Source organism: Pseudophryne corroboree, chromosome 3 (assembly GCF_028390025.1).
Source record: "Pseudophryne corroboree isolate aPseCor3 chromosome 3, aPseCor3.hap2, whole genome shotgun sequence".
Classification (NCBI taxonomy): Eukaryota; Metazoa; Chordata; class Amphibia; order Anura; family Myobatrachidae; genus Pseudophryne; species Pseudophryne corroboree.
This window is the reverse complement of record NC_086446.1, coordinates 357,109,701-357,253,879: the sequence shown is the minus strand read 5'-3', so window position 1 is coordinate 357,253,879 and position 144,179 is coordinate 357,109,701. Positions and strand designations below refer to the sequence as shown.

General features: G+C 43.7%; 2 protein-coding genes across 2 annotated transcripts; both read left to right on the top strand.

Annotated features, from left to right (window-relative positions):
* Positions 1-27,762: 27,762 nt before the first annotated feature.
* On the top strand, positions 27,763-37,904 carry LOC135055570 (keratin, type I cytoskeletal 17-like). The gene is made up of 8 exons (XM_063959799.1): positions 27,763-28,098; positions 28,716-28,798; positions 30,669-30,825; positions 33,134-33,292; positions 33,383-33,508; positions 33,820-34,034; positions 37,250-37,281; positions 37,686-37,904. Exons 1-8 carry the CDS (start codon positions 27,763-27,765, stop codon positions 37,787-37,789), a joined length of 1,212 nt encoding a protein of 403 aa, XP_063815869.1. The 3' UTR covers positions 37,790-37,904.
* Positions 37,905-59,282: 21,378 nt separating this feature from the next.
* On the top strand, positions 59,283-121,490 carry LOC135057785 (keratin, type I cytoskeletal 17-like). Its single transcript, XM_063963538.1, has 10 exons — positions 59,283-59,363; positions 60,939-61,014; positions 112,830-113,203; positions 114,402-114,484; positions 115,717-115,873; positions 116,869-117,027; positions 117,141-117,266; positions 118,547-118,761; positions 119,571-119,605; positions 121,317-121,490. The coding sequence occupies exons 3-10, from the start codon at positions 112,871-112,873 to the stop codon at positions 121,418-121,420; spliced, it is 1,212 nt and encodes a 403-aa protein (XP_063819608.1). The 5' UTR covers positions 59,283-59,363; positions 60,939-61,014; positions 112,830-112,870; the 3' UTR covers positions 121,421-121,490.
* Positions 121,491-144,179: the final 22,689 nt, after the last annotated feature.

Sequence of the window (144,179 nt, the reverse complement as noted above, 5' to 3'; positions counted from 1 at the left end):
TGGTACTACCGTATAAGTCCAGTCCAGTGGTGCTTCCATATAAGTCCAGCGGTACAGCCGTATGAGTTCAGCAGTACTGCCATATAAGTCCAGGGGTACTGCCGTATAATTCCAGCGGTACAATCATATAAGTCCAGCAGTACTGCCATATAAGTCCAGGAGTAATGCCATATAAGTCCATCGGTACTGCCGTATAACTCCAACGGTACTGTCATATAAGTCAAGTGGTGCTGCTGCATAAGTCCAGTCCAGTGGTGCTGCTGTATAAGTCCAGTCCAGTGGTGCTGTATAAATCCAGTCTAGTGGTTCTGTCTTGTGCTACATGAGTCCAGTGGTGATGTCTTGTGCTGCAACAGTCCAGTCACTTTAGTGGTGATGTCCTGTGCTGCCATTAGTCCAGTGGTACTACCGTATAAGTCCAGTCCAGTGGTGCTGCCATATAAGTCCAGTGGTACAGCCATATAAGTTCAGCGGTACTGCCGTATAAGTCCAGCGGTACAGCCGTATAACTCCAGCGGTACTGCCGAATAAGCCCAGTGGTGCTGTCTTGTGCTGCATCAGTCCAGTGTTGGTGTCTTGTGCTACATCAGTCCAGTGGTGGTGTCCTGTGCTGCCACAAGTCCAGTGGTGCTGCTGTATAAGTCCAGTCCAGTGGTGCTGCCATATAAGTTCAGTCCAGCGGTACTCCCGTATAAGTTCAGCAGTACTGTCATATAAGTCCAGGGGTACTGCCATATAAGTCCAGCGGTACTGCCATATAAATACAGCAGTACTGCCGTATAAATCCAGTGTGCTGTATAAGTCCAGTCTAGTGGTGCTGTCTTGTGCTGCATCAGTTCAGTGGTTGTGTCTTATGCTGCTATAAGTCCAGTGGTGTAGCTGTATAAATCCAGTCCAGTGGTGCTGCCATATAAGTACAGTCCAGTGGTGCTGCCATATAAGTCCAGTCCAGTGGTGCTGCCGTATAAGTCCAGCGGTACTGTTGTATAAGTCCAGTGCTGTCCTGTGCTGTATATTATTTACTACAAATAAAGGGGTTATTAATATTTAATCCAAATAATTTTTACAGGGTTTGCCCTGTGTGGTGTAGGGGTATGCTCTCCTGTGCTGCATATTCTTATATAACTCCAGAAAAATAATGGAGATCAAAAATTTGGAGGATAAAATAGGGAAAGATCAAGAACCACTTCCTCCTTGTACTGAAGCTACTGCCACTAGTTATGACATAGACAATGAAATGCCATCATTGTCGTCTGCCAAGGCCGATGCCCAATGCCATAGTAGAGGGCATGTCAAATCCAAAAAGCCAAAGTTCAGTAAAATGACCCAAAAAAATTAATTTAAATCATCTGGGGAGAAACTTAAACTTGCCAATATGCCATTTAAGACACGGAGTGGCAAGGAACGGCTGAGGCCTTGGCCTATGTTCATGGCTAGTGGTTCAGCTTCACATGACGATGGAAGCCCTCATCCTCCCGCTAAAAAAATGAAAATAGTTAAGCTGGCAAAAGCACAGCAAAGAACTGTGCGTTATAAGATGGTATCACAAATCTCCAAGTGTGTCGGCGTTTAGATGCCTGACCTTGCCAACACTGGATGGGAAGAGGTGGCTCCTTCCACCATTTGCACACCCTCTGCAAGTGCTGGAAGGAGCACCCACAGTCCAGTTTCTGATATTCAAATTGTTTCAAATTAATTTAAAACACATGACGTGTTCTGATGTTCTACACACTGGCCCTCATTCCGAGTTGTTCGCTCGGTAAATTTCATCGCATCGCAGCGATTTTCCGCTTAGTGCGCATGCGCAATGTCCGCACTGCGACTGCGCCAAGTAAATTTGCTATGAAGATAGGATTTTTACTCACGGCTTTTTCTTCGCTCCGGCGATCGTAGTGTGATTGACAGGAAATGGGTGTTACTGGGCGGAAACACGGCGTTTTATGGGCGTGTGGACAAAAACGCTACCGTTTCCGGAAAAAACGTGGGAGTGGCTGGAGAAACGGAGGAGTGTCTGGGCGAACGCTGGGTGTGTTTGTGACGTCAAACCAGGAACGACAAGCACTGAACTGATCGCAGATGCCGAGTAAGTCTGAAGCTACTCTTGCTTCAATTTGCTGGCACAGCTGCGCCAGCAGACTCGGCTGGCGGCACCGGCAGTCAGACCACCGGTGCTCAAGCTGGAAGATTGTCCACCTGCTGCAGTCCCTCGCCCGCAGTTTGCGGCGAACCTCCCTGTAGGCCGTACACTTATGGGCGTTAGACACATAAGGGCCCGTGCGAACTACGCAATGGTCCATTACTGCAGTGAGGATCCGCAGCTCTCTGTTAGTAAAAGCGGCAGCTCGCATGGTGCCAATGGCGCAGTTCCGAAAACTACCCATATTTATACTATCTGCATACAGTTGATTGGACGTCAGCTATGATTCACACAAATATTAGTCAACTTTATTGAACATAATCCAAATTAACAGTCTGACCCACGTCCCAGGGCAGAAACGTGTGCGCACCAGGGACGTGCAGTCAGGGGAGGCAGGGGAGGCAGTGCCTCCCCTGTCATTCTCCCCTGTCATTAACGATTTCATTACAATAATATAAAGAAGATACTTCTGACACATATTCTGTGTCCTAAGTATATGCTTTATATTATTTTAGTCATTTCTACATTTTCAAACTGTTTAATTTGTTTTTAGAGGCATCGAGAGCGGTGCCTCCTGTAGATAATGACAAAGGTCCGGAAGCGGGGGGCGGGCAGGGGGCGGGGCCAAGGAGAGGGCTGTAAAAGCCCATTAAAAAAAACAGGAACAGCGGCACCAGTGTGAGTGCCTCAGTGACAGGGGCGTGCCTTCTGCCCATATGAAAGCACGCCCCTTCCTCTGAGACAGATATGATTGGGTACTGTCTGATCCTCCTTCCTCCGGCCAGACCCGCATCACCCGCACAGTCACACCGCCGGAGCCGCTCATCACCCCCGCACCCTCCCTCCGCTCGTTGGTGCTGACCTCTCCTCCTGAACAGGCGGCTGCGTAGAGCGCTCTGCGCCGCTAATCACCCGCACACCACCGGCGCCGCTCATTCCCCCCTCCCGCTCACCTGGTGCTGCTCATCCAAACCCCCCCCCCCCCCCCGCCCGCTCACCGTCAGTGCTACCCTCCCCTGCAACCACCGCTGGTGGCTCTCATCTCGTGGTGTGCTGCTTATTCCCCCCCCCCCCCCCTCACTGTCAGTGCTGCTCATCTCTTACACCCCCCCCCCCCGCCCCCCCTCACCGTCAGTGCTGCACATCTCTCCCCCCCCCCCCCTCAGTGCCAGTGCTGCCCATCTCTCCCCCTCTACCTCCCCGCTGGTGCTGCTCATCTCGCCCCATCCCCCTGCTCACCTGGTGCTGCTCATCATCTTTTCCCTCCCCCTCCACTCTCGTGATGCTGCTCATCTCCCCCCCACCATCAGTGCAGCTCATCTCTCCCCCCCCAACCCCCGCTGGTGCTTCTCATCTTCCCTCCGCTTGGTGCTAGTGCTGCCCGTCTCCCCCCCCCCCCGCTCACCTGGTGCTGCTCATCTCCCCCCCACCCCCCGCTCACCAGCAGTGCAGCTCATCTCACCGCTCATCTCCCCCCCTCCCCCTGCTCAGTGCCAGTGCGTGCTGCTCATCTCTCCCCCCCCCCCCCCCCACTCACCATCAGTGCAGCTCATTTCTCCCCCCCAACCACCGCTGGTGCATCTCATCTCCCCCCCGCTCTCATGGTGCTGATCATCATCTTCTCCCCCCCCCCCCCACTCACCTAGTGCTGCTCATCTCCCCCCCCACCCCCCACTCACCATCAGTGCAGCTCATCTCTCCCCCCCAACCACCGCTGGTGCTTCTAGTCTCCCCCCCGCTTGATGCTAGTGCTGCCCGTCTCCCCCCCCCTCCCCCCGCTCACCTGGTGCTGCTCATCTCCCCCCCACCCCCCGCTCACCAACAGTGCAGCTCATCCCTCCGCTCATCTCCCCCCCTCCCCCTGCTCAGTGCCAGTGCTGCTCATCTCTCTCCCCCACTCACCATCAGTGCAGCTCATTTCTCCCCCCCAACCACCGCTGGTGCATCTCATCTCCCCCCCACTCTCATGGTGCTGATCATCATCTTCTCCCCCCCCAGCTCACCATCAGTGCAGCTCATCTCTCCTCTCATCTCTCCCCCCCCCCCCCTCTGCTCAGTGCCAGTGCTGCTCATCACCCCCCCCCCCCCACTCATCTGGTGCTGCTCATCTCCCCCCCCCCACTCACCGTCAGTGCTGCTCATCCCCCAACCCCCAAACAAACGCTGGTGCTGCACATCCCCCCCCCCCTCAGTGCCAATGCTGCTCATCTCTCCCTCCCCACTCACCGCCAGTGCTCATCACCCCCCCCCCCCCCCCCGCTCACCGCCAGTGCTGGTCATCCCCCCGCTCACTGCCAGTGCTGCTCATCTTCCCCACAGGCCCCACCTCTCCTTCCGCTCACCACCAGTGCTTACACTTCCCACCCCGCTCACCACCAGTGCTTCTCACTTCCCACCCCGCTCACTGCCAGTGCTGTTCATCTTCCCCACAGCCCCTCCCCGCTCACTGCCAGTGCTGCTCATCTCCCCCCGCTCACTGCCAGCGCTGCTCATCTTCCGAACAGACTCCCACCCCTCCCCCTGCTTACTGCCAGTGCTGCTCATCTCCCCCCTCCACCTCACTACCGCCCGCCGTTTGCTTGCCAGCTGAGCTGAGCTGGGCTATCACCTGGAGGGAGCGCAGGAGAAGTTGCAGAGGCTTGGCCGCAGCATCTGGGAATATGTGAGAGACCACAACCGCTATTGACAGACACCGGTGACTGGTGAGTAGCTTGTAAATTCCCAAACTCCCCCCACCCAGTGGCGCCAATCTATCTTTTTGCCGGTGGGTGCCGTGACATAATTATGTCGCCGTGGCTGCACGCGCAACAGACCAGGAGGCTGACTGTGAGCTGGGGGTGGAGCCGCGGGTTGAGGAATTTACTGCCCATGGCTCCACCCCCAGCTCACAGTCAGCCTCCTGGTTTCTGGGGTATTGGGCGGCTGGGGGAAGCTGTAGTGCCAGCCCGTGCCCGGGGCTTCACTGACACTATCCTGCGCTCACCCCCCACTGGTGGCTCATTGAGTGTCGGCCGGGAGAAGCTGCAGTGCTGTGCCTAGGGCTCCGCTGAGACTGCTAGGCTCACCCCCGCTGGCGACTCATGTGATGTATGTATACACCACATGAGCCACCAGCGGGGGTGATCGCAGCATAGTCATATACCAGATGTGAATTTTGCCTCATTCTGCGTAGAGATGAGCGGATTCGGTTTTACTCGGTTCTCAAAACCGAATCTTATTGGCTATCCAAAACACGTGACATCCGTGAGCCAATAAGATGTCGTTTTGAGAACCGAGTAAAACAGAGTAAAACCGAATCCGCTCATCTCTAATTCTGTGTGCTATAATGTGAGTTTCGGCTCATTCAGTGTGCTACAATGTGACTGTCGGCTCATTCAGTGTGCTACAATGGGAATTTTGGCTCATTCAGTGTGTTACAATGTGACTGTCGGCTCAGTCAGTGTGCTACAATGTGACTGTGGGCTCATTCAGTGTGCTACAATGGGAATTTCGGCTCATTCAGTGTGTTACAATGTGACTGTCGGCTCATTCAGTGTGCTACAATGTGAATTTCGGCTCATTCTGTGTGCTATAATGTGAATTTCGGCTCATACTGTGTGCTATAATGTGACTGTCGGCTCATTCAGTGTGCTACAATGTGACTGTCGGCTCATTCAGTATGCTACAATGTGAATTTCAGCTCATTCTCTGTGCTACATTGTGAATTTCGGCTCATTCAGTGTGCTACAATGTGAATTTCAGCTCATTCAGTGTGCTACAATGTGAATTTCAGCTCATTCAGTGTGCTGCAATGTGAATATCGGATCATTCAGTGTGCTACAAGGTGAATTTCAGCTCATTCAGTGTGCTACAATGTGAATATCGGATCATTCAGTGTGCTATAATGTGAATGTCGGATCATTCAGTGTGCTACAAGGTGAATTTCAGCTCATTCAGTGTGCTACTATGTGAATGTCGGATCAGCCAGTGTGCTACAATGTGAATGTCGGATCATTCAGTGTGCTACAATGTGAATGTCGGATCATTCAGTGTGCTACAATGTGAATATCGGATCATTCAGTGTGCTACAATGTGAATATCGGATCATTCAGTGTGCTACAAGGTGAATTTCAGCTCATTCAGTGTGCTACAATGTGAATATCGGATCATTCAGTGTGCTACAATGTGAATTTCAGCTCATTCAGTGTGCTACAATGTGAATATCGGATCATTCAGTGTGCTACAAGGTGAATTTCAGCTCATTCAGTGTGCTACAATGTAAATGTCGGATCATTCAGTGTGCTAGCCTAGAATGTGAATGTCGGATCATTCAGTGTGCTATAATGTGAATGTCGGATCATTCAGTGTGCTACAATGTGAATATCGGATCATTCAGTGTGCTACAATGTGAATATCGGATCATTCAGTGTGCTACAAGGTAAATTTCAGCTCATTCAGTGTGCTACTATGTGAATGTCGGATCAGTCAGTGTGCTACAATGTGAATGTCGGATCATTCAGTGTGCTACAATGTGAATGTCGGATCATTCAGTGTGCTAGAATGTGAATGTCGGATCATTCAGTGTGCTACAATGTGAATGTCGGATCATTCAGTGTGCTACAATGTGAATGTCGGATCATTCAGTGTGCTACAATGTGAATATCGGATCATTCAGTGTGCTACAATGTGAATATCGGATCATTCAGTGTGCTACAAGGTGAATTTCAGCTCATTCAGTGTGCTACAATGTGAATATCGGATCATTCAGTGTGCTACAATGTGAATTTCAGCTCATTCAGTGTGCTACAATGTGAATATCGGATCATTCAGTGTGCTACAAGGTGAATTTCAGCTCATTCAGTGTGCTACAATGTGAATGTCGGATCATTCAGTGTGCTAGAATGTGAATGTCGGATCATTCAGTGTGCTATAATGTGAATGTCGGATCATTCAGTGTGCTACAATGTGAATATCGGATCATTCAGTGTGCTACAATGTGAATATCGGATCATTCAGTGTGCTACAAGGTGAATTTCAGCTCATTCAGTGTGCTACAATGTGAATGTCGGATCAGTCAGTGTGCTACAATGTGAATGTCGGATCATTCAGTGTGCTACAATGTGAATGTCGGATCATTCAGTGTGCTAGAATGTGAATGTCGGATCATTCAGTGTGCTACAATGTGAATGTCGGATCATTCAGTGTGCTACAATGTGAATGTCTGATCATTCAGTGTGCTATAATGTGAATGTCGGATCATTCAGTGTGCTACAAGGTGAATTTCAGCTCATTCAGTGTGCTACAATGTGAATGTCGGATCATTCAGTGTGCTACAATGTGAATGTCGGATCATTCAGTGTGCTAGAATGTGAATGTCGGATCATTCAGTGTGCTAGAATGTGAATGTCGGATCATTCAGTGTGCTACAATGTGAATGTCGGATCATTCAGTGTGCTACAATGTAAATTTCCGCATATACTGTGTGGTATAATGTGAAATGGGCACCAGTACTAGACAGTATAAGGGGTTCTGCTATTGTGGGGTATATGGTGTGGTAAACTACATGGAAGGACACGCGCCCTTTGTGAATGGCCACGCTGCCTTATCCAGAGCGCATGCGCCTTCGGCGCGCACATAATTGCAACCTTCACTTTTCCATATCCCCACTTCAAAATTCCACTTCGATCTCTGTGAGGGATGGTATCAGAATCCTGGCGCTTGAGATAACGATGGTCAGAATACCGACAGCGTCATACCGATGTGCAGGATCCCAACAACCCCCCCAACCCTCCCTGCCTGCAGCCTGTTCTTAAACTGCGCCAGGTAGAGCCAGGGGCGGATCCAGAAAAAAATTACAGGGGGGGCACCATAAGGGACGTGGCTTCGTTGGAATGGGCGTGGCTTCGTTGGAATGGGCGTGGTATTGCAGGAAAAGACTACCTTATACCCCAGTTTTGCAACCTGCACGCCCAGACGTTGGCCACCACAGAAAAGAAAAATAATCCTGATTCATGCCCCTTACATTATTTGTCATTTTTCCTCCTTATAGTAATGCCCAGTATACATTATTCCACATACTGCAATGGCCCTTAGACATTATTCCACACACAATAATGCACATGACACAATATGCACACACTGTAATGCCCCAGACACATTATGCCACACACCGTAATGCCTGTGACACATTATGACAGGAATCGCAATGCCCGTTATACATTATGCTACACACTGCAATGCCCCTGATACATTATAGCACATACAATGCCTGTGACACATTATGTCACACACTGCAATGACCTTGAGACATTATACCACAATGCCCGTGATATAGTATACCATACACCGTAATGCCTGTGACACATACCGCAATGCCCGTTATACCCTATGCCACACACCGCAATGCCAGTTATATATTATGCCACACTGTAATAACCCTGAGACATTATACCACATACCACAATGCCCGTGATATAGTATACCACACACCGTAATGCCTGACACATTATGACACACACCGCAATGTCCGTGATACATTATGCCACACACTGCAATGACCCTGAGACATTATACCACATATCACAATGCCAGCGATAGAGTATACCATACACCGTAATGCCTGCGACACATTATGACACACACCGCAATGTCCGTGATACATTATGCCACACACCGTAATGCCCATTACACATTAAGTCCTACAGTAAGGCTTCTAATTACTTTTCAAATACCTGCTCGTTGTCAGGGGTTTCATGCACTGGGTGTCATGCTCGTTGCCAGGGGTTTCATGCTCTTGGTTCCATGCACGGTGCCAGGGGTTTTCATGCTCAGGGTGTCATGCTCGTTGCCAGGGGTTTCATGCACTGGGTGTCATGCTCGTTGCCAGGGGTTTCATGCACTGGGTGTCATGCTCGTTGCCAGGGGTTTCATGCACTGGGTGTCATGCTCGTTGCTAGGAGGTAGTCCTTGTTGCTAGGGCTGTGCTCCCAGTGCCACATATGTCCCCAGTGCCAGATATTCCCCCACGGTGCCAGGTACTCACATGCCCCCAGTGCCAAATATAGCCCCCCCCGTGTGCCAGGTACACATATACCCCCAGTGCCAGATATTCCCCGACAGTGCCACATATGCCCCCAGTGCTATATATGCCCCCATTGCCACATATGCCCCAGTGCCAGATATTCCCCCCCCCAGTGCCACATATGCCCCCAGTGCCAGACAATGCCCCAGTGCCAGATATCCCTTCCCTACCAGTTATTCCCCCCAGTGCCAGATATCCCCCCCCCAGTGCCACATATGCCCCCAGTGCCAGATATCCCCCCCCCAGTGCCAGATATGCCCCCAGTCAGGGGCGGATCCAGAAAAAAATTACAGGGGGGGCACCATAAGGGACGTGGCTTCGTTGGAATGGGCGTGGCTTAGTTGGAATGGGCGTGGTATTGCAGGAAAAGACTACCTTATACCCCAGTTTTGCAACCTGCACGCCCAGACGTTGGCCACCACAGAAAAGAAAAATAATCCTGATTCATGCCCCTTACATTATTTGTCATTTTTCCTCCTTATAGTAATGCCCAGTATACATTATTCCACATACTGCAATGGCCCTTAGACATTATTCCACACACAATAATGCACATGACACAATATGCACACACTGTAATGCCCCAGACACATTATGCCACACACCGTAATGCCTGTGACACATTATGACAGGAATCGCAATGCCCGTTATACATTATGCTACACACTGCAATGCCCCTGATACATTATAGCACATACAATGCCTGTGACACATTATGTCACACACTGCAATGACCTTGAGACATTATACCACAATGCCCGTGATATAGTATACCATACACCGTAATGCCTGTGACACATACCGCAATGCCCGTTATACCCTATGCCACACACCGCAATGCCAGTTATATATTATGCCACACTGTAATAACCCTGAGACATTATACCACATACCACAATGCCCGTGATATAGTATACCACACACCGTAATGCCTGACACATTATGACACACACCGCAATGTCCGTGATACATTATGCCACACACTGCAATGACCCTGAGACATTATACCACATATCACAATGCCAGCGATAGAGTATACCATACACCGTAATGCCTGCGACACATTATGACACACACCGCAATGTCCGTGATACATTATGCCACACACCGTAATGCCCATTACACATTAAGTCCTACAGTAAGGCTTCTAATTACTTTTCAAATACCTGCTCGTTGTCAGGGGTTTCATGCACTGGGTGTCATGCTCGTTGCCAGGGGTTTCATGCTCTTGGTTCCATGCACGGTGCCAGGGGTTTTCATGCTCAGGGTGTCATGCTCGTTGCCAGGGGTTTCATGCACTGGGTGTCATGCTCGTTGCCAGGGGTTTCATGCACTGGGTGTCATGCTCGTTGCCAGGGGTTTCATGCACTGGGTGTCATGCTCGTTGCTAGGAGGTAGTCCTTGTTGCTAGGGCTGTGCTCCCAGTGCCACATATGTCCCCAGTGCCAGATATTCCCCCACGGTGCCAGGTACTCACATGCCCCCAGTGCCAAATATAGCCCCCCCCATGTGCCAGGTACACATATACCCCCAGTGCCAGATATTCCCCGACAGTGCCACATATGCCCCCAGTGCTATATATGCCCCCATTGCCACATATGCCCCAGTGCCAGATATTCCCCCCCCCAGTGCCACATATGCCCCCAGTGCCAGACAATGCCCCAGTGCCAGATATCCCTTCCCTACCAGTTATTCCCCCCAGTGCCAGATATCCCCCCCCCAGTGCCACATATGCCCCCAGTGCCAGATATCCCCCCCCCAGTGCCAGATATGCCCCCAGTGCCAGATATTCCCCCCAGTGCCATATATGTCCCCAGTGCCAGATATTCGCCCCCCCCCTCCCTGCAAATATGCCCCCAGTGCCAGATATTCCCCCCCAGTGCGTCCCCCTTCCCCCCCCTTCCTCCGCCGCCGCCGCTGCTCCCCCCGCTCCCCTGCTGTTAGGAGGGACACGGAGGGCACAGTGCACGCCTCCCTGTGTCCCTCCTGTGTCTCCGGCGGCCGCGGGTCACTGTAATAAAGGAAGTGCTCACGAACGGCACTTCCTTTATGAGACCAGCGGCCGCCGGAGACACAGGAGGGACACAGGAGAGGCGCGCACTGTGCCCTCCGTGTCCCTCCTAACAGCAGGGGACGAAACGAGACCGCAGACTGACATGCGGACACTCGTCCGCATGTCAGTCTGCACTAAAAATGACAGGGGGGGCACGTGCCTTGGTGCCCCCCCCCCTAAATCCGCCACTGCCCCCAGTGCCAGATATTCCCCCCAGTGCCATATATGTCCCCAGTGCCAGATATTCGCCCCCCCCCCCTCCCTGCAAATATGCCCCCAGTGCCAGATATTCCCCCCCAGTGCGTCCCCCGTCCCCCCCTTCCTCCGCCGCCGCCGCTGCTCCCCCCGCTCCCCTGCTGTTAGGAGGGACACGGAGGGCACAGTGCACGCCTCCCTGTGTCCCTCCTGTGTCTCCGGCGGCCGCGGGTCACTGTAATAAAGGAAGTGCTCACGAACGGCACTTCCTTTATGAGACCAGCGGCCGCCGGAGACACAGGAGGGACACAGGAGAGGCGCGCACTGTGCCCTCCGTGTCCCTCCTAACAGCAGGGGACGAAACGAGACCGCAGACTGACATGCGGACACTCGTCCGCATGTCAGTCTGCACTAAAAATGACAGGGGGGGCACGTGCCTTGGTGCCCCCCCCCTAAATCCGCCACTGGGTAGAGCCCATTCCTAGACTGGTACAGATGGCCAGGGATGACTCTATTTGTCTCCAGCCTCCATCACAAGCAGCAGCGCAGTTGTTGGGAGACCTGCTGCTGCTTGAGGAGAATGGAGGTGAGCAGAGTCTGTCCATATGCTGTCCGAGAGGAGGCTCCAGAATCTGCCCCCTACTGCTGTAGTGCAGGTAGAAGGAGACACAAGCACAGCAGGCACAGCCAGGGGCTGTGATGACATGATATAGTGCTATGGATTGTATGAGGAAGGGGGCCCCAAATCCGTGTGTTGCTTAGGGCTCCATGAGGTCTAAACTCGCCTCTGGCAGCGGCCATAGCGGTGGCTTTAGTGGGCATGCCTCACCAGCCACTGACCTCACCGCACGCCACTGGTGCGCACGCAACTGTGTATGTCTGCAACTTACCTAAATCCGCAGCTCTTTTATTCAGCTAATAATTGCAGGTGATTTTGTTGTTCGTCAATGATGTATTATTTTTTGGGGGGTTTTGATTTTAAAAAACAAGATATAAAAATTAAAAAGATAGATGATTGCATGCTCACATGAAAATCATATTAACAACTTTAAATACAGCATTACATATTTTTACATACAAACCAAAATAAGTGGAACACATTGCACATATACACAATAGATATGTTGTACAGTAATCAGTACTGTGGTTAATTGAACTTTTTGTATTTTGGGTAAATGTTTTCTAACCATTTTTAAGATTCTTTATACACATAAACAATAACATCATTTTCAAATGGCCAAAATACCCCTGTCTGTTTGTACACTTTACCATTTATCCAAATTTCCATTTTTTTAAATTGATTCAACACATACATTAGCTGTTTAGCTGTTTGTTTATAGCAGTAAACAAAAAAACACTTATAACATACCTGAAATATTGGCGCACTAATCTTGCCCTAAGGGCATGTCTCTGCTGGGCCTCTGAGCCCCGGATCCTTGTCGGCCAACCCCTGGCTCCTCATCCTTTCTGGACAATACCTCATTATCATGTAGCTCCACACGTCTCCTTACAGCATATTGTGCAGGATTGCACACAGGACCACAATTTTACTTACCATTTCCGGCGAATACATGAGGTCGCCACCAGTGCGGTGGAGCACATGGAAGCGTCCTTTCAGGATGCCAATTGTGTGCTCCACCAGCTGCCTAGTGGCTGTAAGCGCGAAATTAAATGCTGTTTGTGGCCCTGGTGTGGGTGTGCTGTAATGAGCCAGGGGGTGCAAGGGTATCCACAATCTTCTGTCAAAACACAAAACACAATATAAGTAACAAATATGTCCAGCATAACATATGTTAAAAAAAAACATGATGCCAATACAACTCACCCAATAGCCACGTGTCTTGGCCTTTCATCAGTCTTAATTTTTGCCATATTCCTTAATGCCTAATGATGTGGGAATCATGCGCACTGCTGGGGTACTTGGCATTCAGTGACAGGATCTGGAGGGATGGGCCACAAACAACCATCACATTCAGAGAGTGGAACATTTTCCTGTTCCTATAGATTTCTTTATTATGTTTTGGTGCCACAAGTGGAACATGTGTCCCATCCACAACCCCAATAACGTGTGGGAAGCGACTACCCCCTTCCTGGAATTGCCGCTTCAACAGAGCTAGGGCCCCCCCATCCAATGGCATTGATATGAACTGCTTAATTCAACTGAAAAAAGCAGCTATTACGCATTGCAGTATTTTTGAAAAGGCGGACTGTGAGACTCCTACCAGTACCCCAACCACATGCTGGTAGGAACCTGTGGCGCAGAAATGTAACACAGCAAGGAATTGTGTCAGTGCTGGTATTGCTGTAGGATCAGTAGCGGATCTTGCCACGGGCAAGCAGTACTTTTGCCCGGGGCGCCGCCTTCCGGAGGGTGCCAGCACCATCCGGAGGGCGCGGCTCCATGGCAAGATCCGCCACTGTGCCCCCCGCTGTGCCCGCCGCTGGTCCCCCGCTTTGAAGGGAACCAGACGCTACGCGTCTAGTTTCCCTTTATGGAGAGGACCTGTGCTGTGCGCGATGACGTCATCGCGCACCGCACAGCAAAGGTCCTCTCCATGAAGGGAAACTAGACGCTATGCGTCTAGTTTCTCTTCATGGAGAGGACCTTTGCTGTGCGCTGCGCGATGACATCATCGCGCACCGCACAGCATAGTGGCACAGACACTAGGGGTCATAATTGACCTCTAGTGTCTATGCTGTGCTATGGGAGAGACGTAATGACGTCTCTCCCATAGATCCGAGGACTGGAGAAGAGCGGCGCCGGCGGAGGAGGAGGTCTGGAATCAGGAGCGGTGATTGTAAGTATACTTTTATTTTATTTTTATTTTTCTTCCAGCTGCGCTACGGGGGCACAAATGGGGGGCGTTACTGACCATGCCCCCATATAAAGCCACGCCCCTATTTTTGCCCGGGGCGCCACAAGGGTAAGAACCGGCCCTGTGTAGGATGCTGAATTGATCTATCTAGATCACTCTCTATTATTGAGAGAGTCTCTAGGATGACATGAGGGGGCAGCCTGTAGCGCCGCACCACCTCATCATCTGGCATGACACGGGTACAGAATAAAGTAAGCCTTGAACGCCTCCGTTGCCTTCGAGGACGAGGGGCAGGTTGTGGTTGGCCGGCTTCGGATCCTACATTTGAGGCTACCAGCATCTTAAAAATTTAAAAAAGGTGTGTAAACAACAGCCACTGGAAACATGGCATCGAGCAGCCTACGGTGATCCTCTTTTCAAACTCGGGTTGCTCCTCTACCAAGCCATTTCATTAGCAAATGGTCTTATCAGTGCCCCTCTACCTATTTTATACTTTCACGAAAACATGTATGTTACAGGAGCACACTATTTTGCTTAGCAGGGGAGGGGGGAGGTGTCCAATCACTTTTGTCTACATAGTGTAGGTATGCCCCTGGACCTGCTCTTTATAATGTGGTATAAAATTAACTGGTGGCCATTATAATGTTACATAATCTGAACTGGGAACACTGTAATATGGCATAATATGAACTGGGATGCTTTATGGCATAATGTGTACTGGCAGCCCTACATTGTGACATAACGTGAACTGGGGCTCTACTATGGATCAGAAAATTAACTATGGAACTAATATGGGGCATAAAATGAACAACTGCTGCAGAGAGGTGTCTCTCTAAAGCACAGGTTCTCAAACTTGATCCTCAGGACCCCACACAGTGCATGTTTTGCAGGTCTCCTCACAGAATCGCAAGTGAAATAATTAGCTCCACCTGCGGACCTTTTGAAATGTGTCAGTGAGTAATTAATACACCTGTGCACCTGCTGGGTTACCTGCAAAACATGTCTGTGTGCGGTCCTGAGGACCGAGTTTGAGAACCTATGCTCTAAAGCATTGGGACAGGGGACCCTTCAACATGTTGCAATGGGGATCCCAAAGCTCTGGCTACGCACTGCATTTAGGGTAAATACTGACTGCATTTGCATGTACTGTAGCCTACAAATGCTGAACAGCTTTATTTTTACACTGCAATTCAGAATTGAGTTTAGACACATCCCTCTCACATCGTACTCTCTCTGTACATGTAACATCTGGACCACCTGGAGTGCAGCACGATTTTGCCCATTGCTTCAGTTATCTGGATTTTATTGTTTTACTTCCAGCCAGTGGTGGTTTTAAGTATGGGCTAACAGAGTGGGCACTCACGGCCGCAGTCACCCTGCCAGCGCCATGAATTGTGTGCACCCACCTGCTGCCCATAATGCAGTGGCTGCCTCTTGCTGCCCCACCTCCAGCTGGCCGCCTCCCACTGATCGCAACCCGGTCCCCGCTGGTCGCACACCAGTACTGCCATAGATGGATGGTAGAGTAAGGGGTATACAGGTAACAGCACACACACGCACACATATACTCACACTATGCTCGCTCTCTCTATCTCTCTCTCTATAGTGGGGCTCTACCTGGTGCAATGTGTAGAAGGGGCTACCTGGCACAGTGTTTATAAGGGGCTACCTGGCACAATGTGTATAAGGGGCTACCTGGTGCAATGTGTAGAAGGGGCTACCTGGCACAGTGTTCATGAGGGGCTACCTGGCACAATGTGTATAAGGGGCTACCTGGTGCAATGTGTATAAGGGGCTACCTGGTGCAATGTGTATAAGGGGTACTATTGTGTGGTACAATGTGACTGACGGGCACTACTGTGCGGTGTAATGTGAATTGGTAATGTCCGGTGGCCACGGCCCTTCCCATTAATACCATACTCCTACATTTTTTGTGCGTGCCTTCAGTGCACACTGTCCCTGTTTTGAATGGGGGGTGCCAAAGGAAACATTTGCCCTGGGTGCCACAAGGTCTAGAACCGGCCCTGCTTTCAACTCAGTCTCTTAGAGAGAATTCATGTAGCTGCTATAACCCATTTACTGTATGTTGGTTAATACTGCTAAATGCGACTTAAGATGGACAGGTGTGAATTTTTCGCTATTCAGTTAGCTGCAAAATGCAAAGAAAAAGACAGTGTGCTACACCTCTCGTACCGGCCTCCTTGCACAATCTTGTGTATTGCGGCTATCTGTATCAGGACACATCTGTACAGTACAGTATGTCAATATGTACTTACTGTATGATATATCAGTTTACACTGTTACTAAATGTATTCCTTGTATGGCACTGTTTGTGGTACAGGTTGAGTATCCCTTATCCAAAATGCTTGGAACCAGAAGAATTTTGAATATCGGATTTTTCCGTATTTTGGAATAATTGCATACCATACTGAGATATAGTGGACCCAAGTCTAAGCACAGAATGCATTTATGTTTCATATACACCTTATAAACACAGCCTAAAGGTAATTTTAGCCAATATTTTTAAGGACTTTGGGGGTCATTCCGAGTTGATCGCTAGCTGAAATTGTTCGCTGTGCTGCGATGAAGCAAAAAACTGGCACTTCTGCGCATGCGTATGTGGCGCAATGTGCACGCGCGACGTACTTTCACAACAGCCGATGCAGTTTTACACAAGGTCTAGCGAAGCTTTTCAGTCGCACTGCTGGCCGCAGAGTGATTGACATGAAGTGAGCGTTTCTGGGTGTCAACTGACCGTTTTCAGTGAGTGTTCGAAAAAACGCAGGCGTGCCAGGAAAAACGAAGGCGTGGCTGGGAGAACGCAGGGCGTGTTTGTGATGTCAAATCTGGAACTGAACAGTCTGAAGTCATTGCAAGCTAGGAGTAGATCTGGAGCTACTCTGAAACTGCACAATTTTTTTTTGTAGCCGCTCTGCGATCCTTTTGTTTGCACTTCTGCTAAGCTAAAATACACTCCCAGTGGGAGGCAGCTTAGCGTTTGCACGACTGCTAAAAACTGCTAGCGAGCGATCAACTCGGAATGACCCCCTTTATGCATTATACAAAGTGTGTATACATTCACACAATTCATTTATGTTTCATATACACCTTATAAACACAGCCTGAAGGTCATATAATACAATATTTTTAGTAACTTTGTGTATTAAACAAAGTTTGTATACATTGAGCCATCAGAAAACAAAGGTTTCACTATCTCACTCAAAAAATTCCGTATTTCGGAATATTTGGATATGGGACACTCAACCTGTACCTCAAAACGAAAAGTCTTAATGATGAGAATAAATATATAGATTGCTTAATACATATCCCATCAGTGTTGAAATTATCTGTTTTAAAATGCTACAGATGTCATAATTATCAAGCACTTAAAATCATGCAACACATCCCTATATAATTGTCTCACTTTATTTATCATGCTTCACAATCTGGTGAGAAGAAGGCAAAGTACAAAGCAAACATCAGACAGGTTTCGTGCAGTCAGCCTGTTTTGTGATTGCCAAGCCCTTGTGATAGACACTAGAGCTTTCCATCATCCAATTTCTGTCTATGTATTCAGGGAGTTCACACACATACATTACATAATATCTGGCTGTTTCTAATTAATACTCTATAACGACATGGAGGACCATTTATGTCACAGTTCTACTGATGATATTGTAAAGCTACAACATAATCATTATTTGTGGGCCCCAGCTTGTGGGCTTCAAGTGACCCACAAAAGTGTCTTCTTTGGCTCTTTAAGAGCTGGATACATTTTTGCCCAAAGAAAAGATATAAAATGCATTACAGAAAGTAAGAACATATGTAGCACTCACTGTAGCGAGGTGTGAAACATTGGGGCAGATGGATTAAGCTTTGAGAAGCGAGAAAGCAGTGATAAAGAAGTAATAAACGGAAGGTGATAACACACCAGCCAATCAGCTCCTAACTGTCATTTTTCAAACCATAATGATTGGCTGGTGCGTTATCACCTTCTACTTATCACTGCTTTATCACTTCTCCAGGCTTAATTTATCTGCCCTAATGACGGGCAGCAGCAGCAATGGCTGCAGCAAGAGGACAGAGGTTTCCATGGCAACTGGGCTCATGGACTCCAGCTGCTCCCAGACAGAGGTAGAAACCCTTGGTACAGCTGTGTGAACAAAATCCGCTGGTAAGGCAGTCAAGGTGGAGGAAGGAGGAAGCAGAATCCTTCCTCTTGTTTACATAAAGCAGCTGCCATAACAGGGAGGAGCCAGCATATGACTTCTGATGGAGAAGGAATAAGGTTCTAAACAGGTACTGACGACTAGATGCGTCATCACTTGGAGAGTGATAAAACTGAGAGAGAGAAAGCACCAGCCAACCATCTCCTAACTGTAATTTTTCAAACCCAGCCTGTAACATGGCAGTTAGGAGATGATTGGCTGGTACTCTCCAAGCAATGATGCATCTAGCCCTGAATCTTATAAGTGACTGAGACAGGACCAAATGCGTAAGGGGGGAGGGGCACTGACAGAATTGGAGTCCAGGACAGAGAAGGGTGCCTGAATGGCAGCGGTGTAAATTTGGTGCCGGGCCGTCATCTAGTGAAATTATAAGCAGACACAAAATAATGAAGATAAAGATATATATATCTTGTTAGAACGAGACTAAGAAGGTAATCAGATGTGCAAAGGCACAAATTGAGGAGAAAATTGCCCAGTCAGTGGGTAAAGGAGGCAAAACTTTTTTTAGGTATATAAGCGAAAGGAGAAAACCAAAAGGCAGAATAATAAAACTAAAGACAGAGACAGGGTGTATTGTTGATAGAGATGAGCGGGTTCGGTTCGTTAAGATCAGAACCCCCCCCCCCCCCAAACTTCACCTATTTTACACGGTTCCGAGGCAGCCTTGGATCTTCCCGCCTTGCTCAGTTAACCCAAGCGCGCCCGAACGTCATCATCCCGCTGTCGTATTCTCGCGCGATTCGTATTGCATATAAAGAGCCGCGCGTCACCGCCATTTTCACTCGTGCATTGGAGATGATAGCGAGAGGACGTGGCTGCATTCTCTCAGTTTCTGTGTTCAGTGTGCTGCAAATAACTGTGCTCAGTGTGCTGAAAATATCTGTGCTCAGTGTGCTGCAAATATCTGTGCTCAGTGTGCTGCAAATATCTACGTTCTCTGCCTGAAAACGCTACATATCTGTGCTGCATTGTAGTATATAGTAGGAGGACAGTGCAGACTTTTGCTGACCACCAGTATATATATATAGCAGTACGGTACAGTAGTCCATTGCTCTACCTCTGTGTCGTCAAGTATACTATCCATCCATATCTGTGCTGCATTGTAGTTGTGCACAGTATATAGTAGGAGGACAGTGCAGACTTTTGCTGACCACCAGTATATATATATAGCAGTACGGTACAGTAGTCCATTGCTCTACCTCTGTGTCGTCAAGTATACTATCCATCCATATCTGTGCTGCATTGTAGTTGTGCGCAGTATATAGTAGGAAGACAGTGCAGATTTTTGCTGACCACCAGTATATATATATATATATATATATAGCAGTACGGTACAGTAGTAAATTGCTCTACCTCTGTGTCATCAAGTATACTATCCATCCATATGTGTGCTGCATTGTAGTTGTGCGCAGTATATAGAAGGAGGACAGTGCAGAATTTTGCTGACCACTAGTATATATATATATATATAGCAGTACGGTACAGTAGTCCATTGCTCTACCTCTGTGTCGTCAAGTATACTATCCATCCATATCTGTGCTGCATTGTAGTTGTGCGCAGTATATAGTAGGAGGACAGTACAGAATTTTGCTGACCACCAGTATATATATATAGCAGTACGGTACAGTAGTCCATTGCTCTACCTCTGTGTTGTCAAGTATACTATCTATCCATATCTGTGCTGCATTGTAGTTGTGTGCAGTATATAGTAGGAGGACAGTGCAGAATTTTGCTGATAACCAGTATATATATATATATATATATATATATTTTTCTATGCATCATGTGCTGTTTGGGACTATTTTTTTAAGTGCCATCCTGTCTGACACTGCAGTGCCTCTCCTAGATGGGCCAGGTGTTTGTATCGGCCACTTGGGTCGCTTAGCTTAGCCATCTAGCGACCTTGGTGCACTTCTTTTTTTCTTTGCATCATGTGCTGTTTGGGGACTATTTTTTTAAGTGCCATCCTGTCTGACACTGCAGTGCCACTCCTAGATGGGCCAGGTGTTTGTGTCGGCCACTTGGGTCACTTAGCTCAGCCATCCAGCGACCTTGGTGCACCTCTTTTTTTCTTTGCATCATGTGCTGTTTGGGGACTATTTTTTTAAGTGCCATCCTATCTGACACTGCAGTGCCACTCCTAGATGGGCCAGGTGTTTGTGTCGGCCACTTGGGTCGCTTAGCTTAGCCATCCAGCGACCTTGGTGCACCTCTTTTTTTCTTTGCATTATGTGCTGTTTGGGGACTATTTTTTTAAGTGCCATCCTGTCTGACACTGCAGTGCCACTCCTAGATAGGCCAGGTGTTTGTGCCGGCCACTTGGGTCGCTTAGCTTAGTCATCCAGCGACCTTGGTGCAAATTTTAGGACTACAAATAATATTGTGAGGTGTGAGGTGTTCAGAAAAGTCTGGAGATGAGTGGAAATTATGGTTATTGAGGTTAATAATACTATGGGATCAAAATGACCCCCAAATTCTATGATTTAAGCTGTTTTTGAGGGGGTTTTGAAAAAAAAAAAACGAATCCGACAAAAAATTTTCAGGGAGGTTTTGCCAAAATGCGTCTGAATCCAAAACACGGCCGCGGAACCGAATCCAAAACCAAAACACAAAACCCGAAAAATTTCCGGTGCACATCACTAACTGTTGAGGGAGACAATGTAATAGCAGATTATCTTAATAAATATTTTTGCTCAGTATCCGCTACTGAAAGAGAGGCGATGGGGCCACAGTTAAGTTGCAGGGATATTCAGGAAAATGAAACAAGTACATTTACAGAGAAGGTCCTACCAGAACTCTCAAAGCTGAAAGTGGACAAATCTATGCGGCCAGATGGTAGCACCATTAACAGAATTATTCAACCAGTCATTAGCTACAGGAGTAATTCCAGAGGACTGGAAAAGAGCAAACATAGTCCCACTGCACAAAAGTGTAAGCAAGGAAGAGGCAAACAACTACAGACAAGTAAGTCTTACATCAGTAGTAGGGAAATTGATGGAAACACTGTTAAAAGAAAGAGTTGTAGATTATCTCAAATCTGGCAATTTACAAGATCCCAAACAGCATGGATTCATTGGGGGGGAGATCATGTCAAACAAATCTTATTGACTTTTTTGACTGTGTGACTAAAGTGATAGATAAAGGTGGAGCGATAGATATGGCTTATCTAGACTTTAGTAAGGCTTTTGAAACTGTTCCACATTGCAGACTGCTAAATAAACTCAAAAGTGTGAGATTGGATACTAAGATTGTTGAATGGATAAGATCTTGGTTGCAGGATAGAAAAATTGTAGTTAATGGAGTGCATTCACAGGAGGGAACTTTTACCAGTGGAGTACCACAGGGGTCTGCAGTGGACCAGTGCTTTTTAATATCTTTATTGGTGACATTGCAAATGGTATTAAAGAAAAAGTATGCCTTTTTGCAGATGACACAAAGGTATGTAACAGGGTAGGCACACTAGGAGGGGTAAAACAAATGATTGAGTATCTAGGTAGAATAGAGGAATGGTCAAGAGTGTGGCAGTGACAGTTTAATGCGAAAAAATGCAAAATCATGCACTTGGGTCTCAAAAGTCCAAAGGCTAAATCTAGTATTAATGGCACTTTACTGGAAACTACTGAGGAGGAAAGAGATCTAGGAGTCACTATTCCAGGTGACTTAAAGGCAGGTAAGTAATGTAACAAAACAATGAGGAAGGCTAGTCAGATGCTTGGCTGCATTGGGAGAGGAATCAGCAGCAGAAAGAAAGAAGTAATAATGCCACTGCATAGGTCATTGGTACGGCCTCATCTAGAATACTGTGTTTAATTCTGGAGGCCATATCTTCAAAAGGATATTAATACATTAGCGACTGTTCAAAGAAGGGCAACTAAAATGGTGCATGGCCGACAACACAAAACATACCCAGAAAGACTAAAAAAAAATATCAATATGTATAGTTTGGAGCAGAGAAGGGAAAGGAGAGACACGATAGAAACTTCCAAATATATCAAGGGTTTTAACGAAGTCCAGAAGGGTTACATTCTTTAAATGAAGAGAAGCAATAGGACACAAGGTCATGCACTGAGATTGGAGGAGATAGGTTCAGGGGAAACTTGAGAAAAAATTACTTCACAGAAAGGGTATTGGACAAGTGGAATAGCCTCCCATCAGAGGTGGTAGAGGCTAAGACAGTAGAGCAATTTAAATATGTATGGGATAGTCATATGGATATCCTTACAAAAAATAAGGATCAAATAAGGTTTAAGATAAAAATATGGTTAAAAAAAAAGGGGGGCAGTCTGGATGGGTGAAGTGGTTTTTATCTGCCATCAAATTCTATGTTTCTATGACTGACACGCAGCCATGGAGAGACAGTGCCGGGGCATTGCAAATCTGGCACCATCTGCCTGTCCGCTGGTGGCCCGGCACCAAATCCACATATGCTGGTGGGACACATGGAGAAATAAGAGGATGCTGGATGGTCAGTCCCGGACCCCACCATTTCTGGTGGCAGACCTGGGTACTAAGGATAGTTTTAGACACTTATATTTTAAGTAGGGGTTATATTCAGCTCAGGAAAGGCAGAAACAAGAAAGCAAAGGCTTTTTTGTCTATGAACAATTGACAGGCAGTATTACCTTACCCAAACTTATAGCTAAAGACTGAATAGAGAAGACTCTAAGGCCAATTAGACATCCTATTCTAGGAGCTCCCTGTTATCACTACAGAGTCAAAATACTTAGAAAGGAGCCTCACAAATGGAAGCATTGAAATAGTCCATAGTGCTTATTGTGGGCAGAGGTACTGCTTTTTAACCTAGAGTATTAAAGGGTACTAATAATGATTATTATTATTATTATTATTATTATTATTATTATTATTATTATTACTACTACCATGGATCTATAGTAAAGACCTTGATAATGACCCTATGAGTGGAAATGTGTCAACCAGCAGGTGAGAGGAAAACAGATCTCTTTTGCAAGTTTACTACTAAGGAGCTGCAGATCGGGTGGACATAGTGTGTCACCCCGGAAAGTGGCGTTCATGCCCCTTTAAACATTTACTTACAGTGTCTACAGCAGTGAAGGTGAAGTGCTGGTGCAGCAGGGGTTAAGAACGGACCTTAGTTCGATCACATGGTACAGATGCTGATGGTGGATTGGACAAGGCAGTCTGGGAGCAAAGTAACCTTGTGGGAAGAAGAAAGAGAAGTCTGAAGGTAGTGACTGGAGGTGCTGGACACGCTGAGTGAGGAGAGGAGCGGGAGCTGAGTAACTGAATGGCCACGCTGGGTGGTGAGAGTAGCGCAGCACAGCAAAAGCAGCAGGGAGCTACTGGGAAGCAGAGAGCCGGGTGAGTGAGTGAGTGTGAGACATCGCAGTCAGAGTCCGGACACCGCCAGCCCTAGTGAAAGGCATGGACGCTGCAGCCATCTTGTACAGTGAGGATCCTATTTGTCACATGCTGTGCAGTGTAAAGGGAACAGGCAGCATAATACAGTCTTACAATGCAACAACTTACAAATAGGCCCCCGTTAAGACAACCACCCCATACTTAAACACTGTTGGGAGATATATTAATGAGCATGGAAGAGAAAGAGACTAATACCCCTTTTCCACCTGAGTACCAACTACAACCCGTGTCGGCCCCGCTGTTTCCACTGCACTACGACACGGGTTATTCCCGAGTCGGATCTGTTTCCACTTAACCAGGGTAAGCTCTGTAAAAGCCTATTGATGTCACTTGTTACTCTGTTCTGAAACAAGTGTAATGACCGTTTCCACTGCACAATTACCCGGGTCATTACCGTGTTACCGTGTTCGACCCAGGTAGCTGCCCGGGTAGGATTCCAGGGTCACTCAACCCGTGTTGAGCCATTTCCACTTACTAAAAACCTGTGTTGATGCGCGCCCCTGTGCAAAACACGGGTAGATTTAGTTAGTGGAAAAGGGTTTGAGTCATTTATGCAAGTGAAAGTGAGTTACTTATCTGGACAAGATTGTGTCATGTATGCAAGTACTCCTTTATCTGGAGAGAGAGAGAGTTTATTTGCCCAAGAAACCTTTACTACTAAGTAAGTTGCCTTTGTCAGGAGACACTACAAGCCCTTAGCAAACTACATCCTGAGATACAGTGACATTCCTATAACCCAGGTTTACCAATTACAACACTGTGGCACCACAGGATTTAAAGAGGTATCCAATGTTATTTACCAGTGAAGATTATAACAACTTGGTTAGGGAAAGCTAGAAATTTAGTAACTGTTATTGTAATAGTATGTTTTTCGTTACTCTTCTTATCACTACATTACAGCTTGTGATTGCAATATGCCAATATTCATGATTTAATTGATTGTCTTTTCATTTTTTGAATGGTCCATTGTGATGTGGACAACAGTCAATTGTCTTTTCTTTATCTTCTTTTATTTCCCCATTCATTCATCTTGTGATTATCTACTATTTTTGCTAATTAACCAATCATTATCCTCAATCTGTGCGGTTCAATAAAAAGACATACTGTTGGAATTGCTGACTCACTTCTGTTTCATATCAATCTATCCTCCCTCTCTGAGCAAGGCAGTAAAAAACAAGGTATGGGGAAGAACATTTCAAGAGAAAGGTCTGTCGCATAGCCACCCAACACCTGTGATACCTCTCTCAACCACTTAGACCTACCCGACTACTGGGGTATTACAATAGTAGCTGTGTACCCGGGCGTTTACATCTTATATGCTCTATGCTCATCTCCCCATGAGCACTTCCATCTGGTAGGCAAACGTGGCCTGAGAATATCTTTTTACTTTTTATTTTACATTTTTATACACATTTTAAACTGTTTTGGATTTTATGGGGACTGTAAGGGCCATGAAAGCTTTGTGGTAATGCACTAGATGCGTCCCGTTTTTTTCCTTTACATATTGCTCGAGTTGAGAATCGTATCTGAAAGGAAGGTATGAGAAGCATAAAGAGCATCGTTGAATCAGGAGACATAAAAGCCCTTTTGGAATACTGAACGTATGTTCTTTAATCCCATAAGATCTTGTGAATATAAAACCCTGTGTGGGACTAAGGAATGATTACACTTTTTATGGAAAATTAAGATTCAGGAATACTGCTGATTGAAAGCAACAGGACTCACCACTGTTCTTAGATTTGTATTTGTGTGTATTAAGATGTTTATGTGAGGGAGGTGGACATCAGAAATCAAGGAACGCTGCAGAGGAAAATAGTGGAACACTTTGTGGTTAATTAATCTCTTTTGGACTTAAGTATCAGTAAGAGTGTGTTGACTAAACTGAGGGCTACTAAGAGTTGGACAGACATGTATATACACCTGTTCCCAAACACCTAGTATAGGCTGGTGAGAGTGCGCCCTGATGATAATATTAACAAACCAAACATGAGGTGGGATGTAATGAACTCTGAGTCTGGCGGATGTGCAGGATGCCGGCCGAACTAGGACTTTTTTTAAAGGGGCAGTCACGTACAAGGCATGCTTTAGCCTTGTACATGACTGCCACTTTAAAAAAACGTCCAAATTCGGCCTGCATCCCGCAAAGCTGCCAGACTCGGAGTTCATTATATCCCGTCCTAGGGATCTAGACAAAATTAACCTTACTAATACAATGAGTTTCACTGATAAAATGTATCAATTGACTTCATTGTACCCATGAGGTTCATTGCACCCAACATAGAATCTAATCACAAAAACCCAACCATGCTGGCGCAAAAGATGACCCTACTAGTGTAAATTCTGCTATTTTACCTTTTTAAACAAGTTAATTATATCTTACTGCCCATTCAAATGATTACAGTCTCCCAAGCTACAGTCTCAGACCATAAAATTACCGGGACCCGGACCTGGGTCTAAGCTCCCCACTCACCCCCCTACTACATGTCAGCCAGCTGGCAGCCACTGAAACTGAGTGCAGCAGTCTCCACTGACTGCAAGGGGGGTTAGTGATCACACTGATCGCGTCGTCCCCTCCCCCTGGATTTGCCCCATGCCCATGGTAAACTCCCCCGTGCCATTCAGGTTGTAGAGGGTTTTTTTTTTTTTTGGGGGGGGGGGTTAAGTGGTTGTGGCCACACCTCTGTGATTAGGCTATGCCCAGCCAATCTCTCTATGGCCCTGACACTACCAAAGAGCTGCAAACAGACTGGGGTTTTTATTCATATATTGCACCATGGGTGTCTGGTTTTCTGGCAAAATAGACTTTGTAATCAGATGCTGACAACCAGGGTCATACAGCTCCTTACTGGGCAATAGTCTTCAGTCTGTATTTTGCTGCTCACATTGGGGGCAAGGGCTACTTTTTTGCCAACCAAAGCTACACCCACTGAACTGGTTCTTTTTGGGTATCTTTTGCCTGAGGTCAGCCAAAGCTACACCTATGGGCCTGAGTCCATTTTTACTCCCTCTGAATAGTTAATCACTGCATCACATTGTTGGTGACATGGGTTCTGTTTCATACAAGTAAAATAACAGTGTTGCATAATATGTTGGCTCTTTATAGAGGAGGGACCCACAAAATGCAAACAAGAGTAAGCAAAAGAATGTTGTGGAGTTTGGAATTCAAAGGTGGAAACATTGTTAAATACCAGTCTGTAAAATGTACGGCCAGTATTAACCCCCTAAATGACTTTTCCATCACTTTCTGCAATATTTATCATTTATCATTTACTAATAAAGACTTTAGGGTTTGACATTATAAACGTACTAAAAAATCATGCAAACATATAATAAGTGACCTACATGGAAATTAAGAAACAACGTATAAAATAAGCACAGTTTTTGAATATAGGACGAAACTGAGAACTTCAAAAAGACTGGTAATACCGAAGATACTGGCTAGACAGTCCTTTAGAAATGTTGTATATAAAACTGCACCTAATAATTATTTTCCTGACTGTCTGTTCATTATCATTGTCACAGACAAAGAAGTTGTAGAAAAAAATGACACACTTCAAAGTTATAATAAAAATAGTAGATTTATTTCTTAAAACCAATAAGCTGAGCACTAACAATAAAAAAGGCAGACAGCCTGAAGGGGTTTTCAGCAAAATGAAAAAGCGAAACAAAGTGAGGATATTCTTCTCTCTTACAATTTATATTAATCCAGCCAGGATTTATAGGCTGTTTTATAGTAAAAATCTAGAAAAGAGGATACTACACCCACCCCACTGACAGGTATAAATATTCTATTCTACTGTATCTAAGTTGTGCTGTGTGATTTGTCAAAAGATCCTTGAAGACTACAGAAGTTGGATCTGCCATTATACACAATGTCTTGTACATGGAAAAGTGGATCTGTCAGATCATCAGTTAGTGGTAGTAGTCACAGAGTTAGCAGTATGGCTGTAGACCTGGCTAAAGGATCTGAGCACTTTGCAGTTGGGAGTTTCAATGCAAATGATGGTCTTTTGCATGGTGGTGAAAAGGAGACCATGCAAAACCTGAACGTCCGACTGGCTTCTTACCTGGATAAAGTGAGGGCCCTGGAAGATGCCAATGCTGACCTTGAATCAAAAATTAAGGAGTGGTACATTAAGCACCAGCAGAAAACAATCCCGGGAGACTACACAAGATACTTCAGCATTATTGAAGACCTCAAAAACAGGGTAAATGAAGGGAAATATAGGACGCGTTTCTGAAGAATGCTTATCCATATTCTGAGTTCTGAACATAGAGCGATGAATAACTGAATATTGGTTAGACTCTAAAGCCAAGGTTTTAAACTTTTAGGTCATCCAGCTGAACCTTTTTGGTACAATGACTGTATAACTGCAACTCATTTTTTTACTCATAATTTTATATAATTTTGTAAAAGTAGTTAAATTTCAAACAGCTATAGTATATTTTTATTCAAAGAGTATAATTGATAAGGGTTAAGGTTAAAAACATTATGAGTTATAAATGAATCATGGGATACTTAATTTTAATATTCAAACTTAGTATGAACTAAAAGTACAAAAAAAACAGTATGTGACTGATTTAAGAAAATAATTTACACTGTGTACCAGAAAATACAATTGTAACAACTACACAGCTAATTGCTACTACTTAAATACTAATTTTATTTTCTAAGTTCAAAATACAGTGGAAATTAACTTGACACCTAGAAGTCTAGTGTGTAGTTTAACAAGTTTCAGAAAGATGACTGCTACAAAAAGATAAACTGTACTCTAACATTTTCTTTGTTGTCTTCTGATTTTGTGGATTGTCTTGTCATTCCTAGATCCTAGCGGAAAGTACAGACAGCGCCAGACTTGTCCTGCAAATTGACAATGCCAAATTGGCGGCAGAAGACTTCAGACTTAAGTAAGTTAAGACACAGTCTACTCAAAGAGTACATGTAAGGTACATGTGGGTTATTTTGTTTCTGTGCAGGGTAAATACTGTCTGCTTTATTTTCACACTGCAATTAACATTTCAGTTTGAACACACCCCTCAAATCTAACTCTCTCTGCACATGTTATATCTGCCCCAACTGCAGTGTAACATGGTTTTGCCCATTAGTGTCAATAACCCCCTTAATACAATATGAAGATTAGTCAATCCAATTCCAAAATCAATTTTATGAAGGCACAAAGCAAATTTCTTTAGTGAATTAACCAAAATGAACATAATTTATCACACAATAATAATTAGTGAATAAATATAATGTTTATCAATGTTATTACACTAAGGTTCCAATGTTTTTTTGCACCTGCCCATAAAATCTAATATATCTATCATTTTCAATCCTGAATGGCTGTCTTTCCTCTGCCATCTGTGGTGGGAGCCAGAGCATGTATCTACTCTGCACCCTGCTAAAGGGTCCCACTGCTGTGATGGCATATAAAATGCCCAATCACACATCAGCCCATGGGGCGGGGGAAAAGGTGGAGAAAAGAAAAACAGGTGGGAGAAATAAAACCAACTCTCCACACAGTGAATGACAGGTTAAAATTGCTAGTTTCAAATAATATGCTTTCCAGGTAGTGTGTCTAATCAAGAAATAATTAACATTTAATTTACTGAAATCATGTTTTGTATTCATCTTTTACTTCAGACAATCGGCAAATACATACACATGTTTAAAAATAGCATCAGTATTCAAAAATTACTTCCCTTCATAAAAAAAATATATAAAAGTTTTTCGTTTTAACATGAAAATCATTGTGCTGAATACTACAATATAATGGAAAAGTTTAAATAGTTGAAATAATTGGCATGTGCCCAAAATTAAAGGCCCGTACGCACTGGCCGATATATCGGCCGTTCTCTTAAATGGCCGGTATATCGCGGGTCCGTTGGCCAGTGTGTACGGCCGATACGTCTGTGAACTCCGTCATTCACAGACGTATAGCGTCAGCCCCGCAGCACAAATGACGGCCAATATATCTACCGATATATTGGCGCGTCGCTGTGTGTGTACGGCGGTCGGCCGACTGCCCGTACACATGCTGTGGCGGCCGGCGGTGATTAACAGCTGAACTGGGTGGGCGTGTGTACACGCCCGCCCAGTTCATGACGTCAGTCCCCGACAGATCGGGCAGTGTGTATGCTCAACACACTGCCCTATCCGTCCATAGATATATCTGCAGATCATTTGATCTGCAGATATATCTACTAGTGAGTACCCACCTTAATAGTTGAAGTTGAAGATGTGGAGGCTGCTGACATTTCACAGTCATGTGAATTACTGAGGAGGGGATATATCAAACATTCTAAAGAGGACAAGTGGAGAAGTTGCATATAGCAACCAGCTTCTAGTTATCATTTTATAGAATGTACTAATAGCAGCTAGAAGCTGATTGGTTGATATTTCTCCACGTGTCCACTTTAGAATGTTTAATATATATTTCCTCCCCTTAATAATATCTATAACCAGACAAACAGCTGCAGTGCACAGTTTGTTCTCATGGTTACATATGTTGATAAGGCGGTCAGTTTTTTATACACAAATCTTTAAAGACCAACAACAGCCATGTCTTGTGACTCTTGTTCTATAACTGCTGATTTAGAGCATAAGTCATAACATCAGAAGTAATCCCATAAAGAAGTAGTTTCCAGCATAAGGATTTTAATTAGGCAAAATATTTTTTTATCAATACGTGGAGTTACCTTTCATTTTTTTCTAAATGTAATGTCATGTACTGTATCTACATATTTGCAAGTATGTGTTTAATATGAAGTTCCATTTTAGGTATGAGAATGAGGCCTGTCTTCATCAGACTGTTGAATCAGACATCTGTGGCCTACGTAGGTTACTAGATGAATTGACTTTCACAAAGTCCAACCTTGCATCTCAGTTGGAAAGTCTAAAGGAAGAGATTGAATGCATGAAGAGAAACCATGAAGAGGTAATTTTACCATGTTGACATAGTTAAAATGTTGACATTCTACATGTCGATACCTGCACCATGTTGACATATGACATTTCTATATAGTTATCATGTTGACAAATACTAATCTTATGGTTAGAACTTAGCCTTAGAGTAGTGACAATTTTAAAATAGGTGTCAATATTAGGAACACAGTAATTTTATATCAAAATTGATATGTTGCAAGTTGACTTTGTACATGCTGACATGATGAACATGAAATACCTGTCAACATATTGGATTTAAGAGTTTGATTGTCAACATTATGAATGTCGACAAATAATACTTAACCTCTTACAGTTACATGTATCTTTCAGCTTTGGACTGGATTGCTCAAGGATAAAACTCTTCAGCCAGTGTACCCTATACAAAGCAATTTTAATAAAGTATATTCATGAAGCGGTAAAAAGAGTGGAGAAGCCAGTGGAAAAGTTGCCCATGGCAACCAATCAGCTGCTCCGTACAATTGTATAGTATGCAAATTATAAATGTTACTTCATTGGTTGCCATGGGCAACTTCTCCACTGGCTCACTTCTCCATCCTTTTCACTGCTTAGACCTGCATAGACACCGCATAGACCCCAATATAAGGGGCATGTGTTCTGATGTTCTAGTAATAGGGCCTAAATACAAACACTAACAGCATCTTCCCTCCTGGTGTTGTGGAAAACAAGAGACCTTTTTTTAAAAAAATATGCAGTCTCTTGTTCAAATAAGTTGATTCACTACCAACATCCTAAAATACTTTGGTTCTATATTAAATAATAAAAATTAAACCAAAACACATATTAGCCTTAATCCGAACGCTTGCCCTTACCTAGCCATATACCCATGTGTCAAATTCTAAATCTGATTTTATTGTATTATTTACACTTACAAGCTGAAGTTCAGACTCTAAACCTAACTTGATTTGTAAAAATGAGTCATTAAAGACTCTGATCTTTTTTTCAGAATACTTGGCTTTATTTGAAATGGAATACAGTATTTATAGAATACACTTGCAAGTACCACTCGTGTGAGATTAGACTATGCGTAATATGCCCTGTACCCACTGATCTGTTAAAGTAACTCTGAGTACAAAATTAATAAAGTATAAAGTACTTTACCTTAAACAGATTAATGCATAGACTAGACAAATGTGCAGCTACCATAGGTGCAGGGAGTGCAGCTGCTATAGGACCCAGGGCTGAAAGGGGGCCACCTTCCCTGTCAATTTTATGTGTTATACTGTAGTGTAAATATTTTTCACCATTGGTTAGTACATAGCGGCCCATAACAACTTTTGCCTTGGGGCCTGCAATTTATATAGGTACGCCCCTAGACTTGCTCATTGTAATGTGGTATAAAATAAACTGACCATCATGTTACATAATATGAATTGGAGCACTGTAACGTGGGAAAATATGAAGTGGAGGCACTTTAGTGTGGTATAATATGAACTGGGGTCACTGTAATGTGACATAGGGGTCTATGTACTAAGCATTGGAGAGATAAAGTGGACAGAGATAAAGTGCCAGCCAATCAGCTCCTAACTGGCATGTGTGGCTGTGTTTAATAAAATGACAGGAGCTGGTTGGTTGGTACTTTAGCTCTGTCCACTTTATCTCTCTCCAAGGCTTAGTACATAAACCCCATAATATGAACTGGGGACACTGGGGCAGATGTATTAAGCCTGGAGAGAGCATAAGGAAGTGATAAACAAGTAATAAGTGCAAGGTGATAAACGCACCAGCCAATCAGCTCCTAACTGTTACTTTAAATATTGGAGCTGATTGGCTGGTGCGTTTATCACCTTGCAATTATTACTGGTTTATCACTTCCTTATACCTTCTCCAGGTTAATACATATGCCCCACTGTATGTCATAATGTGATTTGAGGGTATTGTGTTGCAAAATATGTATTGGCAGCCCTACAATGTGACAACGTGAAACTGGGCTTTAAAAAAAACTAAGGCACTATTATGGAGCAAAACATTAACTACGGCACTGCTATGGTTCGGAAAATGAACTAGGGCACTATTATGAGACATAAAATGAACACCTGCTGCAGGGAGGTGTCTCTAGAAGTAATGAGACAGGAGCCCTTCCACATGTTTCTATAAGGCCCACAAAGTTCTGGCTACACCCCTGGACCTAGACATTGTTTAAGTATATTTGAAGTTACAGACGATTTAAAGAGAGTAGTTTTGTTCTTAATAAGTATGAGCTCACATTTTATTTTTGTGTTTATCTAGGTTTTTCTTGTGATGCCCTAATAAAAGTTACATGGATTTTTCTTGTTTCTCAGGAAATGAAGGCTTTGAGAGGACAGAAAGGTGACATTAATGTGGAAATGGACGCAGCCCCTGGTATTGATCTTAGCAAACTTCTTAGTGACATGCGGTCACAATATGAAGAAATCGCTGAACAGAACAGACAGAAGGCTGAAGAATGGTTTAAACAAAAGGTACAGTATTATGTTCAAAATGTTCAGGATGTATTTTTCAGGGGATCGAACGCTATGGCTGTTTTTGTCATAATTTCCATATGTTTGTAGAGCTCTGAGATGCACCAGGAGATTTCCCACAGCAGTGAAATGGCCGAGTCTCACAAAACTCAGCTGACAGAACTTAGGCGCACACTGCAAGAACTAGAAATTGAACTTCAAGCACAACTTGCCATGGTAACCATTTTATTTTTCTGTGGTTCATTTAAATAGGAATTTTGTGGAAGAAGCATAGCACATGTGGAGTAGACTTTATTGCACTGCTCAGCATGCAACAAGATTAATTAAATATTCCAAAAAATATACAGCACCAAATATATTTTTAACTGTCTGTGCCATCTTTATTTATATTTAGATAAAATTAATAATAGAGAAAGTAAAGACAATTATTACTTGCTGTTAGTTGTGATTGTAACCTTGTCAAGAAATTAGATCAATTGATATGAAGCACATCTGTTAACTGGGTTTGTCGTGATAAAAAATAACAGAAATCCTCCCTGGAGCACTCACTGGCTGAGACGGAGCATTGTTACAGTAGTCAGTTGGCACAACTACAGGGATATGTGGGAAATGTGGAAGAACAGTTGAGTCAGGTCCGCAGTGATCTGGAACGTCAGAATGCAGAGTACAAACTTCTTCTGGACATCAAGACCCGTCTAGAAATGGAGATCGAGACTTACCGTAGACTACTTGACGGAGAAGCGTAAGTTTCACAATGCACATGATAAAATTAATGAAGTACTAATTTAGTGGTTGCTACTTAAGATAATCATTAAGCCTCCTTACATGATTCTGAAGTAGAAAATAGTCAAATTACTAGTCAGTATTGTACTACTGAAACAACACAGTACAAGAATATAGTATTACATACAGTAGAAGAATATGAACATAATATCTAGTATTTATAATAAAAAAGTATCTCCAAGATTGATAGTTTCAGGCAGGCTATGAGCAATATGATATTAGTTGCGGTTATTTACCACAGCTAATTACCATGCCAAGGCAGGGCCAGATTAAGCCTTGGGGGTGCCCGGTGCACTTAAGATAGGGGGGCCCGGGTGGAAGGTGGGGGGTGTATATTAGATTCTGCATACATCCCAACATGTCCTATTCCAATAGGGACAAAATGCTCTCTACCTGGACTTCCCACTTAATATACAATTGGCGTCACCTGTGTTGAACTATTTAATTGATAAGAAAGGCATTTCAACACAGGTGATCGCAATCATAAATTAAGAAGGAAGTCCAGGTAGAGAGCATGTTGTCCCACCTGGAATGGGTCATGGTGGGAGGTATGGTTTGTGTATATTAAATTTAAACCAATGGTGTATATTAGTTTTAACTAATAGTTTAATAATGCCTGGGTACTGTTTATAGCTCCAACTAATTGAAAGTTTCTTGTAGTGTAATAAAGACAGCTTAACCTTAAAATACACAATAATTTATCTTGTCACATGCAATGATAGCAGCAGACTCTGTACTACTTACACACTGGGGCATGACTCAGGAGGAATCTGTGTGTGTCTCTATCTCTAGACCCAAATGGTATAGTTACATAACAGTTTACACAGGACTCAGACACCCAAGCAGGGAAGATGAGAAGCTGGGATCCCTGTGCCACTTACAGCTCTCTCCATCCTCCTATCTCTCCTCTGGTCGGAAAGCTCTGTCGGTAGTTCATGAAACATGATATTCCTGTGTCTCTGCCTTCACTTCACTTCTGACTGCTGGTTCTTCTGCTGCTGAAGAGGGAAAGCTAGCAATGTCAGTGTGTTCTGGCTGGGGGGGGCCCTGACAAAGGGGGGCCCGGGGTACAGTATGCCCTGCATCCCCCTTAATCTGGCTATGTGCCAAGGGCTATTCTATTAGCCCTGGGTGCCGACACTTAACAGGGTTTTGGTCTGCCTGCCTCAGGCATGCAAAACTAAATCCCTGATTAATCATCTCAAAATCTGCGATGACTGCCGCAGACACACATGGGGCCACAGCTTTTCGAGAAACCTAATTGTTTCCATGTGACACAGGGTAATTAAGCGCATGGTAAAAAGGGGCTTTAATTGGATAGCCATTTTTGCCATGTGGTAAATCACCACTAGTAATAGGATACCCCCCCCCCCCTGTAGGTCCAGAATAGAAGTGTAGGCATGACCAAATGGGAATGTGATCAGCTAGACCAGGGTGGGGCTGGCTCTTATTGCAAGTGTGGCTTATTTTACTGTTTATCAGTTTTTCTTATTGGAGTGTTAGAGGGTATGAAAGAGGGCTAGCAGGGGAATCTTGCAAGCAATCAATTTGTTGTATTGCCATTTCTTGGACATTTCATCACTACTGTCTATCTACAAGATGAAATATGAAATGTAATTATTATGGTACCAGGCTTCAGAAATAAAAAAAAATAACCAAACTTTATTTAGTTAATAGATAGCAACATAAGATATTATTATCAAACACATTAAAAACAAATGTATCTTCCAAAAGTACTTCTTAATTTTTTTTCTAATCTAATATCACATCAGCCGTTTCACACTGTATTAATTTTTATTCTAAAATCTTTTTTTAACTTGAAGATTTAATAGATGAAAGGATAAGATGACCTCTGTATCTGTGACGTTTTGGCAGAGGAATAAAAGTCCATTTCTATTTTAAAAATATATACTGTACATAGATTAATTTTATTTGCTATTTTAAAGACATCAGTGAGGCACTGATATTAGATTACTTTTATGAATAGACAGCAAATTTCACACTATCATTTTAAAATGATTGGGAAAATCAGCGCAACCTCCTACTTGCACCAGAACATAATGCAGCAATTTATCTGTGATTATTTCTGTGGCCTGTGGATGATGTTTCCACATATATATATATATATTCGAAGTATAAAAAAGATTATTATTATTATTATTATTATTATTATTTTACTAAAATGACACCTTACATATCTAATGGGCAAATATACTGTAGTCATATCCATATATCTCCACTTGCAGCTGACTAGACATAACTGGGTAGCATTGGGCATTGTCACCTTGATAGAATAAAAAGTTTTATGGAGAATATTTTATTATTATTATTATTATTATTACTATTATTATTATTATTATTATTATTATTATTATAATTAGCACTTGATACTCTATTTGGATAATTTTATTTTTTTATTTATGTATTATTGTTTGATTGAAGTCACTTTATGGTTTTAGCATCTTTGTGCTCTGTCACTTTCTTTCAATTGCTAAACATTTTCCGGCTCAATGGTAAAACTAGGTAGCACTTTGTCAGTCATTTATAACCAGAAACACGTAGGTGTCCTATACCTCTTTTTTTTATTTTTTTAAATTTTTATAATTATTGTGAACATCCACATTTAGGGCCTAATTCAGTAAGGATTGCAGAATTGCAATCCTTCTGTTCGCATTCTTGGGGACCACCCAGCATGCTGACCGCCGCCTTCCCCCCCCCCCCCTTCAAAAGCAGAAATTGCGATCGCAGGAGGCCCATCGCCATGTTTCCGATCGAGGCAGCTGTGTGTGATGTCACACAGCCACCGCGATCACGCCCCCATTCGCGCCGCACCGCCCCGCCCCACACCCCTTTGCCATCCTCTGCCCATGCAAAGCTCCATCTCTTCCCTGTTAATGGAGCATTGCCTACCCCCTCCCTGCCCCGTGACTGAGGCGATCACATTTTCTGCACCCCTCTCCACAGAAAATGCGCCTGCATTATTTCTAATTTTTTGCAGTTGGATGGCACACTGCGATCCAACCTGAATTAGGCTCTTAGTCCATATATGCACTGCAGGTGTAAATTCTGCTGACTTATTTTCAGTTCTGCATCATGCACAATGTCTTATTAAGGGAAATTGTACCATAAGGAATATTATAATCAAGTTGATATACATTATTGTGTGTTTTCTAGATGGCAATACAAAGAGCCAGCTCCAGTGAAAGGTATGTGTGCATTCTTGAATGTAGTCAATCTGCCTTAACAAACACTAGTTAAAAAGTAACATTTGCATATGTATATTTAATATAACAACCTTAAACTTTACTGACATTGATGCTTTGGTGTAGTATTCAGCAATATAACTTTAAATACACATCTGTAAAAATAGAGTTCCAGTATCTACAAAGCACATTGTAAAGGTCAATATAATGAAGACTATGTTAGTACGGTATGCGGTTAAATACCGCCACACGGGATCCTGGTGATCACAATACCGTCGCCGGGATCCCGCACAGCGGTACAATGCCGACACCGGAACGTTGGAAATCAAGGAAAAAACAGGGGTACATCTGTAAATGAGCCACATAATAAGTAACTAACTTAACAGAAATACATCTGCATTCTTTAGAATCAAAGAAAACCAGGAAAGTCACAACCATCGTTGAAGAAGTCGTAGACGGCAAAGTCATATCACAGAAAGTGAATGCAACAGAAGAGAAGCTGAAAATATGATAAAAATGTAACTTTTTCAATATCTTTATAAATGATATGATCTGCATTTGCTTATGTTTTAAAGTTAATCAATGCCAGCAAACAACTGATCGAATATATATTCTATTAATATCCAATAAACTGTATCATGCAATTTATTTTTGTCATCTTTCATGAAATACAAAATGGTGTTTAGTCTTACTATCTTAATGTAACTAAATACGCATATTTTAATTGAATACCTTTTTTCATAAATTCTTCTCAAGATACTGTATAGTGGGTAGATAACCTGACAGGTTCCCCTGAACAGGCAGATTCAATGAGATCACAGTACAATTACAGGTGACAAATGAATCAGCACCGCACCATCTCCTATTTAAAGAATAATTTTTATTATGTTTTCCTCCCAAAGAGTTCTTGGTTACATAATAGGTTAATTGTCCATGAGCTAGCACTTTCTCTGGCCTCTGGTCTCTCTCTCTCTCTCTCTCTCTCTCTCTCTCTCTCTCTCTCTCTCTCTCTCCCTCTCTCTTAAGTTACTTATTCACACAGTCTAGTCACAATCTCGTGAGCTCAGGGTAGGATTCAGAGATGGATGGTAATAGCATCAGTGCCTCATCTTCAGTGATGCTAAAATATACTAATGACATAGGAAGCATCTGGGGCTACTACTACCAACAATGCAGATTTGAGTTCTACGTCCAGAGACTCATGCTGGGTACACACTAGGGTAATGGATCAGCTATCCAGCTAATCCGATGACTTGTCTGACGATTGGGACTTGTGGTGAGGTAAATGGCTCAGGAGGCACTGACTAGTACCAGAACCAGATTTACATACAATATATGAGAAAGAGGGTTCATGTGGGAATTATATAAAGGTGCACCAGTATATACTTCTGGAAATTTGGAGAGTTGTGATCAGACATGGGTGGAAAACATAGCCAGGGGAGGCACCTCACCAGCCATAGACTTTTTACTTCAGAGCTTTGACTATAATGATTAGAAAAATACAAAGAAGATATTTCTAATATCGTCTTTGTATTTTTCGTATACTTTATAAAATCAGGCCTCTGGTTTACACGTTAGTATGCCAGGAAAGGCTCTGCCTCACCTCACTGCACATTACTGTACTGTACAAATTGTCGGTCCGATGTGTTGTGGCTGACACCACAACAGGGCATATCATATGTGCCTGCCAAGTTGTGATGTCAGTCACCAGTGGCCTCTGCAGCAAGTGTACTCTGACTGTGCTGCAAAACTGTTGCGATATGTCTGTGAATGACGTTGTTCACAGACATATCGCTGGTAAACACCCACCGACGCACCCACGATATATATTGGCCATTCAGTTGAACCGCCGATATATCAACCAGTGTGTACCCAGCTTAAGGCTTCTCAGACTGGTCACCTCGTCACACCCAGAAAATTAGAATGACATGCCCCATTTTCTTGAACACTGCCCAGTGCTGCCCCCTTGCTATCCCCTAACAGCTGCAGCCTGTCAATTAATTCAGGACCCGTTCTGCACGTGCTAACAGCTCTGAATTAATGATTTGTTTAAGATACAAAATTATATTTTACCTGCAGTGACGTAAGATTCACCCATCACGGTGTATATTTCAGGCATGTTCAGTATCACAGCAGTGACAGATACAGGTGGAAGGTGGAGATCTTGGCGACTGACCCCCACACATCATCGCCGTGATTACTTCAGGAAGCTGTGACCTCTCCACCCGACTCAGCTCTCAGAAATGTTGTTATTCTATGAAGCTGATTCCATTGGGAGTGAGGTTTAGCGAGGTGAAAAACTTTGCTTACCTCATGCCCAATTTTGGATTACTATGGGTATACAGGCTCCCGATACAAGCTACAGCCAATAAAAAAAAGTGGCTGCAGAGTTTTCAGTGCTTAAAATCCCACGGCGTGAAAAAAAAGTAAATAATACAAAATTATACTCACCTGTTTGGAGATTACCGGTGGTCTCTGCTCCTCCTGGTGGTCTCCCCAGAGCCGTCTTTTCGTATGGGCTCAATGGGCACTTGCCCAAGGGCCCTAGTAGTATAAGGGCCCTATGCTGATAGCTGAGGGTCCACTCTTTCCAGGGGTACCAGATTTTTTAAAATCGGCCCTGGGGAACCGGAGATATCCAACTTCAAAGCAGTGGTCCCCATCCAAGCCTGTTAATTGCTCTTCCCAACCAGATATCTCAGGGTCTGTCTGACTTAGAGTTTTTATGAGGGTATTCTCCAAAAGCTGGGACTTTCCCCTTTCACAGAACACTAGCAGCTTGTCTCTACTATGCCCATAACCAGAGATATCAGCCTTCCAGCAGCTGGTCCCTGCTCCAGCTCCACATGCCTGGTATGCAGTTTTATAATTTCGCTGGTGGATTGCTCTGGTTCCTGATCTCTGATCCCCAAGTCTCCAGTACTTCCTGAAAGGTAGGACTCTCTACTTTTATATCCAATTGAAAGCTAAGAAATCTATTTCCAGGAATTTGAGATATCTGCAATCAAGCAAGCTGCCCTCTCACCAGAAAATTATGTATATTAAGCCCACTCCACTATCTACCCCTCCCCTGCACCCCCTACTGCCCTGGAAATCAAGTACTGGGGCCCTTTCATTCAGCTCAATGCCCCCTTCTACAGTTTAGTGTTCTCCCTCTCACCGCATCTCCCACCATCTGTGCAGTAAAGGAGTAATTAGCAGAAATTACTGCTCCAGGTCCTACATGATGAGTGGAAGATAGAACACCCACTACCGCCCGCGGGTCATCAAAGCTGCTGCTGATAGCACCCCCCACCCCTACTGCTGGAGGATGGTTAGGGGCCACAGTGCATTGCAGTGCCCAGGGGCCTACACTGCTGTTAAGATGGCCCTGGGTCTCCCCTCCATCTTCAAACTGGGGAGGGGGCTTCTGGTAGTCCCAGGGCTGCTAAGAGATTCTGGGGATGCAGTGAGGTGCAAGGGCTGCTGGGAGATGTAGTTTTCTCAGCTGCCGTTTCCAGTAGGGAACATACACTCACAGACTCTCCACACACCTCACATACTCATCACTGCTGCAGAACACCCAGCTTCTGAAGCTGGATTCAAAGGGTCTGCTTTGGAAGGTAAGTAATATATGAATAATTAAGCTAAATGAAAACTTCCAATTGCTTAATTAGTCCTCAGTGGGGCGGGGGCTGCAGCTGGGGTCCCAGAGCACCTGACCTGGAGGTGCAATAAAAAATAGAAATCTCTAGAAATCACTGTGTTCCATTTTCTGTTCTGCAACTGAATGCCAAAACCCTGTGGCTGCGAGAAAAACCCCAGTTGGATTCCCCCCTAAGTCATTTCATGCCCTGGGTATCCATTCATTTTGAGATTTCTCTTGTTATCTCAACATAATCCATTACAGAACAGATAGGAAGAAATTGTCCCAGAAATTGCTTGAAATTGGCCATTATAATATTGATTATAGAAGATTTTCAGATGTTTTCTGCAAAGACACTACAGATTTGTAAGACCGTATAAGTATCAACTCCTGGATTAAAGTCCATAGAGGAGTATTGCTGAGGACCTCAGAGGAGGCTTCATTAGACATCCAAATCTACACTAGGAGGAACTTGTTTATTATTATTTGTAGCCAAAAAATATGATACATATCAACCATGCACAGATTATAAGTTGTGAAAATATTACTGATTTATGAGTTGTTAGATGAAAATTGATTTGCGAGCTGTTTACAATCTGATTCATCTTTGGAAAAATGATGATTGGAAAACAAGCACTTAGTACCCATAGAAACAGGGCTGTTTCTTGGGGCGGGCGAGCTGTGCAATCGCACAGAGTGCCCGCCGTGGCACTGGCTGTGGCTCCCTGCTTCCACCTCCTCCCTCTTCCCAAGTACCCCACTTGGGGGGTGGAGTTTCCCGGAATGACGCAGCTGTGTCATGATGTCACAACGCAACCACGTCATTCCACGAAACTCCGCCCCTGAGCGGAGTACTGAGGAGGAGGGGGAGCCAAGTTATGAAGAGGAAGAGGCGGCCGGCACGAGGAGCGACTGGAGGAGACGAAGAGCGGTAATCGCCTCTGTAAGTATAGTAACTCTCTGTCTTTCTTAATCTTTCTCGATGGTGAATCTGACTGCCATTATGTGTAAAATGGGGATACTTGCCTGCCATAATGTGTAAAATGGGGATACCTGCCATAATGTGTAAAATGGGGAAACTTGCCTGGCATAATGTATAAAATGGGGACACTTGCCTGCCATAATGTGTAAAATGGGGACACTTGCCTGTTGTAATGTGTAAAATGGGGACACGTGCCTGCCATAATGTGTAAAATGGGGACTCTTGCCTGCCATAATGTGTAAAATGGGGACACTTGCCTGCCGTATTGTGTAAAATGGGGACACTTGCCTGTCATAATGTGTAAAATGGGGACTCTGCCTGCCGTAATGTGTAAAATGGAGATACTTGCCTGTCATAATGTGTAAACTGGGGACTCTTGCCTGCCATAATGTGTAAAATGGGGACACTTGCCTGCCATAATGTGTAAAATGTGGACACTTGCCTGCTGTAATGTGTAAAATGGGGACACTTGCCTGCCATAATGTGTAAAATGGGGACACTTGCCTGCCTTATTGTGCAAAATGGGGACACTTGCCTGCCATAATGTGTAAACTGGGGACTCTTGCCTGCCATAATGTGTAAAATGGGGACACTTGCCTGCCATAATGTGTAAAATAAGGACACTTTCCTGCTGTAATGTGTAAAATGGGGACACTTGCCTGCCATAATGTGTAAAATGGGGACACATGCCTGCTGTAATGTGTAAAATGGGGATACTTGCCAGCCATAATGTGTAAAATGGGGACACTTGCCTGCCGTATTGTGTAAAATGGGGACACTTGCCTGCCATAATGTGTAAACTGGGGACACTTGCCTGCCATAATGTGTAAAATGTGGACACTTGCCTGCTGTAATGTGTAAAATGGGGACACTTGCCTGCCATAATGTGTAAAATGGGGGCTCTTGCCTGCCGTAATGTGTAAAATGGGGACTCTAGCCTGCCGTATTGTGTAAAATGGGGACACTTGCTGTCATAATGTGTAAAATGGGGACACTTGCCTGCCATAATGTGTAAAATGGGGACACTTGTCTGCCGTAATGTGTAAAATGGGGACACTTGACTGCCGTATTGTGTAAAATGGGGACACTTGCCTGCCATAATGTGTAAAATGGGGACACCTGCCTGCCATAATGTGTAAAATGGGGACACTTGCCTGCTGTAATGTGTAAAATGGGGACACATGCCGGCCATAATATGTAAAATGGGGACACTTGCCTGCCATAATGTGTAAAATGGGGACAGTTGCCTGCCGTATTGTGTAAAATGGAGACATTTGCCTGCCATAATGTGTAAACTGGGGACTCTTGCCTGCCATAATGTGTAAAATGGGGACACTTGCCTGCCATAATGTGTAAAATGTGGACACTTGCCTGCTGTTATGTGTAAAATGGGGACACTTGCCTGCCGTATTGTGTAAAATGGGGACACTTGCCTGCCATAATGTGTAAACTGGGGACTCTTGCCTGCCATAATGTGTAAAATGGGGACACTTGCCTGCCATAATGTGTAAAATGTGGACACTTGCCTGCTGTAATGTGTAAAATGCGGACACTTGCCTGCTATAATGTGTAAAATGGGGACACGTGCCTGCCGTAATGTGTAAAATGGGGACTCTTGTCTGCCGTATTGTGTAAAATGGGGACACTTGCCTGCCATAATGTGTAAACTGGGGACTCTTGCCTGTCATAATGTGTAAAATGGGGACACTTGCCTGCTCTAATGTGTAAAATGGGGACACTTGCCTGCTGTAATGTGTAAAATGGGGACACTTGCCTGCCATAATGTGTAAAATGGGGACTCTTGCCTGCCATAATGTGTAAAATGGGGACACTTGCCTGCTGTAATGTGTAAAATGGGGACACTTGCCTGCCATAATGTGTAAAATGGGGACACTTGCCTGCTGTAATGTGTAAAATGGGGACTCATGCCTGCCATAATGTGTAAAATGGGAACACTTGCCTGCCATAATGTGTAAAATGGGGACACCTGCTGTAATGTGTAAAATGGGGACACTTGCATGCCATAATGTGTAAAATGGAGACTCTTGCCTGCCATAATGTGTAAAATGGGGACACTTGCCTGCTGTAATGTGTAAAATGGGGACACTTGCCTGCCATAATGTGTAAAATGGGGACACTTGCCTGCCGTAATGTGTAAAATGGGGACTCTTGCCTGCTGTAATGTGTAAAATGGGGACACTTGCCTGCCATAATGTGTAAAATGGGGACACTTGCCTGCTGTAATGTGTAAAATGGGGACTCTTGCCTGCCATAATGTATAAAATGGGGACACTTGCCTGCCATAATGTGTAAAATGGGGACACCTGCTGTAATGTGTAAAATGGGGACACTTGCCTGCCATAATGTGTAAAATGGGGACTCTTGCCTTCCATAATGTGTAAAATGGGGACACTTGCCTGCTGTAATGTGTAAAATGGGGACACTTGCCTGCCATAATGTGTAAAATGGGAACACTTGCCAGCCGTAATGTGTAAAATGGGGACACTTGCCTGCCGTAATGTGGGGATTTAATGTATTAAGGCCCTCATTCCGAGTTGTTCGCTCGCAAGGCGATTTTAGCAGTATTGCACACGCTAAGCCGCCGCCTACTGGGAGTAAATCTTAGCTTCTTAAAATTGCGAACGAAAGATTCGCAATATTGCGATTACACATCTCGTAGAAGTTTCAGAGTAGCTTCAGACTTACTCGGCATCTGCGATCAGTTCAGTGCTTATCGTTCCTGGTTTGACGTCACAAACACACCCAGCGTTCGCCCAGACACTCCTCCGTTTCTCCAGCCACTCCCGCGTTTTTTCCGGAAACGGTAGCGTTTTTTCCCACACGCCCATAAAACGGCTTGTTTCCGCCCAGTAACACCCATTTCCTGTCAATCACACTACGATCGCCTGAGCGAAGAAAAAGTCGTGAGTAAAAATCCAAACTTCATAGCAAATTTACTTGGCGCAGTCGCAGTGCGGACATTGCGCATGCGCACTAAGCGGAAAAACGCTGCGATGCGAAGAATTTTTCCGAGCGAACGACTCGGAATGACCTCCTTAGGGCATTGTTGTGTGTTGCATAATATGGTGCAGGGGGCATTACTGTGTGGGGCTTAATATGGTAGAATTTTTTTTTTCCTATCGTGGCCGTGATCTGTTGGTGCAGGGTCAAAAACTGGGGTGTAAGGTAGTCTTTTCAGATGAGGCCACGCCCATTTAAATGAGGTCATGCCCATGTAAATGAGGTCTCGCCCCCTTGCCGGGAGCTAGGTTTTTTTTTATTATTATCTGGGGGGGGGGCGCATTTTTTTTATGTCATGGGGGGGCGTACTCGGCCTGAGTCAGTGCTGCAGGCAGTACTGATCTTCACGGAAGTGAGTGATTTTTTGTTACTTACTGTACTGTACATGTGCAAAAATCTCTAAAACTCATTCAGCGCATGCATTACACAGAGTATGCACAAAGGCACTATTGGGAGTGAGACTCATAGTAACAGACATGTCTTAGCACATTGCTGGACAGTGACTGGGAGATGGCTAAACACGTGTATAGAGATAGCAGAGTCGCGGGCGTGTTCCTGAAGTGTTTGCATACACAGGGGCTCAGTCGCTCACTTTGAAGGCCACACTTAGACAGAGGTTCTGCACCTGCCATAAGCAGTCCTGTAGACAGGTTCAGGGCCGTAGCTAGGTGTGTGCGGAGGGGGCACCGCACATAGCGCTGCAGGGCAGGGGGCGCAGTTGTTGGGACTTGTCATTTATCTGTTTTATTTACTTTAACTTGCAGCTTCCCCCTTTTTTGAAGCCCAGCACCTCCTGACTGCCCGTTTCCTACCCTGACCCCTTCTGTTGCTAATACCTATACAACATTCATGAACTCAATTTGAGATTTCTTTGTTATTCAGTCACACTGTCCTTTATTACATTTCAAGATGCTGACATACCCAGGATTCTAACCCATTGCCTGTGGCATTGCAGTCAGACAATCTAGTCATTGAGCTATCTGCCCTTGCATAGAAACGTAGATAATTCTAAGCTAGAGAATTCTAACTATTTGACGCTTACTTTGTACTTTACAAAATAAATGATCAGCATTGCGGCTGAGCAGATCTATGTAGTGTGTGGCTGCAAGAGATTGGATGTGTGACTGCACAATACATAGATCTGCTCAATTTCAATGCTGATTGTGTTACAAAGTACCAGTAGCTTCATATAGTGTTCATAGCTTTTATGCAGGATCAAATAGCTCAATGAATAGGGTGTTTGACTGGAATACAACAGGTTATAGTTTTGAATCCAGGGTATGGCAGTATATTGAAATGTGTTATTTAATAAAGGGCATTGTAACTCAATGACAAAGAACTTTGAAGTTAAGTGCATGAATGTGGTATAAAGAGGATTTGTCTCGAAATCCATTTTCTCGCAGTGGTCTATTAATGTGTGTGTGTATTATATATATATATATATATATATATATATATTGTATGGGAAGTGGCATCATAGCATGGGCTTTTACTGGGATCACTCTTGTCTTTCCCCTCCCCCACGAGGCATGCGCCTTATGTGACTATTGGAAAACAACGGGGGGGGGGGGGTTTAGGGCGCAAATTCTTTCTCTGGCACAGGGCACCAAAAATTCTAGTTACGGCTCTGGACAGGTTACCTGGACCCCAGCAATGCAGGGGGTGTGGCCTAATCACAGAAGTTTTTTCACACCGCTCAATAAAAAAAACTTGAAAAATTATTATGTGCTGCAGAATGGCGCCAACCTGCATAAGGGGGTGCTGTGCATCCTTCAGCCAGGGATAGATTCAGGAGGGGGCACAACCAGTGTGCCCAGTAGCAGCAGCCTACCTGTACCCACTGTAGCACAACACACAGCAACATGGGCTGGGAAGAGAGGCTGCAGTGTTAAGATAAGAAAAGGTGGCGCAGACCCAGGCCCCTACCGGGCCCCTCCAACAGGCCCAAGCAAGGGTAATTAGTAACAGCCCCCCAAAGGAGCAACTGGCCATAGGACTGGTGCAAGTGTCAATGGTGTGACTGTGGTGTCTAAAGCAGTGGCGTAACTACTGCCCCCGCAGTCCTCGCAGTGGCTTGGGGGCGAGGGGCTGCGGGGGCGCCACTGACTTAGAACAGATTGACATGCGGACGAGCGTCCGCATGTCAATCTGCGGTCTCCTCTCCCTCCCTGCTGTGTTGGAGGGACACGGAACGCACATCGCGCGTCTCTCCTGTGTCCCTCCCTGGCTCTCCCCCGGCCGGTCTAAGGAAGTGCCGTTCGTGAGCTCTGATTGGCTCACGAACTGGCACTTCCTTTATTAGACCAGCGGGGGAGAGCCAGGAGGGACACAGGAGAGACGCGCGATGCGCTCCGTGTCCCTCCAACACATGGGGGGGGGGCCGGGGGAGCAGGCAATTGGGGCATATACCTGGCACTGTGGGGGGCAGATCTGGCACTGGGGGCATATACCTGGCACTGTGGGGGCAGATCTGGCACTGGGGGCATATACCTGGCACTGTGGGGGCAGATCTGGCACTGGGGGCATATACCTGGCACTGTGGGGGCAGATCTGGCACAGGGGGCATATACCTGGCACTGTGGGGGCATATCTGGCACTGGGGGCATATACCTGGCACTGTGGGGGCAGATCTGGCACTGGGGGCATATAACTGGCACTGTGGGGGCAGATCTGGCACTGGGGGCATATACCTGGCACTGTGGGGGCAGATCTGGCACTGGGGGCATATACCTGGCACTGTGGGGGGAATATCTGGCACTGGGGGCATATACCTGGCACTGTGGGGGGGGGAAGATCTGGCACTGGGGGCATATACCTGGCACTGTGGGGGAATATTTGGCACTGGGGGGAGCAGGCACTGAGGGGGCATATGTGGCACTGTGGGGGAATATTTGGCACTGGGGGGAGCAGGCACTGAGGGGGCATATGTGGCACTGGGGGGGTATATGTGGCACTGGGGGCATGTACCTGGCACTGTGGGGGAATATCTGGCACTAGGGGCATATACCTGGCACTGTGGGGGAATATCTGGCACTGGGGGCATATGTGGCACTGGGAGCATGGCCCTAGCAACAAGCACTACCCCCTGGCAACGAGCATGACACCCAGTGCATGAAACCCCTGGCAACGAGCATGACACCCTGAGCATGAAAACCCCTGGCAACAAGCAGGTAATTTAAAAGTAATTAGAAGCCTTACTGTAGAACTTAATGTGTAATGGGCATTATGGTGTGTGGCATAATGTATCACGGACATTGCGGAGTGTGTCATAATGTATCAGGCATTACGGTGTGTTGTATACTATATCACGGGCATTGTGGTATGTGGTATAATGTCTCAGGATCATTGTGGTGTGTGTCATACTGTGTCACAGACATTGTATGTGCTATAATGTATCAGGGGCATTGCAGTGTGTAGCATAATGTATAACGGGCATTGCGATTCCTGTCATAATGTGTCACAGGCATTACGGTGTGTGGCATAATGTGTCTGGGGCATTACAGTGTGTGCATATTGTGTCATGTGCATTATTGTGTGTGGAATAATGTCTAAGGGCCATTGCAGTATGTGGAATAATGTATACTGGGCATTACTATAAGGAGGAAAAATGACAAATAATGTAAGGGGCATGAATCAGGATTTTTTTTCTTTCCTGTGGTGCCCAACGTCTGGGCGTGCAGGTTGCAAAACTGGGGTATAAGGTAGTCTTTTCCTGCAATGCCACGCCCTCCACGCAAAGCCACGCCCATTTCGACAAAGCCACACCCCCTTTTTGGCGGCACGCGCATTTTTATACCTTTGCTAGTGCCAATTACGGGGGGTATGGGGGGGGGGGGGCGCCGAAGGATTTTTTGGCTTGGGGGATAAAAATGTCTAGTTACGCCACTGGTCTAAAGATACTCTAGGTGCTTGACAGCGGGTGGTGTATCAGTCCTTGCACATACAGATACACAAATGTACACCAGGGGAGGACTTTGTAGTGTCATTTGCATAATGTTGCAGACAGGCGACCACCAAAGACACAGATTCAGCAGGGTATACGTTCACCTCTGAATCTTATGCCTACAATTTGTTTGCTGCCAGCCATATCCCTGGACTTTTTATCAGTATTCATTTTGTTTCCAGTATTCATGTAAGTTTCCCAAAACCTCAGCTGTAGTGTTACAGGCACATTACTATAAGTACAAGATTCTTTCTGTATAACAGGAATAACAATTGTTGCTGAATGCAGAAAGGAAAACTAAAAGTACTGTATTGAGGTGAATGGTACTTTATACAAATCCTTGCGTGAGACTCTATACACATTCTTGATTAAAGTGCTGAGAACTCCGGTTTTCATTACAAAGAAATGGGCTGAACAGTATTAGAGGCTGTATAGAGAAGGTATGAGTGTGTGTTGTTTGAAGGCTATGGGAACTCTTCTGACAAATTGTACAATACCCTAGGTAATAACACTGAATAAAGTATTTAATTGGCTGTTAATTCACACTGCTAAAGAAAATGCATAGGATTTAAGATTAGCACTCCTAATAAACAGCAATAAAAGAGATGGATTCTAAATGCTTATTCAGCAAGGTTTTCTTTCAACGTCTACTGTAAAAACCTATTGTTGCAAAATAGCAACCTTACAGTTTACTAATGAAATGGGCAGTAATACCCAAAATGATTTAATATGCTTTTCTTCTTTTTAGAGTAGAATGAGCCATGTCATTGGCCCCCACCGCTGGTATAGCAACTGTTAACAGGAATTCCTAAATTCTCGTGACAAAATTGAATATGAATCAATGAGAGCAGCTGAAAAGAGTGTTTTCATGGGGATGTAATCAAGATCCCGGTAGTCAGGATCCCGAGTGTCACAATCCCAGCAGCGGAACCCTGATGCTCACAATGCTGATGGATCCCGACAGTCAGTATTAGGGTTAGGGTTAGTTTGAGGATTAGGGTTAGGTTGGGGCAGGGGATGGTTAGGATTAGGCTGTAGGAGGGGTGGGTTAGGGCAGTGTCAGACTGGAGCATGGAGGGCCCACCGGGGGAATGCAGAGGTAAAGGCCCATGCTTAGGGGTGTGGCCAGCTGCCACAGAGGGTTGGCTAACATGGTATGGGCGCCATGATAAATATATATAGTAAATACTGCTAGTGCATGCATGATAATGTACCAGATTAATAACTGCAATGCACTGTAGATAATATGTATACTGTACAATTCAAGTGCACAGTCGGGACCTGATCTATAGAGGAGGAGGTGGGCCCCAAGGCAGTGGGGCCCACCGGTGGTTTCCCCTGCACCCCTGTGGGCCAGCCCAACCCTGGGTTAGGGTTACAGCTAGAGATAGAATACTCACCGGGATTTGTTGGCATTCTAGTTCAAGTTCTTTATTTATATCATTTCCGCATTACAAAAAATGTATCAGTGAAATTACAGTGCAAAAAATAATAACCCAATAAAATGACATTAACTACTACAGGCTAAAAAGTTAGGATAACAATCACAGGCAGAAGAATAAACTGTCTTGTTGTCTGCTACCATGGCACCTGAGGCACCTGTAATGTTTATTTGATGGCAACAAGGAGAAGAGAGAGTGGCTTGGGTGACTTGGATCAGCAATAATCTTATTTCTGAACCAAAAAATATAAGTGAAGGCGCACAAAATGTGCTAACCAACTGCTGTTTTGATAGAAATTAATTATTTATTTCCAATTAATATGGTTAAAATCTTAAAAATGCACACAGTAAAACAAGAGTAATTACCATAAGACCAAAAAACATTAATTTTGTTAATTACTCCACATATATTAATGTTAGCTCCACACAGACTAATGCTTTGGTTAGTATAGTGCTCCTTCAGGTAAAAAAGGCACCTATATAGATTAGAACAAATATATAAAAGTTCTCCTTCAGCTGAAATGGTTAAGTTTCATGCACACATATAGACAAGATTGGTGATTGGTCTTAGTTCCAAGCAGGCTGGCTGTTTGTTGTGCAGAAAATAGATCACAGGAAAAAAGGCTTAATTGCATGCACCGGTATAGTTTAAAGAATTACAGGAAAGTTCTCCTTCAGCTGAATTGGTTTAATTTCATGCACACATGTAAGCAAGTATAGTGTTGGCTCCAAACAGGCTGACTGTTAATTGTGCGGAGAATAATCACAGGTGATGATATAATAACACGCCACTTAGAGGAAAGGTGCTATTTGTATTATAGGTATTATTGAATACTTCACCCATCCATTATTAGGAGCGCTCCTGGAGTGTGCAAAACCCGTGTGTCCTCCTGGTGATTCCTCCTGCCTGGTCAACAATGGCTGGGATCCTGGTGTCAGATGCAGGGGATGGGGGACTCGTAGCTGTGTCCATGGGTTAGTGCACAGCCGCAGCGGCTGTGGGAGAGTGGAAACGCCTGTGTGTGTCGCGTGCTGCGAGTTCCGGTTTCGGGTTTCCGGCTTCCGGACTTTGCGTTCCACTTGTGGTTCACTTGGAAATCAGTCCTCTGACGTGTTTCTCCGCCCACAAAGTTGGCGGTTTCATCAGAGGATGATAGGCTCATTACCATGGTCTCTTTTTATCCCCTCAAGGGGCTCCCAATTGGATAATCCATATTTTCTCTTAGTCTCCCTTAGTTGGAATACAATCACATTCTATTCTATCAGCATTATTTTATAACCACAGCAAATAGTAAATAGATAGATCATTAGCTCGATAATGTGTCCTTGCTAACATTTACACAGTACAAAACCAATATATTATATTATTGAGGTGCCTGTCTACTACTCAATTCAGTGATATATAAAAATATATACAATCTTTAATCCAACAATTAAAAAAAAAAAAAAATATTAACAGAATTGCTAGTAAAAGTGAAGGGGAAAGAGATAAAGAAGACTCCATCAGGGATACATCAGTTTTTGTGACACAGTATAATACTCACGCTACAGACATAAGAAGAATTATTAATCAGAACTCAGCCATATTGAAAGTATACCCTTTATTGAATGTAGGATTTGATATTAATCTTAAAGTGCAAATAATAAATAAGCAGGTGCGCGACCAACAGCAGCAGGTAGGAGGAAGGTCAATTCCTCAAAACTAAACAGTAGAAAGAAAATGTATACCAGCGCTGGCTGAACTAAATAATAATGTATTAAATAAAGTAATAAAGATGGTTTGCTCTATGTAAAAAAGTAACAATTTATTAACATATCACATGTAAACAAATCTAAAAAGAAGGATTCCTGTTGCCACAAGCTGGCGATAAAACTAAATGATGTCTTATCTGGATAAAATTTAATGGATTTCACATTCTCCTATATTGAAATTGTCCATTCCTAAAGGCTAGGACACCCTCTCCTTGTGCATTCACTGTAATAGGTAAATATTTACCAAATCCCCACGTTGGTAATAGAGATGAGCGGGTTCGGTTCCTCGGAATCCGAACCCCCGAACTTCAGCCTTTTTACACGGGTCCGAGGCAGACTCGGATCTTTCCGCCTTGCTCGGCTAACCCGAGCGCGCCCGAACGTCATCATCCCGCTGTCGGATTCTCGCGAGGCTCGAATTCTATCGCGAGACTCGGATTCTATATAAGGAGCCGCGCGTCGCCGCCATTTTCACACGTGCATTGAGATTGATAGGGAGAGGACGTGGCTGGCGTCCTCTCCGTTTATAGTTACTGTTAGTAGTTAGTTGATCTGATTGCTGCTTAGCTTATTGTGGGGAGGATTGGGGAGAGCTGTTAGGAGGAGTACAGTCAGTGCAGAGTTTTGCTAGTTTTTTTTAATCCGTTCTCTGCCTGAAAAAAACGCTCCATACCATATCTGTGCTCAGCCTCAGTGTGCTGCATGATATATCTATGTATATCTGACTGTGCTGAGTGCTCACTGCTCACACAGCTGAATTGTGGGGAAGACTGGGGTGCAGTTATAGCAGGAGTACAGAGCACACTTTTGCTGCCAGTGTGACTGACCAGTGACCACCAGTATATTGTCTGCCTGAAAAAGTTAAACACTCCTGTGGTGTTTTTTTTTTTATTCTATAAACGCATTCTGCTGACAGTGTCCAGCAGGTCTGTCATTCATTATATTATATAAATATTTACCTGCAGTAGTGTTATATTTTTTTTGTTCATCTCTATCATCTTTATCATCTCTATATTAGCAGACGCAGTACGGTAGTCCACGGCTGTGGCTACCTCTGTGTCGTCAGTGCTCGTCCATAATTGTATACCTACCTGTGGTGGGGGTTTTTTTTCTATCTTCTTCATACCAGTAGTTTAGGAGTCTGCTGACAGTGTCCAGCAGGTCCGTCATTATATTATATATACCTGCAGTAGTGATATATATATATTTTCTATATCATTATCATCTCTATACTAGCAGACGCAGTACGGTAGTCCACGGCTGTAGCTACCTCTGTGTCGTCAGTGCTCGTCCATAATTGTATACCTACCTGTGGTGGGTTTTTTTTTTCTATCTTCTTCATACTAGTAGTTTAGGAGTCTGCTGACAGTGTCCAGCAGGTCCGTCATTATATTATATATACCTGCAATAGTGATATATATATATTTTTTATATCATTATCATCTCTATACTAGCAGACGCAGTACGGTAGTCCACGGCTGTAGCTACCTCTGTGTCGTCAGTGCTCGTCCATAATTGTATACCTACCTGTGGTGGGGGTTTTTTTTTCTATCTTCTTCATACTAGTAGTTTAGGAGTCTGCTGACAGTGTCCAGCAGGTCCGTCATTATATTATATATACCTGCAGTAGTGATATATATATATTTTTTATATCATTATCATCTCTATACTAGCAGACGCAGTACGGTAGTCCACGGCTGTAGCTACCTCTGTGTCATCAGTGCTCGTCCATAATTGTATACCTACCTGTGGTGGGGTTTTTTTTTCTATCTTCTTCATACTAGTAGTTTAGGAGTCTGCTGACAGTGTCCAGCAGGTCCGTCATTATATTATATATACCTGCAGTAGTGATATATATATATTTTTTATATCATTATCATCTCTATACTAGCAGACGCAGTACGGTAGTCCACGGCTTTAGCTACCTCTGTGTCGTCAGTGCTCGTCCATAATTGTATACCTACCTGTGGTGGGGTTTTTTTTTCTATCTTCTTCATACTAGTAGTTTAGGAGTCTGCTGACAGTGTCCAGCAGGTCCGTCATTATATTATATATACCTGCAGTAGTGATATATATATATTTTTTATATCATTATCATCTCTATACTAGCAGACGCAGTACGGTAGTCCACGGCTGTAGCTACCTCTGTGTCGTCAGTCACTCGTCATCCATAAGTATACTAGTATCCATCCATCTCCATTGTTTACCTGAGGTGCCTTTAAGTTGTGCCTATTAAAATATGGAGAACAAAAATGTTGAGGTTCCAAAAATAGGGAAAGATCAAGATCCACTTCCACCTCGTGCTGAAGCTGCTGCCACTAGTCATGGCCGAGACGATGAAATTCCATCAACGTCGTCTGCCAAGGCCGATGCCCAATGTCATAGTACAGAGCATGTAAAATCCAAAACACAAAATATCAGAAAAAAAAGGACTCAAAAACCTAAAATAAAATCGTCGGAGGAGAAGCGTAAACTTGCCAATATGCCATTTACGACACGGAGTGGCAAGGAACGGCTGAGGCCCTGGCCTAAGTTCATGGCTAGTGGTTCAGCTTCACATGAGGATGGAAGCACTCAGCCTCTCGCTAGAAAAATGAAAAGACTTAAGCTGGCAAAAGCACAGCAAAGAACTGTGCGTTCTTCGAAATCACAAATCCACAAGGAGAGTCCAATTGTGTCGGTTGCGATGCCTGACCTTCCCAACACTGGACGTGAAGAGCATGCGCCTTCCACCATTTGCACGCCCCCTGCAAGTGCTGGAAGGAGCACCCGCTGTCCAGTTCCTGATAGTCAGATTGAAGATGTCAGTGTTGAAGTACACCAGGATACGGAGGATATGGGTGTTGCTGGCGCTGGGGAGAAAATTGACAAGGAGGATTCTGATGGTGAGGTGGTTTGTTTAAGTCAGGCACCCGGGGAGACACCTGTTGTCCGTGGGAGGAATATGGCCATTGACATGCCTGGTGAAAATACCAAAAAAATCAGCTCTTCGGTGTGGAAGTATTTCAACAGAAATGCGGACAACAGGTGTCAAGCCATGTGTTGCCTTTGTCAAGCTGTAATAAGTAGGGGTAAGGATGTTAACCACCTCGGAACATCCTCCCTTATACGTCACCTGCAGCGCATTCATCATAAGTCAGTGACAAGTTCAAAAACTTTGGGCGACAGCGGAAGCAGTCCACTGACCAGTAAATCCCTTCCTCTTGTAACCAAGCTCACGCAAACCGCCCCACCAACTCCCTCAGTGTCAATTTCCTCCTTCCCCAGGAATGCCAATAGTCCTGCAGGCCATGTCACTGGCAATTCTGACGAGTCCTCTCCTGCCTGGGATTCCTCCGATGCATCCTTGCGTGTAATGCCTACTGCTGCTGGCGCTGCTGTTGTTGCTGCTGGGAGTCGATGGTCATCCCAGAGGGGAAGTCGTAAGACCACTTTTACTACTTCCACCAAGCAATTGACTGTCCAACAGTCCTTTGCGAGGAAGATGAAATATCACAGCAGTCATCCTGCTGCAAAGCGGATAACTGAGGCCTTGGCATCCTGGGCGGTGAGAAACGTGGTTCCGGTATCCATCATTACTGCAGAGCCAACTATAGACTTGATTGAGGTACTGTGTCCCCGGTACCAAATACCATCTAGGTTCCATTTCTCTAGGCAGGCGATACCGAAAATGTACACAGACCTCAGAAAAAGACTCACCAGTGTCCTAAAAAATGCAGTTGTACCCAATGTCCACTTAACCACGGACATGTGGACAAGTGGAGCAGGGCAGACTCAGGACTATATGACTGTGACAGCCCACTGGGTAGATGTATTGACTCCCGCCGCAAGAACAGCAGCAGCGGCACCAGTAGCAGCATCTCGCAAACGCCAACTCTTTCCTAGGCAGGCTACGCTTTGTATCACCGCTTTCCAGAATACGCACACAGCTAAAAACCTCTTACGGACACTGAGGAAGATCATCGCAGAATGGCTTACCCCAATTGGACTCTCCTGTGGATTTGTGGCATCGGACAACACCAGCAATATTGTGTGTGCATTAAATATGGGCAAATTCCAGCACGTCCCATGTTTTGCACATACCTTGAATTTGGTGGTGCAGAATTATTTAAAAAACGACAGGGGCGTGCAAGAGATGCTGTCGGTGGCCAGAAGAATTGCGGGACACTTTCGGTGTACAGGCACCACGTACAGAAGACTGGAGCAACACCAAAAATGCCTGAACCTGCCCTGCCATCATCTGAAGCAAGAAGTGGTAACGAGGTGGAATTCAACCCTCTATATGCTTCAGAGGTTGGAGGAGCAGCAAAAGGCCATTCAAGCCTATACAACTGACCACGATATAGGAGGTGGAATGCACCTGTCTCAAGCGCAGTGTAGAATGATTTCAACGTTGTGCAAGGTTCTGCAACCTTTTGAACTTGCCACACGTGAAGTCAGTTCAGACACTGCCAGTCTGAGTCAGGTCATTCCCCTCATCAGGCTTTTGCAGAAGAAGCTGGAGACATTGAAGGAGGAGCTAACACTGAGCGATTCCGCTAGGCATGTGGGACTTGTGGATGGAGCCCTTAATTCGCTTAACAAGGATTCACGGGTGGTCAATCTGTTGAAATCAGAGCACTACATTTTGGCCACCGTGCTCGATCCTAGATTTAAAACCTACGTTGTATCTCTCTTTCCGGCAGACACAAGTCTGCAGGGGTTCAAAGAACTGCTGGTGAGAAAATTGTCAAGTCAAGCGGAACGCGACCTGTCAACATCTCCTCCTTCACATTCTCCTGCAACTGGGGGTGCGAGGAAAAGGCTCAGAATTCCGAGCCCACCCGCTGGCGGTGATGCAGGGCAGTCTGGAGCGACTGCTGATGCTGACATCTGGTCCGGACTGAAGGACCTGACAACGATTACGGACATGTCGTCTACTGTCACTGCATATGATTCTCTCACCATTGAAAGAATGGTGGAGGATTATATGAGTGACCGCATCCAAGTAGGCACGTCAGACAGTCCGTACGTATACTGGCAGGAAAAAGAGGCAATTTGGAGGCCCTTGCACAAACTGGCTTTATTCTACCTAAGTTGCCCTCCCACAAGTGTGTACTCCGAAAGAGTGTTTAGTGCCGCCGCTCACCTTGTCAGCAATCGGCGTACGAGGTTACTTCCAGAAAATGTGGAGAAGATGATGTTCATTAAAATGAATTATAATCAATTCCTCCATGGAGACATTCACCAGCAGCAATTGCCTCCACAAAGTACACAGGGAGCTGTGATGGTGGATTCCAGTGGGGACGAATTGATAATCTGTGAGGAGGGGGATGTACACGGTGATGAATCGGAGGATGATGATGAGGTGGACATCTTGCCTCTGTAGAGCCAGTTTGTGCAAGGACAGATTAATTACTTATTTTTTGGTGGGGGTCCAAACCAACCCGTCATTTCAGTCACAGTCGTGTGGCAGACCCTGTCACTGAAATGATGGGTTGGTTAAAGTGTGCATGTCCTGTTTATACAACATAAGGGTGGGTGGGAGGGCCCAAGGACAATTCCATCTTGCACCTCTTTTTTCTTTAATTTTTCTTTGCGTCATGTGCTGTTTGGGGAGTGTTTTTTGGAAGGGCCATCCTGCGTGACACTGCAGTGCCACTCCTAGATGGGCCAGGTGTTTGTGTCGGCCACTAGGGTCACTTATCTTAGTCACACAGCTACCTCATTGCGCCTCTTTTTTTTCTTCTTTGCTTCATGTGCTGTTTGGGGAGTATTTTTTGTAAGGGCCATCCGGCCTGACACTGCAGTGCCACTCCTAGATGGGCCAGGTGTTTGTGTCGGCCACTAGGGTCGCTTAGCTTACTCACACAGCTACCTCATTGCGCCTCTTTTTTTTATTTGCGTCATGTGCTGTTTGGGGAGTGTTTTTTGGAAGGGCCATCCTGCGTGACACTGCAGTGCCACTCCTAGATGGTCCAGGTGTTTGTGTCGGCCACTATGGTCGCTGAGCTTAGTCACACAGCTACCTCATTGCGCCTCTTTTTTTCTTTGCGTCATGTGCTGTTTGGGGAGTGTTTTTTGGAAGGGCCATCCTGCGTGACACTGCAGTGCCACTCCTAGATGGGCCAGGTGTTTGTGTCGGCCACTTGGGTCGCTTAGCTTAGTCATCCAGCGACCTCGGTGCAAATTTTAGGACTAAAAATAATATTGTGAGGTGTGAGGTGTGAGGTGTTCAGAATAGACTGAAAATTAGTGGAAATTATGGTTATTGAGGTTAATAATACTTTGGGATCAAAATTACCCCCAAATTCTATGATTTAAGCTGTTTTTTAGGGTTTTTTGAAAAAAACACCCGAATCCAAAACACACCCGAATCCGACAAAAAAAATTCGATGAGGTTTTGCCAAAACGCGTTCGAACCCAAAACACGGCCACGGAACCGAACCCAAAACCAAAACACAAAACCCGAAAAATTTCCGGTGCACATCTCTAGTTGGTAAGCATCAGCGTTGGAACAAGTCCATTTGTAGCTGTAGGGGTGGATTAGACCGGTTTGATGAATGGGTCCAGTGATGGGAGAGAAGTCCAAAATGTGCCAAAGGATGACAAAGGCTTTGCGGGCCGGTTTGGAGAGTGAAGTCCAGATGAGTGGAGTAAGCTCAACGCGTTTCACTGGTATAATCCAGCTTCCTCAGGAGCATAAGTTCCATAAGCATGGGGTACTCTATTTATACCCTTCCTGATAAATTGATAAGCACCACCTGTTTGGGTCATTGCTAATACATAAGGGCAAACCATCCAAAATAACAATATAAAAAGCTAACAATATAAAGCACAATCTTAGTGTCTATTTATAAAATATATTCTATTTAAAAACGAGTATTATTACCTTATTTATACAGAAGGAAATATAAGATAGTGCCGATCATGTGACCAGCCTCGTCAAGTGATCGGCAAAAAAGGCAGTCCCATTGGTCAGTAGATGTATCTCAATGGTCACGTGGTCTCCAACACATGACCGTGTTCCTAAAACCCTTCCTCCGAGGTACAATCTTACTCCTAAAAGGACCTCGGCAATCTTCCGTCCCATAGGTCGGCCTACACCACCTGACAGAGCGCCCACGTGACGTGACGTGCGTCGTCACCCAGTTCGTCACGTGAGCGCGTTCCCCGCACTGTGAGCTACCCTTCAAAGCGAGGACCCGGAAGTCTAAAGGGTCTCCCAGTAGAATACTAGACCCGCCCCGGGCTTCCCTCATAGCAGTCTCCGTACTCCATAGTTGTCATGGAAACCCGTTCGGCAGGGCTGGCTTTTCAAGCCTCTATTCGGGTTTTACAGGTTGAGATTATACTCTATTATTAGAGATGTGTTTTCTTGTCAATATAAAAGACAGTGTTACATAAAAATTAGGTGAATAAACATTGAGAACTCAACAATTATCAGATTCCCTTTACTTTAAACAGAGATAGACATAGATTTCTTCCTCCTGTATGTAACATTATAAATCCACATGGAATTAGATATTTTAACTACCATTATGATTAAATAAGACTAGATGCATGAATGAATTCAAATCACCCAGTCTCTAATCTACATACAATTATCCATAGATGTCGCTCCAGTTTGTACAAAACAATATATATTATTATTATTCCTTAATTATTTTCATTTTAATTTATTCATTTATATAGAAATCTGTGCATCCGCACGCATCCTCTGAGAGAGGTCTCCATTGTTTCAAGTTGATCTACCAAATACCCAAAAGGGGAAATGTATAATATTAATAATAATAATCATATGACACTCCTAATATTAGTAATGTTATCATGAAAAACATATATGTAAATGGTGGCACTAAAATCAAAATACATATGTCACAATATTGGAAAAATTCCATAACCCCTAGATGACAGAGTTTAATTCAATGGCTTCGTTTAGTCCATCTGGATGTAGCGAATTATATTTAAGCATCCAGAAGACTTCCCTACGGCATAGTTGATTGAACCTATCACCTCCTCTATCTGTTGGTGTAATGTGTTCAAGGCAAATGATGGAAAGACAGGCTGGATTACTTTCATGTTTCTCTAAATAATGTCGTGAAACACTATGTGCCTCCAGTTTACGTATTATGTTTCGGCGATGTTCCATGAAACGCGTATGTATCGCTCTCGTGGTCCTGCCTACATAATTCAGGCCACACCCACATGTTAACACATATATCACGAATTTGGAATCACAATTCATGAAAGATTTAAGGGTATATTTCTCAGAAGAGCCTGGAGTAGAAATATGTGTGATCTTACGTTCCATATGGTGACACATAGTGCATCTACTTTTCCCACATCTATAAAATCCTACTGGTTTGGTGGTTAGCCAATTAGAACCATCTCCTTTTCCTTTCATTAATACAGGTCTAAAATGACTAGGTGCTAGAATGGTCTTAAGGGCCCTATTCTTCTTGTATATAATCTGTGGTTTATTAGGTAGTAGACTTCCCAAGACATTATCTTGTTTTAGTATCTTATAGTTCCTACTGACGATAGTTTTAATTTCATTGGCGCATCTGTTATATTTACAGATAAACGCCACCTCTCTTTCTTTTATATCATGTTGGACATTTTTATTTTTAGACGGAATAAGTAAGTCTCGTCTGTCCATATCTAGGACCTCCCTTAGAGCCTTATCAAGAATGTATTGTGGATATTCCCTGTTTTTAAAGGAATCTATAAGTTGGTTGGCTTGTGTTTTAAAGATGTCTATATTCGAACAATTGCGTCTAAGCCGCATTAGTTGTCCTTTGGGGATATTGTTCTTCCATGGGGTATAATGGGCACTTCTATAATGTAAATACGAGTTAGTATTAACTGATTTAATAAAATTCGATGTGATAATTGTATTTTCTTTAATTTCAAGGGTCACATCAAGGAAGTCAACACGGTCCCTATTATAGGTGAAGGTGAAATTGAGATTTGTGCACATTGGATTGAAGGTGAGTAACAAAGGAAGTAGCTGAGAGAAGGTCCCTATCCCAAATAATAAATAGATCATCTATGTACCGCCCATAGAAAACCAGGCTCGCCTCCCAGTCAGCGCACCACACACGGGCGTCATCAAAGTCCCCCATGTAGAGGTTCGCATAACTGGGGGCGAACCTGGTCCCATGGCGGTACCTGTGAGTTGTAAATAATACTTGTGATTAAACATAAAATAATTATGTGTAAGAATGAAGGAAATACATTGTATGAGGAAAGATTGATGCTGTTCTTCAAGAACCTGCGTCCTGTGTAACAAATCTGCAATAACTTTGATACCAGTGGTATGAGGTATATTTGTATAAAGTGCCTGGACGTCCAGTGTCAGGAAAGCATAGGTCTCCTTCCACTGGATGTGCTGAATTTTATTCAGAAAATCTTTAGTGTCTCTTAAATGAGATTTTAATAACGGTACATGTGGTTGAAGAGAAGCATCAATATAAAATGAAAGATTTGATGTAAGTGAATTGATGCCAGAAATAATTGGGCGTCCCGGTGGTGCAGTGAGGGACTTGTGAATTTTGGGAAGAAAGTAAAATGTGGGGGTAGTGGGGAATTGTGGTAATAGGAACCGTGATTCGTCCCTGGATATGACCCCCTTAGTCAAACCTGACTCCAATAATATTTTGAGTTCCTGGATGAATCTGGAAGTAGGGTCCTGAGTAAGGACACTATAAAATTTAGTGTTCTCTAGTTGGTTAAGGGCCTCATTCAGGTAGTATGACCTATTCATTAGAGATGAGCGGGTTCGGTTTCTTTGAATCCGAACCCGCACGAACTTCACTTTTTTTTTCACGGGTCCGAGCGACTCGGATCTTCCCGCCTTGCTCGGTTAACCCGAGCGCGCCCGAACGTCATCATGACGCTGTCGGATTCTCGCGAGACTCGGATTCTATATAAGGAGCCGCGCGTCGCCGCCATTTTCACACGTGCATTGAGATTGATAGGGAGAGGACGTGGCTGGCGTCCTCTCCATTTAGATTAGATTTAGAAGAGAGAGAGAGAGAGAGATTGCTGTGATACTGTAGATTAGAAGAGAGTGCAGAGTGCAGACAGAGTTTAGTGACTGACGACCACAGTGACCAGTGACCACCAGAGACAGTGCAGTTGTTTGTTTTATTTAATATATCCGTTCTCTGCCTGAAAAAAACGATACACAGTCACACAGTGACTCAGTCTGTGTGCACTGCTCAGCCCAGTGTGCTGCACATCAATGTATTGTATATAAAGCTTATAATTGTGGGGGAGACTGGGGAGCACTGCAGGTTGTTATAGCAGGAGCCAGGAGTACATGATAAATAATATTATATTAAAATTAAACAGTGCACACTTTTGCTGCAGGAGTGCCACTGCCAGTGTGACTAGTGGTGACCAGTGCCTGACCACCAGTATATTAGTAGTATTGTATACTATCTCTTTATCAACCAGTCTATATTAGCAGCAGACACAGTACAGTGCGGTAGTTCACGGCTGTGGCTACCTCTGTGTCGGCACTCGGCAGGCAGTCCGTCCATCCATAATTGTATTATATACCACCTAACCGTGGTTTTTTTTTTCTTTCTTTATACCGTCGTCATAGTCATACTAGTTGTTACGAGTATACTACTATCTCTTTATCAACCAGTGTACAGTGCGGTAGTTCACGGCTGTGGCTACCTCTGTGTCGGAACTCGGCAGGCAGTCCGTCCATCCATAATTGTATTATAATATATACCACCTAACCGTGGTTTTTTTTTTCGTTCTTTATACCGTCGTCATACTAGTTGTTACGAGTATACTACTATCTCTTTATCAACCAGTGTACAGTGCGGTAGTTCACGGCTGTGGCTACCTCTGTGTCGGAACTCGGCAGGCAGTCCGTCCATCCATAATTGTATTATAATATATACCACCTAACCGTGGTTTTTTTTTCGTTCTTTATACCGTCGTCATACTAGTTGTTACGAGTATACTACTATCTCTTTATCAACCAGTGTACAGTGCGGTAGTTCACGGCTGTGGCTACCTCTGTGTCGGAACTCGGCAGGCAGTCCGTCCATCCATAATTGTATTATAATATATACCACCTAACCGTGGTTTTTTTTTTCGTTCTTTATACCGTCGTCATACTAGTTGTTACGAGTATACTACTATCTCTTTATCAACCAGTGTACAGTGCGGTAGTTCACGGCTGTGGCTACCTCTGTGTCGGCACTCGGCAGGCAGTCCGTCCAACCATAATTGTATTATATACCACCTAACCGTGGTTTTTTTTTCATTCTTTATACCGTCGTCATACTAGTTGTTACGAGTATACTACTATCTCTTTATCAACCAGTGTACAGTGCGGTAGTTCACGGCTGTGGCTACCTCTGTGTCGGCACTCGGCAGGCAGTCCGTCCAACCATAATTGTATTATATACCACCTAACCGTGGTTTTTTTTTCATTCTTTATACCGTCGTCATACTAGTTGTTACGAGTATACTACTATCTCTTTATCAACCAGTGTACAGTGCGGTAGTTCACGGCTGTGGCTACCTCTGTGTCGGCACTCGGCAGCCCGTCCATAATTGTATATACCAGTGACCTAACCGTGGTTTTTTTTTCTTTCTTTATACATACATACTAGTTACGAGTATACTATCTCTTTATCAACCAGTCTATATATTAGCAGCAGACACAGTACAGTGCGGTAGTTCACGGCTGTGGCTACCTCTGTGTCGGCACTCGGCAGCCCGTCCATAATTGTATATACCAGTGACCTAACCGTGGTTTTTTTTTCTTTCTTTATACATACATACTAGTTACGAGTATACTATCTCTTTATCAACCAGTCTATATATTAGCAGCAGACACAGTACAGTGCGGTAGTTCACGGCTGTGGCTACCTCTGTGTCGGCACTCCGCAGCCTGTCCATAATTGTATATACCAGTGACCTAACCGTGGTTTTTTTTTCTTTCTTTATACATACATACTAGTTACGAGTATACTATCTCTTTATCAACCAGTCTATATATTAGCAGCAGACACAGTACAGTGCGGTAGTTCACGGCTGTGGCTACCTCTGTGTCGGCACTCGGCAGCCCGTCCATAATTGTATATACCAGTGACCTAACCGTGGTTTTTTTTTCTTTCTTTATACATACATACTAGTTACGAGTATACTATCTCTTTATCAACCAGTCTATATATTAGCAGCAGACACAGTACAGTGCGGTAGTTCACGGCTGTGGCTACCTCTGTGTCGGCACTCCGCAGCCCGTCCATAATTGTATATACCAGTGACCTAACCGTGGTTTTTTTTTCTTTCTTTATACATACATACTAGTTACGAGTATACTATCTCTTTATCAACCAGTCTATATATTAGCAGCAGACACAGTACAGTGCGGTAGTTCACGGCTGTGGCTACCTCTGTGTCGGCACTCGGCAGCCCGTCCATAATTGTATATACCAGTGACCTAACCGTGGTTTTTTTTTCTTTCTTTATACATACATACTAGTTACGAGTATACTATCTCTTTATCAACCAGTCTATATATTAGCAGCAGACACAGTACAGTGCGGTAGTTCACGGCTGTGGCTACCTCTGTGTCGGCACTCGGCAGCCCGTCCATAATTGTATATACCAGTGACCTAACCGTGGTTTTTTTTTCTTTCTTTATACATACATACTAGTTACGAGTATACTATCTCTTTATCAACCAGTCTATATATTAGCAGCAGACACAGTACAGTGCGGTAGTTCACGGCTGTGGCTACCTCTGTGTCGGCACTCGGCAGCCCGTCCATAATTGTATATACCAGTGACCTAACCGTGGTTTTTTTTTCTTTCTTTATACATACATACTAGTTACGAGTATACTATCTCTTTATCAACCAGTCTATATATTAGCAGCAGACACAGTACAGTGCGGTAGTTCACGGCTGTGGCTACCTCTGTGTCGGCACTCCGCAGCCCGTCCATAATTGTATATACCAGTGACCTAACCGTGGTTTTTTTTTCTTTCTTTATACATACATACTAGTTACGAGTATACTATCTCTTTATCAACCAGTCTATATATTAGCAGCAGACACAGTACAGTGCGGTAGTTCACGGCTGTGGCTACCTCTGTGTCGGCACTCGGCAGCCCGTCCATAATTGTATATACCAGTGACCTAACCGTGGTTTTTTTTTTTCTTTCTTTATACATACATACTAGTTACGAGTATACTATCTCTTTATCAACCAGTCTATATATTAGCAGCAGACACAGTACAGTGCGGTAGATCACGGCTGTGGCTACCTCTGTGTCGGCACTCGGCAGCCCGTCCATAATTGTATATACCACCTAACCGTGGTTTTTTTTCTTTCTTTATACATGATTGGGGAGGGTTTTTTTGGAAGGGACATCCTGCGTGACACTGCAGTGCCACTCCTAGATGGGCCCGGTGTTTGTGTCGGCCACTAGGGTCGCTAATCTTACTCACACAGTCAGCTACCTCATTGCGCCTCTTTTTTTCTTTGCGTCATGTGCTGTTTGGGGAGGGTTTTTTGGAAGGGCCATCCTGCGTGACACTGCAGTGCCACTCCTAGATGGGCCCGGTGTTTGTGTCGGCCACTAGGGTCGCTAATCTTACTCACACAGTCAGCTACCTCATTGCGCCTCTTTTTTTCTTTGCGTCATGTGCTGTTTGGGGAGGGTTTTTTGGAAGGGCCATCCTGCGTGACACTGCAGTGCCACTCCTAGATGGGCCCGGTGTTTGTGTCGGCCACTAGGGTCGCTAATCTTACTCACACAGCTACCTCATTGCGCCTCTTTTTTTCTTTGCGTCATGTGCTGTTTGGGGAGGGTTTTTTGGAAGGGACATCCTGCGTGACACTGCAGTGCCACTCCTAGATGGGCCCGGTGTTTGTGTCGGCCACTAGGGTCGCTTATCTTACTCACACAGCGACCTCGGTGCAAATTTTAGGACTAAAAATAATATTGTGAGGTGTGAGGTATTCAGAATAGACTGAAAATGAGTGTAAATTATGGTTTTTGAGGTTAATAATACTTTGGGATCAAAATGACCCCCAAATTCTATGATTTAAGCTGTTTTTTAGTGTTTTTGGAAAAAAACACCCGAATCCAAAACACACCCGAATCCGACAAAAATAATTCGGTGAGGTTTTGCCAAAACGCGTTCGAACCCAAAACACGGCCGCGGAACCGAACCCAAAACCAAAACACAAAACCCGAAAAATTTCAGGCGCTCATCTCTACTATTCATCACCACCAAACCTCCGCCCTTGTCGGCTTCCTTGATGATTATGGAGGTATCTTGTGTAAGTTCTTTAATGGCTCTTCTTTCTAATCTGGTAAGGTTTGAAGTATATTTAGAATTGTCGTTATTCTGTTCTACCAGTTTTTTTAAATCATCCAATGTTACCTTATAAAAAGATTCTATACAACTACTTTTGAATGAGATAGGAAAAAATTCCAACTTACATTTGAATTTGGGCCCTTCTCTCTGTATATAATATATCCTTTCTTTCATCCTGGGTATGTCTTCCTGTGTATGATTCTCATCCCAAAGTTCTTCAAGTGCCGCCAACATAAGGTGGTCTGAACTATCCAATACTATGGGTAGAGAATCATCATTTTTTGCCAAGAGATTTTTCTTTGCGAAATACCTCTTCCAGCAAAGGGTGCGAATGAACCTATTTAGTTCAACATACAATTCAAAAATATTGGGGCCACTAGATGGAGAAAATTTTAGGCCTTTTTCTAATAATGAAAGTTCCGACTTGGACAATACTCTGTCCGACAGATTAAAGACACTTGATTTGGATGTAGAGGGGTCGACATTCATATCCTTCTTGGATTTTTGTGTCCTGTGTCCTCCTCCTCTACATCCTCTAAACTTTGATCTTTGCCTCTTTTTGGGGTAATTTTCTGTTCGGTGTCTAATGTCCACCTTGAATTGGTTTTCGGACGTGCCCCTAAAAAATTGGCCTTCTGTTCAAAAGGTTCATTATCTCTAGAAGTGTATTTACCAAAACTTTTATTATAGTTTTGTCTATTCCTATTTGGTCTGTAGGAGTTGAATCGATTTGGGGAATCTGTGTCACTATCTCTATAATCTGTCAGGGGTTGAATTCTACTAGGATGTGTAAAGTCTCTATGACCTGGAGATTGATATTCTCATTTCTGTGTCATATGTATACCAGGATCTTGGTATCTAGTCTCTTTGGGATGGATATTTTTATCCATATGACTTTGTTTGTGTTTGAATGTACGGACAGTGTTATTCTCATAATCAGCTAAATCACGTTTGAATTTCTTTTGTTTCATTTCCATCAGGCCCTGTTCAAACTTAATGACCTTTTCATTGATAATTCTGTCTTTCCTTTCAAACACTTCATCATCTCTAAAATTTTTCCATTGTCTTTTTTAGTTCCTCGATCTCTTTTTCAATCGAGGAAACCTTACTATTTCTGTATCTGATAATCAATTTAATCAATTCTAAAGAACAATTGTCTAGTAATTGATCCCATTCTTTTTGATAATTAGCGTCATCCTGAAATATTGACGGTTTAAAGAGCCGAAGGCCCCTAGGGATCATCTTCTTAGTTACATATTGCTGTAAATTAACACTGTCCAGCCAATTTCTGGATTCCGCTTTTAATAGACTTTCTAATTTATAGAAGTCTCTCGTTATATCAGGTTTATCAGATACAGATTTTTTAACATTAAAATCACTCAAATTGGACCAATAGGACTGCCTTCTATCATTACGTTCCTTAGCATTGGAAAAACAGCTCATGGTTCGCAGCACTTGCTGACTAAAAACTTCAAAGTGCAAATAATAAATAAGCAGGTGCGCGACCAACAGCAGCAGGTAGGAAGAAGGTCAATTCCTCAAAACTAAACAGTAGAAAGAAAATGTATACCAGCGCTGGCTGAACAAAATAATAATGTATTAAATAAAGTAATAAAGATGGTTTGCTCTATGTAAAAAAGTAACAATTTATTAACATATCACATGTAAACAAATCTAAAAAGAAGGAATTCCTGTTGCCACAAGGTGGCGATAAAACTAAATGATGTCTTATCTGGATAAAATTTCATGGATTTCACATTCTCCTATATTGAAATTGTCCATTCCTAAAGGCTAGGACACCCTCTCCTTGTGCATTGTTAGCTTTTTATATTGTTATTTTGGATGGTTTGCCCTTATGTATTAGCAATGACCCAAACAGGTGGTGCTTATCAATTTATCAGGAAGGGTATAAATAGAGTACCCCATGCTTATGGAACTTATGCTCCTGAGGAAGCTGGATTATACCAGTGAAACGCGTTGAGCTTACTCCACTCATCTGGACTTCACTCTCCAAACCGGCCCGCAAAGCCTTTGTCATCCTTTGGTACATTTTGGACTTCTCTCCCATCACTGGACCCATTCATCAAACCGGTCTAATCCACCCCTACAGCTACAAATGGACTTGTTCCAATGCTGATGCTTACCAACGTGGGGATTTGGTAAATATTTACCTATTACAGTGAATGCACAATGAGAGGGTGTCCTAGCCTTTAGGAATGGACAATTTCAATATAGGAGAATGTGAAATCCATGAAATTTTATCCAGATAAGACATCATTTAGTTTTATCGCCACCTTGTGGCAACAGGAATTCCTTCTTTTTAGATTTGTTTACATGTGATATGTTAATAAATTGTTACTTTTTTACATAGAGCAAACCATCTTTATTACTTTATTTAATACATTATTATTTTGTTCAGCCAGCGCTGGTATACATTTTCTTTCTACTGTTTAGTTTTGAGGAATTGACTTTTCTCCTACCTGCTGCTGTTGATCGCGCACCTGCTTATTTATTATTTGCACTTTGAAGTTTTTAGTCAGCAAGTGCTGCGAACCATGAGCTGTTTTTCCAATGCTAAGGAACGTAATGATAGAAGGCAGTCCTATTGGTCCAATTTGAGTGATTTTAATGTTAAAAAATCTGTATCTGATAAACCTGATATAACGAGAGACTTCTATAAATTAGATAGTCTATTAAAAGCGGAATCCAGAAATTGGCTGGACAGTGTTAATTTACAGCAATATGTAACTAAGAAGATGATTCCTAGGGGCCTTCGGTTCTTTAAACCGTCAATATTTCAGGATGATGCTAATTATCAAAAAGAATGGGATCAATTACTAGACAACTGTTCTTTAGAATTGATTAAATTGATTATCAGATACAGAAATAGTAAGGTTTCCTCGATTGAAAAAGAGATCGAGGAACTAAAAAAGACAATGGAAAAATTTAGAGATGATGAAGTGTTTGAAAGGAAAGACAGAATTATCAATGAAAAGGTCATTAAGTTTGAACAGGGCCTGATGGAAATGAAACAAAAGAAATTCAAACGTGATTTAGCTGATTATGAGAATAACACTGTCCGTACATTCAAACACAAACAAAGTCATATGGATAAAAATATCCATCCCAAAGAGACTAGATACCAAGATCCTGGTACACATATGACACAGAAACGAGAATATCAATCTCCAGGTCATAGAGACTTTACACATCCTAATAGATTTCAACCCCTGACAGATTATAGAGATAGTGACACAGATTCCCCAAATCGATTCAACTCCTACAGACCAAATAGGAATAGACAAAACTATAATAAAAGTTTTGGTAAATACACTTCTAGAGATAATGAACCTTTTGAACAGAAGGCCAATTTTTTAGGGGCACGTCCGAAAACCAATTCAAGGTGGACATTAGACACCGAACAGAAAATTACCCCAAAAAGAGGCAGAGATCAAAGTTTAGAGGATGTAGAGGAGGAGGAAACAGGACACAAAAATCCAAGAAGGATATGAATGTCGACCCCTCTACATCCAAATCAAGTGTCTTTAATCTGTCGGACAGAGTATTGTCCAAGTCGGAACTTTCATTATTAGAAAAAGGCCTAAAATTTTCTCCATCTAGTGGCCCCAATATTTTTGAATTGTATGTTGAACTAAATAGGTTCATTCGCACCCTTTGCAGGAAGAGGTATTTCGCAAAGAAAAATCTCTTGGCAAAAAATGATGATTCTCTACCCATAGTATTGGATAGTTCAGACCACCTTATGTTGGCGGCACTTGAAGAACTTTGGGATGAGAATCATACACAGGAAGACATACCCAGGATGAAAGAAAGGATATATGATATACAGAGAGAAGGGCCCAAATTCAAATGTAAGTCGGAATTTTTTCCTATCTCATTCAAAAGTAGTTGTATAGAATCTTTTTATAAGGTAACATTGGATGATTTTAAAAAACTGGTAGGACAGAATAACGACAATTCTAAATATACTTCAAACCTTACCAGATTAGAAAGAAGAGCCATTAAAGAACTTACACAAGATACCTCCATAATCATCAAGGAAGCCGACAAGGGCGGAGGTTTGGTGGTGATGAATAGGTCATACTACCTGAATGAGGCCCTTAACCAACTAGAGAACACTAAATTTTATAGTGTCCTTACTCAGGACCCTACTTCCAGATTCATCCAGGAACTCAAAATATTATTGGAGTTAGGTTTGACTAAGGGAGTCATATCCAGGGACGAATCACGGTTCCTATTACCACAATTCCCCACTACCCCCACATTTTACTTTCTTCCCAAAATTCACAAGTCCCTCACTGCACCACCGGGACGCCCAATTATTTCTGGCATCAATTCACTTACATCAAATCTTTCATTTTATATTGATGCTTTTCTTCAACCACATGTACCATTATTAAAATCTCATTTAAGAGACACTAAAGATTTTCTGAATAAAATTCAGCACATCCAGTGGATGGAGACCTATACTTTCCTGACACTGGACGTCCAGGCACTTTATACAAATATACCTCATACCACTGGTATCAAAGTTATTGCAGATTTGTTACACAGGACGCAGGTTCTTGAAGAACAGCATCAATCTTTCCTCATACAATGTATTTCCTTCATTCTTACACATAATTATTTTATGTTTAATCACAAGTATTATTTACAACTCACAGGTACCGCCATGGGAACCATGTTCGCCCCCAGTTATGCGAACCTCTACATGGGGGACTTTGATGACGCCCGTGTGTGGTGCGCTGACTGGGAGGCGAGCCTGGTTTTCTATGGGCGGTACATAGATGATCTATTTATTATTTGGGATGGGGACCTTCTCTCAGCTACTTCCTTTGTTACTCAGCTTCAATCCAATGTGCACAATCTCAATTTCACCTTCACCTATAATAGGGACCGTGTTGACTTCCTGGATGTGACCCTTGAAATTAAAGAAAATACAATTATCACATTGAATTTTATTAAATCAGTTAATACTAACTTGTATTTACATTATAGAAGTGCCCATTATGCCCCATGGAAGAACAATATCCCCAAAGGACAACTAATGCGGCTTAGATGCAATTGTTCGAATATAGACATCTTTAAAACACAGGCCAACCAACTTATAGATTCCTTTAAAAACAGGGAATATCCACAATACATTCTTGATAAGGCTCTAAGGGAGGTCTTAGATATGGACAGACGAGACTTACTTATTCCGTCTAAAAATAAAAATGTCCAACATGATATAAAAGAAAGAGAGGTGGCGTTTATCTGTAAATATAACAGATGCGCCAATTAAATTAAAACTATCGTCAGTAGGAACTATAAGATACTAAAACAAGATAATGTCTTGGGAAGTCTACTACCTAATAAACCACAGATTGTATACAAGAAGAATAGGGCCCTTAAGACCATTCTGGCACCTAGTCATTTTAGACCTGTATTAATGAAAGGAAAAGGAGATGGTTCTAATTGGCTAACCACCAAACCAGTAGGATTTTATAGATGTGGGAAAAGTAGATGCACTATGTGTCACCATATGGAACGTAAGATCACACATATTTCTACTCCAGGCTCTTCTGAGAAATATACCCTTAAATCTTTCATGAATTGTGATTCCAAATTCGTGATATATGTGTTAACATGTGGGTGTGGCCTGAATTATGTAGGCAGGACCACGAGAGCGATACATACGCGTTTCATGGAACATCGCCGAAACATAATACGTAAACTGGAGGCACATAGTGTTTCACGACATTATTTAGAGAAACATGAAAGTAATCCAGCCTGTCTTTCCATCATTTGCCTTGAACACATTACACCAACAGATAGAGGAGGTGATAGGTTCAATCAACTATGCCGTAGGGAAGTCTTCTGGATGCTTAAATATAATTCGCTACATCCAGATGGACTAAACGAAGCCATTGAATTAAACTCTGTCATCTAGGGGTCATGGAATTTTTCCAATATTGTGACATATGTATTTTGATTTTAGTGCCACCATTTACATATATGTTTTTCATGATAACATTACTAATATTAGGAGTGTCATATGATTATTATTAATATTATACATTTCCCCTTTTGGGTATTTGGTAGATCAACTTGAAACAATGGAGACCTCTCTCAGAGGATGCGTGCGGATGCACAGATTTCTATATAAATGAATAAATTAAAATGAAAATAATTAAGGAATAATAATAATATATATTGTTTTGTACAAACTGGAGCGACATCTATGGATAATTGTATGTAGATTAGAGACTGGGTGATTTGAATTCATTCATGCATCTAGTCTTATTTAATCATAATGGTAGTTAAAATATCTAATTCCATGTGGATTTATAATGTTACATACAGGAGGAAGAAATCTCTGTCTATCTCTGTTTAAAGTAAAGGGAATCTGATAATTGATGAGTTCTCAATGTTTATTCACCTAATTTTTATGTAACACTGTCTTTTATATTGACAAGAAAACACATCTCTAATAATAGAGTATAATCTCAACCTGTAAAACCCGAATAGAGGCTTGAAAAGCCAGCCCTGCCGAACGGGTTTCCATGACAACTATGGAGTACGGAGACTGCTATGAGGGAAGCCCGGGGCGGGTCTAGTATTCTACTAGGAGACCCTTTAGACTTCCGGGTCCTCGCTTTGAAGGGTAGCTCACAGTGCGGGGAACGCGCTCACGTGACGAACTGGGTGACGACGCACGTCACGTCACGTGGGCGCTCCGTCAGGTGGTGTAGGCCGACCTATGGGACGGAAGATTGCCGAGGTCCTTTTAGGAGTGAGATTGTACCTCGGAGGAAGGGGTTTTAGGAACACGGTCATGTGTTGGAGACCACGTGACCATTGAGATACATCTACTGACCAATGGGACTGCCTTTTTTGCCGATCACGTGACGAGGCACGTCACATGATTGGCATTATCTTATATTTCCTTCTGTATAAATAAGGTAATAATACTCGTTTTTAAATAGAATATATTTTATAAATAGACACTAAGATTGTGCTTTATATTGTTAGCTTTTTATATTGTTATTTTGGATGGTTTGCCCTTATGTATTAGCAATGACCCAAACAGGTGATGCTTATCAATTTATCAGGAAGTAGAGTACCCCATGCTTATGGAACTTATGCTCCTGAGGAAGCTGGATTATACCAGTGAAACGCGTTGAGCTTACTCCACTCATCTGGACTTCACTCTCTTAATCTTAAAGTGGTTTATAGGAAGTCGGACACTTTGCAATCAAAACTAGCCCCCAGCATGTTTAGGAAGAAGAAACCCAAACAAGAGAATGATAAGATAGAAAAGAACATGGGTGTTATAGATTGGGGATTAGAAAGACCAAAGGGCTTCTTTAAGTGTGCTAAAAACAAATGTCTCACTTGTAATTATGTTGGTTCAAGGAAAATAACCAGTTAAAAGTCAACTATCACAGGAGAAATACACCTTATAGAGAATTTTATTAATTGTGAATCTTCTTATGTTGTGTATCTACTTACCTGCGGGTGCGGCCGACAATATGTCGGTTGCACCATTAGAAAATTTTAAATACGGTTTTTGGAACATAGACGTAACATCCTGAAGAAAAGTTTATTACACAGTGTATCTAGACATACAAACCATTGCCAACAAGGGGAATTAAGAAATATTACTATGTGTGTAATTGAACAAGTTAGAGTAACTGAAAGAGGGGGAGATAGGTTTAATTTGTTATGCAGAAGGGAAGCATACTGGATATTCCGATTGAAAACATTGGAACCTTTAGGGCTTAACGAGAATATCGAACTAAATAATATATAAACACTATGATGCTTCTTTCTGAATTGAATAGTTGGTACTTTGTAGAATTTAATTATTATTCCTAGTCTTACTTAAATATGAATATAAATAAAATATATTTGAATTAGTATTTATAGCGATTAGGTATTGAATATACAAATATTGTTACCCTATGAGAAGGAAAACCAAGGGGATGTTATTTGTCTGTCTTTCTTTGTCTTCTCCTCCCTATAAACTATAGAATATTGAATATTAAATATATGATATATAATGTAAAAAATATGTATTTGTATATTATGTATCTATATATGATCTCTGTCTCTTCCTATAGGATAATCGGATATATGACTGTCTTTCTATAAACATCCTTATATACTCTGACCCATCTGATTCATAAGTATTTGCGTATATTTGACTCCATTTTTCAATAAGATAGTTATTTATGTATACAGAAAATCTGCCAAACAAGCATTTAATATTAATATATACATGATAAATAAAATTTAATTGAAATCTGAAAAGACATATTAATATGTTTATATACTTGTCATATATTTAAAAGGAAAATTTTTCCAGGAATTTATCTATGTATGTATTGTTTCTATATATATATATATATATATATATATATATAAAGCAACAAAACAGCCGGCACTCCCCTTGCTGGTGTAACATCTGCTCCGGTGCCCTCCATAAGATGAAAACATCCAAACATAATGAAGAAGATCTGGCGGCACTCAGGAGACTTTTCAACCAATAGTGAATTTAATGGAGTAACATCCAACAATTGTTTCGGACCTCCGCCCGTCATCAGGGATGTATAACACACAATGAACATACATTTTATATCAACATAAGGACCTCCCACCACACACATAACAAGCACCTTGACTCACCTCACCTGCAGACCCACTCGCCAAGACGAACGCCACACTGCAAGCCGCTGCCACGAGCCGTCCCGCTCATCAGCCGCTGCCGCACAGCGGACGACGTCATCAAGGGGCGCCCGCAGGGAGACGGAGGTCAAGTGTGGATATCGGTTACCTAGGTAACCAGAAAACAAAACAAACAAACATTTAAACATTACTTCATTACTAATATACAAAGTTATAACATATATAGAAAATGTAAAGTGAAATATATATAATATAATATAATATATTATATACCATATTTTATATAAAAACAAGTTATGGGGCACTGTATTTTAATAATTCCCAAATATAAAGCGTTTAATACGTGGCATATATATATGTACCCAGGACCATGTTACTAACAGCATCTGTGGAATTGTCATAATTTAATCAACTTCTACTATTTTAAATAAACATATTGTAGTATATTCAATAAGATTATAGATAAATTAAAGTTATAAAAAACTATGTAACCCATGTTGTTCATTCAGGCCTTTAGGGGCCAGTGTATCCAACCTGAAAATCCAACGGCTTTCTAGTTGGAGCAACACTTTGCCCCTATCACCACCCCGAATTGATGCTGGAACATAATCAATTATTTTACTCCTGATACTCGCAATACTGTGCGATTGTTGCACACAATGGCGGGCCATAGGCTGGTCACTGGATCCTGACTCCAAGGCTGCCTTAATTGCCGACCTATGGTTAGCCATTCTCTCCTTGAATTGGCATTCTGTCTTGCCCACATAATGTAAACCACATGGGCAAGACAGTACATAAATTACAAATCTTGAAGTACAAGTGAGAGGGAAATTGATGGTAAATTTCTTGCCTGATCTAGGGTGAGAAATATAGTCACCTACCAACATAGAGCGGCAGGTAACACATCCAATACACCTGAAGCACCCAGGCTTCCGTGATAAAAAGTGTTGCTTGGGTTTGACTTTCACTAGTTCCATTACATCCACTTTTACCAGCATATCCCTCAGGTTTTTACCCCTGGAGTATGCTGGCATAACAAGAGTGTTGAGTAGACCCGGGAGATCTTTATCCGTATTGATAATGGGCCAAATCTTTTTGATTTCCCTATTGGTATTATTACTTACTTCAGTAAATCTATTAACCCAGGGAATTTTCTGTATCCCATTTTCTACCGTAATCTTACTCTTTAAAGATACCTCCCTAGGGGACTTCCGGTTCCGGGTTCATGCTGTGAGCAGCGTGTCCGTGCAGCTCCCGGGACTCACTCACCGCGAACAAGCTTTTTACGGCTCCCCGGAGCCTCCAACAAGAAGGGACGAACCTCCCCTCCTTCCCCCCAGTGTATGGAGAAATTTCTGGCTCCGAATACATCCGCCCGCACGCAGCTGTTTCGGCAGGAGAAGCGACGAGCAGATCCAAAGATGGCGCCCGGCACAGACTCGCCGCCAGCGTCTCCGGCACACAAGAAAGCCGCTTCGGAAACAGATAAGTTTGTCTCACAGAGACACCCTGATTCTCCCATCACACACGCTGATTTGGCCCAAGCTATAACGGCCACGATGGGGCCCCTATTGACACAGGCTGTCACTGACATTTCCACACAGCTCAAAAATCTCACTCATAGGGTGACCACAACCGAAACACAAATAGGGAAGATAGCTCATGACATGGCAGATGCACAGCACGACATCATCCGCCTTCAAAAGGAAAACTATCATCTTTTAAATAAGCTGGATAATATTGAAAATAGATCCAGGAGAAACAACTTAAGAATAATTGGCATCCCTGAATCAGTGAAAGATTCAGCCCTGGAACGCTTTGTGAGTCACACACTACCCCAGCTGCTACATATCACTGACGCGTGTAAAGACATTGTCATAGAAAGGGTACATAGAATTGGCCCCAACCTACGTCCTGCAGATACCCGTCCCAGAGTGGTCATTTTCCGCTGCTTAAATTACCTTCACAAGCAAGCCCTTTGGATTGCTTCCAGACAAGTACGCCCACTGATATGGGAAAAAAATAAATTACTTATCTTCCAAGACTTTTCTCCTGAACTCACACGGGCCAGAAAGGCTTTTTCACCTATCTGTGCTCAGTTGATACAGATGAAAAGGAAATTTGCCCTCCAATATCCAGCTAAACTACGCATATTCACAGGAGACACATTTTACGACTTTAACACCCCTGGAGACACAGATGCATTCCTCAAAGAAGAAGCGCAAGGACATCATGAGGACATTTCTGACACTGCATAACGTCCTAGATAGCCTTCGTGATGGGCTATTCACCTCTCCAGCGCAACCACTGAAGGACAGCTATGTTGACACGTACCACTGTTTATTGTCATGATTGTTTTTCACTTATAAGCAGGGCTAATAGGCCTATCTCCGATACTACACCAAATACTATTAAGGATAAACCCTTTGATTTTATGACATTATTATATATGTAACTAGATAGTATGTGGGTTGATGTGATGCCCCTTGTGGTCATTAATGACACGCAGCCTACAGCTATGACATACATTCACCTGCTCATCCCAACCTCCCACCCCCCCCTCCCCTCCCCCCCACCCTCCCCACCCCCCCTCCCCCACCCCCCATGGGTTCACCCCCTTCGATATGTTTCAACCTGGTGGGTTAGTTCCAGGCAGCTAAGGCTCCCTTGAGGTTATACCTTCCTTTACTCCGATGAATCGAAAGTTGGTATGCTGGCCATGCCGCAGATCAACTAGGTTGTTTCCTAGTGTTGTCCTAACTAGGACTTTTTTGCATTATGTTTTGTTTATCTTCTCAATGCTATCTTTCTTCTATCAATTCTTCCTTTTCTCCTTCTACCTTTCCATCTCAACATACTCAAAATATGGCCTACACAATGCTCTATCCCTGTCCCCTCCTCACATGGTAAATACCACATATGACACTCTCCCACCTTAAGGTTGGCTCTCTGAACGTGGGCGGCATAAATTCCCCAGCCAAACGTCGTAGAATCCTGCAATACCTAAATAAACAACACTTAGACTTAGCATATCTACAAGAAACTCACTTAACGGATCTAGAATCAAAAAAATTAGGAACCCTAGGCTGGACAGTTGTAGCAGCGGCTCCTTTTTCCTCCAAGGCCCGTGGAGTAATCATATTGGCTAGATCCTCTCTACCATTTAAAGTGACTAGGACTACACCCGACCCTAATGGCAGATTCATCATAGCACACATTACCTTACAAGACATTTCATATGTACTGTGTAACATATACGCACCCAATAACTACAATAAATCTTTTTTCTCCACAATGATAGCTAAATTAACCCCCTTCCTCCAAGAAAGACTAATCATTGGAGGTGACCTCAATCTAATCTCCTCCCCACTTCTTGACCGCTCCAACACTTCCTCTAAACCTACCTCTTTACCAAAATTTGGTATTCCTCACCTCGCCTCCTCTCTCCAAACCACTGATGTCTGGAGAGCCTTCAATCCCATCGACAGAGAATACACATGCCTCTCTGCCGCACATGGCACCCTATCCCGAATAGACTATTTTTTAATTTCCCATATTCTAATCCCAGATATTATTTCTACCACTATAGAAACCATCTCTCTCTCGGACCATGCCCTCATCTGGTTTGATCTCAAACTCTCACATGACCCTTCTGTCACGAAAATTTGGAGATTCCCAACTCATTTATCACGCTCACAATTGTTTTGTGAAGCTCTAATAGCGAAATGGGATGAATTCGCCTCTAATAATATATCTTACCTCACCTCCAACCCCCCCATATTCTGGCAAACAGCCAAATCAGTTTTAAGAGGCATGATCATCTCATACACCTCTAAATCTAAAAAGCAACTGGCCTCAACCTACTTACAATTGCAGTCAGAACTAACATCAACATTCCAACTATTCAAAACATCACCCTCACCTGAAAACAAAGATTTATACACCAAGGCAAAAAATAACTTTGAAATACATTTCCAATCTCTAGGCGATAAACATCTCTTTAACATAAACTTTAAATATCACAAATTTGGCAACAAGACAGGCAAGCTCTTGACCAACTTACTTCATGGTTCCCGTCCTCCTTCCTTTATACGCCCTCTAAAAACACCTGATGGTAAAATGACAACCTCTAATCAACAAGTCTCAGAGGTGATGAAATCATTCTACGAATCACTATACTCTGCACCTTCTCCCCCCCCCCCTACAACCACCCCTTCACAGTATACACTCTCTTCCACCCCTATTTGGGAATATACCTCTCTCCCTACCATCCCGCAATCCCTCTCTGACTCTTTAACGGCTCCCATCACAGCCAAGGAGATCCTTTCAGTTATCCAACATCTTCATCGAGACAAAGCCCCAGGTCCTGACGGATTCTCAGGCGAATTCTACAAATTACTAGCCCCCAAAATTATAGATACCTTAGTTTTATTATACAACCACCTCCTTATAAACCTCAATCCCCCACTCTACTTCACCTCAGCAATAATAAAAACTTTACCCAAACCAAATCGTGACTTGTCCCTTCCCAGCTCATATAGGCCCATATCTCTACTCAACCTTGACTACAAAATTCTAACAAAAATTCTATCCAATCGTCTCCAACCGATATTACCCCACATAATTCATCAAGACCAGACAGGCTTCATTTCTGGCCGTCACTCGGTGATAAACCTGAGGAAGGTCTTCTCGGTCGTCCAAAATATGAACATCTCTCCTCCCGCCAAACCAGCCATTATCTTATCATTGGACGCCGAGAAGGCCTTCGACTTAGTGCTATGGCCCCACTTATATCACACACTTTCCAAATTCGGATTCCCTAAATCATTTATTGATATAATTACAGCCTTATACTCCAAATCCACATCCCAAATTTCCTGTAATGGGTCTCTCTCCTCCCCCTTCCCTATAGCTAGAGGCACTAGACAAGGGTGTCCATTATCACCATTATTATTCAACATAGCCATTGAACCTCTCGCTATAGCTATCCGCAATTCGACCAATATACCTGGAATCGCTTTAGGACCACTAGAATTAAAAATTTCTTTATTTGCAGATGACATGATTCTTTTCCTTTCTGACCCTTCCTCCTCGGTTCCCCAAGTTATGTCCCTCATCTCAGCGTTTGGCCAAACTGCAGGTCTTAAAATAAACATATCTAAATCCGAAATCCTACCCATTAATGGCCCTCCCCCCCATCACTCAAATCACCCCATCCCTTTCCACTTTTCATATAGCCAGGGAAGGTATAAAATACTTAGGGATCAAAATTCCACCATCCACTGCTAACATCTATAAACTTAATTATACCCCCCTACTAACAAAAATAGCTACACTGTATGATAACTGGAAGGATCTCCCACTGTCACTATTGGGCCGCCTTGCGGCTATAAAGAGTATTATATTCCCCAAAATCTTCTACCTCATTCAAATGTTGCCACTCTCTTTGAAAACCTCTGACTTTGCTACCTTTGACAAACTAACCTCTAGATTTCTATGGAAACATAAAAAATCCAGAATTTCGCTAAACAAACTGCAAAATCCCATTAAACACGGAGGCCTTAAAGCCCCCAACCTTCGTATGTATACTCACTCTGTTATGTTCCGATACATTTCTGACTGGATTTTAGAATCTTCCACCTACACAGATGTCAATCTTGATACAGCCATGTTTGCTCCATACTCCCCATGTGCATTGCTCCACGCCAAGAAGCAAGACATCCCACCACATATCTATAACAACATCATCTTCACAGATACATACAAATCATGGATCTCCATCAACAAAATCCTACACCGAGATTACACTTCATCCATACACATCCCGCTTTGGGGTAATCCACGATTCCCACCCTCGTTAACCAACCGCCAGTACCTTGACTGGAAGGCTAAAGGACTATCGACAACATCAAAAGTTTTCGACCCAGGGGGAATACCTCTCCCTTTCTCCGCCCTTCAACAGACCTACCAACTCCCTAATAACCAATTCTTCATGTTTCTACAAGCCCGCCATTTTGCAACATCTATACATACACATAATTTCCATCCAGACACACAGGATCCAATACTAATACTACTCCAATCCCTAACACGCAGACCATACAAGACTAGTCTTTTATACTCTAAACTTATGTTTGCCAGACATCCTACCTCTCCACCAGCCAATCCCTCGAAATGGTCACAAGACATACCCACAGTAGTCGAAATCTCTGATCTGTGCCCTACTTTTAGTCAATCCATGAGTTGGCTTAACTCCTCTTATCTACAAGAGGTCCACTTCAGAACTATCCATAGAGCATACATCTCTCCAGCACAGAGAAGCCATATGGTCTTGGAGGAATCAGGAAACTGCCCAAAATGCTCAGCACACATGGCCAGATTCCTACATTCCTTTTGGTCATGTGGGAAGATCAAAAAATTCTGGCACAAAGTTATAGCATACATTAATAGACTATTTCAAGCTAGGATACAACCTGACATCTTAGCATGCTTATGCGCAAATTTCACAAACTGGAAAATTGGTCCGTTCTCACCTCAGATCCATCCACTACTTACCATTATAGTGACGATTGCAAAAAAGATAATCTTAATTCATTGGACCACCAAATCTGCACCATCCCTCAATGAGGTACTGCAGAAGCTTAGACAGATATTCCTCTTTGACAGAAGATCTTTGATTCTGGCCAGAGGAGAGATCCTATCTAAATTTCTGAACAAATGGCACTACTACCTACTGTCCCTATCAGACGAAGAGAGACTCTCGCTAACCAAAATGTTTGACATCGCTCGTTGGTCTCTTCACTAATGTATTTTTCTTATTTATATATACTTTCATCTGCCAGGCTCCATGACATACTCGAGGGCTCCGCACCCTCTTCATAGTATCACTCCTCACCCCTCTAACGTGCCGCCCAGGTTCGGAGAGTCCACCCACCCCCCACCCCACCTTTCTTCTTTTTACACTTCTATTTTTCTCTCACTTACCCCCCCATACTATTCTTTGAAGTATTTGTCTTGACAGAGATAGATATATAGATTACGCTAATAATGTGTTATCATCAAATATCGCCTTTTTCACAACTACATTATGGTAGAGCTGTATTTTTTTTTTCTTTATTCTCTCTCTTCATCTTTCCAAACCACTCCTTTTGCCCTCTTTACTTCCTTTCTCTCTTTCTGTCCTTTCTTAGCCTCTCTCTGGGCTCATCTTCTGAGGTTCATTCTTTCTTATCCCACTTTCTATCTCTTTATAACTATTCTTTCCTCTCTCTTACCCTATATTTCGGTACACTATTCCTTATTTAATACCGTGGAGCAACATCTTATGGCTAATGTGATATACAAATATCATCATCTATGGTATGGCGATTATCTCCTTTTACTCCAAAACACCACTAGCTCTTTTACAGGAATAGACGACATTACTCAGGCATGATAGCTATCGATAAAGATAACTGAATAGTTCTTAACACCGTTATAGTATATCTTTTGTTACTCAATATTGTTAAACGGGTTCAAGTGGTTGATGTTATGATGCCTTTTTGCTATATGGATATTTCCTCAGTATAACATATACTGATCTGTTCCTCCACCATGCAGTGCCACCAGGCACATACTCGATCCAAAGATGACTAGATAAGACTAACCTACATTTTTCAACATCTGTGTAACCTATGCTCCATGTCTTATTGTATACAAATATTGTAATTTGGAAAAATACCACTAATAAAAATTGTTAAATAAAAAAAAAAAAAAAAGATACCTCCCTAGGGATCTGTAAAACCTTTTGCTTAGTGGCCAACAATGTTTTATAATCATAGCCCCTTTGCTCAAACTTTAACACCATTTCATCCAGAGCTCCTTCAATCTTAGAGGAATCACTTGTAATGCGACGCACTCTGAGCATCTGGGAATATGGCAGTCCATATTTCAATGAGGGGGGATGAAAGCTATCTGATTTAAGAATAGTATTGCGATCTGTCTCCTTGACATGTAATGATGTGCATAACTGGTCATTCATGTGTGTGATATTCACATCCAGAAAATTTACAGTGGACAGACTCATATTATAAGTGAGTTTCACCACACTAGAAGATGCATTATGGGTGTCAAGGAGATTCTGCAAACATTCCATTGATCCACCCCATACGATTAATAAATCATCAATAAACCTAACATACATGATGACTGAAAGGGTTGTTGAGCAAAAGAGGCTTCTCAATCCAACACATAAAGGCATTGGCGTACGATGGGGCCACATTGGATCCCATCGCACAGCCAAGCCTCTGCTGGAAAAAATTGCCATTAAACAGGAAACAATTTCTTGTCAACACAAGAAGCAATAATTCCAGAAAGAATTCCACAGGAATACCAACATAATGAGGATTATCATTGATAAGGGCTGCTACTGCTGATATGCCCAGGTCATGAGGAATACACGTATATAACCCAACAACATCAGCACTGCAAAAGACTGTATCAGATGTAAGTTTACCTAAATTATTTAGTCGAACTAAAAGATCATTGGTGTCCTTAAGATAGGATATTGACTGCTGTACACACGGATTTAACAGTGCACCCAAATATACTGAGATAGGTTGAAATAGAGATCCCCTGGCAGATATAATTGGTCTGCCAGGGGGTTTCTCACTTTTTTTATGGAGCTTGGGCAGTGTGTAAAACATGGGCACCACTGGATAAGCAGTTTTTAATGCAGTAGACAATTCACTAGAAATCCATGATTTATCAACAGCCCTAGATAACACACTGTCCAGCTCCATTTTAAAACTGATGGTAGGGTCTTGCGTCAATCTCTCATATATATCAACGTCAGATAATTGTCTTTCACATTCAGTAATGTAATCGGACAGGTCCAGCCGACAAAGGCAGGGCAGTGGTGATCCAAAACTGGCAAGATTATGACAAAGAAATTAAGCGTCAACTTGCGGATGAAATCACATATCAACGACTAGGATCCAATCCTGTGCCAGGTATCAAGCGGACCATTGATGAGTGCCTCAAAAGGGGACTTGACAATGGATGGTTGGAAAGCGAGTTGCATTCCTTCCTCACTGTTGAACATCCTAAATGCCCTATCCTGTACACTTTGCCCAAAGTACATAAGAGTTTGAATGCACCACCTGGCAGGCCCATCATAGCTGCCGAAGGGTCTCTGCTACAGCCATTAGCTCAGTCTGTAGATCATATTTTACAACCCATAGTAATCAGGAGTGGCAGTTATATCAAGGATACCGGAGATTTTCTTACTCAGCTCAAGGGGGTAGACTTACATGTTGTCTCTTTCCTTATGGCCATGATGGACGTCAACTCTTTATATACGGTGATACCACACAATGACGGGTTAAGTTCTTTAAGAACTGCATTAACCTATAATCCTATAACCAATAATCCTATATGCCCACTGAATTTATCCTTGAATTGGCCGAATTGGTCTTGAAGACCAATCATTTCATGTATAAAGATGCGTATTATTTACAATTAGCGGGTACTGCGATGGGGTCAAATTTGGCCCCCTCTTACGCTAACCTATACATGACACAGTACGAGTCCGCCAATATTTTTCCCAAATATGGTCATTCAATTTATTTCTATTGTCGTTTTATCGACGATATCTTCTTGCTTTGGACCAATACAGAAGAACTGTTTTTGTCCATGGTTGATAAATTAAATTCTCTTGCTAGCCCGATTAAATTCACATCGACCATCTCTGACTCTGGCATCAGTTTTCTCGATGTGACCATTAACAAAACAAACAATTTGTTGGCTACGACATTGTATCGGAAACCAACGGATCACAATCTTACTCTCCATGCTTCTAGTCATCATCCGCCGGCCCTAAAAGATAACTTACCTGTGTCTCAATATCTTCGAGTTCTTAGGATAAATTCAGCTAGTGAGAATGTAGAAACACAACTTGCTGATGTCACTACACGCTTTAGGGAACGTGGCTACCATACTAGAGTGTTATCTAGGTGTCTTGTCAAAGCGAAAGCCATTTTTTCAGGGACGTGTGACAGCGAGCGCAATACAACTAAAGATAGGATGGTGTTCACCACTCGTTTCGATAATCACTCAGGACATGTTAACAAAGTTTTGAAGAAACATTGGTCAATTGTTAGCTCTGATTCTACTTTACCTTTCACTCACATGAAACCGCCTATGTTGGCATATAGGCGAGGTCCAAACTTGAAACAAATGTTGATGAGACCCACCATGTATCCAGAAGCAAAGTTAACTCCTACTTAATTGTATACACAGAAACCAGGGTGTTTCTCATGTGGCAACTGTACGACCTGTAGATCTATGATGGTGGGACCGACGTTTAATCACCCTCATACCGGGACCACCATCAAGAGCAGATTTCATTTACACTGCAGAATGGACCATGTCATCTACATATTGAAATGTCCATGTGGGCTTCTTTATGTGGAGTTGACCATGCAGAATTTTAGAGACAGGATGGCCAACCACCGATCCTCTATACACACTGCATTAAATAGTGGAATATCTGATAAACCAGTTGCACGCCACTTCTTAGAAGCTAAGCACCAAGTGGCCAGTTTAAAGTGCAAGCTCATTGACTGGGTCCCACCGTTGTCTACAGGAGGGGACCGAGTGAGGCAGCTTAAACAGAGGGAATGCTATTGGATTAATGAACTGGACACCGTATCTCCTAGGGGGCTCAATGAATACAACCCCTTAGGTGTTTTCCTATGAGTCTCCCATAATCCTGGCCATCATTCATGATTAATATGCCCACAGCATCAATTTAATTTATTCTTTTGATGTATAACATGAAGATTGATGCCTGTGTATATAATGTGTAGATGTGGATTGTTAACTATATGGTTTGTTAACTATATGGTTTATTTTTTTATTGTTTTTACTGTATGTCTTTGTTTGTTATTGTATTGTTATTGCTGCAGCTACCTCCTGGGTCCCCTATAACAATTTTTGACCTTTAAAAAATTCTTTAATGTCTGATATAATATTTTGAGGAACCACATATAATTACTTTTGTGGATGGATGGATGGTTCATTTATGTTATTACCATCAGTAAATCTTGAGGAGTGATCTGATTCCCCGATTGTCTTTACTATAAAATACCTCCTTCCATTATATAAAAAATCTCCTTCCTTTTCCATCCCTGAGCAGTGCCTGTAGCATGCATTCCACCGGCTTTGGCCGCTGGAACTTCCTGTTTCTGGCCCCCGGCGCATTGAGCACTGTTTGCCCCCGCTGCAGGCGGTGTGGTGACTATGTGTGCAGACATGTTCACTGAATGTGTCTCACCTAGTCCCATGAGTCAGTGTTGACCTGGGCTCTGTGGTTATTAAAGGCTTTGAGGATACTTTTGGTTATGTTGGCGCTAACCCCATTCGCCCGAGGCACTTCCGAGTCGTGGGGTATTTATACCTCCTGTATAGATTAGTCTTGTGTATGCAGCCCTAGCACATGCGGTGTTCCATTGGAATCTGTGAGTAACTACTTTGGGTTTGTCACACTGCTGAATACTGATGATCTAGTATTTTACTGATTTGGATTTATTTTTGTAGCTATGGAACATGTGTGTGAGAACGCTTAGCCCGGTGCTGCCCCATGTGTATCATTTTGGACTTATAGGTATTTATTGGATACTGACTATGATTTATGGTGTATACACAAATGTTTAGATACACAATGTTAAAATAGAGATGTTTTTTTATTACAGCATGTGTCTGTTTCTGTAATTGAGACTATGCAGACATCATCTTGCACATGGTGCTTAACTGTCCAGGCACACAGCACTACTGGAGTGTGCTGATTGAGGTGAGGATGTGCGGGCTTTGCATGTATGCTAAGTAATAGTGGTATGCACAGGGTGTTATTGTATATTTTCCCGAGCACTCACCCTTCAGCTACCTGCTCTGATATATGGTTTTTTTTTGTCTAATATTGTGTACAGTATTATTTTTTTGAAACCAGCATTGTCACCATTATTGTTATATATTGGGACCTGGTATGGCTCAGTCATGTTTTTTGTTCTATTTTTTCTAGATATATCTTTTAACTATTATGAATTGCTATACTAAGACTGGATTTGATGATTCATGTATGGCCTTTCTTGAAAAAGATCCTTGCTTTGGATCGAAACGTCGAAATCTATGAGGCTACAATAAAATAATGACTTGAAGAAATGTTTGGACTTTGTATACAGTGAGAGTGCACCCTCCACCACGTGGAATTCTCGTCTACATTTGCGGACATTTCATCTGTTGGGAGCACCCACCATTGGGAATATTGATGAGAGTGCAGAACTTTCTCGTATATATATATATATATTTTTTTTTTTTTTGTTTGTTTGTTTATCTAGTGTTTAATAATTGTTGGATTATAGATTGAATATATTTTTATATATCTCTGAATTGAGTAATAGACAGGCACCTCAATAATATAATATATTGGTTTTGTACTGTGTAAATGTTAGCAAGGACACATTAACGAGCTAATGATCTATCTACTAACTATTTGCTGTAGTTATAAAATAATGCTGATAGAATAGAATGTGATTGTATTCCAACTAAGGGAGACTAAGAGTTAATATGGATTATCCAATTGGGAGTCTCTTGAGGGGATAAAAAGAGACCATGGTAATGAGCCTATCATCCTCTGATGAAACCGCCATCTTTGTGGGTGGAGAAACACGTCAGGTGACTCATTTCCAAGTGAACCGCAAGTGGAACGCAAAGTCCGGAAGCCTGAAACCAGAAGTTGCGGCACGCGACACACGCAGGTGTTTCTCACAGCCGCTGCGGCTGTGCACTAACCCATGGACACAGCTACGAGTCCCCCATCCCCTGCATCTGACACCAGGATCCCAGCCATTGTTGACCAGGCAGGAGGAATCACCAGGAGGACACACGGGTTTTGCACACTCCAGGAGCGCTCCTGATATCAATAGATGGGTGAAGTATTCAATAATACCTATAATACAAATAGCACCTTTCCTCTAAGTGGCGTGTTATTATATCATCACCTGTGATTATTATCTGCACAATTAACAGTCAGCCTGTTTGGAGCCAACACTATACTTGCTTACATGTGTGCATGAAATTAAACCAATTCAGCTGAAGGAGAACTTTCCTGTAATTCTTTAAACTATACCGGTGCATGCAATTAAGCCTTTTTTCCTGTGATCTATTTTCTTCACAACTAACAGCCAGCCTGCTTGGAACTAAGACCAATCTTGTCTATATGTGTGCATGACACTTAACCATTTCAGCTGAAGGAGAACTTTTATATATGTGTTCTAATCTATATAGGTGCCTTTTTTACCTGAAGGAGCACTATACTAACCAAAGCATTAGTCTGTGTGGAGCTAACATTAATATATGTGGAGTAATTAACAAAAATTTATGTTTTTTGGTCTTATGGTAATTACTCTTGTTTTACTGTGTGCATTTTTAAGATTTTAACCATATTAATTTAAAATAAATCATTAATTTGTATCAAAACAGCAGTCGGTTAGTACATTATGTGCGCCTTCACTTATATTTTTTGGTTCACATTTACATGTTAGGTGGATATCCAGGTCCGCATTGTGAAGGCAGCCAAATTTAGTTGTCCTCTCTCTTTTTATAGAGGTTTAGTACCTTTTTTTAATAATCTAGCGCCAGACACATTGGTTCGGTTGTAATAATTTTATTTGCTTATAATAAAATCCTTCTAGAAAGGATATCCTCCAGCTTTGGCAGAAATTGGCCAATAATTCTCTCAGCCATTTTAACTACCCGTCTAAGGGATAAATTTACTAAAATGGGAGTTCTATTTGAGATGGGATGTTGCCCATAGTAACAAATCAGATTCCAGGTATTATCTACTAGAAGGTGCTAGATAAATGAGATGTAGAATCTGATTGGTTGTTATGGGCAACATCCCATCTTAAATAGAACTCCCATCTTAGTAAATTTACCCCTATAGGGGGGTACACACAAAGAGATCCGTGCCTAAAATCTAAGCAATCTGACTAGATTGCTTAGACGTTAAGCACGGATCTCTCGTGTGTATGCCCATAGCAATAGCGATGCACGGCCCCGCGCATCGATATCGCCAGTGCTAGATTGAGTCTGCATGCAGGCTCAATCTAGCAGGTTGCTCACTGCAGTGCTGTGTGAAATGAGCGCCCCCCCCGTCCGCCCCCCTTGCCAGCACACATCGCGCTGAGTGCTGAGCGGGGGGAGAGATGTGTGCTGAGCGGTCTGTGATAGATCGCTCAGCACACATCTCTCTAGTGCAGAGGTTCTCAAACTCGGTCCTCGGGGGCCCACACAGTGCATGTTTTGCAGGTCTCCTCACAGAATCACAAGTGAAATAATTAGCTCCACCTGGGGACCTTTTAAAATGTGTCAGTGAGTAATTAATACACCTGTGCACCTGCTGGGGTTACCTGCAAAACATGCACTGTGTGGGCCCACGAGGACCAAGTTTGAGAACCTCTGCTCTAGTGTGTACCCCCCTTAAGAATCTATGGTCAGAACACTTAGAATTTCCATACCACACAGTTATGGAGTACAGTAGTAGAATTTTAATAACACAGGAATAGAAGTTTACAAAAATAAACCTAGGTAAACCTGTTGCATGGAGTCTTTTTAAGAAAAATACTTGTTGCTGTGCCTGAAATATGCAAAGACCATGATAGGTTATCAGTAAAATGAATAACCAAAAATGTAAAACCATTAACCATCTCCACCTTTGATCCATTTAAATATAGTGGCTGATGTGGAGTTTTCCTAGATCTATAATCTATCACAACCTCCTTACAGTAGCGGAACTTGTGAGTGGTGGGCCAACCTCTGCCTCACCCGAAATTCACAATATGTAACACAGCAGTGGTTGACTGGAAGAGGTTGGCAGGAAAAGGGAGAGAAGGTGACATAGAGAGGCAGAGGTGGATGGAGAGTAGGTGACAGGAAGAGAGAGAGTGGATGACAGGTAGAGACAGCGAGTGGTGATATGAAGTAGGTGATGGGGAGAACGAGAGGGTGACAGGGATATGATGACAGGGACAGGCAGTGGGTTATGTGAAGTAGGTGAGGAGGAGAGGGAGAATGTGACAGAGAGAGGGAGAGGGTGATAGAGAAAGGGAGCGTGTGATGTGAAGAGGGAAAGGAAGAGGCATAGGATGATGGGGAGAAGATGAAAGAGGTAGCAGGGAGAGGTAGTGGGTAATGTGAAGTAGGTAACAGAAAGAGTTAGAGTTTGATGCAGAGAGGTGGAAGGTGTTGAAGATAGGCAAAGGGTGAAGGTAAGGGTCTGACAGGGAGGGGCAGCTGGTGACAGGGAGAGGCAGTTTGTGCCAAGGAGAGGGTAAATGTAAAGGCAGTGGGTGTCAGGTATAGATAGTGGGTGATAGGGAGAGGGAGAGGGTGACATTGAGAGGCAGTAGGTGACAAAGAGAGGGTGACAGATATAGGCAATGGGTAACAGGGATATGTTTACATGTATAGGCAGTGGATGACAAGGTTAGGCAGTGGGTGAAATAGAGAGACACAGGGAAAGGTATTGGGTGACAGGGAGAGGGTGGCGTGAGGGCTAGTGGGTGACAAGGAGAAGGTGACAGGTATAGGCAGTGGGTAACAGGGAGATGGTGACAGGTATAGGTAGTGGGTGACAAGGAAAGGGTGGTAGCTATAGGCAGTGGGTGACAGGGAGAGAGTGACAGTGAAAGGTGGTGGATGACAGTGAGAGGTAGTGGGTGAAAAAGAGAGGGTGACAGGTATAGGCAGTAGATGACAGGGAGATGATGACAGGTATACACGGGTGACAAAGAGAGAGTGACAGCTATAATCAGTGGATGATGGAAAGGGTGACAGTGAGAGGTAGTGGGGGACAGGGGGAGGGTGACAGTGAGAGGTAGTGGATGGCAAGGAGAGGGTAACAGGTATAGGCAGTGGGTTACAGGGAAAGAGTGACAGTGAAAGGTAGTGGGTGACAAGGACAGGGTGCAGGTATAGGCAGTGGATAACAGGGAGATGGTGACAGGTATAGGAAGTGGGTAACAGGGAGATGGTGACAGGTATAGGCAGTGGGTGACAGGTATAGGTAGTGGGTGACAAGGAAAGGGTGGTAGCTATAGGCAGTGGGTGACAGATATGGGCAGTGGGTGACCGGGTGAGGGTGACAGTGAGAGGTAGTGGGTGACAAGGAGTGACAGGTGTAGGCAGTGGGAGACAAGTATAGGCAGTGGGTGACAGGGAGAGAGTGACAGTGAAAGGTGGTGGATGACAGTGAGAGGTAGTGGGTGAAAAAGAGAGGGTGACAGGTATAGGCAGTAGATGACAGGGAGATGATGACAGGTATACACAGGTGACAAAGAGAGAGTGACAGCTATAATCAGTGGATGACGGAAAGGGTGACAGTGAGAGGTAGTGGGTGACAGGGGGAGGGTGACAGTGAGAGGTAGTGGATGGCAAGGAGAGGGTAACAGGTATAGGCAGTGGGTTACAGGGAAAGAGTGACAGTGAAAGGTAGTGGGTGACAAGGACAGGGTGCAGGTATAGGCAGTGGATAACAGGGAGATGGTGACAGGTATAGGCAGTGGATAATAGGGAAATGGTGACAGGTATAGGCAGTGGGTGACATGGAGATGGGGAAAGGTATAGGCAGTGGGTGACAGCTATAGGCAGTGGGTGAAAGGAAGAGGGTGACATTGAGAGCTAGTGGGTGATAAGAGGTTGACAAGCATACGCAGTGGAAGACAGGGACAGAATGTCAGTGAGAGGTAGTGGGTGTCACTGACAGGGTGACAGGAATAGGCAGTGGATAACAGGGAGATGGTGTCAGGTATAGGCAGTGGGTGACAGGGAGAGGGGGAAAGGTGTAGGCAGTGGGTGACAGCTATACTGTATGCAGTGGGTGAAAGTAAGAGGGTGACAGTGAGAGGTAGTGAGTGATAAGAGGTTGACAGGTATTAGCAGTGGGTGACAAGTAAAGGCAGTGGGTGACAGGTATAAGTAGGCGGTGACAGAGGGAAGGTGACAGGTATAGGCAGTGGGTGACGGGTACAAGCAGGCAGTGACAGGGGAAGGGTGACAGATATAGGCAGGCAGTGACAGGGGGAAGGTGACAGGTTTAGGCAGTGGGCGACAGATATAGGCAGGTGGTGACAGGGGGAGGGTGACAGGTATAGGCAGTGGGTGACAGGGAGAGGGGCGATTAATGTGTTGCATATATTACAATTAGCCTACCTGAGCCCAGAACTGCAGAGGATGGCAGGCTTCTCTTCTTAACGCCGGGCACGGTCAGTGACTCATGAGATCAAGAACAGCATCTGGATGAGGCTCACTGCTCAATCACACAGAGAAAACCAGATCAGAGGATAGGGGAGGAGCTCAATGGAGAGGGGAGGAGAGGGGAAAGCCGTCCCGCATCCACCTCCTGCCGAGCTTGGACCAAGGCGTGCAGTGCACTGTATAGTATTCAGCTTAGCATTGCTGCGGTACTACCAGTGGGTGGGCAGTTGGGGAAATCGCTGTCAGTGGCATATAATGAGTCAGTTGTCAGTAACCGGAGTCTTACCTCTGGCCGGGGGTCTTGGGGATCGCAGCTCCGACGGGTGGTGGGGCTGTGGCGCCGGGATGTTGCCACAGCGCAGACTTCGGGTACGTCCGCCTGGCAGCTGGAAGCTGGGGGCCGGAGGCTGGGGGCCTGAGCACTGTGGCAGGGTGCTGCTGCGGCAGAGGGGCTCTGGCGGTGAGCGCAGCTTCCAGGAGGCGGGGAGTCCAGTGTGCAGACTAGTTCCCTGCGTGTCCTCTGTGCTGGGGGCCGCCATGTTGGAGACCAAGCAGAGCCAATTGGATCCCACTCTGTATCCAGCCAATCCAGGGTAGGCTTCTCCTACAAAAAGGGGCTGGTTCAGAGCAAGGGTGCCAGTGCTTCAAGTTACTTACTTGTGTAAGGTCCTCTAGCTCTGTGCCCTGGTTCTGGATACTATCTTTAGCTGTAGCAGTCCTTTGTCGTCAGCCCGCCTCCTCTCGTAGAGTGCCCACTGGGTACCTAAGCCGTAGAGGAATCCCAGGTGCCATGGTGACCTCCGCAGTCTTCAATTCTTTAAAAGGCAGAGTTCTTCAGCCTTGTTTTTCAAGCCACAGTCCACAGTTCACTATGTACAGCCTTGTCTTTCAAGCCCGAGTCCACAAATCCGCAACTCATTATCTTCAACCTCGTCTTTCAAGCCACAGTCCGCAGTTCATTATCTACAGCCTTGTCTTTCAAGCCACAGTCCACAAATCCGCAATTCATTACCTTCATCCTCGTCTTTCAAGCCACAGTCCACAAGTCCGCAGTTCGTTATCTTCAGCCACGTCTTTAAGCCACCATTCACAAGCCGCAGTTCTTTACCCTCAGTCTCGTTCTTGAGAACTACAACTCACTGACTCCTAGCCTTGCATAGATCCTCCATTGATCCCTTGTCTCATGAGAAGGAACTATATCCAGCCCCCTCGTCTTCTACATCCACAGGCAGTTGCTTCCTTGGGCAAATCTCAGCCGCCAGATACCCAAAGCCAGCCGAGCGTGACAGCAGTGTGACTCATTGTAATGCCACCGGCTGTAGGCCCTCTCACTGCGGCGGGCCTTGGTGCAATGCACCAGCTGCACCACTGCTAGTTCCGCCTCTGCCACCTTAGTTTTCTTAATACTTAAAAGCAAATTATTTTCCTCGCCCCACTTCATAAGCTGCCTTAGTTCCCTTAATCTTCCCTCATCCCCATCACTAATCAATCCCACAACAGTAGTGTCTTTCGCTAACTTGACAATAAATTCTGATGCAATCAGATGTGTAAAAAGAATATAAAAAGGTGCTTAATACACACCCTTGAGAAACTCATAATGAGTGGACATGAAAGCAAGTCACCTATCCTGACCGATTGCGGTCGGTCAGGCAAAAAATCCAACAACCAGTTACAAGTGGGCACATCGGAATTCTGACTATCAGACTCCTTGTACGCAGAGCCGTCTTTTCGTATGGGCTCAATGGTCACTTGCCCAAGGGCCCTAGTAGTATAAGTGCCCTATGCTGATAGCTGAGGGTCCGCTCTTTCCAGGGGTAACAGATTTTTTAAAATCGGCCCTGGGGAACAGGAGATATCCGACTTCAAAGCAGTGGTCCCCATCCAAGCCTGTTAATTGCTCTTCCCAACCTGAAATCTCAGGGTCTGTCTGACTTAGAGTTTTTCTGAGGGTATTCTCCAAAAGCTGGGACTCTCCCTTATGCCCAGAACCAGAGATATCAGCCTTCCAGCAGCTGGTCCCTGCTCCAGCTCCACATGCCTGGTATGCAGTTTTATATTTTCGTTGGTGGATTGCTCTGGCTCCTGATCTCTGATCCCCAAGTCCCCAGTAATTCCTGAAAGGTGGGACTCTCTACTTTTATATCCCATTGAAAGCTAAGAAATCTATTTCCAGGAATTTGAGATATCTGCAATCAAGCAAGCTGCCCTCTCACCAGAAAATTATGAATATTAAGCCCACTCCACTATCTACCCCTCCCCTGCATATTAAACACCCCCTACTGCCCTGGAAGTCAAGTACTGGGGCCCTTTCATTCAGCGCAATGCCCCCTTCTACAGTTTAGTGTTCTCCCTCTCACAGCATCTCCCACCATCTGTGCAGTAAAGGAGTAATTAGCAGAAATTACTGCTCCAGGTCCTACATGCTGAGTGGAAGATAGAACACCCACTACCACCCGCGGGTCATCAAAGCTGCCGCTGATAGCACCCCCACCCCTACTGCTGGAGGATGGTTAGGGGCCACAGTGCATTGCTGTGCCCTGGGGCCTACACTGCTGTTAAGACGGCCCTGCTTGTACGCCGGCATTTCTTACCCATTCCATTTTCATGTTATCCAACCTCTTTCATGATCATATTTGAAACATATGGTGCTATTATTGGCAGCACAGACAAGTAACTATCTGACAAACAATTTAAAATAAATAAATCAAAATGGATGTAGTGCTAAAATGTGACAAATAGCATGGCCACTTAAGAAGCAAAACAACTTCAGTAGAAAGGATAGGTGCTGTTCTCCATTAAAAAGAAACATAATCTGGTGCTAAACCCCCTGAATGAGTCAATAAACTATCAACCTTATGATTAATAAAAGGTGATGACTGCTGTCTCTGATAACAGAGGTAGATCTGATACCCTCAAAAAGGTAATATGAGTTAATAAAAGTAACAGGAGCACTATAAATCACCTGACATTTATTAATAGCACAAAAACATATACATATAATTATCCACACGTCTGATGTATATCATAAAAAAACACTTAAAATAAATAAATTAAAACATAGCTGTTTTAGGACAATAAGTTATTATCAATACAATAATATCAAATTTCTTAGACTAACAGCACTGAAAAGTAGAAATTAGAGCCTATGGGCAGGGACATTTTAAGATCCCCTTCTCTCCAGCTGCAAGTAGACTCTGGCATAATGCCAGAGTCTACTGTGCATTCGCAGGTCTCCGGGAAACCAGCACCTGTGACTTGTTCCTGGGAACATGTCCAGTGAGCATGTGCAAATCACTCGCCCACCTGTGGGAGTCCGGAGGGGTAAGTATAATATATGGGTACAGGGACCTGCGTGCACCGCACATACTGTGCCCATTATATAAATGCCTATGCCCATGGGGCATATGAAATAGGGTCCAAGTTTGTTGGAGGAGTGGGATACCGGGCATTTTGGGGGGATTACATTCGTATCCCCGCCAGCCGGGATGCCGACTGTCAGTGACCTGACATCGGCATGTCTCCTGGCAGAATGCCAGCAGCGGGGCTGGACTCACCACAGCTTTTATTTCCACTCTATGGGTGTCGTGGACACCCACGAGTGAAAATAGCCACTGTGCGCCGGTATTATGGCTGGCGGCATTGCTGACTGTCTGGATACCAGCGTCTGCATCCTGACCGCCGGGATTCCGACAGCTGGCAAATTAAACAGATCCCTTTTTTTTTAAGGGGCAATCATTTACATGGCAAAACCATGCCTTGTAAATGATTGTCCCTTTAAAAACAGTCTTGAGATCGGCAATCATCCCTTACCTCCGGCAAAGTCGGATGCTATTAAATAATTATTACCCCAAAATCCATGAAGATATAAAAGATATTAATTAGTTTGCTCAAGTAGAATATTAGAATGCAAAGAGCTTGTTAATAGATGTAGCACCACTTTATCAGAACAGTTTAATGTAGGCTTCTTTAAAGTAGACGTTAGTAATCCATTAATTGCAAACTATTGTGCAGATAATTAGTGATGAGCGGGTTCGGTTTCTCGGAAACCGAACCCCCCCGAACTTCCCCCATTTTACACGGGTCCGAGGCAGGTTCGAACCTTCCCGCCTTGCTCGGCTAACCCGAGCGCGCCCGAACGTCATCATCCCGCTGTCGGATTCTCGCGAGATTCGGATTCTATATAAGCAGCCGCGCGTCGCCGCCATTTTCACTCGTGCATTGGAGATGATAGGGAGAGGACGTGGCTGGCGTCCTCTCCGTTTATTGTTGAACTTGATTGCTTTATTGCTTAATTGTGGGGAGAACTGGGGAGCAGCTGTTAGGAGGAGTACAGTGCAGAGTTTTGCTGATAAGTGACCACCAGTTTTATCCGTTCTCTGCCTGAAAAAAACGCTCCATACCATATCTGTGCTCAGTGTGCTGCATAATATATATATGTGCTCACACTGCTTAATTGTGGGGACTGGGGAGCAGCTGTATTATATAGCAGGAGTACAGTGCAGAGTTTTGCTGACAGTGACCACCAGTGTCTGCCTGAAAAACACTCCATATCTGTGCTCAGTGTGCTGCTTTATTGTGGGGACTGGGGACCACCAGTATAATTAATATTATATAGAAGGAGTACAGTGCAGAGTTTTGCTGACACAGTGACCACCAGTATACTATATATAGCAGTACGGTAGGCCACTGCTGTACCTACCTCTGTGTCGTCATTCATTAAGTATACTATCCATCTACATTCTATACCTGTGGTGCATTTTAGTTTTGCAGTTTGCTGACACAGTGACCACCAGTATACTATATATAGCAGTACGGTAGGCCACTGCTGTACCTACCTCTGTGTCGTCATTCATTAAGTATACTATCCATCTACATTCTATACCTGTGGTGCATTTTAGTTTTGCAGTTTGCTGACACAGTGACCACCAGTATACTATATATAGCAGTACGGTAGGCCACTGCTGTACCTACCTCTGTGTCGTCATTCATTAAGTATACTATCCATCTACATTCTATACCTGTGGTGCATTTTAGTTTTGCAGTTTGCCGACACAGTGACCACCAGTATACTATATATAGCAGTACGGTAGGCCACTGCTGTACCTACCTCTGTGTCGTCATTCATTAAGTATACTATCCATCTACATTCTATACCTGTGGTGCATTTTAGTTTTGCAGTTTGCTGACACAGTGACCACCAGTATACTATATATAGCAGTACGGTAGGCCACTGCTGTACCTACCTCTGTGTCGTCATTCATTAAGTATACTATCCATCTACATTCTATACCTGTGGTGCATTTTAGTTTTGCAGTTTGCTGACACAGTGACCACCAGTATACTATATATAGCAGTACGGAAGGCCACTGCTGTACCTACCTCTGTGTCGTCATTCATTAAGTATACTATCCATCTACATTCTATACCTGTGGTGCATTTTAGTTTTGCAGTTTGCTGACACAGTGACCACCAGTATACTATATATAGCAGTACGGTAGGCCACTGCTGTACCTACCTCTGTGTCGTCATTCATTAAGTATACTATCCATCTACATTCTATACCTGTGGTGCATTTTAGTTTTGCAGTTTGCTGACACAGTGACCACCAGTATACTATATATAGCAGTACGGTAGGCCACTGCTGTACCTACCTCTGTGTCGTCATTCATTAAGTATACTATCCATCTACATTCTATACCTGTGGTGCATTTTAGTTTTGCAGTTTGCTGACACAGTGACCACCAGTATACTATATATAGCAGTACGGAAGGCCACTGCTGTACCTACCTCTGTGTCGTCATTCATTAAGTATACTATCCATCTACATTCTATACCTGTGGTGCATTTTAGTTTTGCAGTTTGCTGACACAGTGACCACCAGTATACTATATATATCAGTACGGTTGGCCACTGCTGTACCTACCTCTGTGTCGTCATTCATTAAGTATACTATCAATCTACATTCTATACCTGTGGTGCATTTTAGTTTTGCAGTTTGCTGACACAGTGACCACCAGTATACTATATATAGCAGTACAGAAGGCCACTGCTGTACCTACCTCTGTGTCGTCATTCATTAAGTATACTATCCATCTACATTCTATACCTGTGGTGCATTTTAGTTTTGCAGTTTGCTGACACAGTGACCACCAGTATACTATATATAGCAGTACGGAAGGCCACTGCTGTACCTACCTCTGTGTCATCATTCATTAAGTATACTATCCATCTACATTCTATACCTGTGGTGCATTTTAGTTTTGCAGTTTGCTGACACAGTGACCACCAGTATACTATATATAGCAGTACGGTAGGCCACTGCTGTACCTACCTCTGTGTCGTCATTCATTAAGTATACTATCCATCTACATTCTATACCTGTGGTGCATTTTAGTTTTGCAGTTTGCTGACACAGTGACCACCAGTATACTATATATAGCAGTACGGTAGGCCACTGCTGTACCTACCTCTGTGTCGTCATTCATTAAGTATACTATCCATCTACATTCTATACCTGTGGTGCATTTTAGTTTTGCAGTTTGCTGACACAGAGACCACCAGTATACTATATATAGCAGTATGGTAGGCCACTGCTGTACCTACCTCTGTGTCGTCATTCATTAAGTATACTATCCATCTACATTCTATACCTGTGGTGCATTTTAGTTTTGCAGTTTGCTGACACAGTGACCACCAGTATACTATATATAGCAGTACGGTAGGCCACTGCTGTACCTACCTCTGTGTCGTCATTCATTAAGTATACTATCCATCTACATTCTATACCTGTGTTGCATTTTAGTTTTGCAGTTTGCTGACACAGTGACCACCAGTATACTATATATAGCAGTACGGTAGGCCACTGCTGTACCTACCTCTGTGTCATCATTCATTAAGTATACTATCCATCTACATTCTATACCTGTGGTGCATTTTAGTTTTGCAGTTTGCTGACACAGTGACCACCAGTATACTATATATAGCAGTACGGTAGGCCACTGCTGTACCTACCACTGTGTCGTCATTCATTAAGTATACTATCCATCTACATTCTATACCTGTGGTGCATTTTAGTTTTGCAGTTTGCTGACACAGTGACCACCAGTATACTATATATAGCAGTACGGTAGGCCACTGCTGTACCTACCTCTGTGTCGTCATTCATTAAGTATACTATCCATCTACATTCTATACCTGTGGTGCATTTAATTTTGCAGTTTGCTGACACAGTGACCACCAGTATACTATATATAGCAGTACGGTACCTACCTCTGTGTCGTCATTCATTAAGTATACTATCCATCTACATTCTATACCTGTGATGCGCCTCTTTTTTTCTTTGCATCATGTGCTGTTTGGGGACAATTTTTTTGAAGTGCCATCCTGTCTTGACACTGCAGTGCCACTCCTAGATGGGCCAGGTGTTTGTGTCGGCCACTTGTGTCACTTAGCTTAGTCACACAGCGACCTTGGTGCGCCTCTTTTTTTCTTTGCATCATGTGCTGTTTGGGGCAATTTTTTTGAAGTGCCATCCTGTCTTGATTGACACTGCAGTGCCACTCCTAGATGGGCCAGGTGTTTGTGTCGGCCACTTGTGTCGCTTAGCTTAGTCACAGCGACCTTGGTGCGCCTCTTTTTTTCTTTGCATCATGTGCTGTTTGGGGACAATTTTTTTAAAGTGCCATCCTGTCTTGATTGACACTGCAGTGCCACTCCTAGATGGGCCAGGTGTTTGTGTCGGCCACTTGTGTCGCTTAGCTTAGTCACACAGCGACCTTGGTGCGCCTCTTTTTTTCTTTGCATCATGTGCTGTTTGGGGACAATTTTTTTGAAGTACCATCCTGTCTTGATTGACACTGCAGTGCCACTCCTAGATGGGCCAGGTGTTTGTGTCGGCCACTTGTGTCGCTTAGCTTAGCCATCCAGCGACCTCGGTGCAAATTGTAGGACTAAAAATAATATTGTGAGGTGTGAGGTGTTCAAAATAGACTGGAAATGAATGGAAATTATGGTAATTGAGGTTAATAATACTATGGGATCAAAATGACCCCCAAATTCTATGATTTAAGCTGTTTTTTAGGGTTTTTTGGAAAAAAACACCCGAATCCAAAACACACCTGAATCCGACAAAAAATTTTCGGTGAGGTTTTGCCAAAACGCGTCCGAATCCAAAACACGGCCGCGGAACCGAATCCAAAACCAAAACACAAAACACAAAAAAAAATGTCCGGTGCACATCTCTACAGGTAATACCATACTGACTGAATGCAGCTCAAACAGGAGGCATTTTAAAGTGTTAAGATTTAGACCCTGAAACAAAATTGATCACAAATTGACCAAACATTGACCTAAATTGACTTTTAGTAAATATTCCTCTCAATCCCCTTTAGCCCCCAAAGGTCAATCAAATACTGAAATGCCACAGAATCTACAGGAGTAACAGTATCTAGTATGGTTTACTTAGCACTATAGTCTCACTGCTATTCCTAATGGATTCAGTATGTTTTACCTGCGGATGGGATGCCGGCTGTCAATATCCTGACAGAGGTATCCCGCCCACCAGAATGCCGGCAGCGGGGTGATCACTTAGAGTCCCCTTGCCGGCTCGGTGCCTCGCTGTGCTCGCCACAGGATCTGTTCCCACTTTATGGGTGTTGTGGACACCCACGAATAGGAATAACCCTGGTGCGCCGGAATTCCAGTTGGCGGCATTGTTGGCTGTCGGGATTCTGTTGTCAGTATCCTGACTGCCGAATTCCCCACTGCCCTCAAATTAAACGCATCACCTTTTAAGAGACAACCTAGGTTTGTCATGCTGCTAATAACCAGGTAGATACAATTAGATAGCAGTCACTGTATATTCACAGGGGAGCCTCTTAATGCATTTCTTCGGCTCCAAATTCATCGGCTTTCCTGTGGATATACTTTATGTTGGTGACTTCTATCTAATTGTATCAAGACAGGATATTTGCTGCATGAGAAACCCAGATTGTCTCTTGGAGAAGCGGTGAGACTATGCTGTTGATTAACCCCAACGGGTGACTGACAGTGCTTCTGCTACTTTTGCACACTGCTGTTCCCTATTATCCAGGATTTAGCATCCATCATATTGACTATACTAAACTGTTATCAACTGAACTCAAATTCAGTACAAAAGAAAACAGGAGCACCAAGAGGGGACAGCAGTTATTAATTCTCCAAGCTCAGGACGATCTGAGGGGTCTTGCATAGATCCAGCTGTGGAGGAGGGAAAATGCCTGATGCATATCATTTTTGTTTTCTTTAGAGTGGGCATGACCACACCTCCCATTTTTGGTCATGCCCCATATGCCTTGGTGGCCCTGTTGTTACACAAGGTGGAAAGTAAAACACTACACTTGCACACTAAATTAATAAAACAGCTGATAAACATGGCACTGTGCTATGACAGTACAGTGGCAGAATCATGGGTGTACCTACAGTAGGTGTGTGCGAGTGGTGTTGCCGCAAAGAGTGCAGGGCTCTATGGGTGGCACTGTTGTTGCCACATGGCCCCTGCATCTGCCTGCATGAGTACCTAGAACGGCATCTTACAATCAGCAGTTCTGAGGCAGTGTGGGGCGAAGCATCCTTTGGAAGCACCAGACAGGCACACTGCAATCTGTACAGCACCCTGGAACATCCTGAGGACATTCCAGACAGAGCTGTACATAAGGAATCAGTGGCCGCGCACCCTTGGCCTGATGTTATTATGTCATTGGTCAGGAAGTGTGACCGGGGACATGAACGGCCCAGAGAGCAGTGCAGCCCTGTTACAGATCTGCACAGAACTACTACCATTGCCAGAGGTGCGGCCACTATTAGGCAAACAAGTGTGCCTCCACTGAGCATGTGCCAAACTCATAAATGGGCCCCCACTCAGATTGAGCCCCCACTTTACTATTCTGAAAATCCTCCAAATGTTGTTATGGAACTTGGTCATTACCTCTTGAATACACACAATATAAAATATGCAGTATAAGAAATATCTTTCAGTAGGCCCAAATATTATTAAACATTTTTTACACATTTTGACTACATCAAATAGTGTTAAATATATGAGATGATTGCATATTACATTAAATAATAAATATGAATGATATAATATACATATAATATTGGGAAAATTGGAAAGTCTTGCAAAAACTGAAATAACTAAAGGCCCATACACACTTGAAAAATGAACAATGTGGAAGATGACCAATATTCCTTGAACTCCCAGACAAACAATATTGAGTGTACATACTGAGTGATTTTACAAACGATCTGAATGATGATCGATCTGCTCTGCTCAGATTGAAGTGATTGAGCTGCATGCATGGAAGACTGACAACCTGCTTCAAACAAGCACGGGTGCGCACATCATTCATCGTTCACTATGTACACACTAGAGATGAGCGGGTTCGGTTCCTCGGGATCCGAACCCCCCCGAACTTCACACATTTTACACTGTTCCGAGGCAACCTCGGATCCTCCCGCCTTGCTCGGTTAACCCGAGCGCACCCGAACGTCATCATCCCGCTGTCGGATTCTCGAGAGATTCATATTCTATATAAGGAGCCGCGCGCCGCCGCCATTTTCACTCGTGCATTGGAGATGATAGCGAGAGGACGTGGCTGCGTTCTCTCAGTATCTGTGTTCAGTGTGCTGCAAATATCTGTGCTCAGTGTGCTGAAAATATCTACGTTCTCTGCCTGAAAAATGCTCCATATCTGTGCTGCATTGTAGTATATAGTAGGAGGACAGTGCAGAATTTTGCTGACCACCAGTGTATATATATAGCAGTACGGCACAGTAGTCCATTGCTCTACCTCTGTGTCATCAAGTATACTATCCATCCATACCTGTGCTGCATTTTAGTTGTGCGCAGTATATAGTAGGAGGACAGTGCAGATTTTGCTGACCCCTGTATATATATATAGCCGTACGGTACAGTAGTCCATTGCTCTACCTCTGTGTCATCAAGTATACTATCCATCCATACCTGTGCTGCATATTAGTTGTGTGCAGTATATAGTAGGAGGACAGTGCAGATTTTGCTGACCACCTGTATATATATATAGCAGTACGGTACAGTATTCCATTGCTCTACCTCTGTGTCATCAAGTATACTATCCATCCATACCTGTGCTGCATTTTAGTTGTGCGCAGTATATAGTAGGAGGACAGTGCAGAATTTTGCTGACCTCCAGTATATATATAGCAGTACGGTACAGTAGTGCATTGCTCTACCTCTGTGTCGTCAAGTATACTATCCATATGTGTGCTGCATGTGCTGTTTGGGGACTATTTTTTAAATCTGCCATCCTGTCGACACTGCAGTGCCACTCCTAGATGGGCCAGGTGTTTGTGTCGGCCACTTGGGCCGCTTAGCTTAGCCATCCAGCGACCTTGGTGGACCTCTTTTTTTCTTTGCATCATGTGCTCTTTGGGGACTATTTTTTAAATCTGCCATCATGTCTGACACTGCAGTGCCACTCCTAGATGGGCCAGGTGTTTATGTCGGCCACTTGGGTCGCTTAGCTTAGCCATCCAGCGACCTTGGTGCACCTCTTTTTTTCTTTGCATCATGTGCTGTTTGGGGAGTATTTTTAAAATCTGCCATCCTGTCTGACAATGCAGTGCCACTCCTAGATGGGCCAGTTGTTTGTGTCGGCCACTTAGGTCGCTTAGCTTAGTCATACAGCGACCTCAGTGCAAATTTTAGGACTAAAAATAATATTGTGAGGTGTGAGGTGTTCAGAATAGACTGGAAATGAGTGGAAATTTTGGTTATTGAGGTTAATAATACTATGGGATCAAAATGACCCCCAAATTCTGTGATTTAAGCTGTTTTTGAGGGTTTTTTGTAAATAAACACGAATCCAAAACACACCCGAATCCAACAAAAAATTTTCGGTGAGGTTTTGCCAAAACGCGTCCGAATCCAAAACACGGCCGCGGAACCGAATCCAAAACCAAAACACAAACCCGAAAAATTTCCAGTGCACATCACTAGTACACACTAGAGATGAGCGCCTGAAATTTTTCGGGTTTTGTGTTTTGGTTTTGGGTTCGGTTCCGCGGCCGTGTTTTGGGTTCGACCGCGTTTTGGCAAAACCTCACAGAATTTTTTTTGTCGGATTCGGGTGTGTTTTGGATTCGGGTGTTTTTTTCAAAAAACCCTAAAAAACAGCTTAAATCATAGAATTTGGGGGTCATTTTGATCCCAAAGTATTATTAACCTCAAAAACCATAATTTCCACTCATTTTCAGTCTATTCTGAATACCTCACACCTCACAATATTATTTTTAGTCCTAAAATTTGCACCGAGGTCGCTGTGTGAGTAAGATAAGCGACCCTAGTGGCCGACACAAACACCGGGCCCATCTAGGAGTGGCACTGCAGTGTCACGCAGGATGTCCCTTCCAAAAAACCCTCCCCAAACAGCACATGACGCAAAGAAAAAAAGAGGCCCAATGAGGTAGCTGTGTGAGTAAGATTAGCGACCCTAGTGGCCGACACAAACACCGGGCCCATCTAGGAGTGGCACTGCAGTGTCACGCAGGATGTCCCTTCCAAAAAACCCTCCCCAAACAGCACATGACGCAAAGAAAAAAAGAGGCGCAATGAGGTAGCTGACTGTGTGAGTAAGATAAGCGACCCTAGTGGCCGACACAAACACCGGGCCCATCTAGGAGTGGCACTGCAGTGTCACGCAGGATGGCCCTTCCAAAAAACCCTCCCCAAACAGCACATGACGCAAAGAAAAAAAGAGGTGCAATGAGGTAGCTGTGTGAGTAAGATAAGCGACCCTAGTGGCCGACACAAACACCGGGCCCATCTAGGAGTGGCACTGCAGTGTCACGCAGGATGTCCCTTCCAAAAAACCCTCCCCAAACAGCACATGACGCAAAGAAAAAAAGAGGCGCAATGAGGTAGCTGACTGTGTGAGTAAGATAAGCGACCCTAGTGGCCGACACAAACACCGGTCCCATCTAGGAGTGGCACTGCAGTGTCACGCAGGATGGCCCTTCCAAAAAACCCTCCCCAAACAGCACATGACGCAAAGAAAAAAAGAGGCGCAATGAGGTAGCTGACTGTGTGAGTAAGATAAGCGACCCTAGTGGCCGACACAAACACCGGGCCCATCTAGGAGTGGCACTGCAGTGTCACGCAGGATGGCCCTTCCAAAAAACCCTCCCCAAACAGCACATGACGCAAAGAAAAAAAGAGGCGCAATGAGGTAGCTGACTGTGTGAGTAAGATAAGCGACCCTAGTGGCCGACACAAACACCGGGCCCATCTAGGAGTGGCACTGCAGTGTCACGCAGGATGGCCCTTCCAAAAAACCCTCCCCAAACAGCACATGACGCAAAGAAAAAAAGAGGCGCAATGAGGTAGCTGACTGTGTGAGTAAGATAAGCGACCCTAGTGGCCGACACAAACACCGGGCCCATCTAGGAGTGGCACTGCAGTGTCACGCAGGATGTCCCTTCCAAAAATCCCTCCCCAAACAGCACATGACGCAAAGAAAAAAAGAGGCGCAATGAGGTAGCTGACTGTGCGAGTAAGATAAGCAACCCTAGTGGCCGACACAAACACCGGGCCCATCTAGGAGTGGCACTGCAGTGTCACGCAGGATGGCCCTTCCAAAAAACCCTCCCCAAACAGCACATGACGCAAAGAAAAAAAGAGGCGCAATGAGGTAGCTGACTGTGTGAGTAAGATAAGCGACCCTAGTGGCCGACACAAACACCGGGCCCATCTAGGAGTGGCACTGCAGTGTCACGCAGGATGTCCCTTCCAAAAAACCCTCCCCAAACAGCACATGACGCAAAGAAAAAAAGAGGCGCAATGAGGTAGCTGACTGTGTGAGTAAGATAAGCGACCCTAGTGGCCGACACAAACACCGGGCCCATCTAGGAGTGGCACTGCAGTGTCACGCAGGATGGCCCTTCCAAAAAACCCTCCCCAAACAGCACATGACGCAAAGAAAAAAAGAGGCGCAATGAGGTAGCTGACTGTGTGAGTAAGATAAGCGACCCTAGTGGCCGACACAAACACCGGGCCCATCTAGGAGTGGCACTGCAGTGTCACGCAGGATGGCCCTTCCAAAAAACCCTCCCCAAACAGCACATGACGCAAAGAAAAAAAGAGGCGCAATGAGGTAGCTGACTGTGTGAGTAAGATAAGCGACCCTAGTGGCCGACACAAACACCGGGCCCATCTAGGAGTGGCACTGCAGTGTCACGCAGGATGGCCCTTCCAAAAAACCCTCCCCAAACAGCACATGACGCAAAGAAAAAGAAAAGAAAAAAGAGGTGCAAGATGGAATTGTCCTTGGGCCCTCCCACCCACCCTTATGTTGTATAAACAAAACAGGACATGCACACTTTAACCAACCCATCATTTCAGTGACAGGGTCTGCCACACGACTGTGACTGATATGACGGGTTGGTTTGGACCCCCCCCAAAAAAGAAGCAATTAATCTCTCCTTGCACAAACTGGCTCTACAGAGGCAAGATGTCCACCTCATCATCATCCTCCGATATATCACCGTGTACATCCCCCTCCTCACAGATTATCAATTCGTCCCCACTGGAATCCACCATCTCAGCTCCCTGTGTACTTTGTGGAGGCAATTGCTGCTGGTCAATGTCTCCGCGGAGGAATTGATTATAATTCATTTTAATGAACATCATCTTCTCCACATTTTCTGGATGTAACCTCGTACGCCGATTGCTGACAAGGTGAGCGGCGGCACTAAACACTCTTTCGGAGTACACACTTGTGGGAGGGCAACTTAGGTAGAATAAAGCCAGTTTGTGCAAGGGCCTCCAAATTGCCTCTTTTTCCTGCCAGTATAAGTACGGACTGTGTGACGTGCCTACTTGGATGCGGTCACTCATATAATCCTCCACCATTCTTTCAATGGTGAGAGAATCATATGCAGTGACAGTAGACGACATGTCCGTAATCGTTGTCAGGTCCTTCAGTCCGGACCAGATGTCAGCATCAGCAGTCGCTCCAGACTGCCCTGCATCACCGCCAGAGGGTGGGCTCGGAATTCTGAGCCTTTTCCTCGCACCCCCAGTTGCGGGAGAATGTGAAGGAGGAGATGTTGACAGGTCGCGTTCCGCTTGACTTGACAATTTTCTCACCAGCAGGTCTTTCAACCCCAGCAGACTTGTGTCTGCCGGAAAGAGAGATCCAAGGTAGGCTTTAAATCTAGGATCGAGCATGGTGGCCAAAATGTAGTGCTCTGATTTCAACAGATTGACCACCCGTGAATCCTTGTTAAGCGAATTAAGGGCTCCATCCACAAGTCCCACATGCCTAGCGGAATCGCTCCGTGTTAGCTCCTCCTTCAATGTCTCCAGCTTCTTCTGCAAAAGCCTGATGAGGGGAATGACCTGACTCAGGCTGGCAGTGTCTGAACTGACTTCACGTGTGGCAAGTTCAAAGGGCATCAGAACCTTGCACAACGTTGAAATCATTCTCCACTGCGCTTGAGACAGGTGCATTCCACCTCCTATATCGTGCTCAATTGTATAGGCTTGAATGGCCTTTTGCTGCTCCTCCAACCTCTGAAGCATATAGAGGGTTGAATTCCACCTCGTTACCACTTCTTGCTTCAGATGATGGCAGGGCAGGTTCAGTAGTTTTTGGTGGTGCTCCAGTCTTCTGTACGTGGTGCCTGTACGCCGAAAGTGTCCCGCAATTCTTCTGGCCACCGACAGCATCTCTTGCACGCCCCTGTCGTTTTTTTAAAAATTCTGCACCACCAAATTCAAGGTATGTGCAAAACATGGGACGTGCTGGAATTTGCCCATATTTAATGCACACACAATATTGCTGGCGTTGTCCGATGCCACAAATCCACAGGAGAGTCCAATTGGGGTAAGCCATTCCGCGATGATCTTCCTCAGTTGCCGTAAGAGGTTTTCAGCTGTGTGCGTATTCTGGAAACCGGTGATACAAAGCGTAGCCTGCCTAGGAAAGAGTTGGCGTTTGCGAGATGCTGCTACTGGTGCCGCCGCTGCTGTTCTTGCGGCGGGAGTCCATACATCTACCCAGTGGGCTGTCACAGTCATATAGTCCTGACCCTGCCCTGCTCCACTTGTCCACATGTCCGTGGTTAAGTGGATATTGGGTACAACTGCATTTTTTAGGACACTGGTGAGTCTTTTTCTGACGTCCGTGTACATTCTCGGTATCGCCTGCCTAGAGAAGTGGAACCTAGATGGTATTTGGTAACGGGGGCACACTGCCTCAATAAATTGTCTAGTTCCCTGTGAACTAACGGCGGATACCGGACGCACGTCTAACACCAACATAGTTGTCAAGGCCTCAGTTATCCGCTTTGCAGCAGGATGACTGCTGTGATATTTCATCTTCCTCGCAAAGGACTGTTGAACAGTCAATTGCTTACTGGAAGTAGTACAAGTGGGCTTACGACTTCCCCTCTGGGATGACCATCGACTCCCAGCAGCAACAACAGCAGCGCCAGCAGCAGTAGGCGTTACACGCAAGGATGCATCGGAGGAATCCCAGGCAGGAGAGGAATCATCAGAATTGCCAGTGACATGGCCTGCAGGACTATTGGCATTCCTGGGGAAGGAGGAAATTGACACTGAGGGAGTTGGTGGGGTGGTTTGCGTGAGCTTGGTTACAAGAGGAAGGGATTTACTGGTCAGTGGACTGCTTCCGCTGTCGGCCAAAGTTTTTGAACTTGTCACTGACTTATTATGAATGCGCTGCAGGTGACGTATAAGGGAGGATGTTCCGAGGTGGTTAACGACCTTACCCCTACTTATTACAGCTTGACAAAGGGAGCACACGGCTTGACAAATGTTGTCCGCATTTCTGGTGAAATACTTCCACACCGAAGAGCTGATTTTTTTGGTATTTTCACCAGGCATGTCAACGGCCATATTCCTCCCACGGACAACAGGTGTCTCCCCGGGTGCCTGACTTAAACAAACCACCTCACCATCAGAATCCTCCTGGTCAATTTCCTCCCCAGCACCAGCAACACCCATATCCTCCTCATCCTAGTGTACTTCAACACTGACATCTTCAATCTGACTATCAGGAACTGGACTGCGGGTGCTCCTTCCAGCACTTGCAGGGGGCGTGCAAATGGTGGAAGGCGCATGCTCTTCACGTCCAGTGTTGGGAAGGTCAGGCATCGCAATCGACACAATTGGACTCTCCTTGTGGATTTGGGATTTCGAAGAACGCACAGTTCTTTGCTGTGCTTTTTCCAGCTTGAGTCTTTTCATTTTTCTAGCGAGAGGCTGAGTGCTTCCATCCTCATGTGAAGCTGAACCACTAGCCATGAACATAGGCCAGGGCCTCAGCCGTTCCTTGCCACTCCGTGTGGTAAATGGCATATTGGCAAGTTTACGCTTCTCCTCCGACAATTTTATTTTAGGTTTTGGAGTCCTTTTTTTACTGATATTTGGTGTTTTGGATTTGACATGCTCTGTACTATGACATTGGGCATCGGCCTTGGCAGACGACGTTGCTGGCATTTCATCGTCTCGGCCATGACTAGTGGCAGCAGCTTCAGCACGAGGTGGAAGTGGATCTTGATCTTTCCCTAATTTTGGAACCTCAACATTTTTGTTCTCCATATTTTAATAGGCACAACTAAAAGGCACCTCAGGTAAACAATGGAGATGGATGGATACTAGTATACAATTATGGATGGACTGCCGAGTGCCGACACAGAGGTAGCTACAGCCGTGGACTACCGTACTGTACTGTGTCTGCTGCTAATATAGACTGGTTGATAATGAGATGTAGTATGTATGTATAAAGAAGAAAGAAAAAAAAACCACGGGTAGGTGGTATACAATTATGGACGGACTGCCGAGTGCCGACACAGAGGTAGCTACAGCCGTGGACTACCGTACTGTACTGTGTCTGCTGCTAATATAGACTGGTTGATAATGAGATGTAGTATGTATAAAGAAGAAAGAAAAAAAAACCACGGGTAGGTGGTATACAATTATGGATGGACTGCCGAGTGCCGACACAGAGGTAGCTACAGCCGTGGACTACCGTACTGTACTGTGTCTGCTGCTAATATAGACTGGTTGATAATGAGATGTAGTATGTATGTATAAAGAAGAAAGAAAAAAAAACCACGGGTAGGTGGTATACAATTATGGACGGACTGCCAAGTGCCGACACAGAGGTAGCTACAGCCGTGGACTACCGTACTGTACTGTGTCTGCTGCTAATATAGACTGGATGATAATGAGATGTAGTATGTATGTATAAAGAAGAAAGAAAAAAAACCACGGGTAGGTGGTATACAATTATGGACGGACTGCCGAGTGCCGACACAGAGGTAGCTACAGCCGTGGACTACCGTACTGTACTGTGTCTGCTGCTAATATAGACTGGATGATAATGAGATGTAGTATGTATAAAGAAGAAAGAAAAAAAACCACGGGTAGGTGGTATACAATTATGGATGGACTGCCGAGTGCCGACACAGAGGTAGCTACAGCCGTGGACTACCGTACTGTACTGTGTCTGCTGCTAATATAGACTGGATGATAATGAGATGTAGTATGTATAAAGAAGAAAGAAAAAAAAACCACGGGTAGTTGGTATACAATTATGGATGGACTGCCGAGTGCCGACACAGAGGTAGCTACAGCCGTGGACTACCGTACTGTACTGTGTCTGCTGCTAATATAGACTGGTTGATAATGAGATGTAGTATGTATGTATAAAGAAGAAAGAAAAAAAAACCACGGGTAGGTGGTATACAATTATGGACGGACTGCCGAGTGCCGACACAGAGGTAGCTACAGCCGTGGACTACCGTACTGTACTGTGTCTGCTGCTAATATAGACTGGATGATAATGAGATGTAGTATGTATAAAGAAGAAAGAAAAAAAAACCACGGGTAGGTGGTATACAATTATGGATGGACTGCCGAGTGCCGACACAGAGGTAGCTACAGCCGTGAACTACCGTACTGTGTCTGCTGCGACTGGATGATAAATAATGATATAAAAAATATATATATATCACTACTGCAGCCGGACAGGTATATATTATATAATGACGGACCTGCTGGACACTGTCTGTCAGCAGAATGAGTTTTTTATAGAATAAAAAAAAAAACACCACACAAGTAACACGACGAGTGTTTAACTTTTTCAGGCAATCACAATATAGTATACTATACTGGTGGTCAGTGTGGTCAGGTCACTGGTCAGTCACACTGGCAGTGGCACTCCTGCAGCAAAAGTGTGCACTGTTTAATTTTAATAATATGTACACCTGGCTCCTGCTATAACCTATAACTGCTCCCCAGTCTCCCCCACAATTAAGCTGTGTGAGCACAGTCAGATATTATACATAGATGATGCAGCACACTGGGCTGAGCACACAGATATGGTATGTGACTGAGTCACTGTGTATCGTTTTTTTCAGGCAGAGAACGGATTATATTAAATAAAACTGCACTGGTGGTCACTGGTCAGTGGTCAGTCACTAGTAAACTCTGCACTCTCTAGTACTCCTAAGCTCCAGTAAATCAAGTGTCTCTGTCTCAATCTCACTCTCTCTCTTCTAATCTAAATGGAGAGGACGCCAGCCACGTCCTCTCCCTATCAATCTCAATGCACGTGTGAAAATGGCGGCGACGCGCGGCTCCTTATATAGAATCCGAGTCTCGCGATAGAATCCGAGCCTCGCGAGAATCCGACAGCGTCATGATGACGTTCGGGCGCGCTCGGGTTAACCGAGCAAGGCGGGAAGATCCGAGTCGCTCGGATCCGTGTAAAAAAAGCTGAAGTTCGGGCGGGTTCGGATTCCGAGGAACCGAACCCGCTCATCTCTAGTACACACTAGACGATTTAAACGATAGATCATTCAAAACAGTCATTATCGCTCCAATTGATGGAAAAAGGGGCACCTTAAAGTGGGCTAGTGGTGGCACTTTCAACACATTTTATAATATATGGGAATTGATGGTTTATTGTGTCCAAATATGGAAGCAATTTTGGATTTAAATCCAAAATGCAGAAATGAATATGTTATATTAATGCAGGATAAGTCCAGTGTCGTTTCAATGATGACAATAATCCTTAAAATATCAGTTACACATCTCACTAGGAAGCTGCCATATAAAAAAAATATAATAAAGCATATAATAATTATTATTTATGTGAGTGATTGTTGGTTGTTTTTCAACACCACGAATCCTACCTGCAGCAATAAAAATGATAGACATAGTCACAGCTATGAAAAAAGAGGTTATATGGTTTTTTTTGCATGTGCAATTTGTAATAATCCATGTAGGATTTACTTGTTGTTTTATAGTACAAAATAAAACGACACTACTACACCCATCTCAGTCATTTGTGTATCTATAGAGTATATATGTATGTTGTAGTTGTGAGCCACTAATACATTTCCACTTGAAGATCCTTGAAGTTTGAAGGGGCTGCTCCTGTCATTTTATACCATGTCTTGTCACTGGAAAAGTGGATCAGTAAGATCGGTAAGTGGCAGTGTCAGCAGCCACAGAATCAGCAGTCTAGCTGGAGACCTGGCCATAGCATCTGAGCACTATTCAGCTGGGAATTATGGTGCAAATGATGGGCTCCTGCATGGAGGAGAGAAGGAGACCATGCAAAACCTCAACATCAGACTGGCTTCCTATCTGGACAAAGTGAAGGCCCTGGAAGATGCCAATGCGGACCTGGAATCAAAGATCAAGGAGTGGTATATAAAACATCAACCAAAAATAGAGGACTACAGCCCTTACTTCCACATCATTGAGGATCTTAAACACAAGGTAGGTGAAAAATAAGTGTCCTATGGTAATTAGCAGGCCACTTAATAAACATTGGAACCAGCAATTTGCGCTGTCATTGGCTGTTCCACAGCTGGGAGCCGCTTACTGAAAGTGCATTAGTCAGGTACAGTTCAAGTAGGATTTCATAGATGGAATGGAAAATACACTGCTAATAGAAAATGACAATGTCACAACATAATACATATGAAAAATGTCTTCTTTATCTTCTGATTGGCTGTTATCCATATTCCAGGTGACAGAATAGTTCTAAAGCCATTCATTACTGTGGCAGTGATAGATGTCTGGTCTCATTCATTCAGTCACAGTGCTTGCAAAGATACAATTATGTACTCATACCTCATATAAACATAGGACTAGGCTAGAGGTTCATTAGTTTGCCAAAGTTACTATACTGTAGTTCCATTACTTGTCTCTCTAAAGTGGAACAAAACTTTTTTAAAGTCATAATTAAGATTATAAATCTATGTTTATTACTGAGCTAGGACTAATGTTTGGGATTGCAGTTAGGTCTGGTCTATAATTTACATACTGGTCTATGTGCTTTGGGTTTATGTCTGTAATATTAGGGCTTGCTTCACACAGGAGAGTCATTATGACTGTTAAAAAGGAAGGATGCTATTTTTTATATACTAAGATTACTGTGTCTTGTCTTCTTAGGATACATAATGGCTGACATAGAGTATTTGAGGATTTCCTTCAATTGGCACCATTATTAGGAAGTTTGTAGGAGTGTCTCAAGTGCCATGTGTTGTACTTGTAACTATATATTGTTTTAGACAACTTGAAATATGGATATTGTCAAGAGATAAGCTAAATGTATTCATTTCTTTTAAAATATACTAAAGTAAGGTATTCTCTAAATTGTGTGATAGTCCTCAAATTCAGGTATGGAATCTATTACACAGAATGCTTGAAACTTGGGGTTTTCCGGATAAGGGTGTTTTCCGTAATTCAGAGTACAATACCAAAAACAAATAAATGAAAATGCTCCCTGTCTTTTCCTTGAATTGTTCTTGGCATTCCTCTTAATTAAATCCTTCAGCAGAGCTCCTTAGAGTATGCACATAAAGAAGCACTGTTTGTGTTATGTATAGCAACATTGCCTAACAGCAGATATTATTTACTTTCACTTTGATCTTTCTGATTAATGAGTATACACACTATTTTTCCCCACTAGATTGTAGTTGAAAGCTGTGAAAATGCCAAGATCATACTTCAGATTGACAATGCCAAGCTGGCAGCAGATGACTTCAGAATTAAGTGAGTAGACACTTGCACAATCTAATTTTGTATAAACATCTGCCATGTTCAGTGAGTATTAACTTGGCTGAGCATGCAACCACAGTACATAGAATAATCAACTACACTGGGAGAGATGTATCAAAGCTTGGAGAGAGAAAAGTAAAGAGAGATAAAATACCAACCAATCAGCTCCTGTCATTTTTCAAACACAGCCTGTAAAATGACAGTTAAAAGCTAATTGGCTGGTACATTATCTGTATATTTTTTATCTCTCCCCAAGCTTTGATACATATCCCCCATTGTGTCTACACCAGCCATGGACAGATCCTACAAGGCATATAAACATGCTGTATAGAAATGTTCTGATGTATGGTGACTTTTTGGGTAATTTTCTACCAATGTCTTTTGTTTGCCATGTTACCTGACTCCTGAAATATCCATATATCTCCTATATGTGTATGATAGGCTTCAAAAACTGTTGGGTCCATGGTGTGCCGGACTTCTGCTTTAATAGTTACAGTAAATATGCAGAACTGTAATAGGTTGTTTTTATAGGTCTTACAATGTGATAAAAACTGATATTATGAATACTATGTAGCTACCATAAAAATGTATGCATCTTTTTATTGTGGGTTTACGTACCACTTTTGAATTGCGGCCATTGATGATATGAAGATGGCTTAAAAGTATCAATTATGTTTTGTATAACATAAACTGTATGTAGTAAGACAAGTATAAGGGAAATAAGTTTCCTAAAAAACAAAACTTATTTTAACTATGTTACTGTGTATCACAATATTGAACAAAAAAAAACCATGAAAAATAATGTTGTAATATACATAAGCCCCACTCTGAGGGTTTTTTTAGAACTGGAGATGTTGGCATAGCAACTTATCAGACTCTAGCTATCAGTGGCCGCTCCAGTTGTGGGGCTGCAGTTTAGTCCAAACTTCAAATAGGGGAGCCACACCAACTGCAACCAGCAGTCATCCCAAACTGAATGAATAGCCGTTATTGTGGCATCCCTACTTGAGCTTTGGACTGCGCTGCAGCCCCACCTCTGGTGCCACCAGTGCTAGCTATTATCTTCGAGAAGGTGATAGATAAATTATACTGTAAGTAGATTGGTTGCTATGGGCAGCATCTCTAGTTCTAAAAACTCATACTTTAGTAAATATACCCCTTATTGAATGCTAACTAGGACAGATATTGTCCTGTATGAATTTATTATGTGAATTGTTTTGTTTCAGATATGAGAATGAAGTGTGCTTGTACCAAAGTGTTGATTACGACATTTGTGGCCTGCGCAGACTGTTGGATGAACTGGACTTTGCTAAGTCTGCTCTGGGACCACAGCTCGAGAGTCTGAAAGAAGAGATTGAATGTCTGAAGAGGAACCATGAAGCGGTATTGTGTTGTTGTCTTATTTGTTTTTTATAATAAAAGCTGACAAGTTAACAGCTATAACAACTAGAATACATTTTGTAGCCAGTTTGCTTTAATAAATAGATAATTTTCTGCCTCTGAATAATATTTATAAGGTAGAGGAAGAGATGAGCAACAATTGTAGTTTTAAGGAAAAACAGAATACAGTACATCACTAAACTAATCTTTCTCTTCATCATTCACATTTGTGCTAAATGAATAGGTATCGGGGGTAATTCCAAGTTGATCGCAGCAGGAATGTAGTTAGCAATTGGGCAAAACCATGTGCACTGCAGGGGAGGCAGACATAACATGTGCAGAGAGAGTTAGATTTGGGTGGGGTGTGTTCAATCTGCAATCTAATTTGCAGTGTAAAAATAAAGCAGCCAGTATTTACCCTGCACAGAAATAAAATAACCCACCCAAATCTAATTCTCTCTGCACATGTTAAATCTGCCTCCCCTGCAGTGCACATGGTTTTGCCCAATTGCAAACTAAATTCCTGCTGCGATCAACTTGGAATTACCCCCATAATTCATTCAGCTGTCTGGTGTGGTTTGTGTAGAAACACTTAACATCAAACCCATACTGTGAGGTCTATTCATGAAGCAGTTAAAAATGTGGAGAAGTGAAGCCAGATGAGAGGTTGCCCATAGTAACCAATCAGCTGCTCTGTATAATTTTATAGTATGCAAATTATACCTGCTACTTTAATGCTGATTGGTTGCCATGGGCAACTTCTCCACTGGCTCATTTCTCCACACTTATCACTGCTTCTTGAATAGATCGTGTATCTCAAAACACACCATTGAGAAATTTTGTAGCCCAATGAAGAAACTAAACAGATAAGATTTGAAAATGTTGCTCATCTCTGTTCTCAGATGTCTATATTCCATTAATTTATTGTACTATGTGTATTTTATCTAAAGAAATATTTTCCAAACTCGATCTACAATATCTGCATGTATTGTTTTCAGGAAATTAATGCTCTAAAGGGAGAAAGGTCCGATGTAAATGTGGAAATTAATGCTGCCCCAGGAGTAGAACTCAGCAAACTTCTGAATAATATGCGCTCTCAGTACGAAGAAATTGCAGAGCAGAACAGGCAGAAAGCTGCAGACTGGTTCAATGAAAAGGTAACAACAGCAATGTGCCATAGGCCACCTCCTGTGCTAGAATCTTCCGTGGTCTAATATCATGGATTATAATGCATCAATATTGATTTAATTTCATTGATATATTTGTTTAGAGCACAGAACTAAACAGGGAGATTTCCCACAGCAGTGAGATGGTCGAGTGCCACAAGACTCAGCTGAATGAGCTACGACGCTCTCTTCAAGAAGTGGAAATTGAGCTGCAGGCCCAACTTGCCATGGTAAATTTCATTTGACACTAAGCAGGGGGTACTAGCTTTTTACTTAAAACTTAGGTTAAGTTGGTTGCTAATCCTTATTTCATACAGAAGTGTGCTTTACAGAAGGGCTTGATCACCCATAAGGTGATCTAGACCCCTGTCTATGGTCCAGTGTGCCCTCAGAATATGATTGCTGCCAAACAGGTGGGAGACCTGAATCGCCTTGTATCCAGTGTATACTGGCCCTGGCTATTAAGATTATCCCAATGGAGCACTGATTTTCCCGGTACTAACCACTGACCAAATCCCTGACACTTTCCTCTCCTCCACCTCATCCTACCCCTCCACTGTTTCCTTCTACACTACAGACCAAAGAGCCACCTGCAGAGAGAGGTACGTAGCTGTGGAGGAGTGGAGGCATTAATATTTTCCGAGGGTTTGTGGTGTGTTAATGTTATCTGGGGCTTTCGGTGTAGTGGGTTTTAATGTTATTTGCGCGTGGTAGTATATTGAAGTCATCTTGGGGTTACCAAAAGCTTTTAGGGAGGAGATTACCAATAAAAAAGACTCTAACTTTGCAGAAGTTGACATTGAGGAGCAAAGATAGAAAAACAAACTGAAATAGTAAAAGAAGACCATTTAAACCAAATGATTAACAATATTAAAATCAACTGGCACTGTTCCTACTTATGAAACATTTGCATGAGACATTTTGAAATACTTGTGAATTCTTGTGTATCTTTTCTAAAAGCCAGCCATATTAAAATACATTTCAGTTATAATCAGGGTTGTCACATTCTTTTTCAAAATATTTCAGTATTTGAATATTATCATTATTATTATTATCCTTTATTAATATGGCACCACAAGGGTTCCGCAGCGCCCAATTACAGAGTACATAAACAAATAATCAAACAGGAAAACAGCAACTTACAGTTGATGACAGTATAGGACAAGTACAGGGTAAATAAACATATCAGCAGATGACACTGTAATAAGTATCAGGAGGCAGATGACTGATCATTGAGTTAATTATATAGCATCTACATAATATTCAGTACTTTTCAGAGTATACAATCATTCAAGTTAGTCCCTGTGCCAGTCATTTGCACTCATTATCATGTATGTGAATGTTCATATTGCCTGAAACATGAGAGTTAAATAATAAATAATATAGAATTTAAATTTAAAAAAACTACATTTGGTTATAGTATGAATTAGAATAATCTAGAGTTTTTGTCTGTGTTAATAATTTTGCATTGTGCAAATAAAATATGTACAATTATTTCTCCCTATAACAGAAAAAATCCCTGGAGTGCTCTCTGGCTGAGACGGAGCATTGCTACAGTACTCAGTTGGCACAACTACAGGGCTATGTAGGGAACGTGGAAGAACAGTTGAGTCAGGTCCGCAGCGATCTGGAACGTCAGAATGCAGAGTATAAACTTCTTCTGGACATCAAGACCCGTTTGGAAAGAGAGATTGAGACTTACCGCAGACTACTTGATGGAGAAGCGTAAGTTTGATGCAAATCAGAGGCGTAACTCTGGGAGGCAACGGAGTCATCTGCCGCCGGGCTCCTGCACTGAAGGAGGACACCTCTCCTCCCATTCTTTGACACCATTCAATTAAGTCAATTGATAGCCACTGCTATCTTTTCACTGGCCAACTTCCTCACTGTTCCCTGCACTTTAAAAATCACACCCTTTTTATTATAGATACACATTTTACAAGTGTCATACCCAGGATTAGAACCCACAATCTATTACACTGGAAGCAAACACCTTACTGATGCAGCTATTTGTTCTGTATAGGGAATATGAGAATTCTAACTATATGAAGATACTTCTCTGACAATTACATGTAACTTCATATAGTTTGAATTCTCATGCTCCTTATGCAGGAGCAAATAGCTCTATCCATAAAGTGTCTGCCGTCAGTGTAACAGGTCATGGCTACCAATCCTGGGTATGACTGCTAAGAAATGTGTGATTTAAAATGAAAGACAATAAAATATAAATATACAGTATATACTTTTTTATTTATTTCAGTGCACTCTCTCTCTCTCTCTCTCTCTATATATATATATATATATATATATATATATATATACACACACATACATACATACATACATACATACATACATACATACATACATACATCTATTTATCTAACTTTAGGGGGGGGTGCAATATTTATCTTGCCTCCAGGCAGCTGGGATGAACTTACACCACTGATGCAAATATTTAGCTCACATGTATCTTACAACATATCACATATAATTATTGCATTGTAACACTTTATCATCCTTATCTCTTGTAGATGGCAATATAAGGAGGTATCAGTCCCAGTGAAAGGTATGCTTTTTCTTGTGTATACTAATGTACTGCTAGAGACTGAAATGTTCTCTTCCTGTTGCCAGAATGTCAGCTATAGTAGGTCTTCCATTATCCTACAGGTGGCTGTATATGTCCTCCATATGTTATCTCTCCAAAATACTGAAGATGCACTTCCCATCACTTAATAATACAAACTCTGGCTGTGTATAGCATGCTAAAGACAGATAATGTGAATACAGGATAGGTCAGCAAAGGTGTGAGTACAGGACAGGTCAGCACAGGTGTGAGTACAGGATAGGTCAGCACAGGTGTGAGTACAGGATAGGTCAGCACAGGTGTGAGTACAGGATAGGTCAGAAGAGGCGTGAGTACAGGATAGGTCAGCACAGGTGTGAGTACAGGACAGGTCAGCACAGGTGTGAGTACAGGACAGGTCAGCACTGGTGTGAGTACAGGATAGGTCAGCACAGGTGTGAGTACAGGATAGGTCAGCACAGGTGTGAGTACAGGATAGGTCAGCACAGGTGTGAGTACAGGATAGGTCAGCACAGGTGTGAGTACAGGATTGGTCAGCATAGGTGTGAGTACAGGATAGGTCACCACAGGTGTGAGTACAGGATAGGTCAGCACAGGTGTGAGTACAGGATAGGTCAGCACAGGTGTGAGTACAGGATAGGTCAGCACAGATGTGAGTACAGGATAGGTCAGCACAGGTGAGAGTACAGGATAGGTCAGCACAGGTGTGAGTACAGGACTGGTCAGCATAGGTGTGAGTACAGGATAGGTCACCACAGGTGTGAGTACAGGATAGGTAAGCAAAGGTGTGAGTACAGGATAGGTCAGCACAGGTGTGAGTACAGGATAGGTCAGCACAGATGTGAGTACAGGATAGGTCAGCACAGGTGTGAGTACAGGACTGGTCAGCATAGGTGTGAGTACAGGATAGGTCACCACAGGTGTGAGTAGAGGATAGGTCAGCAAAGGTATAGTCTACAATCATTGTGAAAATTTGTTAAAGTTAACAGTGCAAATGGGATTACAAACAAGCAAAGTCAGTGTCGGACTGAGGCATGAAGGGCCCCACGAGGGAATGCAGTGGTAAGGGCCCATGCTACGGGTGTGGCCAGCATCTATAGGAGGAGTGGTTAGCTACCACAGAGGCTTGGCTAACCATCAGACTGGGCCACTTTATAAATATATATAGTAAATATAAATAAATAAATATATATAGTAAATACTGATAGTACATGCATGATAATGTACCAGATTACTAACAGTAGTGCACTGTAGAAAATTCACCATAGTTCTGTGCAGTATAATGTAACATATGCATAACGAATAATTCAAGTGCATTGTCTTGAATCTGATCCCTAGAGGAGGGGATGGGCCCTCGGGCAGTGGGCCCACATGGGGTTTCTTCTGTTCCCCTATGGGCCAGTCTGACAGTGAGCACAATACTCCATACTTGCCTACCTGACCCTCTCCATGAGGGAGAAAATGCTTTGTTCCTGAACTTTCCTGGTAATGTATGATTGCCATCACCTGTGGTGAAACACCTTTCTTATCAATTAACTAGCTCACCACAGGTGATGGCAGTCATACATTACCAGGTAAGTCCAGGAACAGATCATTTTCTCCCTCATGGACAGGGTCAGGTAGGCAAGTATGCAGAATACTCTGTGAATGAATATGCAGCTTTTTATAATTCTTTTTATGTTTTCCTTTCTAGAACCAAATAAAACCAGGAAAGTGACAACAATTGTGGAGGAAGTGGTTAATGGCAAGATTGTGTCAAAGAAAGTAAATGAGACTGAAGAGAAACTAAAAATGTAACAAAGTTTTTATCATACATGTGTAATAATGCCATGTCTATGCTGTATGACATGCCATGTGCTTGGGAATAGGTGTAACGTATTTACTATTTGTCTTCACTATCCAATAAACTTTTATTCTGCAATTCGTGTTTGTTTTCTTGCCATAAAAAACATACCACTTTAAAATAAAAATATAATAATTTTTTTTTTTAAAATAAAAAACAATCACAATGTAGGCTGGCAATGACTGCCTACTGTACTACTGTACTATATGGGTGCTGACATCTAACATGCACAATAACCAGGTTCCATGTTATCCAGGTGCTCAGCTCTAAGTCCAAGTGACTTCATTAGTCAGGGAAAGGTAAAATATTAATCTCTGGCATCACATAACTTCAGCTGAGGCAAATTATCCCTAAGAGGGCTATGCAGTAACAGACCCTAAAAATGACCCCAAAGCCTTTAATCTACATGTAGTGGACGGTGGACCTCATCTGCTAATTGCAAAATGGCTGAGAAGCAAAACGATTTTTAGTGGTGTAATGCATCACCATTGTCAAAGGTGAGCTTAGAATTTCTGTGTGGATTATGGATCTATGGGGTTGATGTATCAAACAGTGAAAAGAGAAATGGGCCAGTGAAAAAAGTTGCCCATAGCAACCAATTAGCATTTACCAATCACTTTATAGAATGCACTTTATAAATGCTAAGTGACTAAGGGGGTCATTCCAAGTTGATCGCTAGCTGCATTCATTCGCTGTGCAGCGATGAGGCAAAAAAAAGGCACTTCTGTGCATGCGTATGTGGTGCAATGCGCACGCACGACGTACTATTACAACGAACGATGTAGTTTCACACAGGGTCTAGGGAAGCTTTTCAGTCACACTGCTGGCCGCAGAGTGATTGACATGAAGTGGGCATTTCTTGGTGTCAACTGACCGTTTTCAGGGAGTGTTCAGAAAAATGCAGGCGTGCCAGGAAAAACGCAGGCGTGGCTGGGCGAAAGGAGGGCGTGTTCATGACGTCTAAACAGGAACTGAACAGTCTGAAGTGATCGCAAGCGCTGAGTAGGTTTTGAGTAGTGATGTGCACCGGACATTTTTCGGGTTTTGTGTTTTGGTTTTGGATTCGGTTCCGCGGCCGTGTTTTGGATTCGGATGCGTTTTGGCAAAACCTCACCGAAAATTTTTTGTCGGATTCGGGTGTGTTTTGGATTCGGGTGTTTTTTACAAAAAACCCTAAAAAACAGCTTAAATCATAGAATTTGGGGGTCATTTTGATCCCATAGTTTTATTAACCTCAATAACCATAATTTCCACTCATTTCCAGTCTATTCTGAACACCTCACACCTCACAACAGAGGCGTAACTAGGGTTTTTGGAGCCCAGGGCAAGATCAATAATGCCCCTCCCCCCCAAAAAAATACAAAAAAATACAAAAGGAAAGTATGTGCGCACGCCACTGGCGCACTCTGAAAAAAATGGCCATGAGGGGGGCGTGGACACTGAAAATAGGATGTGCCAACATGACACGCCAGCTGTTTCATGTCATACTGGGAACATTCTTTATAATTCCACATGAACCTTACCATCATCATCTCCTACACAAATAGGTGTCACTGTGTATAAAGATGTCTGGATGTGTATGTATAGATGTAGGTGCAGTGGTTGAAGTGGAAGTTTTGAAGTAAGGGTTTAGAAAAGTGAAGGGTGTAATTATGCGCGCGCGCTACGGAAAAGGGGGCATGGCCACTCAAAAGGGGGTGTGTCCTTCAGTGTAGTAGGACCCCTTATACTATCTAGTACTGGTTATACTAGTACTAGACCTTATACTATTCTTATACTATTTAATACTAGACCTTTCACATTATAGCACACAGGATGACCCGAAATTCACATTAAAGCACACTGAATGAGCCGAAATTAACATGATAGCAGACAGGATGAGCCGAAATTCACATGATAGCACACAGGATGACCCGAAAATTAACATTAAAGCACACTGAATGAGCCGAAATTCATATTATAGCACACAGGATGAGCCGAAATTCATATTATAGCACACAGGATGACCCAAAATTCACATTATAGCACACTGAATGACCCAAAATTCACATTAAAGCACACAGGATGACCCGAAATTCACATTATAGCACACAGGATGACCCGAAATTCACATTAAAGCACACTGAATGAGCCAAAATTCACATGATAGCACACAGGATGAGTCGAAATTCACATTATAGCACACAGGATGAGCCGAAATTCACATTATAGCACACAGGATGAGCCGAAATTCATATTGTAGCACACAGGATGACCCGAAATTCACATTATAGCACAAGGGATGACCCGAAATTCACATTAAAGCACACTGAAAGAGCCAAAATTCACATATATATATATACACACACACACTCACAATTGTGGCGGCACTCGGATATAAATACAGTTTTACTACAACAATAGTAGCGGGGGCGACTTGCCTCTGCTCTGTGTATACCCCCCCCCGCCCCTATTCTATGTCTCTCTTTCTGTGTACCTCCCCCCATTCTATGCCTCTCTTCGTGTATAGTATACCCCCCCTATTCTATGCCTCTTTGTGTATAGTAAACCCCCCCTCTCCCCCTATTCCATGCCTCTCTTCGTTTATAGTATTATAGTATACCCCTCTACCCCTATTCTATGCCTCTCTTAGGCATAGGGGAAAGGGGGGGGGGGTATACTATAAACAAAGAGAGGCATAGAATGGGGGAGAGGGGTATACTATAATAATATAAACATAGAGAGGCATAGAAGAGGGGGAGAGGGGGGGTAGTCTCTTTGTGTGTCGCTGTCTAGTGTTACCCCCCCTTCTCCCTCCTCACCTCTCAGCGGCAGGCAGAAGTTCGGCCTCTTCCCCTTCATCCTCCTCCGACTCCCCAGGGGCCTCCATTCACATGATAGCACACAGGATGAGTCGAAATTCACATTATAGCACACAGGATGAGCCGAAATTCACATTATAGCACACAGGATGAGCCGAAATTCATATTGTAGCACACAGGATGACCCGAAATTCACATTATAGCACAAGGGATGACCCGAAATTCACATTAAAGCACACTGAAAGAGCCAAAATTCACATATATATATATACACACACACACTCACAATTGTGGCGGCACTCGGATATAAATACAGTTTTACTACAACAATAGTAGCGGGGGCGACTTGCCTCTGCTCTGTGTATACCCCCCCCCGCCCCTATTCTATGTCTCTCTTTCTGTGTACCTCCCCCCATTCTATGCCTCTCTTCGTGTATAGTATACCCCCCCTATTCTATGCCTCTTTGTGTATAGTAAACCCCCCCTCTCCCCCTATTCCATGCCTCTCTTCGTTTATAGTATTATAGTATACCCCTCTACCCCTATTCTATGCCTCTCTTAGGCATAGGGGAAAGGGGGAAGGGGGGTATACTATAAACAAAGAGAGGCATAGAATAGGGGAGAGGGGTATACTATAATAATATAAACATAGAGAGGCATAGAAGAGGGGGAGAGGGGGGGTAGTCTCTTTGTGTGTCGCTGTCCAGTGTTACCCCCCCTTCTCCCTCCTCACCTCTCAGCGGCAGGCAGAAGTTCGGCCTCTTCCCCTTCATCCTCCTCCGACTCCCCAGGGGCCTCCATCACCGGCCGCACCGGGACCTCTGCAGCATCTTCTGCCTCCTCCGCCTCATCGCTGTCCCCCTCACACCCGGCAGTGGCCTCTCCTCCGCCATCGTCTGTGGGTGCCGCCGGCAACAGCAGGCCCGTCGCCCTGTCCCCGCAACAGTAGGCTGTCCCTCCTCAGCACTCAGCGGCAGGTGGAAGTTAAGGGAGCATGACGCTGGCATCGCGGTCACGCTCCCGGCAGCAGCAGTAACGCCGCCGAGCACCACAGCGGTTCTTGCTCGGCGGCGTACAGGTGCGCTGGCAGTGGCGGTAGCTGCGGGCAACGGCTGCGGGCGATCAGACGGTGGAGGCTGTGGGTGCGTGGGTGGGAGCAATGCCCTGGATGGCGGTGCGGGCGCCCCCCTAAGCTGTGCCCGTCACGGCGCCCAGGGCACGTGCCCTGCTCGCCCTACCCAAGTTACGCCTCTGCCTCACAATATTATTTTTAGTCCTAAAATTTGCACCAAGGTCGCTGGATGGCTAAGCTAAGCGACACAAGTGGCCGACACAAACACCTGGCCCATCTAGGAGTGGCACTGCAGTGTCAGGCAGGATGGCACTTCAAAAAAATAGTCCCCAAACAGCACATGATGCAAAGTAAAAAAGAGGCGCACCAAGGTCACTGTGTGACTAAGCTAAGCGACACAAGTGGCCGACACAAACACCTGGCCCATCTAGGAGTGGCACTGCAGTGTCAGGCAGGATGGCACTTCAAAAAAATTGTCCCCAAACAGCACATGATGCAAAGAAAAATTAAAGAAAAAAGAGGTGCAAGATGGAATTGTCCTTGGGCCCTCCCACCCACCCTTATGTTGTATAAACAGGACATGCACACTTTAACGAACCCATCATTTCAGCGACAGGGTCTGCCACACGACTGTGACTGAAATGACTGGTTGGTTTGGGCCCCCACCAAAAAAAGAAGCAATCAACCTCTCCTTGCACAAACTGGCTCTACAGAGGCAAGATGTCCACCTCATCATCATCCTCCGATTTCTCACCCCTTTCACTGTGTACATCCCCCTCCTCACAGATTATTAATTCGTCCCCACTGGAATCCACCATCTCAGGTCCCTGTGTACTTTGTGGAGGCAATTGCTGCTGGTGAATGTCTCCACGGAGGAATTGATTATAATTCATTTTGATGAACATCATCTTCTCCACATTTTCTGGAAGTAACCTCGTACGCCGATTGCTGACAAGGTGAGCGGCTGCACTAAACACTCTTTCGGAGTACACACTGGAGGGAGGGAGGGCAACTTAGGTAGAATAAAGCCAGTTTGTGCAAGGGCCTCCAAATTGCCTCTTTTTCCTGCCAGTATACGTACGGACTGTCTGACGTGCCTACTTGGATGCGGTCACTCATATAATCCTCCACCATTCTTTCAATGGTGAGAGAATCATATGAAGTGACAGACGACATGTTAGTAATCGTTGGCAGGTCCTTCAGTCCGGACCAGATGTCAGCACTCGCTCCAGACTGCCCTGCATCACCGCCAGCGGGTGGGCTCGGAATTCTTAGCCTTTTCCTCGCACCCCCAGTTGCGGGAGAATGTGAAAAAGGAGATGTTGACGGGTCACGTTCCGTTTGACTCGACAATTTTCTCACCAGCAGGTCTTTAAACCTCTGCAGACTTGTGTCTGCCGGAAAGAGAGATACAACGTAGGTTTTAAATCTAGGATCGAGCATGGTGGCCAAAATGATGTGCTCTGATTTCAACAGATTAACCACCCGTGAATCCTAGTTAAGCGAATTAAGGGCTCCATCCACAAGTCCCACATGCCTAGCGGAATCGCTCTGTTTTAGCTCCTCCTTCAATGTCTCCAGCTTCTTCTGCAAAAGCCTGATGAGGGGAATGACCTGACTCAGGCTGGCAGTGTCTGAACTGACTTCACGTGTGGCAAGTTCAAAGGGTTGCAGAACCTTGCACAACGTTGAAATCATTCTCCACTGCGCTTGAGTCAGGTGCATTCCCCCTCCTTTGCCTATATCGTGGGCAGATGTATAGGCTTGAATGGCCTTTTGCTGCTCCTCCATCCTCTGAAGCATATAGAGGGTTGAATTCCACCTCGTTACCACCTCTTGCTTCAGATGATGGCAGGGCAGGTTCAGGAATGTTTGGTTGTGCTCCAGTCTTCTGTACGCGGTGGCTGAATGCCGAAAGTGGCCCGCAATTCTTCGGGCCACCGACAGCATCTCTTGCACGCCCCTGACGTTTTTTAAATATTTCTGCACCACCAAATTCAATGTATGTGCAAAACATGGGACGTGCTGGAATTTGCCCATATGTAATGCACGCACAATATTGCTGGCGTTGTCCGATGTCACAAATCCCCAGGAGAGTCCAATTGGGGTAAGCCATTCTGCGATGATCTTCCTCAGTTGCCGTAAGAGGTTGTCAGCTGTGTGCCTATTCTGGAAAGCGGTGATACAAAGCGTAGCCTGCCTAGGAACGAGTTGGCGTTTGCGAGATGCTGCTACTGGTGCCGCCGCTGCTGTTCTTGCTGCGGGAGGCAATACATCTACCCAGTGGGCTGTCACAGTCATATAGTCCTGAGTCTGCCCTGCTCCACTTGTCCACATGTCCGTGGTTAAGTGGACATTGGGTACAACTGCATTTTTTAGGACACTGGTGAGTCTTTTTCTGAGGTCTGTGTACATTTTCGGTATCGCCTGCCTAGAGAAATGGAACCTAGATGGTATTTGGTACCGGGGACACAGTACCTCAATCAAGTCTCTAGTTGGCTCTGAATTAACGGTGGATACCGGAACCACGTTTCTCACCGCCCAGGCTGCCAAGGCCTGAGTTATCTGCTTTGCAACAGGATGACTGCTGTAATATTTCATCTTCCTCGCAAAGGACTGTTGGACAGTCAATTGCTTACTGGAAGTAGTACAAGTGGTCTTCCGACTTCCCCTCTGGGATGACGATCGACTCCCAGCAGCTACAACAGCAGCGCCAGCAGCAGTAGGCGTTACACTCAAGGATGCATCGGAGGAATCCCAGGCAGGAGAGGACTCGTCAGACTTGCCAGTGACATGGCCTGCAGGACTATTGGCTTTCCTGGGTAAGGAGGAAATTGACACTGAGGGAGTTGGTGGTGTGGTTTGCAGGAGCTTGGTTACAAGAGGAAGGGATTTAGTGGTCAGTGGACTGCTTCCGCTGTCACCCAAAGTTTTTGAACTTGTCACTGACTTATGATGAATGCGCTGCAGGTGACGTATAAGGGAGGATGTTCCGAGGTGGTTAACGTCCTCACCCCTACTTATTACAGCTTGACAAAGGCAACACACGGCTTGACACCTGTTGTCCGCATTTGTGTTGAAATAATTCCACACCGAAGAGCTGATTTTTTTTGTATTTTGACCAGGCATGTCAATGGCCATATTCGTCCCACAGACAACAGGTGTCTCCCCGGGTGCCTGACTTAAACAAACCACCTCACCATCAGAATCCTCCTTGTCAATTTCCTCCCCAGCGCCAGCAACACCCATATCCTCATCCTGGTGTACTTCAACAGTGACATCTTCAATTTGACTATCAGGAACTGGACTGCGGGTGCTCCTTCCAGCACTTGCAGGGGGCGTGCAAATGGTGGAAGGCGCAAGCTCTTCCCGTCCAGTGTTGGGAAGGTCAGGCATCGCAACCGACACAATTGGACTCTCCTTGGGTATTTGTGATTTAGAAGAACGCACAGTTCTTTGCTGTGCTTTTGCCAGCTTAAGTCTTTTCATTTTTATAGTGAGAGGATGAGTGCTTCCATCCTCATGTGAAGCTGAACCACTAGCCATGAACATAGGCCAGGGCCTCAGCCGTTCCTTGCCACTCTGTGTCGTAAATGGCATATTGGCAAGTTTACGCTTCTCCTCAGACGCTTTTAATTTTGATTTTTGGGTTATTTTACTGAACTTTTGTTTTTTGGATTTTACATGCTCTCTACTATGACATTGGGCATCGGCCTTGGCAGACGACGTTGATGGCATTTCATCGTCTCGGCCATGACTAGTGGCAGCAGCTTCAGCACGAGGTGGAAGTGGATCTTGATCTTTCCCTATTTTAACCACCACATTTTTGTTCTCCATTTTTTAATGTGTGGAATTATATGCCAGTATCAATAGCAATGGCCTACTACTATATATACTGCGCACAACTGGATGATCCATGATTAAGGACAGACCAGTCCGAAACGCGTTGATGAGGAGTTACAAGTGAAAGCCTTACGTCATCCCGCCTGCGCCACACGGGTGTGGAAACGACAGTGCAGAAGACGGCATCAAGAACGGGGCAGCGGAACACGATCCACATGTGAGAACCGAGTGACGGACGTGACTACAGGTAGGCAGAATAAGGGAGAGACAGACAGTTAGGTTTCCCCACTGCAGCCGCAGCACGGATCACAGCTCCGGTGCTTACAAAAGGACTCACGCACAGGACTTTCACATCAGCACAGAAGTGCTGTAAACATTATAAAGTAACCATTTTCTTTTTTGTTCACAGGTGTTTGCAACTTTTTAATTCAATTTATTATTATTATTTTTTTTTTAATCTTTCTCTCTTTCCAGCGCTCCTGTTTTTATCTTTTTACTATAGAATGTAGATGGATAGTATACTTAATGAATGACGACACAGAGGTAGGTACAGCAGTGGCCTTCCGTACTGCTATATATAGTATACTGGTGGTCACTGTGTCAGCAAACTGCAAAACTAAAATGCACCACAGGTATAGAATGTAGATGGATAGTATACTTAATGACGACACAGAGGTAGGTACAGCAGTGGCCTTCCGTACCATACTGCTATATATAGTATACTGGTGGTCACTGTGTCAGCAAACTGCAAAACTAAAATGCACCACAGATATAGAATGTAGATGGATAGTATACTTAATGACAACACAGAGGTAGGTACAGCAGTGGCCTTCCGTACTGCTATATATAGTATACTGGTGGTCACTGTGTCAGCAAACTGCAAAACTAAAATGCACCACAGGTATAGAATGTAGATGGATAGTATACTTAATGACGACACAGAGGTAGGTACAGCAGTGGCCTACTGTACCGTAATGCTATATATTATATACTGGTGGTCACTGGTCAGCAAAACTCTGCACTGTACTCCTCCTATATAATATTATACTGCTGGTCCCCAGTCCCCACAATAAAGCAGCACACTGAGCACAGATATGGAGTGTTTTTCAGGCAGACAACGTATACTGGTGGTCACTGTCAGCAAAACTCTGCACTGTACTCCTGCTATATAATACAGCTGTTCCCCAGTCCCCACAATTAAGCAGTGTGAGCACAGATATATGCAGCACACTGCATACTTGCCTACCTGACCCTCTCCATGAGGGAGAAAATACTCTGTTCCTGGACTTTCCTGGTAATGTATGATTGCCATCACCTGTGGTGAAACACCTTTCTTATCAATTAACTAGCTCACCACTAGCTAGTTAATTGATAGGAAAGGTGTTTCACCACAGGTGATGGCAATCATACATTACCAGGAAAGTCCAGGAACAGAGCATTTTCTCCCTCATGGAGAGGGTCAGGTAGGCAAGTATGGCACACTGAGCACAGATATAGAGCGTTTTTTTCAGGCAGAGAACGGATAACTGGTGGTCACTGATCAGCAAAACTCTGCACTGTACTCCTATATTATACAGCTGCTCCCCAGCCCTCCCCACAATTAAGCAATAGTGCACAGCACAATCAAGTTCAACAATAAAGGAGAGGATGCCAGCCACGTCCTCTCCCTAACATTTCCAATGCATGAGTGAAAATGGCGGCGACACGCGGCTGCTTATATAGAATCCGAATCTCGCGAGAATCCGACAGCAGAATGATGACGTTCGGGCGCGCTCGGGTTACCCGAGCCATACGGGAGAATCCGAGTATGGCTCGGACCCGTGTAAAAAGGGTGAAGTTCGGGGGGGTTCGGTTTCCGAGAAACCGAACCCGCTCATCACTAGTTTTTAGCTACTCTGAAACTGCACAAAAATACTTTGTAGCCGCTCTGCGATCCTTTAGTTCGCACTTCTGCTAAGCTAAAAAACACTCCCAGTGGGCGGCGGCATAGCGTTTGCACGGCTGCTAAAAAATGCTAGTGAGCGAACAACTCGGAATGACCACCTAAATCAAGTTGATTGGTTACTATAGGCAGGGCCATATTATCCATTAGGCTGACTAAGCTGAAGCCCAGAGGCCTGCAGAGATTAGGTACTGCTGAGGTATTGTTACCTGCAACCTAGGGCTCCAATGGTTAAAACCACATTGCACTCTGCACCATAGCAAGGCACATTCTTAGCTGAGGTTTGTTCTGAAACAATGGGGGTGGGGGGAGAGCAGGGGATCAGCCGCACACTAGCGTTATTTCAAATGAGAAAAGAAAAGAAAGAACGATTGACAGTGCAAGAATTACATTTCATCATGTGGATCAAGATTATTGACTAAGATAAAGAGATGGAGTACAGACATTTATGGGGTGGTCATTGCTATACAGAAGAATGCCACTGATCACACTTCACAATAGCACTTTTTGCAGCAGCTTTCAGCTGTTGAGTTTTGTGCTGTACTTTTAAAAAGAGCCATATCTAATAAAGGCAACCCACTTACTTCATTTAAGCCATACAGTTGGCTAATACATTCAGGGTTGGACTGGCCCACAGGGGAACAGGGGATACCACCGGTGGGCCCCACTGCCTGGGGGCCACACCTCCTCTAGGGAATCAGGTTCCAGACTGTGCACTTGAATTATAGATTATACATATATGACCTTATATTGCACAGGACTATGGTGTATTGTCTACAGTGCATTTCTGTTATTAATCTGGAACATTATAATGCATGTACTAGCAGTCCATGCACTCTTTAATGGTTAGCCAAGACTCTGAAGTTTGGCCACACCCCTAAACATGGGCCCCTAAAAATGCATCCCCATAGTGGGCCCTTTATGCCCCAGTCCGACACTGAATATATTATTTAAAATAACATCATAAGTTCTTCTTCATGCAAATGCTTCTCACTTCTAGATTGCTGAGGTGTCTTCAGAGAGCAGAGGAGTGGTGGTGTCCCTATGCTGACATAAGTCCAGTGGTGGTGTCCTGTGCTGCCATAAGTCCAGTGGTGGTGTCCTGTGCTGCCATAAGTCCAGTGCTGCTGCCATATAAGTCCAGGGATACTGTTGTATAAATCCAGTACAGTGATACTGCCATATATGTCCAGTGGTACTGCCATATATGTCCAGTGGTACTGCCTTATATGTCCAGTGGTACTGCCGTATATGTCCAGTGGTACTGCCGTATATGTCCAGTCCAGTGATACTGCCGTATAAGTCCAGTGATACTGCCATATAAATCCAGTGATACTGCCGTATATATGTCCAGTGGTACTGCCATATAATTCTAGTGATACTGCTGTATATGTCCAGTGGTACTGCCGTATAAATCCAGTGGTATGGGCGTATAAATCCAGTCCAGTGAAACTGCAGTATAAGTCCAGTGATACTGCCATATATGTCCAGTGGTACTGCCATATAAATCAAGTGGTACTGTCGTATAAATCCAGTGGTACTGGAATATAAATCCAGTCCAGTGGTACTGCTGTATAAGTCCAGTGATACTGCCGTATATGTCCATTGGTACTGCCATATAATTCCAGTGATACTGCCATATATGTCCAGTGGTACTGCTGTATATGTCCAGTGGTACTGCAGTATAAATCCAGTGGTACTGGCATATAAATCCAGTCCAGTGATACTGCCGTATAAATTCAGTGATACTGCCATATATGTCCAGTGGTACTGCCATATAAATCAAGTGGTACTGCCGTATAAATCCAGTGGTACTGGCGTATAAATCCAGTCCAGTGTTACTGCCGTATAAGTCCAGTGATACTGCCGTATATGTCCAGTAGTACTGACGTATAAGTCCAGTCCAGTGGTGCTGCCATATAAGTTCAGTGGTGCGGTCCGGTGCTGTAAATTATTTACTCCAAATAAAGGGGTTATTAATATTTAATCCAAATAATTTTTACAGGGTTTGCCCTGTGTGGTGTAGAGGTATGCTCTCCTTTGCTGCATTTTGTTATATAACTCTAGAAAAATTATGGAGAACAAAAATTTGGAGGATAAAGTAGGAAAAGATCAAAAACCACTTCCTCCTACTGCTACTGCTGCCACTGCTGTTGTTGCTGTTGGGAGTCGATCGTCATCCCAGAGGGGAAGTCGGAAGACCACTTGTAATACTTCAACTTAGCAAATGAATGACTGTCCAACAGTCCTTTACGAGGAAGATGAAATATGACAGCAGTCATCCTGTTGCAAAGCGGATAACTGAGGGCTTGACAGCTATTTTGGTGTTAGACGTGCATCCAGTATCCGCCATTAGTACAGTGGGACTGCAGTGCCAACCCTACCTTAGTCATACAGCTACCTCATTGCACCTTTTTTACTTCTTTGCATGATGTGCTGTTTGGGGCCTATTTTTTTAAGTGCCACCCTTTCTGCCATTGCAGTGCCACTCCTCGATGGGCCAGGTGTTTATGCCGCACACTTGTGTCACTTAGCTTAGTCATACGGCTACCTAATTGCACCTCTTTTACTTCTTTGCATGATGTGCTGTTTAGGGACTATCTTTTTTTAAGTGCCATCCTGTCTGACACTGCAGTCACAGTGCCACTCCTATATGGGCCAGGTGTTTGTGCCACACACTTGTGTCGCTTAGCTTAGTCATACAGCTATCTCATTGCTCCTCTTTTACTTCTTTGCATGATGTACTGTTTGGAGCCTATTTTTTTTTAAGTGCCATCCTGTCTGCCACTGCAGTGCCACTCCTATATGGGACAGGTGTTTGTGCCATACACTTGTGTCGCTTAGCTTAGTCATACAGCTACCTAATTGCACCTCTTTTACTTATTTGCATGATGTGCTGTTTGGGGACTATTTTTTTTTAAGTGCCATCCTGTCTGCCCCTGCAGTGCCACTCCTATATGGGCCAGGTGTTTGTGCCACACACTTGTGTCGCTTAGCTTAGTCATACAGCTACCTCATTGCACCTCTTTTACTTCTTTGCATGATGTGCTGTTTGGGAACTATTTTTTTTAAATGCCATCCTGTCTGACACTGCAGTCACAGTGCCACTCCTAGATGGGCCAGGTGTTTTTGCCGCACACTTGTGTCACTTAGCTTAGCCATACAGCTACCTCATTGGACCTCTTTTACTTCTTTGCATGATGTGCTGTTTGGTGCCTATTTTTTTTAAAGTGCCTTTCTTTCTGGCACTGCAGTCACAGTGCCACTCCTAGATGGGCCAGGTGTTTGTGCCGCACACTTGTGTCGCTTAGCTTTTTCATACAGCTACCTCATTGCACCTCTTCTACTTCTTTGCATGATGTACTGTTTGGGGATTTTTTTTTTTAAATGCCATCTTGTCTGACACTGCAGTCACAGTGCCACTCCTAGATGGGCCAGGTGTTTGTGCCGCACACTTGTGTCGCTTAGCTTAGCCATACAGATACCTTATTGCACCTCTTTTACTACTTTGCATGATGTGCTGTTTGGAGACTATTTTTTTTAAGTGCCATCCTGTCTGCCACTGCAGTGCCACTTCTAGATGGGCCAGGTGTTTGTGCCGCACACTTGTGTCACTTAGCTTAGTCATACAGCTACCTCATTGCACCTCCTTTTTTTCTTCTTTGCATGATGTGCTGTTTGGGGACTATTTTTTTTAAGTGCCATCCTGTCTGCCACTGCAGTGCCACTCCTTTATGGGCCAAGTGTTTGTGCCACACACTTGTGTCACTTAGCTTAGTCATACAGCTACCTCATTGCACCTCTTCTACTTCTTTGCATGATGTGCTGTTTGGGGATTTTTTTTTTTTAAATGCCATCCTGTCTGACACTGCAGTCACAGTGCCACTCCTAGATGGGCCAGGTGTTTATGCCGCACACTTGTGTCGCTTAGCTTAGCCATACAGATACCTCATTGCACCTCTTTTACTACTTTGCATGATGTGCTGTTTGGGGACTATTTTTTTTTAAGTGCCATCCTGTCTGCCACTGCAGTGCCACTTCTAGATGAGCCAGGTGTTTGTGCCATACACTTGTGTCACTTAGCTTAGTCATACAGCGACCTCATTGCATCTCTTCTACTTCTTTGCATGATGTGCTGTTTGGGAACTATTTTTTTTAAATGCCATCCTGTCTGACACTGCAGTCACAGTGCCACTCCTAGATGGGCCAGGTGTTTTTGCCGCACACTTGTGTCACTTAGCTTAGCCATACAGCTACCTCATTGGACCTCTTTTACTTCTTTGCATGATGTGCTGTTTGGTGCCTATTTTTTTTAAAGTGCCATTCTTTCTGGCACTGCAGTCACAGTGCCACTCCTAGATGGGCCAGGTGTTTGTGCCGCACACTTGTGTCGCTTAGCTTTTTCATACAGCTACCTCATTGCACCTCTTCTACTTCTTTGCATGATGTACTGTTTGGGGATTTTTTTTTTTAAATGCCATCTTGTCTGACACTGCAGTCACAGTGCCACTCCTAGATGGGCCAGGTGTTTGTGCCGCACACTTGTGTCACTTAGCTTAGCCATACAGATACCTTATTGCACCTCTTTTACTACTTTGCATGATGTGCTGTTTGGAGACTATTTTTTTTAAGTGCCATCCTGTCTGCCACTGCAGTGCCACTTCTAGATGGGCCAGGTGTTTGTGCCGCACACTTGTGTCACTTAGCTTAGTCATACAGCTACCTCATTGCACCTCCTTTTTTTCTTCTTTGCATGATGTGCTGTTTGGGGACTATTTTTTTTAAGTGCCATCCTGTCTGCCACTGCAGTGCCACTCCTTTATGGGCCAAGTGTTTGTGCCACACACTTGTGTCACTTAGCTTAGTCATACAGCTACCTCATTGCACCTCTTCTACTTCTTTGCATGATGTGCTGTTTGGGGATTTTTTTTTTTTAAATGCCATCCTGTCTGACACTGCAGTCACAGTGCCACTCCTAGATGGGCCAGGTGTTTATGCCGCACACTTGTGTCGCTTAGCTTAGCCATACAGATACCTCATTGCACCTCTTTTACTACTTTGCATGATGTGCTGTTTGGGGACTATTTTTTTTTAAGTGCCATCCTGTCTGCCACTGCAGTGCCACTTCTAGATGAGCCAGGTGTTTGTGCCACACACTTGTGTCACTTAGCTTAGTCATACAGCGGCCTCATTGCATCTCTTCTACTTCTTTGCATGATGTGCTGTTTGGGAACTATTTTTTTTAAATGCCATCCTGTCTGACACTGCAGTCACAGTGCCACTCCTAGATGGGCCAGGTGTTTTTGCCGCACACTTGTGTCACTTAGCTTAGCCATACAGCTACCTCATTGGACCTCTTTTACTTCTTTGCATGATGTGCTGTTTGGTGCCTATTTTTTTTAAAGTGCCATTCTTTCTGGCACTGCAGTCACAGTGCCACTCCTAGATGGGCCAGGTGTTTGTGCCGCACACTTGTGTCGCTTAGCTTTTTCATACAGCTACCTCATTGCACCTCTTCTACTTCTTTGCATGATGTACTGTTTGGGGATTTTTTTTTTTAAATGCCATCTTGTCTGACACTGCAGTCACAGTGCCACTCCTAGATGGGCCAGGTGTTTGTGCCGCACACTTGTGTCGCTTAGCTTAGCCATACAGATACCTTATTGCACCTCTTTTACTACTTTGCATGATGTGCTGTTTGGAGACTATTTTTTTTAAGTGCCATCCTGTCTGCCACTGCAGTGCCACTTCTAGATGGGCCAGGTGTTTGTGCCGCACACTTGTGTCACTTAGCTTAGTCATACAGCTACCTCATTGCACCTCCTTTTTTTCTTCTTTGCATGATGTGCTGTTTGGGGACTATTTTTTTTTAAGTGCCATCCTGTCTGCCACTGCAGTGCCACTCCTTTATGGGCCAAGTGTTTGTGCCACACACTTGTGTCACTTAGCTTAGTCATACAGCTACCTCATTGCACCTCTTCTACTTCTTTGCATGATGTGCTGTTTGGGGATTTTTTTTTTTTAAATGCCATCCTGTCTGACACTGCAGTCACAGTGCCACTCCTAGATGGGCCAGGTGTTTATGCCGCACACTTGTGTCGCTTAGCTTAGCCATACAGATACCTCATTGCACCTCTTTTACTACTTTGCATGATGTGCTGTTTGGGGACTATTTTTTTTTAAGTGCCATCCTGTCTGCCACTGCAGTGCCACTTCTAGATGAGCCAGGTGTTTGTGCCATACACTTGTGTCACTTAGCTTAGTCATACAGCGACCTCATTGCATCTCTTCTACTTCTTTGCATGATGTGCTGTTTGGGAACTATTTTTTTTAAATGCCATCCTGTCTGACACTGCAGTCACAGTGCCACTCCTAGATGGGCCAGGTGTTTTTGCCGCACACTTGTGTCACTTAGCTTAGCCATACAGCTACCTCATTGGACCTCTTTTACTTCTTTGCATGATGTGCTGTTTGGTGCCTATTTTTTTTAAAGTGCCATTCTTTCTGGCACTGCAGTCACAGTGCCACTCCTAGATGGGCCAGGTGTTTGTGCCGCACACTTGTGTCGCTTAGCTTTTTCATACAGCTACCTCATTGCACCTCTTCTACTTCTTTGCATGATGTACTGTTTGGGGATTTTTTTTTTTAAATGCCATCTTGTCTGACACTGCAGTCACAGTGCCACTCCTAGATGGGCCAGGTGTTTGTGCCGCACACTTGTGTCGCTTAGCTTAGCCATACAGATACCTTATTGCACCTCTTTTACTACTTTGCATGATGTGCTGTTTGGAGACTATTTTTTTTAAGTGCCATCCTGTCTGCCACTGCAGTGCCACTTCTAGATGGGCCAGGTGTTTGTGCCGCACACTTGTGTCACTTAGCTTAGTCATACAGCTACCTCATTGCACCTCCTTTTTTTCTTCTTTGCATGATGTGCTGTTTGGGGACTATTTTTTTTAAGTGCCATCCTGTCTGCCACTGCAGTGCCACTCCTTTATGGGCCAAGTGTTTGTGCCACACACTTGTGTCACTTAGCTTAGTCATACAGCTACCTCATTGCACCTCTTCTACTTCTTTGCATGATGTGCTGTTTGGGGATTTTTTTTTTTTTTTAAATGCCATCCTGTCTGACACTGCAGTCACAGTGCCACTCCTAGATGGGCCAGGTGTTTATGCCGCACACTTGTGTCGCTTAGCTTAGCCATACAGATACCTCATTGCACCTCTTTTACTACTTTGCATGATGTGCTGTTTGGGGACTATTTTTTTTTAAGTGCCATCCTGTCTGCCACTGCAGTGCCACTTCTAGATGAGCCAGGTGTTTGTGCCACACACTTGTGTCACTTAGCTTAGTCATACAGCGACCTCATTGCATCTCTTCTACTTCTTTGCATGATGTGCTGTTTGGGAACTATTTTTTTTAAATGCCATCCTGTCTGACACTGCAGTCACAGTGCCACTTCTAGATGGGCCAGGTGTTTTTGCCGCACACTTGTGTCACTTAGCTTAGCCATACAGCTACCTCATTGGACCTCTTTTACTTCTTTGCATGATGTGCTGTTTGGTGCCTATTTTTTTTAAAGTGCCATTCTTTCTGGCACTGCAGTCACAGTGCCACTCCTAGATAGGCCAGGTGTTTGTGCCGCACACTTGTGTCGCTTAGCTTTTTCATACAGCTACCTCATTGCACCTCTTCTACTTCTTTGCATGATGTACTGTTTGGGGATTTTTTTTTTTAAATGCCATCTTGTCTGACACTGCAGTCACAGTGCCACTCCTAGATGGGCCAGGTGTTTGTGCCGCACACTTGTGTCGCTTAGCTTAGCCATACAGATACCTTATTGCACCTCTTTTACTACTTTGCATGATGTGCTGTTTGGAGACTATTTTTTTTAAGTGCCATCCTGTCTGCCACTGCAGTGCCACTTCTAGATGGGCCAGGTGTTTGTGCCGCACACTTGTGTCACTTAGCTTAGTCATACAGCTACCTCATTGCACCTCCTTTTTTTCTTCTTTGCATGATGTGCTGTTTGGGGACTATTTTTTTTAAGTGCCATCCTGTCTGCCACTGCAGTGCCACTCCTTTATGGGCCAAGTGTTTGTGCCACACACTTGTGTCACTTAGCTTAGTCATACAGCTACCTCATTGTACCTCTTCTACTTCTTTGCATGATGTGCTGTTTGGGGATTATTTTTTTTTAAATGCCATCCTGTCTGACACTGCAGTCACAGTGCCACTCCTAGATGGGCCAGGTGTTTATGCCGCACACTTGTGTCGCTTAGCTTAGCCATACAGATACCTCATTGCACCTCTTCTACTTCTTTGCATGATGTACTGTTTGGGGATTTTTTTTTTTAAATGCCATCTTGTCTGACACTGCAGTCACAGTGCCACTCCTAGATGGGCCAGGTGTTTATGCCGCACACTTGTGTCGCTTAGCTTAGCCATACAGATACCTCATTGCACCTCTTCTACTTCTTTGCATGATGTACTGTTTGGGGATTTTTTTTTTTAAATGCCATCCTGTCTGCCACTGCAGTGCCACTTCTAGATGAGCCAGGTGTTTGTGCCACAGACTTGTGTCACTTAGCTTAGTCATACAGCGACCTCATTGCATCTCTTCTACTTCTTTGCATGATGTGCTGTTTGGGGATTTTTTTTTAAAATGCCATCCTGTCTGACACTGCAGTCACAGTGCCACTCCTAGATGGGCCAGGTGTTTGTGCCGTGCACTTGTGCTACCTTTTGGCCTAAAAACAATAGTGTGAGGTGTTCAGTATAGAATGGAAATGAGTGGAAATGAATGTTATTGAGGTTAATAATACCGTAGGATCAAAATTACCCCCAAATTCTGTGATTTTAGCTGTTTTTATGATGTTGTTTTTCAAAAATTATCCAGATCAAAAAACAAAATCCGAAAGGGTGGTTTTGGCAAAACCAATCCAGATCCAAAACACGAGCATGGAACCAGAACCAAAACCAAAACACAAAACACGAAAAGTGCCCAACGCACAATCTTTAATTTCCACAGTACCTAAAATGACCTAATCTGGGTGTTAGTACCTACAATGAGCTATTTTGAATGTTAAAAACTAAAAATACCTAATTCTGTGGTCTATGTACTAAGCCTTGGACAGCGATAAAGTAGACTGAAATAAAGTACCAACCAACCAGCTCCTACTGTAATTGCCATCTTTCAACACAGCCTACAACATGGCAGTTAAGAGTTGATTGGCTGGTACTTTATCTCCATCCATGTTATCTCCGACCAAGGCTTAGTAAATAGACCTCTCTGTTACTGAAGTTGAAACTATATAAATGTATTGTGGAAATGTGTGGATTGAGTAGTTTTCATATGTACTTCAAATATACAGATGTGTCCTGTTGCAGCCTTGCTGCATAGCACACACAGAGCGACTGCTGGCATCGAAAAGTCACAACTGCAAATAGATAACAGCCTCCCACTGTATAGCGCATCCTGGGAGCAAATGCTGCAAGGACATAGCAAGAATCATCTGCAATTAAAGTACAGTGGCCCTCATTCCGAGTTGTTCGCTCGCAAGTGAATTTTAGCAAATTTGCTCATGCTAAGCCGCCGCCTACTGGGAGTGTATCTTAGCATCTTAAAATTGCGAACGATGTATTCGCAATATTGCGATTACACACCTCGTAGCAGTTTCTGAGTAGCTTCAGACTTACTCGGCATCTGCGATCAGTTCAGTGCTTGTCGTTCCTGGTTTGACGTCACAAACACACCCAGCGTTCGCCCAGACACTCCCCCGTTTCTCCGGCCACTCCTGCATTTTTTCCGGAAACGGTAGCGTTTTTTCCCACACGCCCATAAAACGGCCTGTTTCCGCCCAGTAACACCCATTTCCTGTCAATCACATTACGATCGCCAGAACGATGAAAAAGCCGTAAGTAAAAATCCTAACTTCATAGCAAATTTACTTGGCGCAGTCGCAGTGCGGACATTGCGCATGCGCATTAAGCGGAAAATCGCTGCGATGCGAAGATTTTTACCGAGCGAACAACTCAGAATGAGGGCCAGTGTTTCAAACATAACAATATGTTGCAAGGTTTTGTTTTATTTTCATACAACGTATACATTCCTAAACTGACATTTTTAAAACCCGTGAAATCCTAAAACATGGATTGAAGAAAAATAATTTAACTTTTTTAGATCCTAAAAATCCAGAGCCTACTTATCAGTCCCACACATTGGGGGTAATTCCAAGTTGATGGCAGAAGGACATTTTTTAGCAGTTGGGCAAAACCATGTGCACTGCAGGGGGGGCAGATATAACATTTGCAGAGAGAGTTAGATTTGGGTGGGTTATTTTGTTTCTGTGCAGGGTAAATACTGGCTGCTTTATTTTTACACTGCAATTTAGATTGCAGATTGAACTCACCACACCCAAATCTATCTCTCTCTGCACATGTTATATCTGCCCCCCTGCAGTGCACATGGTTTTGCCCAACTGCTAAAAAAGTTCCTGCTGCGATCAACTCAGAATTACCCCCACTTTCTGTGTGTCAGACACAGATCACTAAAATTCTGTCAGTAATGCTTAACATCCACTAGAAAGCTCTCTGTATTCTGTACAGTGATGTGTAGAACTCTGTACCGAGAAGAGGATAGCTTTCAAAACTTCAGCAAAATATTCTCCTCATTCCATATTTGGCGGCTAAGAATGTAAGACTGAAAATTAAATTTTACTGTCAAGCTTCATTGAGTACATAAAGCATGTTATCTTTAGTTTTAAAATAAAGTAAGCTGGTTGTAAGTTGTCGTGATCCTTTCATTTTTCAGCAGACCATGCAAGATACACATAAGGACTATTTGCCATTAAGAAGAGGATGTTATGGGATGTGCAAAACAATTGTTATATATCATCTCTTAAGACATTCTCAGATCAGCTGCTAAACGCTCTTACGTTTCATAATAGAACAAAGATAAGCTTGTCATTCTCAGTCCATGCCATACAGCTATACAACACAGTCATTTTAATAAATAATGTAACTGATATAGGAGGGTATTCAATTAGCTGCTGATAGTGCTGTGGCCGTTAAAAATGGGGGGGGGGGGGGAGTGGGAAGGGGTTCACAATTTACTTTAGCACTCCTGCTCAAATCTCTGCACATGTTGATATTTGAACGGGATGCAGTTAAAATCGGGGTGGGTTAGGGTTATGGTAGGGGCCAGGTGAAGGTTAGGGTACTTTTAGAAGGGGTGTCGGGATTCTGATGGTCGGGATGCTGCTGTCAGTATTCTGACCGCCGGCATCCCGTCCATCGGGATATCATAACAGGTGTGATTAAAAAAAATGCCGCAGACCTATATACTTTCACAGCACTTATGGCGGAAAAAAGGTCACTTATCACATATTTGGGTTCACCTGCCTCATGCAGGTGTACCAAACACCCGATAAGTGCCGCCAATTGGGGCTAACAGAATAGCCCTGGCTCGATAATTAGCGGCGATAAATAACCACTGCTAATTGAATATGGCTCAAAATGAAACTCAATATTTGAATTAACATGCCATCCTTAAAGTGTAGATAGAAAAGATACCTGGGCACTAAAAATCAGCTTACAGGATCTGCTAACCATAAATAGGTCTATTCACCTAGATAGATAGATAGATAGATAGATAGATAGATAGACAGATAGATAGATAGATAGATAGATAGATAGATAGATAGATAGATAGATAGATAGATAGATAGATAGATAGATATAGAGATAGATATATCATTATATCACTCAATTTCCCTTCAGCAGTTTCATTAAACCTCTGTATGGGTTTATAAAAAAGTAACACAATTTAGTTACCAGAAAACTATATTGTTAGTGGACTAATATTGTAATAACAGCTGTTAGAGCCCAATTCATTCACTGGGGGTTTTTTGTACCGGGAAAGAACCACGGAACCAAAAGAAGAAAACCTCTTTGTGGGGGCACTCATTTAAAGATTATTGTTTAAAAGTTTATTTTATTAAATTCATTTAAAATTATTTGTACGTGTAAATTCCTTTTGCTACACCTCTATAAAGGTTAGCAGGTAGAAGACATCTAACAAGACAATATAAAAAGTAACACTTCCTATAGAATAAGTTAATGAATTACCTTCTATTTATTGAAGAGGACTGCATTCCTTGCACATCTTTTAGGAAAATCTGTTGCTGTTACAGTTTCTATAATCTGAAATTCACATATGAAGCTAGCAGGGATAGGATCTAATTTCTTGACCTTTCCATCTATCGGGATGTGGATAACAACATAGGCACAGAATTGTTTAGGAAACCGACTGCCACCAATTCCCTGCTCCATCATTCCAGCTCCCACTTTCCACCTACGGTCAGGAATATACCGAAAAGGGAGTTCCTGAGGCTGAAAAGAAATTGCACGGATGATACAATTTTCCTACACAAAAGCCAGGAACTCGCCCAAAGACTCCGTAACAGAGGATATAGTAATAGATCCATCAAGAGGGCCAGGAATGAAGTGAGACCAATTAAGAGAGAGAGTCTCATCTTTAAAGACAGGAAAACACCCACCCAGAACACACAAGTGAGATTTGTGGGAAATTTCTGCGCGGAGTGGCGTGATATTAAACATATTATTCAGAATCACTGGCAGATCCTACGTACAGACCCGGATTTGGAAGAACTCCTCAAGGACCAAGTAGCAATGAGCTGGAGGAGGTCCCCGAATTTGAAGGATCGACTAGTTAGAAGTCACTTCATAACCAGACCCCCCAGAATTACAAATGCAAAAGGTAGTTTTCCATGTGGTTCATGCAAAGTTTGCAAACACATCCAACACAGGGACACAATATCAGACAAGTTTGGGCGAGAACACCCCCTACCAGGATTCTTTAACTGCAAAACCAAAAATGTAGTGTACTGTATAACTTGTCCCTGTCAGATCTTTTATGTTGGCATGACCTCCAGGATGCTTAAACAACGCGTGCTGGAGCACATTGGTACTATCAGAAATGCCGAGTCAGACATGAAGAAGTTTAAACCACTTACAACAGTTGCCAAACATT

Excerpts from the sequence above, each read along its gene's own strand:
- LOC135055570 (XM_063959799.1), top strand. The coding sequence starts at position 27,763 with ATGTCTTGTACATGGAAAAGTGGATCTGTCAGATCATCAGTTAGTGGT. Across the intron at positions 30,826-33,133 it reads TGAAGAGAAACCATGAAGAG|GAAATGAAGGCTTTGAGAGG; the intron begins GTAATTTTACCA and ends CTTGTTTCTCAG. Across the intron at positions 37,282-37,685 it reads AGAGCCAGCTCCAGTGAAAG|AATCAAAGAAAACCAGGAAA; the intron begins GTATGTGTGCAT and ends TGCATTCTTTAG.
- LOC135057785 (XM_063963538.1), top strand. The coding sequence starts at position 112,871 with ATGTCTTGTCACTGGAAAAGTGGATCAGTAAGATCGGTAAGTGGCAGT. Across the intron at positions 115,874-116,868 it reads TGAAGAGGAACCATGAAGCG|GAAATTAATGCTCTAAAGGG; the intron begins GTATTGTGTTGT and ends TATTGTTTTCAG. Across the intron at positions 118,762-119,570 it reads AGACTACTTGATGGAGAAGC|ATGGCAATATAAGGAGGTAT; the intron begins GTAAGTTTGATG and ends TATCTCTTGTAG.